Source organism: Pinus tabuliformis, chromosome 6 (assembly GCF_031772625.1).
Source record: "Pinus tabuliformis cultivar Carrire ecotype Pingquan chromosome 6, CPIR1, whole genome shotgun sequence".
Taxonomy (NCBI): Eukaryota; Viridiplantae; Streptophyta; class Pinopsida; order Pinales; family Pinaceae; genus Pinus; species Pinus tabuliformis.
In genome coordinates, this window is record NC_142292.1 from 745,950,073 (window position 1) to 746,094,251 (window position 144,179).

General features: G+C 36.8%; 1 protein-coding gene and 1 pseudogene across 1 annotated transcript; one reads left to right on the forward strand and one right to left on the reverse strand.

Annotated features, from left to right (window-relative positions):
• The first annotated feature begins 38,343 nt into the window (after nucleotides 1–38,343).
• LOC149260889 (MLO protein homolog 1-like) lies at nucleotides 38,344–82,597 on the forward strand (annotated as a pseudogene).
• On the reverse strand, nucleotides 55,612–93,121 carry LOC149260890 (disease resistance protein Roq1-like). The gene is made up of 5 exons (XM_089421263.1): nucleotides 92,357–93,121; nucleotides 91,150–92,248; nucleotides 90,667–91,014; nucleotides 89,443–90,564; nucleotides 55,612–55,654 (listed from the first exon to the last, which is right to left on the reverse strand). Exons 1-4 carry the CDS (start codon nucleotides 92,896–92,898, stop codon nucleotides 90,247–90,249), a joined length of 2,307 nt encoding a protein of 768 aa, XP_089277389.1. The 5' UTR covers nucleotides 92,899–93,121; the 3' UTR covers nucleotides 55,612–55,654; nucleotides 89,443–90,246.
• Between the last annotated feature and the right edge of the window lie 51,058 nt (nucleotides 93,122–144,179).

Below are 144,179 nucleotides of genomic sequence, written 5' to 3' on the forward strand. Positions count from 1 at the left end.
AAAATTGTAATTTTTTTAAAGATAAAATTATTAAAATTTTAAATATTTTTATTAAAATAATTTTAAATATTTTAGAGTTGGTATATTTTAGAGTTGGTTCGGTTATCTGGCTCTTATGGAGGTGGAGAAATGATTGTATTTTCCAAGATCTCAGAACTCCTCTTGTATCCATCTTGCTGCGGATATCTGATTTCTCTATCGCTCCTGATGTGTAGGGATCTCTCTCCTACAGGTTCTGATGTTGACTTTTTTGTATACTTTTCCAGCTGTTGTCTTCGATGGGTCGATATGCTTATGGTGCTCTCGCTATTTCTGTTTCCTTTCTCATTAGGACTAATGATCTCTTTTTGCCTCATGCTGGCACGAGACTTTCTCCCTTGTGTGTTTTTGCATAGTCAATCTATATCTGTATATTTTCCATTCTCGGTTTTTTTCTGTTATGTCGTGGTTGCCTCCAGGCAATATGGAATATTTGACTGCTGTATCAAAGTTTCATTATATACTCTTAATATAATCTATCTGGTTTTTTTCTTCTGAAAAAAAAATATTATAGATTTTCTAAATATTTTAGAGTTTGTATATTAGGGACTAGTAAGTTTGGCTAAGATTTTTATATAAATCTTATCTTTAAAATTTTTTCATTTTTTGGATTCATGTTTTAAGAAGTCCCTTAAATTTTTAATGAATGTTCATATTCAATCGAGACTTTTCCTATCTTTCTAGATTGAAAAGTAGTTCATAATACAAAATACCATAACCTTATATATTAGTTTTAACATAGGTTATTGCAATGCAAATTTCACAAAAAATTGCTTGAGCATTAACTGCATGCCTTCACGATAACATGAGTACACCAACTACACTTATTAAGCTTTTTAATCTTATTATTAAGGTATGAATTATTAGTTTCTTTTAAGAGTTTCTATTCTATTGTATTTGAAACATAAAATGCATAATTAGAAGAGTTTCTATTCTATTGTATTTTGAAACATAAAATGCATAATTAGAACAAAAATAAAGAGGCTACAAACCACCTAGTGAGTGTTGATAGATGGATTCTAAACACCTCCCTATTTGAAGAGCTTGGGGAAAAAAGTAATCTTACATGCCTATTAGGAAACTAGGCCATACAAAGCATTTAAGACACATAGTAACAAATGAAGTTCAAGAAAGTAACTGAATAAGTCTACAAGTTCAAGAAAGTAACTAGATGAGTTTACCTTGTAGGAAAAAGTAACTAGGACTTTGCCTTGTAGGAAACTAGGTTTGTCTTAAGATAAGATATGATAATATAGTGTAGACATATAATAAATCTAGAACTTATAAAAATGGAAATAAAACTCATAGTTGAAAAAGATGGAGTTAAGGGTGAGCACATATATAACACCCCTTTTTAAACCCCATGTTTTGTGATATGTAATTAAGATAGATAATGCTAGAATGGTCACTGTGGGTATTTTAACAAAATTCATTTGATGTAATTATTATTTTTTATTAAATATATTGCTAAAACTAAAGAAGAGACCACCCAGCATGACTCTTAATGCTTGAGGGAACAGTTGTAAGGGGGATCTAGGAAGTTTCCTACCTTACCTGAATTCAATGTACTAAAATTATGGTTTGATATTTGAACCACCCAACTACTAGCAATTGTGGAAAAGAACACTAGTATAAAATGAGAGATTAGTGACTACACGACTAAAAAAGTTAGTCACCACAATTTATTTCAAGTGGTTTACTACTAAATTTGAGCAATTTTAAGTGACCCAACTAAAAACGACTAATTTAGTCTAAGGATAAATTATACAACTAGATAATAAGTGACCCAACTAAAGGCAGCTAACTTAAATGACTAATTAGTCAAGGACTAAAATATATGACTAGATAATAAGTGATAAAATTGAAAATGATTAACGTAAACGACTACTATAGTCCAAGAATAAAAATATGACCAACTAACAAGTACAAGTATGCGAATTAGTCACTTTTAATTGTGTCACTCTCGAAATGGAAAACTACAATTTTGATACTAAAGTGTCACATTTCGCTAAAGTGTCCATCTACAGTGTTAAAATTTAGACACAAAGGTGTCTCTAAATCCATCTCCAACGTTAAAATTTAGAGACCCCTTTAAGGGCGTCTCTAAATCCGCGTGCAATGTTAAAATTTAGGTCGATGGATTCAATGACCCCATTAGAGGGTCTAAAAACCCATCTATAATGTTAGAATTATAAAATTTTTATACAATATAGATTATAAGTTTACAATATATAATAGTTTTATATTCCCTTTGGAAGGAGCGACAAGAAAAAGAGTTTGAAACTGATATAGAAGTGTTTTAAGGGTTAATAGGAATTTGTTCCTCACATTATAGAGAGACAACACACTATTTGTTTTGGGGTTTTTGTGGTGTTGTTACATACCATGGTTGATTACCGCACTAGGTTCATAAAGACGATGATTTTATTAATTTGAATTTAAAATATGTTGATTTAAATTTGGTCAATTAATATAAATCTAGATTATTCTAAAGCCATATTAGTCTACAGATACATGCATTACAAAAATGTGCACAAATTCTAATAACACATTTACATTCTCTAAATGTTCACACATTATATTAAAAAATCATACATACTATCAATTCTTGTGCCTCTTTATGTAGAATAGAATGTCATGGCTCCCTTGTCCAAGTTGAAATTTGAATATCCTTTAGAGAGTATCTATGTAGTTGATTGAGGGTTACTTCATGTTCAATGACTCTAAAAGCTTTATTTAGAGCTTAAGATCCTCTTTTCAACAAAAATAACATTAATAATTACATTGTTAGAAAAAATGAAGAAATCTCATAAAAGAGTTGTAGCCTCTTTCAACATCTATAACATTAATCATAGAAATTATATAAAAATATAAAATACTATATAATCAAACCATACATAATATTATATGAAATGAATAAATGCCACTAAATTTAATATTAATTTGACATTACATGGCAAGAGAATTCTTGCCTAAAACTTAATCTATAACATTAATCATACAAATTACCAAAACATCTAAAATAAAAGGATAAATGGCACTAAACTTAATATTACATGAAATGGATGAATCCCAACTTTAAATGGAATCCTAACCTTTTTTACATTATAACTTCCATTTTGATGGGATTCGCAAGGTGCTGTAAACTACCCACATGCTATCCTTTTCTTTGCTTTGCTATCTAATGAAAGGATATAATAAATTTCATGTGGTGGGGGTCATTTTTTCTTTGGGTCACCTTTCAAAGCTACTCGAAGCAAAATAATGAATTAAATATGAAATATAATAATATATTCATTGTATACTGCACTCCTGAAAATGCCATCTTCCTGTGGTCAAAGACATGATAAACTTATACGATGGCTTCCATGGCCAAATCAACCCATATTACTTCCTAGATTTAGGTAGACTCCCTCCATAAAAAGTACTTTGCCCATGCCTCAGGCACTTGGTCTATTAACCATTATTTCCCCTTTGCTTAACAATCTTGGAAGAAACCAAAAATGTGTGTGGAAGGAAGGAAGAGTTGGAGCAAGAAGCACAGATTAGCTTAGGCATCTCAATCTTATACACACAGGTAAATGCATACACAATAACTCATATATTTTATTCCTATTTTTCCAAAAATGTTGAGGCACGCCCAAATTCAAAATAGTTGTGTTTCCTGATATGTGATTTGTTTTCTATAGTTGTTTTGGTGCATTCCCAAATCAAAAAGAGAGAAAAAGCAAGCGACTTTCTTCATCCAGAGCTCGATGTGTTTTTGCTCAATAATGGGACAAATATTTATTCTTCAAGCTTAAAGATTTTTCTGCATTTCTTGATTATGATCTATAAGAAAATGTCCTTCTTCTATTTTTATTGTTGTTAATGCTCAAACAATGGTAGACTACAAGGGAGGGACTGTCAATGCCAATATTTTGTCCAATTAGTTCATGTATACTAATGGTTTTTTCTCAAGAAATAAAATCGAAAAGAAGGATAATGACCTTGGTTTATTTCATGATTTTTTTTTGTCTATCCTTCAATATGCCTTAATGCGGTGCTCGATTGAGTGTTTTTGGGGAAATTATTTTATTTTCTTGCTTAGGCATATTGTCTCCTAATTTGCGGTAGGATATTTTAAAGATTTAATTTACTGTAAATATCATAGAGATTAGTTTTTTCCCTTCAGTTTTTAATGCGAACCTAAGACCCCCAAAGCTCCATCAAATAAAATTGACATTGCCCATCAATCTCATTGGGCAACCATCAAATAAAGTTGACATTGCCCATCAATCTCGTTGGGAATTCTTATTTATCGTTACTTTTTTTAGAGGAAAAAAAACACTAACTTATATTAATAAAAAGTAGTTCGTATGCATGGATTTCTCAATTGCTTTCATCCCTTCAGTAATAGCCATAAAACACATCTCTTTCTATGTTCTATCAACTTATACAATTCTCAGGTCTTTGTCTTACATATTGTTCAAAACATTCTAACCGATATAAAAAATAAACATCATTGATTTTTTTTATCAATCTCTTCTCTCTACATATATATCACTATAGAGCCTTGATACACCAACAAAAATCATGAAAACAACATCAAATAGTGAGATCAAAACTTTCAAATTGTAATGAATCTAGTTTTTGGATGGATCAATTGGCAAGAACTTAAAATTTGATCATAACAGGCTCAATACTGCTTCCCTCTTTTGAAAAGCCATTTGCCACCATGTTTTGTTCTCTGTGGATGTGTGAAAATGAAATACTCTTGAAATACCTATTCAAGAGCCTTATCCTCCTCATCCAATTTGATAACATAGAGGACTCGAAAGTAGATATCATATTTATCCAATCAATGATCACTTTGGAGTTTCCAAAGACATCAATCTCTTCAATAGAAATCCATTTGGCACAACTTATAACTTCCCATAGAGCCAATAACACTGCTTTATCATTTGTTCCTAACCCACTAAACTAGTAAAAATGAACCTCTCTGGGCTTCAGTGCAATCAGTGCCCCACTTTCACATACCTTATCTGTTGATCTCCCATGAAAAAATCTTAAAGGGTATTTTTCCCACACATCCTTCATCTGAAAGTGAAAACTAGAAACCTTTTCCTTGGGAAGGCCTATCTCAAGAAAATAAGTTGAGGTCTTCAGGAAAGTATCCCAAACATCTAGCTCTTCATTATCTAAAATCCTTGATTTCTGAGCTCTCCATATGCTCCAAAAAAATGTAAAAGTGCAAAGCTTTCTGTTCTTTATACTCCATGGACGATTGTGAAAGGAAATCACCAATGGAGGATTGATCCCAACTGACACTTAAGTTGAGTAATTGTACGACCCTTATCTAGACTAAAACTGTATATAGATACAAGAGAAATAGGTGTGTCACATATTCACTGCTATTATAACAAAAAATACATATGCCCGAGCCCTGAAATCCTCTTTTAAGCAATCCAATGTCAAAATACTATTATGGAAAACTGACTATAAAAAACACTTCATTTTTTTTTTCTGTAATTTCCCATTTCCATGATTTATTGAACCATGTGAAACTAGAGTCTAGGATTCACCTCTGTATTATAATTGAATAGACTTTCTTTACCTAAAGCTGGCCATTCCTAACATTCCTAGCTGACCATTCTTATTTATCATTACTGCCAACTTTCAGTGCAAATTCTTTAAATATAAGTAGATTTTGCACCTTAAAATGATTTGAGCACGTGTTTCATCGCTCTCTCCTCTTGTGTGGAAAATCAGAGTAAAAACTTAGTGGCAAGTACATGCATTCTTAAGTGAAGCCAGGTCAGATTATGAGCCAATGGAATTATAATTTCCACCTTTATGGACCTTCCTAGGGATTGTTCATTGTATTTTTTCTTGGAAATAAAGCTGCATTTTCTATTTGCACGCAATACGAAGTCTCGTCAATTCACAAGTTATTTGATTACACTATAGCTCACGGATGGGGTTGAGATCTCCCTCTAACCTCTAATATCGATGTTTTCAAAGATTCTTGTTGGGGTTCAAGGACCTTAAAATACATGTTTTGATCTCATATTAGATATTTCAATATTGCTCTGCAAAATTGTTTATAATAGTGATCATGACCATCGAGGTTGAAGCAGGAAACCCAAGTATTATTGATTTTCTCGATTTTTTTAATATATAGTATACTGGCCATGGCTGTAGATGCGCTGAATGAACCACCAAATTTAATTGTTATATTGTTGTTTTAGTAGTTTTATAGGTGGGTTAATGTAACTCTGAACAATTAAGATTTCCCTCCCTGCACCTCAATTCCCAGAGGTTTGGAAATTTATATTTTATTCTTATATGATGAAAGGAATTTAGAAGGTCACTAAAATAGAATCTCTCTTTTGGCTAATAATTGATACGGACTACGTATTAGCATAACCAACAAATATTAGAAGAATACTTTCTAGTATGATTAAAATTATTAGATGACTATGGTGGAAGAGATTTCAAATGAAGGATTACTACTGCGTAGTATACAATTCATGGAAGTAGACAAAAAAAAATTCCCTTGAGAAAACTACATTTTGACTAATGGGAACATCTAGGACATCAGAGGAAGGCATCAAACAATCATGTGGGGTGGGCACTTGTCTGGCATCAGAATCTGATTCTCCCAGGAATTTATCAGAAGACAAGATCTCTCAAGTACTGATACAACAAGCTTGAAGAAAAACAATAATTGATTCTTCTAGTGTACAAGAAGCAAGAAAATGTGAAACAAAAATTCAAGGTAGGATTTATATTACCAGCATCTGAGAAAAGTATATTTGAACAAGCACCTAAGGTAGTTGTTTCCTGGGTTGAAAAATCGACATCTCATAAAAAACCACCAGAGTTTACGGTTACTTCTTCATCATCAGAAGCAGGTCTCTTAGATCACTCACATTGAAACATGCACCTAGAGTATGGGGTGTTTATCAAGTGGGTTGTGAAACTATTTCCAAACATAAATCAAAAGAAGTTGAAGCATTGAAAACCTCACAAAATTGGAAACATGCACTGTAAAACATTTTCCACATGGAGATAGCACTGTCGAGGCATTAAAAGAAAATAAATCAAATAACTCACCAAGGGGCATGGATATGTATCAGGTAATTGGTGCGATGAAACTATTATTTGTAACAGATACTTTTATTTCAACGGACTGTTACATGTCATAGGAAACAAGAGGTGGCCATAATATCCGAGAGCACTCAATAGAAGTTGGTATCAACAAGTAGAACAAATGATTAACTAAACAAGAATAGGAAGATATATTAGATGTGACCCTGCCTACGTAGCCCAAACAACAACACTAACAACACAGGCATAATCACTGGAACATGTAGTGTTAAAAATAACATGGGTGTTGTTGTAGCGACTACGACCACCCTCCAAAATTTTGGCCTACACTGATTTCAGAGCCTCCCTTGAAGAGTTTCACTTGATGACTACACACACTCGGGTTCACTCCGTGAACTCGTGTGAATCTTTACATTCGCCTTGCTTATTTATTGCACTCATGTCTCTGCATGTTCATTTCTAAGTCATGCTTGCGGCCGTGTTCTGGTTATGCTCAAACACAGAGTCATATTCATTGTCGCGCCAACATCGTCTCGATCATGAAAGATCAATCACAAGTGTCACGCTTGTTTCTTGCACCGTCGGTCAGTAATGTTGAACATGTGTGTCTGGATGTTTTGGTCATTTCGTCATCAAGACATGCAAGTGTGTGTTCATATCACCTATGCATCTTTCAAATGTTCACACACTTAGTATTTCTTTTTGCTGAATTTCTGACAACCAGACTCCTCACTGACATCCAGACCATCACCCTGCATTCGACTTGATCGATAGTCAACCAGAACAACTCAAACAACACTCATGTTGGCCACCCGGATAGTTGACTGACTGTTCATCTCAGAAGTTGTGTAGTGCTCATGAGAAGGTCTCCCACTGCCCATCAGTCAACTCAGCTCAAAAATTGCACAGAGATGATCAGCAGACCGACCTCCTGGCCTTAGTGCAGTTTTCCTAGCAAGCAGATCCCAACAGCAGACTGTTTTTTCCCTCTAGAAATTGTGCAGGTTTTGCTACCAGTGACTAAGTAGCCAATTGGCAGTTCCCTCTAGGAATTGCATAGTTTTAGCTGCCAGTGACCCCAACAACTAACTGGCAGTTCCATCTGGGAATTGTGCAGTTCTGGCTGCGAGTAACCCCAGCAGCCAACTAGCAGTTTCCTCTAGGAATTGCGCAGTTTTGGCTGCCAGTGACCCCAATAGCCAACTGGCAGTTACCTTTGGGAATTGTGTAATTTTGGATGCCAATGACCCCAGCAGCAAACTGGCAGTTCCCTTTGGGAATTGCGCAGTTTTGGCTGCCAGTCTCTCGAGCAGCTCCCCAAAAAAATTACGCAATCCCTACCTGCTGACCTTTCATGCAGCGCTGCCCGTTCCTCTGGAAAATTGCACAAATTTGGCTGTCCAGCCCCTGTTGACTATTCATTCCGGAAAATGCGCAGAGCATGCCTGCCCTGCCCTCCTGTAGCCCAGACTGTCCCTCCTAAAATTTGCGCAATTTTGCCTCCCAGCTGATCCAGACCTTGCAGACAGTCACTGTCGACTCAGATTGTCTGTATCCATCCCTCAGTGATTCTTGTGCAGTTTTCATCATCAATTTCCCAGAGCCATCATCCCACATCACAGTTGTGTTGTCTCTCTTGATCACCCGCATCCGAATGATCATGTGTCATGGTAGACTAGGAGGTTTTGGATTTGATGTCGTCTCGTCATGAGTGACTACACGTACAAGTACACCAGCAAACATGTCAAGACGACGAACGAGATGAGAGAAGGGAGCACATGTAGATGGACACATTCACCAATGGATGAATTAACAAAGCATGCAAAGCAGACGAACGAATGAAGCATGCAAAGTGGACGAACGCGATGAACTTGCACCTTCACAAACAAGTGAGCCTGTCAAGCCTTCCAACATGAAAGCAAGGAACAACATGCTAGTGTTGGAAATAATACTGAGAAGGGGGGGTGAATCAGTATTATCAAGCCAAATATTTCCTTTTTAAATTCCAGATGATATACGCTACTTCAGTTAATAAGAACCACGTATATACGCAACTACAGATAAAGAAACTCACGTATATAAAGCAGACTTATAATTTGAATTATCTTTCAGATGGCAGTTATTAATCTGTGATTCAGATGCACATAAACAGTACCAGAAACAATGAAACAGAGCAGAAGACAGTCACACACAAGAACACAAGATATAAGGAGGAAACCCAATGTGGGTGAAAACCTCCTGCTGCAATTCGTCTCTATCTTCTTTTAATTAGAAACTTCTCTTTACAATGTCTTGTACTGGAGCAGACTTTACTAGTACGCAGGCTGCAACCTGCGGAGAGCTACAACTCTCTCTCGTTTTCCAACTTTCCTGGAAGGGAGCTCCAGCTCCCTTAGTTCTTGTACTAGCTTGAGATATTAGTACGCAGGCTCCTACCTGCAGAAGGCTGCAACCTTCTCTTTGCTTTCAGGGACCTCGTTTCATTAATTTTCAAACTGGATCCACAAGTAACATCAATCAAACATCAAGAATTTCTGCATAACCCAAACTCCTTTTCATCAATCAAAAGCCGAAACAAATAAGCACTTATCTGACCACTGTACCCAGAACACAGTAACTGTAATCAAACACCAATTCTGAACCCAGAGCACTGCAACAATAAAACAGAGGCAACTAGAACATAAATCAAGATATATACGCTACTTCACTGTTCATCAACCTGCGAGTATACGTGTCTGTACCACAACCAACCTGCGTATACGCTCCTTTCATTCACAGTGAAAGCGTGTATACACACCTGCAATTCACTGAACCGGCGTATAGATGTATAAAGGATAATTTATTCTTTTAAGCATTCAGACATTAGTTAACCCAGATTTATAGATCAAGAGAGCGCCAAATAGATCAAAATTATACAGAGATACCACTGTTCAAGCCTTGAGATTTTGATCCATCAATAGCCCTTATCCTTCTTGAGCTTAGGTTCCTCCTTTTCAGATCTAGATCTGCACCATAACCCAATCACACCTATTCCAGATCTAGCACGATATCAGATATTCAATAAATCAGATGATTCCTTGCCACATGATCTCCTTCCTCTTTTATAGTTATAGGCCTTGCACAATACCACGGGCCAAAACCATAATAAACAATACCAAGGGCCCAAAACCTAGGGTCAACTCTTCTGACGAGATACAATGGTCCACAATCATGGGTTCAAATTCCAAGGACTAACAACCACGGACCAAAAGTAAGTTTCCCACCATGTACGCGCTTTTATGTGCATAAAAGTGCGTGTATACGCATACGCGACTTATGAACGTATAAACCGCGTGTATACGCGTCTTATGCAAGGTGTACCTGCGTATACAAGATTTCCTTCATTCTGAGCATCTGAACTGAGATCTGTCACCAAAGTGAGTTGCCATCAAGGACAACACCTGTACCATAGCGCCATACTTGTGCCAAAATGCCAACAGCTAGAGCTTCATCTAGCGAACCAAGGACCATCTAAGACTCCATGCACTTCGCCATGCAGAGGTGAATCTATTATACACCATGAAGATATCCATCACTTAAAAGCACCATAGCTCGACATGCACTCCAACAACAACACGAATGTACCAGAATTGTCTTGTCAAGTCATGAGTCATGTTGCCCACATCTCCACTATGGGCTTGTTTTCAATCAATGTGATGTAACGTGGAAGTCCAAGAGACCCACTTGTTGAACATAGAGTCATGTATGTCGGAAAGTCATGGAAGTCGAACAGTCATGAGGGTAGTCGAAAAGCCACAAGGGTCAGTTTCACCCTTGGCTATAAATACCCCCCTCATTTGTACATGAAAGGAATTTTTACCTCAGCTTCTCCCACATAGCCAAGAGAGTCTGTAATCTCTTCTTTGAGGAGTTAGTAGTGGCTCCAACGCCCCGCTGACAAGGTTAGTGATGTATGGTGTAACAATGTGTCTTGGAACTTTCGCTGAATTCAGAAGCCTGTTAATAGACCAACACGTTTTCACAAATGTATTTTATTTCCTGTAACACTGATCTTCAACACTTGTAAGGCATGTTGCTTTAACCATGTGTTCTACATCTGAACTGATTCATTTGTTGTAATGCATAATCTATTAAAGGAAATGTGTTGTACATGTTTTTAATGGTTGTCTCATCTGTGTCGACTGCTCTGCGAGACACCAAGCAAACCTTTCACGTGAACCTTGTTGTAACAATCGTTGCACTCGTCTCGGACTAATCCGTGAGTGATGTACGTGTTATCTTACCTTGTATGTTATGACTACCGCATCCGAGTGGACTGCTTCACTGGAAGCTATGTATGTCCTTTTGTGTTGTGTGTTCCTAGCCGAGTTGGGACTGATCCCTTTCAACCTGGAACTCACCTTCACTCTCTTCCCCTCATAATGAAATAACCATTGACACAAGTACACTTACACTCATGAGGCACACGAACCTCACTTCCCAAAGACAAAGCAGACTACTATATTGTGCTAACATGTAAGATTTGAGGCAAATCCTTAAGAGAATGGCAACCAGGCCACCATAACGGATGGGATTGCCACACCAAATAATGTGAGGTCTAGTTTGGACTTCATACCGGGGTGATCCCCTAAATGTTGGTGGGTCCAGCACCGTCAACATTTCTGGCGCTAGAAGGAGGGCAACCAGTTGTACATGGTTCAAATTCCCCTCACACTCATTAAGCAAACATTTGGTCATGGCAATAGCTCGCACTCTCTCTCACCTACACGCGACTCGACGGTTGGTTACTCCACACCTCCTAGTGTTGAGCACGAGACTTCATATCAACACTTTGCATCGTTCGTCCCATCCCTCGCTAGCTCGCGAAAGTAGTCAGATTGATCCCAGACAGACAACATCTTCCACGCGTAGTGAGGAAGCTAGAGGCCACTCCCACAGGGGTTGTAGTACCATCAGTGGAGGAAGCAGATTACATAAAGGCTGCTTGTAGAGGCAGAGGGTAATAGAATAAGGAAAATATTTGATTTGCAAGGCCATGAACCGCGTCAATCTTATCTGCTTTGCGTGTGGGGTCCACATTGCTAATCATAGACAGGCTGGAGTCCTTATGCCTTTGAGTGTGGGACCCATAATGCTCTGCGCTCTTTCATTTTACTTTTCCATGCTTGCAGTGCAACTTGAGCTGTATCCATATACCCAGACGTGTGCATCATCCCAGAAAGCACAATACGCGTAAAAAGCAGAAGCCGACAAAATGGTGAACTCGAAAGCGTGTTCTCCACTATGAATCTTATGGACTACAGCTTGACACGCATCTATTCAAATAGACAACCACTCCCATGTGTCAATCAAATTGATATCTCTACAAATTTTCCAACTAAAAAGTGTTGCATACAGAATAGTTAGAAGAAATTATTGGGAAATACACCCCTTTCACATTAAGGTTGGAGGAATTTAATGGGAAATACACCCCTTTGACATTAAAGTTCGAAGAAATTATTGGGAAATACACCCCTTTCACATTAAAGTTCGAAGAAATTGTTGGGAAATACACCCTTTCACATTAAGGTTCGAAAGAAATTAATGGGAAATATGCCCTTTCACGGGGAATATTGAAAACCAAATCCATTAGAGTTATGCTATTTTGTATTATTAAATTATTGTTAATTTGACAAAGAACTTGAAAAGTTATAATTGAATAGTAACCATGTTTTAGAAATAGTTAGAATACAGATTGAAATTATTTTATTTTTAAAATTGTAAATTTATTTATAAAAATGATATAAAATTATTAAAATTTTAAATATTTTTATTAAAATAATTTTAAGTATTTTAGAGTTTGTATATTAAAAGTTTCTACATTCTAAGATTAGTTTTTATCTTTAAAATTTTCCCTATTCTTAAGCTAACAGTCACAAATAAAAATCTCACAAATAAATGCCTCAAGAGAATTCAAACTCAACCACCCCAAAATAATTCATATAAATACACATGTAAGTACATGAATTATGGCATTTAAATTCATCTTTTAAGAGGTCTCTTAAAATCTAGATGACTATTCATATTTAGTTGAGACTTTTCATATTCTTCTAGAGTGAATAGTAATTCATAATACCATCTATCATAACCCTAATAGATTTAAGTTTAACATAAGTTATTATGATGCAAATTTCACAAAAATTACTAGAGTGGTAACTATATGGCTTCATAGTAACATGGGCACACACACTGCACTTAAATAAATTATTATGATTATTATTATTATTCTTTAAGAGCTTCATTTCTATTTTATTTTAAAACATAAAATAAATAATTAGAACAAAAAAATAGAGGCTACATGGTTGATTTACCTTGAGAAAACCAAACACCCCCTTATTTAAAGAGCTCAGAAAAATAGTAATCTTACTTGTTACTTGGGAAACTAGGACATACAAGCATTTAAGATATAGAGTAACAAATCAAGTTCAAGAAAGTAATTAGATGAGTCTCCCTCGTAGGAAAAAATAACTAGGACTTTGCCTTGTAGGAAACTAGGTTAACTCATTATTAGTTCCGCAAACAGTTTGGAACTAATTTAATTGGACTTAACTCAGTAAATCGAGTTAACTAATTACAACTCAAGTATAATTAAATCTTGTCTCCTTAATTTAAGGGATAACTCTTGCATGACTTTAGAAAGACTTCTAACTTAAATTTCTCCAACTAATTAATTTAAAATAAATTAATTAATTATTTCCAAGTAGCTGTTAAGATTAAATTCGATTTTAATTCACAATTTAATTCAAGGACAAATTAAATTGGAATATTCTTGTTGCCATATTTCAACACTCCCTCTCAACAAGGAAGGGATTATCTGCCACCCCGATCCTGTCTCTATGGAACTCGAATTTACACTTTGATAATGCCTTTGTCAAAATGTATGCATCTTGCTCCTCTGTCGAAATATACTGTAGCAACATGATCCTCCTCACTACACAGTGTCTGAGATGATGATACCGGATGTTGATGTGCTTGGACCTATCATGAAATACTGGGTTCTCAGAGAGTTTTATACAACTCTGATTATCACAATAGATCATAGTTGGATTCATCCCATGATCAAACAAACTAACTGTGATTTTCTGCATCCAGATAGCCTCACATGCTACCTGACTTGCAGCCATGTATTTTGCCTCTGCCGAGCTGAATGCAACCGACCTTTGTTTCCTGTTGTACCAAGAAACTGCCACTGACCCAAGGTTGAAAATCCCTCCTGATGTTCCCTTCTGATCTAATGGACTCCCTGCCCAATCTACATCAGTGAAGCCCTATAGCTTCACTCGCTCTGTTTGTTTGTAACATAATTACTAAGATGTGCCTCTGAGGTATCTCAATACATGATTTGACGCCTTCCAAAACATCTTGGTAGGCTGAACCATCGCTTGACTCAGCTGGTTCACCGCATAGAACAAATCTGGTCATGTGTTCATTAAGTACATCAGTGAACCCACAAGCTGCCTGTACACAATAGCGTCTACCAATTCTCTTGAAGTAGAAACCTCCTTCCTCTAGTTACCTACTAGAGGAGTATGCATGGGCTTGCACTTCTCCATGTGGAATCTCCTGAGTATCTCGTTGGCATACTTGCCGTAAGACACAAAAAACTCCCCATCCTTCTGCCACACTTCCATGCCAAGGAAGTAATGCATGAGACCCATGTCTTTCATCTTGAATTCTCTTGCAAGGTCCTCCTTGCAAGACGCAATCAACTGATCATCACCAGTCAATATGAGATCATCAACATAAAGTACGATGATTAACAACTTACCTTTCACCACGATGTGGTACAGGTTCGCATCCACTTCACTCTTTGTGAAGCCCAACCCGGTGAAGTAGTTGTCTATCCTAGTGTACTAAGCATGAGGTGCTTGCTTTAGCCTGTACAACGGTCTCTTGAGTCGGCACACATGCGACTCACGATTGAAGGTCTCAAAACCTTCCAGCTGCTCTATGTACACCTCTTCCTCAATCTGGCCATTGAGGAATGCAGTCTTCACATCCATCTGATGGATCTTCCAACCCATCTATGCTGATAGTGCCAACATAGATCTGATAGATGAGTACCTTGCAGCAGGAGCAAAAGTATCATCATAGTCAATCCCCTCGACCTGTGAAAAGACATGGGCAACAAATCTTTCCTTATGCTTCTCCATGTTGGAAATAATACTGAGAGGGGGGGGGGGGGGGGTGAATCAGTATTATCAGGTCAATTATTTACTTTTTCAAATCCAGATCATATACGCTACTTCAGTTAGTGAAAACCGCGTATATACGCAACTACGTATAAGGAAACCCGCGTATACCATGCAAACTTATAATTTACTTTATCTTACAGATGTTGGTCATTAATCTGTGTATCAGAATCAAATAAACAGTAACCAGAAACAGTGAAACAGAGCAGAAGACAATCACACACAAGAACACAAGATATAAGGTGGAAACTCAATGCGGGTGAAAACCACCTGCTGCAATTCGTCTCTATCTTCTTTTCATTAGAAACTTCTTTTTACAATGATTCTGTACTGGTGCAGTCTTTTACCAGTACGTAGGCTGCAACCTGCAGAGAGCTAAACCCTCTCTCATTCTCTAGCTTCTCCTGGAAGGGAGTTACAACCCCCTTAGCTGTTACACTAGCCAAGATACTAGTATGTAGGTGTTGGCCTACAGAAGGCTACAACCTTCTCTTTCTTCCAGGGACCACGTTTCATAAATTTTCAGACTGGATCCATGAACATCAATCAAACATGAAACAATCTCCTTTTCGCCAATTAGAACTGAATCAAGTAGACACTTCTCTGAAAATTGTACCTAGAACACAGTAACAGTAACCACACACCAAATTCTGAACCCTGAACACTGCAGCAACAAACAGAAGCAACTAGAACACAACTCAACAGATGTACGCTACTTCAATAACCAGAAACCTGCATGCATACGCTTCTGTATTTGGACCAACCTACGTATATGCTGTTTTTACTCAAAGAACCAACGTGTATATGCGTCTTCGCTTCACTGAACCTGCGTACCGATGTATGAAGGATAATTCACTCTTTCAAATATTCAGACATTAATTGACCCAGATTACCAGATTTATAGATCAAGCATGCGCCACATATAACGGATCAAAATCATACAAAGATATTATTATTATTCAAGCCTTACGATTATGACCAATCAATAGAACTTATCATTCTCTTTGCGCTTAGGTTCCTCCTTCATTCAGATCCAGATCTGCACCATAACCCAATCACCAATATTTCAGATCTAGCACTTTATCAGATATTCAATAATTCAGATCATACTTTGCCAAGTGATCTCCTTCCTCTTTTATAGTATTAGGCCTTCCACAATACCATGGTCCAAAACCATAACCAAAACAATACCATGGACCCAATACCTGGGATCAACACTCTTGACGAGATACCATGGCCCAAAATCATAGGTTCAATTACCAAGGACTAAATATCACGGACCAAAAGTGAGTTCTCCAACATGTACGTGCTTTTCCTTGTGTGAAGTGCGTGCATACGCATACACGCCCTTGTAATGTCTAACCTGCGTGTATACGCACCTTCGGCTAGATGAACCTGCATATATATCTTTTCTTCATTCTGAGAGCCTACACTGAGATCTGTCACCAAAGTGAGTTGCCATCAAGGACAACACCTATGCCACACAGTGCCATAGAGCCAACCAATGTCATAATGCCACATTGCTAATCATAGACACAGACTGGAGTCCTTATGCCTTTGAGTGTGGTGGAACCCATAATGCTTTGCGCTCTTTCAATGCAACTTGAGCTGTATCCATATACCCATACGTGTTCATCATCCAAGAAAGCACAGTGCGCGCAGAAAGCAAAAGCGGACAAAATGGTGAACTCGAAAGCATGTTCTCCACTATGAATCTTATGGACTACAACTTGACACGCTGTAGTCCATGGGAAATACACCCTTTCATGGCGAATATTGAAAACCTAATCCATTAGAGTTATATGTTATTTTGTATTATTAAATTATTATTAATTTGAGGAAAAATTTGAAAAGTTATAATTGAATAGTAACCATGTTTCAGAAATAGTTAGAATAGAGATTTGGAAATTATTTTATTTTTATAATTGTAAATTTATTTATAAAGATTATATAAACTTATTAAAATTTTAAATATTTTTACTAAAATAATTTTAAGTATTTTAGAGTTCGCATATTAAAAACAGTAAATTTTGTCAAAATTCCTATATTTTAAAACAAATTTTTATCACTAAAATTTTCTTTATTCCTAAATTTACAATCACAAATAAATCCCTCAAAAAACTAAAACTCAACCACCCCAAAATAATTCATATAAATACACCTGTAAATACATGAATTATGGCATTTAAATTCATCTTTAAGATGAATATTAACATTTAGTTGAGACTTTCATATAGTTCTAGAGTAAATAGTAATGCTTACTTTTCCATCTTCCCGTGCAGCTCAGAGGGCTCACCTGCACCTTCCACATGTCGTGAACAATGCGTGAAGGAGACGTCGGCATCATCCCAGAAAGCACACTACGTGAACCCGACAAAATGGTTGACCTCGAAAGCATATTCTCTAATGTGAATCTTATGGACTACAGCTTGACACGCATCTATTCAAAGCATGTAGTCGAATTAAAAAGTGTTGCATTCGGAATACACCCCATTCCTTTTTAGATTACGAAATTGAATGTTGGAAACTTAATATATTTGATTAGAATTATGTTATTTTGTATTATTAACTATTATTCGATTTAGGAAAAACATGAAAAAGTTATAATTAAATAGCATTACTATTATTCGATTTAGGGAAGAAAAAAAATAAATTAAATAGCATAATATTTGAGCAACCGTTAGAATAAGAATTTTGAAATTATTTTTATTTTTAAAATTGTAATTTTTTTAAAGATAAAATTATTAAAATTTTGAATATTTTTTATTAAAGTAATTTTAAATATTTTAGAGTTGGTATATTATGGATTTTCTAAATATTTTAGAGTTTGTATATTAGGGATTAGTAAGTTTGGCTAAGATTTTTATATAAATTTATCTTTAAAATTTTCTCATTTTTTTGGATTCATGTTTTAAGAAGTCTCTTAAATTTTTAATGAATGTTCATATTCAATCGAGACTTTTCATATCTTTCTAGATTGAAAAGTAGTTCATAATACAAAATACCATAACCCTATATATTAGTTTTAACATAGGTTATTGCAATGCAAATTTCACAAAAAATCGCTTGAGCATTAACTGCATTCCTTCACGGTAACATGAGTACACCAACTACACTTATTAAGCTTTTTAATCTTATTATTAAGGTATGAATTATTAGTTTCTTTTAAGAGTCTCTATTCTATTGTATTTTGAAACATAAAATGCATAATTAGAAGAGTTTCTATTCTATTGTATTTTGAAACATAAAATGCATAATTAGAACAAAACTAAAGAGGCTACAGACCACCTAGTGAGTGTTGATAGATGGATTCTAAACACCTCCCTATTTGAAGAGCTTGGGAAAAAAAGTAATCTTACATGCCTATTGGGAAACTAGGCCATACAAATCATTTAAGACACATAGTAACAAATGAACTTCAAGAAAGTAACTGAATAAGTCTACAAGTTCAAGAAAGTAACTAGATGAGTTTACCTTGTAGGAAAAAGTAACTAGGACTTTGCCTCGTAGGAAACTAGGCATGTCTTAAGATAAGATATGATAATATATTGTACACATATAATAAATCTAGAACTTATAAAAATGGAAATAAAACTCATAGTTGAAAAAGATGGAGTTAAGGGTGAGCACATATATAACACCCCTTTTTAAACCCCATGTTTTGTGATATGTAATTAAGATAGATAATGCTAGAATGGTCACTGTGGGTATTTTGACAAACTTCATTTGATGTAATTATTATTTTTTATTAAATATTTTGCTAAATCTAAAGAAGAGCCCACCCAACATGGATTAATTCTTGAGGGAAAAGTTGTAAGGGGGATCTAGGAAGTTTCCTACCTTACCTGAATTCAATGTACTAAAATTCTGATTTGATATTTGAACCAACCAATTACTAGCAATTGTGGAAAGGAACACTAGCATAAAATGAGAGATTAGTGACTGCATGGCTAAAAAAGTTAGTCACCACAATTTATTTCAAGTGGTTTACTACTAAATTTGAGCAATTTTAAGTGACCCAACTAAAAACGACTAATTTAGTCTAAGGATAAAATATACAACTAGATAATAAGTGACCCAACTAAAGGCGGCTAACTTAAATGACTAATTAGTCAAGGACTAAAATATATGACTAGATAATAAGTGATAAAATTGAAAATGATTAACGTAAACGACTACTATAGTCCAAGAATAAAAATATGACCAACTAACAAGTACAAGTATGCGAATTAGTCACTTTTAATTGTGTCACTCTCGAAATGGAAAACTACAATTTTGATACTAAAGTGTCACATTTCACTAAAGTGTCCATCTACAGTGTTAAAATTTAGACACAAAGGTGTCTCTAAATCCATCTCCAATGTTAAAATTTAGAGACCCATTTAAGGGCGTCTCTAAATCCGCGTGCAATGTTAAAATTTAGGTCGATGGATTCAATGACCCCATTAGAGGGTCTAAAAACCCATCTATAATGTTAGAATTATAACAATTTTATACAATATAGAGTATAAGTTTACAATATATAATAGTTTTATATTCCCTTTGGAAGGAGCGACAAGAAAAAGAGTTTGAAACTGATATAGAAGTGTTTTAAGGGTTAATAGGAATTTGTTCCTCACATCATAGAGAGACAACACACTATTTGTTTTGGGGTTTTTGTGGTGTTGTTACATACCATGGTTGATTACTGCACTAGGTTCATATAGACGATGATTTTATTAATTTGAATTTAAAATATGTTGATTTAAATTTGGTCAATTAATATAAATCTAGACTATTCTAAAGCCATATTAGTCGACAAATACATGCATTACAAAAATGTGCACAAATTCTAATAATGCATTTACATTCTCTAAATGTTCACACACTATATTAAAAAATCATACATACTATCAATTCTTGTGCCTCTTTATGTAGAATAGAATGTCATGGCTCCCTTGTCCAAGTTGAAATTTGAATATCCTTTAGAGAGTATCTATGTAGTTGATTGAGGGTTACTTCATGTTCAATGACTCTAAAAGCTTTATTTAGAGCTTAAGATCCTCTTTTCAATAAAAATAAAATTAAAAATTACATTGTTAGAAAAAATGAAAAAATCTCATAAAAGAGTTGTAGCCTCTTTCAACATCTATAACATTAATCATAGAAATTATATAAAAATATAAAATACTATATAATCAAACCATACATAATATTATATGAAATGAATAAATGCCACTAAATTTAATATTAATTTAACATTAAATGGCAAGAGAATTCTTGCCTAAAACTTAATCTATAACATTAATCATACAAATTACCAAAACATCTAAAATAACATTATCATATAATCAATAATCAATGTGGCACAACATAAAAGGATAAATGGCACTAAACTTAATATTACATGAAATGGATGAATCCCAACTTTAAATGGAATCCTAACCTTTTTGACATTATAACTTCCATTTTGATGGGATTCGCAAGGTGCTGTAAACTACCCACATGCTATCCTTTTCTTTGCTTTGCTATCTAATGAAAGGATATAGTAGATTTCATGTGGTGGGGGTCATTTTTTCTTTGGGTCACCTTTCAAAGCTACTCGAAGCAAAATAATGAATTAAATATGAAATATAATAATATATTCATTGTATACTGCACTCCTGAAAATGCCATCTTCCTGTGGTCAAAGACATGATAAACTTATACGATGGCTTCAATGGCCAAATCAACCCATATTACTTCCTAGATCTAGGTAGACTCCCTCCATAAAAAGTACTTTGCCCCTGCCTCAGGCACTTGGTCTATTAACCATTATTTCCCCTTTGCTTAACAATCTTGGAAGAAACCAAAAATGTGTGTGGAAGGAAGGAAGAGTTGGAGCAAGAAGCACAGATTAGCTTAGGCATCTCAATCTTATACACACAGGTAAATGCATACACAATAACTCATATATTTTATTCCTATTTTTCCAAAAATGTCGAGGCACGCCCAAATTTAAAATAGTTGTGTTTCCTGATATGTGATTTGTTTTCTATAGTTGTTTTGGTGCATTCCCAAATCAAAAAGAGAGAAAAAGCAAGCAAATTTCTTCATCCAGAGCTCGACGTGTTTTTGCTCAATAATGGGACAAATATTTATTCTTCAAGCTTAAAGATTTTTCTGCATTTCTTGATTCTAATCTATAAGAAAATGTCCTTCTTCTATTTTTATTGTTGTTAATGCTCAAACAATGGTAGACTACAAGGGAGGGACTGTCAATGCCAATATTTTGTCCAATTAGTTCATGTATACTAATGGTTTTTTCTCAAGAAATAAAATCGAAAAGAAGGATAATGACCTTGGTTTATTTCATGATTTTTTTGTCTATCCTTTAATATGCCTTAATGCGGTGCTCGGTTGAGTGTTTTTGGGGAAATTATCTTATTTTCTTGCTTAGGCATATTGTCTCCTAATTTGCAGTAGGATATTTTAAAGATTTAATTTACTGTAAATATCATAGAGATTAGTTTTTTCCCTTCAGTTTTTAATGCGAACCTAAGACCCCCAAAGCTCCATCAAATAAAATTGACATTGCCCATCAATCTCATTGGGCAATCATCAAATAAAGTTGACATTGCCCATCAATCTCGTTGGGAATTCTTATTTATCGTTACTTTTTTTAGAGGAAAAAAAAACTAACTTATATTAATAAAAAGTAGTTCGTATGCATGGATTTCTCAATTGTTTTCATCCCTTCAGTAATAGCCATAAAACACATCTCTTTCTATGCTCTATCAACTTATACAATTCTCAGGTCTTTGTCTTACATATTGTTCAAAACATTCTAACCGATATAAAAAATAAACATCATTGATTTTTTTTATCAATCTCTTCTCTCTACATATATATCTCTATAGAGCCTTGATACACCAACAAAAATCATGAAAACAACATCAAATAGTGAGATCAAAACTTTCAAATTGTAATGAATCCAGTTTTTGGATGGATCAATTGGCAAGAACTGAAAATTTGATCATATCAGGCTCAATACTGCTTCCCTCTTTTGAAAAGCCATTTGCCACCATGTTTTGTTCTCTGTGGATGTGTGAAAATGAAATACTCTTGAAATACCTATTCAAGAGCCTTATCCTCCTCATCCAATTTGATAACATAGAGGACACGAAAGTAGATCTCATATTTATCCAATCAATGATCACTTTGGAGTTTCCAAAGATATCAATCTCTTCAATAGAAATCCATTTGGCACAACTTATAACTTCCCATAGAGCCAATAGCTCTGCTTTATCATTTGATCCTAACCCAATAAACTAGTAAAAATGAAATACCTCTCTGGGCTTCAGTGCAATCAGTGCCCCACTTCCACATACCTTATTTGTTGATCTCCCATCAAAAAATCTTAAAGGGTATTTTTCCCACACATCCTTCATCTGAAAGTGAAAACTAGAAACCTTTTCCTTGGGAAGGCCTATCTTAAGAAAATAAGTTGAGGTCTTCAGGAAAGTATCCCAAACATCTAGCTCTTCATTATCTAAAATCATTGATTTCTGAGCTCTCCATATGCTCCAAAAAAGTGTAAAAGTGCAAAGCTTTCTGTTCTTTATACTCCATGGACCATTGTGAAAGGAAATCACCAATGGAGGATTGATCCCAACGGACACTTAAGTTGAGCAATTGTAGGACCCTTATTTAGACTAAAACTGTATATGGATACAAGAGAAATAGGTGTGTCACATCTTCACTGATATTATAACAAAAAATACATATTCCCGAGCCCTGAAATCCTCTTTTAAGCAATCCAATGTCAAAATACTGTTATGGAAAACTGACTATAAAAAACACTTCATTTTTTTTGGAATTTCCCATTTCCATGATTTATTGAACCATGTGAAACTAGAGTCTAGGATTCACCTCTGTATTATAATTGAATAGACTTTCTTTACCTAAAGTTGGCCATTCCTAACATTCCTAGATGACAATTCTTATTTATCATTACTGCCAACTTTCAGTGCAAATTCTTTAAATATAAGTAGATTTTGCACCTTAAAATTATTTGAGCATGTGTTTCATCGCTCCCTCCTCTTGTGTGGAAAATCAGAGTAAAAACTTAGTGGCAAGTACATGCATTCTTAAGTGAAGCCAGGTCAGATTATGAGCCAATGGAATTATAATTTCCACCTTTATGGACCTTCCTAGGGATTGTTCATTGTATTTTTTCTTGGAAATAAAGCTGCATTTTCTATTTGCACGCAATACGAAGTCTCTTCAATTCACAAGTTATTTGATTACACTATAGCTCACGGATGGGGTTGAGATCTCCCTCTAACGTCTAATATCGATGTTTTCAAAGATTCTTGTTGGGGTTCAAGGACCTTATAATACATGTTTTGATCTCATATTAGATATTTTAATATTGCTCTACAAAACTGTTTATAATAGTGATCATGACCATTGAGGTTGAAGTAGGAAACCCAAGTATTATTTATTTTCTCAAATTTTTGAATATATAGTATACTGGCCATGGCTGTAGATGCGCTGAATGAACCACCAAATTTCATTGTTATATTGTTGTTTTAGTAGTTTTATAGGTGGGTTAATGTAACTCTGAACAATTAAGAATTCCCTCCCTGCACCTCAATTCCCGGAGGTTTGGAAATTTATATTTTATTCTTATATGATGACAGGAATTCAGAAGGTCACTAAAATAGAATCTCTCTTTTGGCTGATAATTGATACGGACTACGTATTAGCATAACCAACAAATATTAGAAGAATACTTTCTTGTATGATTAATTTTTTTTTTTTTTTCTAAGTAAAGTCTACGTCTATATTAAGGTAAGAAAATATTTACAATGATTACATCATCTGAGGGGGCCGTGGCCAGCCCTCTAACAGAAACAACTGAAACAAACTATCTTTCCAGTGAGACCCAGTTACAAGACTTTGTCCATTTGAGTTTCTTGGACAGCAGACATACAAAAAACAGACCCTGTAAAGTCCATGGACGCTAACCTTTGACACTATACTGACTAGAGACAAACCGCCATGAGGAGGCATAGAAGTAGGACTGAGAACGACCAAATTGAGAACCAACAAAGACATAGAAGACTTTAAGCAAAAACCTGGAGAAGAGCAACCAAGGAGACTCAGGAAGGGTGGCTGGGCGCCTCCGGTGGCTTCCTCTGCTCCGGACTAGGCGAATCGAGCCAGATGACCAGCTCCTCGTCACACTGAAGCTGCCCATCCGAACCTGGGTGAATTGAGTCGTGGTCTTCTCCTCTATCCTGAGCACCATTACCCGGAGGCGGAATTTCCTGCACAGACGTGGCATGAGCCGAGTTCTCCTGGACCTGGACCTGCAGAGGTTGATCAACCGGCGCGACGGCAGCCAGGGGACGGGGCACACGATAAACCCTCCCATTCATGTCCCCCAATAAAATCTCGCTGCTCTGAAAGCTTGCAGAGGCCGGGGAAGATGATGAGTGATCTTCAGGAGCCGCCTCTGAGAGATAAACCGAAAAATTGACTATTACATCTGAGCGAAGGAGCCTTCCAGGAATTCTGAAGCGGATTGTCTGGTAAGAATCCGGCAGAATCAGAAATTCCTCCTCAGAGCTGGAGGACAAAGGGGCCATGGCATTCATGGGAGCGACAGGATGCAGCTCCTCCCCTTCGTATGCAATGCGAATGCCAGATCTACCACCTCGACGAGGCACACCTCTGCCGCGCATCATAGCTCCTAACGCAAGGGCTATGAATCTCTGCTCCACCACCCTGAGACGACCCTCCGGTGAAATTTCTTGCCAAATGCCAACCTCGAATGGCTTGTTCTGGTCCTGGCGTGACTGGGCCTGCCCACTAAATAGCATGTTCGCAACCTTCAGCGCCGGCAGAGGACAGGGATCCCTCATCCTTGCGCACTCCAGGTTCTGAGCAGGCTCGTTCGGCTTGAAAGCGCCGTTCTCCCAGTTCTGCAACGTATTAATGTCGATTGTCATGGGAATTGAATAAATTCCTATCTCCCTTGCCTTGAGTCGCATGCCCATCCTGTCAAGCGCGTCCCAGGTGTTGAGACAAGTGCCTGCATTAATGGCACGTTGTATCACCCGCATCTGGGTGCATTTGCTCTATTTGAGCTTTGTCCTGAGATATCAACGCTTTCAGCTGATCTCTTTGTTCTCTGTCGGGTAGACTGTCTAGTGCTCCTTCAAAGTGAATGCCCTTTGCCTCCACTCCAAGGTTTGCAAGTAGATCAGCCAGTTTATTCCCTTCTCTCCTGGTGTGCTTAAAGGTGATGGCTTGGTTTTGAGAGAGCCAGTTATTGATCAGCTCCAACCTGTAAGCCATCCTCCAGCTGCTACTAATTTTATGAATTGGAGATCCATTTTGAAGCTTTATGGCCATTCTGATTAAGATCTGCGAGTCTCCTTCTATGATGAGGGGAAATAGGTTTTTCCTGTGTGCTATTTTGAGGCCTCTCCATAGCCCTTCCAGTTCCGCTGAGTTATTAGTGTCCCAGCCTATTGAACCCATGTAGAGTTCAAGAGGATTGCCTTCATGATCCCTAAAAGCTCCTCCATATCCTGCTTGGCCTGGGTTTCCCTTGGAGGCTCCATCGAAATTTAGTTGGATCATGTCAATCGGAGGCGGAGACCAGGTTCTTACTTCCTGAGTAGGACGAAAAGGATTGCGGCTAATGTTTGGGTTGAAGTTTATCCTTATTTGCCAGTTATCCCAGACCGCTTTTTCATTTGGCAAAGTGGGAAAGTCTTCAGGATGCCAATCTTTGAGAGAAAGAGTCTCCATTATGTTTTGATGCAGGATATTCCACAATTTGTCTGGCGGCATTGATTTATCCTTGAAAATTCTCCGATTGCGTTCTTTCCAAAGATTCCACATCAGTAGGCCTGGGATGAGTTGCCATAGTGATGTGAGAAGAGAGCTTTGAAAACGGGTTCAGCCTCCTTTGTAGATGGTTCCCTTGAGGTCGTTCTGTTCTCTTCTTTCACTTTGACAATGAAAAGCTATCTTTTCCCACAGTTTCCTTCCCACTGAGCAGTTCTGCATGAGATGTAATGCTGTCTCTACTGCATAGTATACAATTCATGGAAGTAGACAAAAAAAAAAAAATTTCCCTTGAGAAAACTACATTTTGACTAATGGAAACATCTAGGACATCAGAGGAAGGCATCAAACAATCATGTGGGGTGGGCACTTGTCTAGCATCAGAATCTGATTCTCCCAAGAATTTATCAGAAGACAAGATCTCTCAAGTACTGGATACAACAAGCTTGAAGAAAAAACAATAATTGGTTCTTCTAGTGTACAAGAAGCAAGAAAATGTGAAACAAAAATTCAAGGTAGGATTTATATTACTAGCATTTGAGAAAACTATATTGGAACAAGCACCTAAGGTAGTTGTTTCTTGGGTTGCAGAATCGACATCTCAGAAAAAACCACCAGAGTTTATGGTTACTTCTTCATCATCAGAAGCAGGTCTCTTAGATCACTCACATTGAAACATGCACCTAGAGTAGGGGGTGTTTATCAAGTGGGTTGTGAAACTATTTCCAAACATAAATCAAAAGAAGTTGAAGCATTGAAAACCTCACAAAAATTGGAAACATGCACTGTAAAACATTTTCCACATGGAGATAGCACTGTCGAGTCATTAAAAGAAAATAATTCAAATAACTCACCAAGGGGCATGGATATGTATCAGGTAACTGGTGCGATGAAACTATTATTTGTAACAGATACTTTTATTTCAACAGACTGTTACATGTCATAGGCAACAAGAGGTGACCATAATATCTGAGAGCACTCAATAGAAGTTGGTATCAACAAGTAGAACAAATGATTGACTAAACAAGAATAGGAAGATATATCAGATGTGACCCTGCCTACGTAGCCCAAACAACAACACTAACAACACAGGCATAATCACTGGAACATGTAGTGTTAAAAATAGCATGGGTGTTGTTGTAGCGACTAGAACCACCCTCCAAAATTTTGGCCTACACTGATTTCAGAGCCTCCCTTGAAGCGTTTCACTTGATGACTACACACACTCGGGTTCACTCCGTGAACTCGTGTGAATCTTTACATTCGCCTTGCTTATTTATTGCACTCATGTCTGTGCATGTTCATGTCTAATTCATGCTTGCGACCGTGTTCTGGTTATGCTCAAACACAGAGTCATATTCATTGTCGCGCCAGCATTGTCTCGATCATGAATGATCAATCACAAGTGTCATGCTTGTTTCTTGCGCCGTCGTTCAGTCATGTTGAACATGTGTGTCTGAATGTTTTGGTCATTTCGTCATCAAGACATGCGAGTGTGTGTTCATATGATCACCTATGCATCTTTCGAATGTTCACACACTTAGTATTTTTTTGCTGAATTTCTGACAACCAGACTCCTCACTGACATCCAGACCATCACCCTGCATTCGACTTGATCGATAGTCAACCAGAACAATGCATAAGCACCAAGCTATTTCTTTCAAGCTGCGCTACCCGCAAGCAACTCAAACAACACTCATGCTGGCCACCCGGACAGTTGACCGACTGTTCATCTCAGAAGTTGTGTAGTGCTCATGAGAAGGTCTCCCACTGCCCATCAGTCAACTCAGCTCAAAAATTGCACAGAGATAATCAGCAGGCCAACCTCCTGGCCTTAGTGCAGTTTTCCTAGCAAGCAGATCCCAACAGCAGATTGTTTTTTCCCTCTAGGAATTGTGCAGGTTTTGCTACCAGTGACTAAGTAGCCAACTGGCAGTTCCCTCTAGGAATTGCATAGTTCTAGCTGCCAGTGACCCCAACAACTAACTGGCAGTTCCATCTGGGAATTGCGTAGTTCTGGCTGCGAGTAACCCCAGCAGCCAACTAGCAGTTTCCTCTAGGAATTGCGCAGTTTTGGCTGCCAGTGACCCCAATAGCCAACTGGCAGTTACCTTTGGGAATTGTGTAATTTTGGCTACCAATGACCCCAGCAGCCAACTGGCAGTTCCCTTTGGGAATTGCGCAGTTTTGGCTGCCAGTCTCTCGAGCAGCTCCCCAGAAAAATTGCGCAATCCCTACCTGATGACCTTTCATGTAGCGCTGCCATTTCCTCTGGAAAATTGCACAAATTTGGTTGTCCAGCCCCTGTTGACTATTCATTTCGGAAAATGGGCAAAGCATGCCTGCCCTGCCCTCCTGTAGCCCAGACTGTCCCTCCTAAAATTTCTGCAATTTTTCCTCCCAGCTGATCCAGACCTTGCAGACAGTCACTGTCGAATCAGATTGTCTGTATCCATCCCTCAGTGATTCTTGTGCAGTTTTCATCATCAATTTCCTAGAGCCATCATCCCACATCACAGTTGTGTTGTCTCTCCTGATCACCCACATCCGAATGATCATGTGTCATGGTAGACTAGGAGGTTTTGGATTTGATGTCGTCTCGTCATGAGTGACTGCACGTACAAGTACACCAGCAAACATGTCAAGAAGACGAACGAGATGAGCGAAGGGAGCACATGTAGATGGACACGTTCACCAATGGATGAATGAACAAAGCATGCAAAGCAGACGAACGAACGAAGCATGCGAAGTGGACGAACGCGATGAACTAGCACCTTCACAAACAAGTGAGCCTGTCAAGCCTTCCAACATGAAAGCAAGGAACAACATGCTAGAGCTTCATCTAGCGAACCAAGGACCATCTAAGACTCCATGCACTTCGCCATGCGGAGGTGAATCTATTATACACCATGAAGATATTCATCACTTAAAAGCACTATAGCTCGACATGCACTCCAACAACAGCACGAATATACCCGAATTTTCTTGTCAAGTCATATTGAGTCAAGTCATGAGTCATGTTGCCCACATCTCCACTATGGGCTTGTTGTCAATCAATGTGATGTAACGTGGAAGTCCAAGAGACCCACTTGTTGAACATAGAGTCATGTATGTCGGAAAGTCATGGAAGTCGAACAATCATGAGGGTAGTCGAAAAGCCACAAGGGTCAGTTTCACCCTTGGCTATAATTACCCCCCTCATTTGTACATGAAAGGAATTTTCACCTCAGCTTCTCCCACATAGCCAAGAGAGTCTGTAATCTCTTCTTTGAGGAGTAAGTAGTGGCTCCAACGCCTCGCTGACGAGGTTAATGATGTATGGTGTAACAATGTGTCTTGGAACTTTCGCTTAATTCAGAAGCCTGTTAATAGACCAACACGTTTTCACACATGTATTGTATTTCCTGTAACACTGATCTTCAACACTTGTAAGGCATGTTTCTTTAACCATGTGTTCTACATCTGAACTAATTCATTTGTTGTAATGCATAATCTATTAAAGGAAATGTGTTGTACATGTTTTTAATGGTTGTCTCATCTGTGTCGACTGCTCTGCGAGACACCAAGTAGACCTTTCACGTAAACCTTGTTGTAACAATAGTTGCACTCGTCTCGGACTAATCTGTGAGTGCTGTACGTGTTATCTTACCTTGTATGTTGTGACTACCGCATCTGAGTGGACTGCGTCACCGGAAGCTATGTATGTCCTTTTGTGTTGTGTGTTCCTAGCCGAGTTGGGACTGATCCCTTTCAACCTGGAACTCACCTTCAGACAGACAACACCTTCCATTTCGAGAGTGACAGACAACACCTTCCACTCGTAGTGAGGAAGCTAGAGGCCACTCCCACAGGAGTTGTAGTACCATTAGTGGAGGAAGCAGATTACATAAAGGCTCTTGTAGAAGCAGAGGGTAATAGAATAAGGAAAATATTTGATTTGCAAGGCCATGAACTGCGTCAATCTTATCTGCTTTGCGTGTGGGGTCCACATTGCTAATCATAGACAAGCTAGAGTACTTATGCCTTTGAGTCTGGGACCCATAATGCTCTACACTCTTTTATTTTACTTTTCCATCTTGCAGTGCAACTTGAGATGTATCCATATAGCCAGACGTGCACATCATCCCAAAAAGCACAATATGTGTAAAAAGAAGAAGCTAACAAAATGGTGAACTCGAAAGCGTGCTCTCCACTATGAATCTTATGGACTACAACTTGACACACATCTATTCAAATAAACAACCACTCTCATGTGTCAATCAAATTGATATCTCTACAAATTTTCCAACTAAAAAGTGTTGCATATAGAATAGTTAGAAGAAATTATTGGGAAATACACCCCTTTCACATTAAGGTTGGAGGAAATTAATGAGAAATACACCCCTTTGACATTAAAGTTTGAAGAAATTATTGGGAAATACACCCCTTTCACATTAAAGTTCGAAGAAATTATTGGGAAATACACCCTTTCACATTAAGGTTCGAAAGAAATTAATGGGAAATACGCCCTTTCACGGGGAATATTGAAAATCAAATCCATTAGAGTTATGCTATTTTGTATTATTAAATTATTGTTAATTTGACAAAGAACTTGAAAAGTTATAATTGAATAGTAACCATGTTTTAGAAATAGTTAGAATAGAGATTGAAATTATTTTATTTTTAAAATTGTAAATTTATTTATAAAAATTATATAAAATTATTAAAATTTTAAATATTTTTACTAAAATAATTCTAAGTATTTTCGAGTTTGCATATTAAAAGCTTCTACATTTCAAGATAAACTTAAAATTTTCCCTATTCTTAAGCTAACAGTCACAAATAAAAATTTCACAAATAAATGCCTCAAGAGAATTCAAACTCAACCACCCCAAAATAATTCATATAAATACACATGTAAGTACATGAATTATGGCATTTAAATTCATCTTTTAAGAGGTCTCTTAAAATCTAGATGACTATTCATATTTAGTTGAGACTTTTCATATTCTTCTAGAGTGAATAGTAATTCATAATACCATCTATCATAACCCTAATAGATTTAAGTTTAACATAAGTTATTATGATGCAAATTTCACAAAAATTACTAGAGTGGTAACTATATGGCTTCATAGTAACATGGGCACACAAACTGCACTTAAATAAATTATTATTATTATTATTCTTTAAGAGCTTCATTTCTATTTTATTTTGAAACATAAAATACATAATTAGAACAAAACGATAGAGGCTACATGGTTGATTTACCTTGAGAAAACCAAACCACTGAGTTTTGAGAAATGGGTTCGAAACACCCCCTTATTTAAAGAGCTCAGAAAAATAGTAATCTTACTTGTTAGTTGGGAAACTAGGACATACAAAGCATTTAAGACATAGAGTAACAAATCAAGTTCAAGAAAGTAATTAGATGAGTCTGCCTTGTAGGAAAAAGTAACTAGGACTTTGCCTTGTAGGAAACTAGGTTAACTCATTAGTAGTTCCGCAAACAGTTTGGAACTAATTTAACTGGACTTAACTCAGTAAATCGAGTTAACTAATTACAACTCAAATATAATTCAATCTTATCTCCTTAATTTAAGGGATAACTCTTGCATGACTTTAGAAAGACTTCTAACTTGAATTTCTCCAACTAATTAATTTAAAATAAATTAATTAATTATTTCCAAGTAGTTGTTAAGACTAAATTCGATTTTAATTCACAATTTAATTCAAGGACAAATTAAATTGGAATATTCTTTTTGCCATATTTCAACACTCCCTCTCAACAAGGAAGAGATTATCTGCCACCCCGATCCTGTCTCTATGGAACTCGAATTTACACTTTGATAATGCCTTTGTCAAAATGTCAGCATCTTGCTCCTCTGTCGAAATATACTGTAGCAACATGATCCTCCTCACTACACAGTGTCTGAGATGATGATACCGGATGTTGATGTGCTTGGACCTATCATGAAATACTGGATTCTTAGAGAGTTTGATACAACTGTGATTATCACAATAGATCATAGTTGGATCCATCCTCTGATCAAACAAACTAACTAGGATTTTCTGCATCCAAATATCCTCACATGCTACCTGAATTGCAGCCATGTATTTTGCCTCTGCCGAGCTGAGTGCAACCGACCTCTGTTTCCTGTTGTACCAAGAAACTGCCACTGACCCAAGGTTGAAAATCCCTCCTGATGTTCCCTTCCGATCTAATGGACTCCTTGCCCAATCTGCATCAGTGAAGCCCTATAGCTTCACTCGCTCTGTCTGTTTGTAACATAATTACTAAGATGTACCTCTGAGGTATCTCAATACATGCTTTGCCGCCTTCCAAAACATCTTGGTAGGCTGAACCATCGCTTGACTCAGCTGGTTCACCGCATAGCAAAAATCTGGTTATGTGTTCATTAAGTACATCAGTAAACCCACAAGCTGCCTATACACAGTAGCCTCTACCACTTCTCTTGAAGTAGAAACCTCCTTCCTCCAGTTAACTGCTAGAGGAGTATGCATGGGCTTGCACTTCTCCATGTGGAATCTCCTGAGTATCTCGTTGGCATACTTGCCCTAAGACACAAACAACTCCCCATACTTCTGCCACACTTCCATGCCAAGGAAGTAATGCATGAGACCCATGTCTTTCATCTTGAATTCTCTTGCAAGGTCCTCCTTGTAAGACACAATCAACTGATCATCACCAGTCAATATGAGATCATCAACATAAAGTACGATGATTAACAAATTACCTTTCACCACGATGTGGTACAGGTTCGCATCCACTTCACTCTTTGTGAAGCCCAACCCGGTGAAGTAGTTGTCTATCCTGGTGTACCAAGCACAAGGTGCTTGCTTCAGCCTGTACAATGGTCTCTTGAGTCGGCACACATGCGATTCACGATTGAAGGTCTGAAAACCTTCCAGCTGCTCTATGTACACCGATTCCTCAATCTAGCCATTGAGGAATGCAGTCTTTTCATCCATCTGATGGATCTTCCAACCCATCTATGCTGATAGTGCCAACATAGATCTGATAGATGAGTACCTTGCAACAGGAGCAAAAGTATCATCATAGTCAATCCCCTCGACCTGTGAAAAGACATGGGCAACAAATCTTTCCTTATGCTTCTCCATGTTGGAAATAATACTGAGAGGGGGGGTGAATCTGTATTATGAGGTCAGTTATTTCCTTTTTCAAATCCAGATCATGTACGCTACTTCAATTAGTGAAAACCGCGTATATACGCAACTACGTATAAGGAAACCCGCGTATACCATGCAAACTTATAATTTACTTTATCTTATAGATGTTGATCATTAATCTGTGTATCAGAATCAAATAAACAGTAACCAGAAACAATGAAACAGAGTAGAAGAAAATCACACACAAGAACACAAGATATAAGGTGGAAACTCAATGTGGGTGAAAACCACCTGCTGCAATTCGTCTCTATCTTCTTTTCATTAGAAAATTATTTTTACAATGATTCTGTACTGGTGCAGTCCTTTACCAGTACGCAGACTGCAACTTGCAGAGAGCTAAACCCTCTCTCATTATCTATCTTCTCCTGGAAGGGAGTTACAACCCCCTTAGCTGTTGCACTAGCCAAGATACTAGTATGTAGGTGTTGGCCTATAGAAGGCTACAACCTTCTCTTTCTTCCAGGGACCACGTTTCATAAATTTTCAGACTGGATCCATGAACATCAATCAAACATGAAACAATCTCCTTTTCACCAATTAGAACTGAATCAAGTAGACACTTCTCTGACAGTTGTACCTATAACACAGTAACAGTAACCACACACCAAATTCTGAACCCAGAACACTACAGCAACAAACAGAAGAAACTAGAACACAACTCAACAGATGTACGCTACTTCAATAACCAGAAACCTGCATGCATACGCTTCTTTGTTTGGACCAACCTGCGTATACGCTGTTTTTACTCACAGAACCAACGTGTATACGCGTCTTCGCTTCACTGAACCTGCGTACAGATGTATGAAGGATAATTCACTCTTTCAAATATTCAGACATTAATTGACCCAGATTACCAGATTTATAGATCAAGCATGCGCCACATATAACGGATCAAAATCATACAAAGATACTATTATTCAAGCCTTAAGATTATGACCAATCAATAGAACTTATCCTTCTCTTTGCGCTTAGGTTCCTCCTTCATTCAGATCCAGATCTTCACCATAACCAAATCACCAATATTTTAGATCTAGCACTTTATCAGATATTCAATAATTCAGATCATACTTTGCCAAATGATCTCCTTCCTCTTTTATAGTCTTAGGCCTTCCACAATACCATGGTCCAAAACCATAACAAAACAATACCATGGACCTAATACCTGGGATCAACACTCTTGACGAGATACCATGGCCCAAAACCATAGGTTCAATTACCAAGGACTAAATACCACGGACCAAAAGTGAGTTCTCCAACATGTACGCGCTTTTCCTTGCGTGAAGTGCGTGCATACGCATACACGCCTTTGTAACGTCTAACCCGCGTGTATACGCGCCTTCGGCTAGGTGAACTTGCGTATATATCTTTTCCTTCATTCTGAGAGCCTACACTGAGATCTGTCACCAAAGTGAGTTGCCATCAAGGACAACACCTATGCCACACCAGTGCCATAGAGCCAACCAGTATCATAATGCCACATTGCTAATCATAGACACAGACTGGAGTCCTTATGCCTTTGAGTGTGGTGGAACCCATAATGCTTTGCGCTCTTTCAGTGCAACTTGAGTTGTATCCATATACCCAGACGTGTTCATCATCCAAGAAAGCACAGTGCGCGCAGAAAGCAAAAGCGGACAAAATGGTGAACTCGAAAGCATGTTCTCCACTATGAATCTTATGGACTACAGCTTGACACACATCTATTCAAATAAACAACCACTCCCATGTGTCAATCAAATTGATATCTCTACAAATTTTCCAACTAAAAAGGGTTGCATACAGAATAGTCAGAAGAAATAATACACCCTTTTCACATTAAGGTTCGAAGAAATTAATGGGAAATACACCCTTTCACGGGGAATATTGAAAACCTAATCCATTAGAGTTATATGTTATTTTGTATTATTAAATTATTATTAATTTGAGAAAAAATTTGAAAAGTTATAATTGAATAGTAACCATGTTTTAGAAATAGTTAGAATAGAGATTTGGAAATTATTTTATTTTTAAAATTGTAAATTTATTTATAAAGATTATATAGACTTATTAAAATTTTAAATATTTTTACTAAAATAATTTTAAGTATTTTAGAGTTCGCATATTAAAAACAGTAAATTTTGTCAAAATCTCTATATTATAAAACAAATTTTTATCACTAAAATTTTCTTTATTCCTAAATTTACAATCACAAATAAATCCCTCAAAAAATTCAAACTCAACCACCCCAAAATAATTCATATAAATACATGTGTAAATACATGAATTATGGTATTTAAATTCATCTTTAAGATGAATATTAATATTTAGTTGAGACTTTTCATACACTTCTAGAGTGAATAGTAATGCTTACTTTTCCATCTTCCATGCAGCTCAGAGGGCTCACTTGCACCTTCCACATGTCATGAACAATGCGTGAAGGAGACGTGTGCATCATCCCAAAAAGGTTAACCTGACAAAATGGTTAACCTCGAAAGCATGTTCTCCAGTATGAATCTTATGGACTACAGCTTGACACACATCTATTCAAAGCATTTAGTCGAATTAAAAAGTGTTGCATTCGGAATACACCCCATTCCCTTTTAGATTACGAAATTGAATGTTGGAAACTTAATATATTTTTTAGAATTATGTTATTTTGTATTATTAACTATTATTCGATTTAGGGAAGAAAAAAAATATAATTAAATAGCATAATATTTGAGCAACAGTTAGAATAAGAATTTTGAAATTATTTTTATTTTTAAAATTGTAATTTTTTTAAAGATAAAATTATTAAAATTTTGAATATTTTTTTTAAAATAATTTTAAATATTTTAGAGTTGGTATATTATGGATTTTCTAAATATTTTAGAGTTTGTATATTAGGGATTAGTAAGTTTGGCTAAGATTTTTATATAAATTTTATCTTTAAAATTTTCTCATTTTTTGGATTCATGTTTTAAGAAGTCTCTTAAATTTTTAATGAAGGTTCATATTCAATCGAGACTTTTCATATCTTTCTAGATTGAAAAGTAGTTCATAATACAAAATACCATAACCCTATATATTAGTTTTAACATAGGTTATTGCAATGCAAATTTCACAAAAAATTGCTTGAGCATTAACTGCATGCCTTCACGGTAACATGAGTACACCAACTACACTTATTAAGCTTTTTAATCTTATTATTAAGGTATGAATTATTAGTTTCTTTTAAGAGTTTCTATTCTATTGTATTTTGAAACATAAAATGCATAATTAGAACAAAACTAAAGAGGCTACAGACCACCTAGTGAGTGTTGATAGATAAATTCTAAACACCTCCCCATTTGAAGAGCTTGGGGAAAAACGTAATCTTACATGCCTATTGGGAAACTAGGCCATACAAAGCATTTAAGACACATAGTAACAAATGAAGTTCAAGAAAGTAACTGAATAAGTCTACAAGTTCAAGAAAGTAACTAGATGAGTTTACCTTGTAGGAAAAAAGCCGTAAGGCATAAAGTGCATAAATGCATTATCAACATAGTGTGTGCATTATGTCAATGACCTAAATATCAACATATCTATTCACTTTTTCTAAATGTTGTAAACAACTAGAATTATAGAAATATTCTTAAATTTGTACCAATATTTATAGGAACACTCCCTATACCTTAAGATTTTTGGTTGCAGCTTCAATTTTGGAAGTCTTTAGATTTACCAAAGCTTCAATTCTTGCTTCTTCTGGCTGATATCTTAAATTTACAGACAACTTGAATGCTCACAGATTTTGTTGTGAAATTATAGATAACAACTGCTAGCAATCTATTAATTTAGAAAAAGCTTTGTCAGAGATAAAGGTCTTATCATAAATAAAAATGTTTATGAATACATAGCATTGTAGGCTAGAGCTCATTTCAACTTTAAAAACTGGAAATTGAAACCAGAAGTGCATGCATATGCATACGCGCCTTTGTAGAGTTGAAAATCGTCTTTTTGGGTTGCAGAGTTGATGCTTCTGGATTTCATATCGCTTCTACTGACAGTTGGACAGAAGCCCATTTCCATGATTTGTATACCCAAAAAAATATCTTATATTATGCTTCCATGTAAGAAGGAAATTGATTCTAGCAATATAAAGGTGGAAGGGGATAATGACCAAGAAAAGGAGCACATGCAAAAAATTCTATGGGAATCAATATCTACTGAACAGGAGGTCCCATGGAGATGCGTCTTAGTTGCTTCTGAGGGTAGCCAACATTATAGCTCCGCACATGTAAAGGCCAAACCCTTCTCTTAGTCTTAATGCACATGGTTTCTTTATCTAGGTCCTATGATTCTTTACTTCAAGCTCTATTTCTTAAGTTGAAAAAAAAACAACCTCACTAGCTTTGTAGCTTTGAATTTCAGGTTGTAGAAATTGTTATTACGACAATGTTGGGGTAGACAGCAAGAAATTATGCTCTAAAGTTTAATTGTGAGGTCGTTGAGTGGATCGCTGATGCCCAGATCTTGCCACATGAGAGTTATGAACTGTCCAACACCAGAAAAGTTGAAAAAGGGAATTCAAGTGGGGGAATTGGCCGATTCATAGATGTAGGGAAAGAGTGGACAACAATTGGCCTTCCTATGCCATTGATGGACTTGGGTATGGATTGATGGACTTGAGTTCACGTTTATACTGACAAATTGAGTGACTTGGCCTTCCCATGCCATTGCATTGACTTGAATGACTCCACAGGAGTCCAATTCTTGAGTTCTTTATTTACAAAATTCAAAGCTACAGTAGGTAGTCTTCTTTCATATACCAACAATATTAAAAGGATAGCCTCACCACGTTTGTATTCAAAGAGAGGGTTCCCGTGCTCGAATTCAGGATTTGGGAATTGAAAAGATGATATTGTGGTTGAGAGTATCAACCCTGATTGGGAATTGTTTTAAACTGCTGAAATTTCCTTTTTAAGGTTGTGGTGAATTTAGAAGCAATTACCAGTGCTCTGAGAAGAATATGGCAGGAGCTGACAGTGGCAATGATCGTTCTCTAGAGAAAACTCCTACTTGGGCAGTAGCAGTTGTTTGTTTGGCATTTTTGGCCATCTCTTTACTTCTTGAACATGTTATTCATTATGCTAGCAAGGTAAGGTTTTGCTTATATTTCAACTGTGCACTTTTTGGTTTAGTTGAATTGATCTTACTTCGGTTCAGTTCTACATTCAGTTTGTCTTGATTGGTAGAAATGTGATAAATTTTGGCTTTTGAAATCACCAACAAAACACACTTTTAAAACCCAATATGAATGGCTCATATTCCATATGTCATCAATGATTAGAAGTAGAATTATTCCTTTGGTTATTACATGAAAAGGATGCTGATAGAGGAAGACATGATAAACAAATCTGCAGGATTACAAGTTTTGAATTCTGCTTGCATCTGTACTAATAAAGCCCTTTTCTGTCATTATATTTACAGTGGCTCTCCAGAACACATAAAAAGGCTCTACATGAAGTGCTTGAAAAATTGAAAACAGGTAATGGATACTCGAAACCACTCATATCCACCATGTTGCTTCTTGTAGTCTATCCCCCAAATACTCTGAAACTAATTTGAACAACAAATTTATGCTGTTTTAAATAGAACCTCCTTCTAAAATGGTTACATGGGTTGAACTTGACAATATCTGTTTTATGTATTTAACTGATCTGCTTATATTGCATTGGTAGCTTGTTTTGGATTTTCTAAATTGAATTTCGGCCTTTAATTTTAGGCAACTACACTGATTTCTTTTAGCACATGCTGGCTAGAATTTCTGAATATGTCCTCTGAGCAAATATTTTTGAAAATCGTCTTTTTGGGTTGCAGAGTTGATGCTTCTGGGTTTCATATCGCTTCTACTGACAGTTGGACAGAAGCCCATTTCCATGATTTGTATACCCAAAAAAATAGCTTATATTATGCTTCCATGTAAGAAGGAAATTGATTCTAGCGATATAAAGGTGGAAGGGGATAATGACCAAGAAAAGGAGCGCATGCAAAAAATTCTATGGGAATCAATGTCTACTGAACAGGAGGACCCATGGAGACATGTCTTAGCTGCTTCTGAAGGTAGCCAACATTGTAGCTTTGCACATGTAAAGGCCAAACCCTTCTCTTAGTCTTAATGTGCATGGTTTCTTAATCCAGGTCCTATGATTCTTTACTTCAAGCTCCATTTCTTAAGTTGAAAAAAAAACAACCTCACTAGCTTTGTAGCTTTGAATTATAGGTTGCAGAAATTGTTATTAGGGCAATGTTGGGGTAGACCGTAAGAAATTATGCTTTGAAGTTTAATTGTGAGGCCATTGAGTGGATCGCTGATGCCCAGATCTTGCCACAAGAGAGTTCTGAACTGTCCAACGCCAGAAAAGTTGAAAAGGGGAATTCAAGTGGGGGAATTGGCCAATTCACAGGTGTAGGGAAAGAGTGGACAACAATTGGCCTTCCCACGCCATTGATGGACTTGGGTATGGATTGATGGACTTGGGTTCACGTTTATACTGACAAATTGAGTGACTTGGCCTTCCCATGCCATTGCATTGACTTGAATGACTCCACAGGAGACCAATTCTTGAGTTCTTTATTTACAAAATTCAAAGCTACAGTAGGTAGTCTTCTTTCATACACCAACAATATTAAAAGGATAGCCTCACCACGTCTGTATTCAGAGAGAGGGTTCCCGTGCTCGAATTCAGGATTTGGGAATTGAAAAGACGATATTGTGGTTGAGAGTATCAACCCTGATTGGGAATTGTTTTAAACTGCTGAAATTTCCTTTTTAAGGTTGTGGTGAATTTAGAAGCAATTACCAGTCCTATGAGAAGAATATGGCAGGAGCTGACAGTGACAATGATCATTCTCTAGAGAAAACTCCGAATTGGGCAGTAGCAGTTGTTTGTTTGGAATTTGTGGCCATCTCTTTACTTCTTGAACATGGTATCCATTATGCTAGCAATGTAAGGTTTTTCTTAGATTTCAACTATGCACTTTTTGGTTTAGTTGAATTGATCTTACTTCGGTTCAGTTCTGCATTCAGTTTGTTTTGATTGGTAGAAATTTGATAAATTTTGGCTTCTGAAATCACCAACAAAACACACTTTTAAAACCCAGAGTTGATAATACATTATTATATATAGTAAATAATAGTAATAATAATCATTATAATCTAATTTTAAGACCATGTTCAAGCTTGATGCAAAATTGATGCACGAGACATTTTGGTATGTCCAAGCTTGATGCCAAATTGATGTACAAGACACTTTGGTATGTCCTTGGTATGTCCAAGCTTGATGCCAAATTGATGTACAAGACATTTTGGTATGTCCTTGGTATGTTGAACAAAGGACCCAGAGACATTTTGGTATGTCCTTGTTATGTTGAACAAAGGACCCAGCAAATCGCGAAAGTCTACAAACACATACATACTATGCTCTAGTTTGAATCTAGATATGTTCAAAAAATTACATGTACTTAAAAAAATAGAAGCTACAAATACAAAAAGTGAAATATAAACATAAAGATCAATATTTTTAAAAAATAAAACATTTGCAAAACACTTGATATCCCTTTTAGATTTTGTTTTCCACACGAACTAGAGTTAGTTTTCAAAACTCAAGGTAAGGTCAACATCTTAATAACAATGACTCGTGAAAAATAAACATGTCAATCTATATTCGGTTGGGGATGGAAACAACACTTGATATCCATTTTAAATTTTGTTTATCCACATGAACTAGAGTTTTCAAAGCTCAAGGTAAGGTCAATATCTTAAAAACAAGGACTCACGAAAAATAAACATGTCAATCTATATTGGGTTGGAGATGACAACAACTTTTTCTTTTAGCCATTTGAGCTAAACCATATATGTGTACACACCCATTATTAAGAAAAAAATTATGATTTTATTTCAAAGGAGAATGAAAAACATCTTCATGAAAAAAGATTATGATTTTATTTCAAAGCAGAGTGAAAAATATCTTCATGTGTAGAATGAAAAATATCTTCATGTGTTTAAAGCATTGTATTAATAAGACTTGTATGGTAGTAGTTGTGGCAAATACTTGAAGTTTACCCTGAAATTCATATAGATAGTACATATTGTTAACAAAAATTAATTCAGTTACATACTCTTCATTAAAGCCTTATAAAGGCTCTTAGACAATACTTGTAAAAGTCATCAAAAGTGAGCAAATATTACATTTTTTCATTATAGTTTCCCACGTTCTTTTTCATAAATAGAGTAGATAAAGCTACATCAAATAGTTGACATTTTAAGTGAAAAATGTGAAGAATTCCATGAGCAACAAAATTGGTAAGGTGCTATTATGTGATTCAACCATACCAATTCATGCCATGAGCAACAAAATTGGTAAGGTGCTATCATGTGATTCAACCATACCAATTCATGAGAAGTATTTTGAATGCCTTATTTGGATAATGCATATGTGGATGGATTCAACCCTTTGAATACATGGTAAAGATTATATGTTCAAAAAGAGTGTTCTTTTTTTGTCGATGCACTAAGTCTTGGAGAGAAACACAATGTATTATCTATTCATTATTTAGTGGAGTCCTCCAAAACCAATGTTTGTAGATTTTTATTTTTATCTAAAGCTAGTTTCATAAGGGTTTTTATTGCCACCAACTAAAGAGGAACGCTATGTATTCTCTATTCATTATTCATCCACTTGATAACAATATTGAGTTCCTCAAAACCAATATTTATAGAATATTTTTTTCCAAAGCTAGCTTAATAGGGGTTTTCAATGTTAAAAACTCTAAGAGGTTATTAGTAGTACCACCACCCAAATTTGCCCTAAAATTTAGAAAATAACCTTTTTGTCATATAAAGTATTTCCCCAACACCACAAATCCTCTTAGGCTATTGATATGCACCATCAAAAACTCCCAGGGAAGAGACTTATCAATCAATATGTCCCAAAGAAATGTTAGCTTGGAAATTTAAAACTTGTTTTTTAGAATTGAAACATGGCACACATTTGAAAAGATAACTACAAATTTGTATACATTTTTTTTGAAAAATATTGTGAACCAACGAAATATTATAACTTGTTAGAATGAAAATTTATCTTAACTGTCTCAGCCACCTCTTTTGAAACCAACTCTTTAAGGATTTGTCTATTGAAATTCCTTACCAATTAAAATTAAATCCAATTCACTTACCAATATCTCAATAAGTCTTCTAAGTGAATGGGCTTGTAAGAACATAAGTTAAATATGCGTTTTATCCCTTACGTAAATGATACAAATGCAAAGGTCATGTTTGTTGCTTGTATCCAAAATGTCCGACTTTCTAAAGTCTATTTCACAATCATTCTTATTTTTGAGTGTTGATTTTTGTAACTATGGTCAGTCTTCATAATGTATGTTAGAGCAATTAATGTCTTTGTAAAACATATTTTAAATGCTAAGAGTAAAAGAAAAATATTTTGTGCCAAGTTCCATTTAGACTTTCAAAAGAAATTGGAAATTTTGAAATAGAAGGTTTTGGCTCCAAGAAGTGAAGTCAGCCTCCTCCTAGTCAAGTCGGCCTGACTCCAAGTAAAGACACAACCATTCGACCAAGGAAGAGGCTATATAAAGACCTCACATTCCTCCACATTTGGTAAAGCAATTTGATCTCTCATCTTTTGTAATTAGGCATTTTGTGACACAGCATATAGGGTACGTCTCAGGTAAAAAATGAGCGAATATTGAGGCATATAGGTTGACATATATGAGGAAAAGAAGACATCAGACTTTAACTCCAGTATGTTTTGTCTCGAATGGCATCGGATCTTGTAGTCCAAGAAACCTCAGATCAAAATCCTCATAGGATTCTAGTCAGTGATTTAAAATCTCATGTATGAGGTCATCCCATGTTATGGTCATGAATATGTCTTGTCTTGTATTACTATTCATTGTATGATTGAATTTAATGATCAAAATCTGGGCCAATTTCTTTTGAATATTTTTGTGCTCCTGTCAAGTAAAAGGAATCTTATATGAAAGAACAAATCTTGATCAAATTCTCACAAGGAGCCTAACCTCAGTTGGCTAAGGATCATAGCTATATGATATATAAGTACAATTATAAAGTATTTCATGAAGTCGAGTGTTTCATGACAAAATTCAGGGTGTTCATGACTACAAAGTCGAATTCTTCCTAAAGATATGATATGAAAATTGTCTAATCCAAATGACTTTGGAAGCATATTACAGTGATAATCAAAGCCGAATATGAGGTCTAAAAAGGAAGGTATATAAAAGCTATTAATTTTAAGATTGACACTGAACGTATAAGGTATGCATCATATTAATAATTTTGTTCATATATCTCATAGAGCTATGTCAAAAGTGACCAAGTATAGGTCTAGTTCAATGAAACAAAAGATGATCGTAAAAGTCTGCAAAATTACTGTTAAGAAGACTTCGTTCCTGTGCAATCACATGGTACAAAGTCTGGAATGCTAGACTTACTGTGATGTCTTGTGAAGGAATCTAATTGTCACTCAAAGCAAGATAAGATCAATACTAAAATAAAATGGAGTGTGGGTTAACAATCTTATGCTTCCTTGAAGACATTGCATTATAAGTAGCGCATTGAAGTAACCATGGACTTGTATTATAAAAGGCCTTAGAAAGATGCATTATATGTGGTGATGATAAGGCATATATTATGAATGACTAAGTCTTATTTGAAAAGAAGGATCATTGTAAAAGAGGCTGAGTCCCACTTTAGTTTCTCTCTTGACAAAATTAAATATTGGAGAAATTTTCCAGGGCAATAATGGATATCAAAACAAAATTGTACAACAAAGATCAACTTTAATATAGTCAATAGGATTTAATATGATGATGTCAACTATGAGGGATGATTTACCATTTTTGGAGTAAAAAGTAAAAAGATAAAAAATTAAAAAACCATTTTTTCAACTTGTATTTTCAACTTATCTCCTTACAATTTTACTCGAATTTCCAGTGAGAACACTCGTTAGATGCAAACCCATGTTACAGAGTTTCAATGGACCCTACTACACGAAAAATGTGAAATAAATGATTGCAATCACAAATTTTCATGTACTAGGGTCCATCGAAAGTATGCAACATGGGTACTCAGATGCAAAATTAAATTCTGCATCAAACAAGTGCTCCCGCTTGAAATTTGAAAAATACGAGTTGAAAACATAGCTTTTTCCCTTTTCCCTCCAAAACTTGATGAGGTAATCTAATATTGTTTTATTATTTCCACTATTATTTTATAATATTATTTAGGAGACCCATTTTAGGCCTCAATTTTTATTTTCTAATTTTAGTTACATTAGGACAAAGACATAAATGATTATACGAAAGCAAAGTTTCTTGGATCATCATTCGGCATCCTTGATTGATTGACGACAATTGTGAGATGTGTAAAGAGCATGTCGATTCTAGAGTTCTGACATTTAGTTAGTGAAATTTAGGGTTTGTAAACCTTAGCAAGCAACACAATTTGGAGAAGAAAACCCTAGGGTTTATGGACAAAAAATCCTAGGATTGATTGTTTATGTTGAAAGTAGAAACCTTAACCTTTGCAAGGAAGAAAATGGCATCAAGATGATGACGTGGATAAGGTGCAAGATGGATGCAAGGAGTCTAAAGATCTGGAGGGAGTTGATATTTTTTTCAAAAGATAAGTACTTTTATATCTCTCTTCTTTATCATTGTTATTGTTGTTACTATGAGATGGTCTCTCATCTTTGAATTATTTGCTTCATTGTAATTGTTCTTCCATGGCCTCTTAATGAGGATTGCAGGTACATAACAAAGGATACCAAGGCTTTGGTAGCAAATGGGAGAACAGAGCAAAGCTGTAACCAAAATATTCTTTGTGATGAGATATTGTACTAGATGAGATCTGGACTCAGATGGAACATAATTCCTTGATCTATGCCAAGACAAAGTATGATTGGATGGCATGAAGTTCAAAGCGAAATATTATCTTAGAAGAGGGAAGAAGAGTATGAAGGTACATCATGTTAGGTACACTTCTATTAAAATTTATCATCTTTAATACTTTTGTAGAGATCGTATTTCTTAATGAAAGAAGTGAACATAAGAACTACCTCAAGTTGTTGAGGTACATGAAGAAGTCCTACACATAGAAGGATTTGTACATGCTCCTCAGATTAGATGCATGGATTAATGGACCAAGGTTGATCATATATAATTTGTTCTCTGACGAAAGTAAAAGAGCTCATGTGTCAGAAGCAGTTGCATTGACCGAAAAGTTTGTTCTAGAGGAAGAAGTTAAGGCTTATTTAGGAACCTTTGCTTAGCTTTAGAGGGAGTTGACATAAAATTGAAGATGAAAGATCTTGACTAGATAACTGAAAACATCAGTGGAATAAGGAGTAGACCAAGTTTTCCATAGCAAGATTTGTTCCAGAAAGAACACCCAATTAGGGCAACCAATGTAACCAAGATGATGGATAAAATGAAGGAATCATATCAATTTATGGTTGAGACAAGGAATGTGGCTCAACATGTGTTAAAGTGCCAACATGGTACAATTGGTCATGACATAGTGACTCAATTATGGTTTGAAAGATGTCTCAAATAGGGGAGTGCAGTTTTAGGAATTCACATTGGGCAAGGAGTGCCTAAGATAGAGAGAGTTTGTATATTTCTTCAGTTTTGGCTCCATTATGATCTTTTGGATGAGCAAGAAATAAACATCTATTGCACTCAGTGGCCAAGTATGCTGCGACTTGAATGGCAAGATTCAAAGCAACATGGCTCCAAATTGCAAGATTGTTTTGATCAAGTGCAAATGACAACTTGATGACATGTCAAAGCACCTTGAAATCTAGTACCACTACATTCGTTACATGTTATAGAGGAAAGTGGTGAAGCTCAGGTATATCTCCACTGATGAGTAGACAATTGATATTTTAACGAAACCATTGTCTAGAGAGAAGTTCGTGTACTTTAGAGACAAATTAAGACTTGTGGTGATTACCCCTCTTATTGAGAGGGATTGTTGACAAGGACAACAACTTGGATGTAAATTCTCTCGATAGGGAGAATGGTCTGAGAGGCCCAAAATGCTCACCAGATAGGGTTGAGTGAGTGCCTCTCAGTAAGGAGACCCAATTACTCACCATGAAGGGTTGAGTAAGGTCTGGACCTGATCGCTCACCAGGGAAGGGTGGAGTGAGGTCTTTTAGCATGTGGACCCAATCACTCACCAAGAAAGGGTGGAGTGAGGTCTCTCAACATCTAGGCTCAATCACCCACCAAGGAAGGGTGGAGTGAGGTCTCTCAACATCTAGATTTGATCGCACACCAAGGAAGGGGGGAGTGAGGTCTTGGCCCAGAGTGCTCCCCAGGAAAAGTGAGTGAGTGCTTGCTAGTTGTGTTAGTATCTCAACATTTTGGCCTACTGAGAGGCCTTTAGGTTTGAGGACTGATCACTGTGGATGAGTGAGTCTTAGGACCGATCGCTCTGGAAGGGTAAGTCCTAATACGCTGATGATAAGAAATGGGTTAGGTACCACCCTAGATATGGATACTAGCAAAAATTAATGGTAGATGATGTCAGAGATGCTAACAAAGTTGATATGATTTGCTATAACCTTTTCATAGAGAAATTTTGTGAACATGAGAACATCTAGATAGTCATTATGAATACCTCGCTGGTTAAGAGGGAGTGTTGGTTTTTGGAACTATGGTCAGTCTTCATAATGTATATTTGAGCCATTAATGTATTTGTAAAGCATATTTTAAATGCTAAGAATCAAAAGAAAAATATTTTGTGTCAAGTCCCATTTGGACTTTCAAAAGAAATAAATTTGAAATTTTTAAAGAGAAGTTTTTGGATCCAAAAAGTGAAGTTGACCTTTTCAATTGGTCAGGTTTGCTCCAAGTAAAGACACACCCATTTGGCCAAGGAAAAGGCTATATAAAGACCTCACATTCCTCCACATTTGGGAAAGCAATTTGATATTTCATCTTCAATAATTCGGCCTTCTCTCAGGCAACAAATAGGGTATGCCTTTGAGGCATATAGGCAAAAATATCTAAGGCATAGAGCCTCACATCGTTGAGGGATGGTATCTTGCATATCTGAGGCAAGTTTCTAAGGATGAATTTATGAAAGAAGAAGGATATACCAGAGCATGGGCCAGATGACTTGACTAGGAGGATGTACGAGATTTAACCTAGTTGTTGACTTAGACGTATCTTTGTGGAATTTATGAATTCTCTAGTGAAAAGGTTGCTGGGTTTTCCCCATATGGGTTTTCCCATGGTAAAAGCTTTGTGTTCTTTGTGTGACTATCTATTTATGATCCTACTGCCTTAAATGCTATATAGTTGATGCCTTTTGTGTAATTATTGAATGATGGAATAATGAATAAGAATGTAAAAAAATTAAAATCATAAAAATAATATCAGTATAGAAGACTCTTGTAAAATAAATAGAGAGACCTCTATGAATGCAATATAATCTAATTTAGCAAGGTGAATGCTTGAAATTTTTTAAAGTTGGATCACTTAGGTAGGTGCATCTCGGATTCTAATGTGACCCTTTTTCGATTCTAACAAAAAAAAACTTTGCGCCCCACCTCTTTCCCACTACCAAAACAACATAAACACTCAAGTTTTAATTTAATGTTATTTTTCATGAAATACGTATTTTTGGAAAACCCATTAGGCACTTCCTCTTCCTCTCATTCTGAGGATGACACCCAAGGTAAACAAGATTCTTTGGTGTTGGATGTTAAGATCTACATATGCTTCATCAAAGCCTCACAAGGTCCTTTAGGTCATTCTTATAAAAGTCCCAAAACGTGAGAAAATATTATATTTTTCCTCATCCATTTTCATAAATAGAGCCTATAAAACTAAACCATGTAATCTAAATTTTAAGCGGAAGATGTAAAGATTTCCATATCAACAATGAAATTCTTACCCTTGATTTAGTCAAGGTTCGTTCATGTGATTTTACCATCGCCAATTTAGTAGGAACCATTTATATGTCTTTTTTGATGCCTCTATTGTTATATAAAAATTGTATATTCAAAACTTAGTATTCATTTTTTGTGAGTGAGCCAAGCCCTGAAGAACAATACTATGTACTCCCTACATTATTTCTCTATTTGATAACATAGAGTCCCCAAACATTAGCATTTGTAGAATATTCTTTTTTCCCAAAGTCAACATCATGAAGGTCTTGAATGCTACCATTTCAAGAAAGTTATTAGTACTCCCTCCTAGATTTGCTCTAAAATTAATAAAATGATTTTTTGACAAATAAAGAATTCCTTAGTACCACAAGTCCTTTTAGGAGCTTCACATGCACCATCAAAGAAATGTCCACAAAATAGATTTATCAATAACAAATCTTTGATTAGTTTTGAGCTTAAAATTCTAAAACTAATTTTGCAGAATTGAAACATAGCATATATTTGAAGATATTTGAAAAGTTTGTGTATGTTTTTTTCAAAAAGTATTGCAAACCAACCAAATTGCCCAATATGTTAAAAGATAAATGTATCTAAACTCCTTTAACTGCCTACTTTGAAACCAACCCTTTAGGGAAATGTCCATTGAAGTTCCTTATCACATAAATTAAATCCAATCCACTTATCAATATCTCAAGAGATTCATTGAATAAATGTGAAACATAATCCACTGAATAAATGTGAAACATGTTCCTCATCCTTTCTGCAAATGATACGAATAATAAAGCGATGTTTTTTCTTTGTTCTGCACAAAGCCTCATGTAAGGCTTTTCTTTTCAAGGAAAGCCAAATGTAAATATTGGTCTTTTTTTGGAGTCTTTACTTGTTAAAGTCTATCCCACCACTAATTCTTTTTAAAGTCTATCCCACCACTAATTCTTTTTATTAGAAGCTGACTCCAACCATGTGCTACACTTTAAATTTAGTGATGTAAAAGCTTGCGATTTTGCTTCTAAAAGTTCATCTTTAATTTAATACACAAAAGCTAAAGAAGAGTGTAACCAACCTGAAGGTTGTGCATCTATTTTAATATAATCTTAAATTTATATAAATTTTCCTTTCACTAAATAGAATTCAAATACTCTAAATTTTTTAATTATAAATCTTTTATTCTCTTTCACACACAAAGAGTTAAGCTATTCCATAAATTGAAAGAATCTACTTAACTTATATATATATATATATAAATGTAAATTCTTTATTTTTTTCAGTAAAAATTAAAAACGAACCAACCATTTTAATAATAATTATTTTTATTTAATAACAAAAAATAAATAAATTAAATTACTAATACTATTCCTTTTTAATTAGTAATATTTTCAAAACAACAATATCTTTTAAAAAACAAAAAACAACAATATCTTTTTAAAAACAAAAACTTTAACATCACAATTTTCATTTTCAAACAAAATCAAATCTATTTCTTTACTATTGAATGTACACATATGTGATTTTTCAATTAATTACATAACTAACTTTAATGTTTACCTAATAATATACATTTCTTTAATGAAAACATATACATTCACATTGTTTTCCAAATAAATTCTAATAACATGTAATAACAAAAAAATATTATTATAATAATAAAATAAAAATAATAATATTATAACATAAAAAATGATAATAATGATTATCTATTCTTAACCTAAACTAACAAAAAACAAACTTACATACATTTTCCTTCCCATTCCAATTTAACATAAACTAAAATAATAATTTCCATTCCAATTTAGCATAAACTAAAATAATAATTTGCACTATTTTTAAAATATTAAGTGTAATTTCATTTTTAATATAAACAAAAAAAATATTGATACAATTCTTTAAAAAAAATACTATCTTGTTTTGATTATTATTTTAAAATAAAAACATACTATTTTGTTAAGTTTTATATAGTGTTTTTTTGGTATAGTTAAAATTTTATTGAAAAATTATAATTTTATAAGTTTAAATAGTCATTATATAATCTGATTTTTCATCAATGAGATTATATTAATAACTATGTGTCAATTTTTCAATTTTCAAAATTTGAAATCAAATTATATAAAGTTTGTTTAAAAAATTAACAACTTCTTTGGGTTGATAAGTTGAAGAAAAGTAAAGAAAAGAAAATTGTTAAATCTAGAGAACAATATAAAGGTTATGTCAAATCAAATAGTTCCATTTCAATGGGCCTTTTGCCTTCGGACCTTTTTGGATGTGGTAAGGGACATAAATGTTCTTGAGTTCTTTCAATTCTATGGTCCAGGTCCTTTATTGAAGTTGTAAATCATCCAACATGAGCAAGATCTCACCTTTTGCATCATGGTAGTCCAACACCTTTCCTAGTGAATACTTATTTGCCAAAATAGATCTATCATATACATGTATAGATTTTGCCTCCCCACAAGTGTTTCTGATGTTCGTGTGCCACACAGTGACTTCAATGATGATTTTAGTGTCTAAAAGACACTCTTTCTCCAACAATTTCTTGTTTGACCTCCTGCTATTCACACAAGATGTGGGTTGGAGTATGTTCTTGGAATTGACATGTAGAGGATTATGCCTTGAGCTTCATAGTAGGCTGCCCCTTGCCTGCATGAGCGTGTTGACATGTCATTACTACAAGGGGTTGAGACTAGGTTACAAATTTAAGAGAGCCGATTAGAGCAGGTCACAAAGTGTTGCGAGGAGCCAACATAGGAGAAGCCAACTCACTCCACCTACTAATCCCCAATCTAGAGTTTTTCACACTGACATCATTAGGTGACCAGGGGAGGAGAAAAATAGAATCCATGTCCTATCTCATTGGAATGTAGAATGTTTGGGAGGGAAACAACTCAAAAAGTCTGCATGGCAATGAAATTCTACCAAAGACTTCCCATGATAATCTTCTCTCCAAGTGACTCCCAGGGGATGAGAAAAATAGAATCCATAGCCTATATCATTGGAATGGAGAATGTTTGGGAGGGAAAACAACTAAAAATAGTCTACAGAGCAATAGACTTCTACCAAAAACTTCTCATGACGATCTTCTCTCCAAGTGGCTCAAGTGTGGGAGGCAAGCCTCCATTAAAACGACAACCAAACTTAAAATCAACAATATCATTCCTTCATGCAGAGTTAAGACTTCCACGCTTCACATTCGCACAACACAATAACGCAAGGTGATGCGACCACTAAATGGAATTATAAGCCATCGTACGATTCCATGAACTAGAGAGTTATTAGCTCTCTTCATTATTCAAGGGAGAGGCAGCGTGGCATGTCCCCACATAATTATTCCATGAGATCACTACCATATTGAAACTTCATACAAAAAAATTGAATTTGTAAGGTAATCTTTGAATTTGCTCTACCATTTTGCTATGGTAGAGCAAAGTGATAATCTTTGAGCGCGTTGACATGTCATTACTACAAGGGACCGAGACTAGGGCACACACTTAAGAGAACCAATTAGCGCATGTCATAGAATGTTGATAGGAGCCAATATAGGACAAACCAACTCACTCCACCTACCAATCCCCAGTCAAGAGTCTTTTGCACTCATATCATCAAGTTGCCAATTGACGAGAAAAATAAAATCCACATCCTATCTCATTGGAATGGAGAATATTTGGGAGGGAACAACTCAGGAAATATACTACTACCAATTACTTCCCACCATAATATTCTCTCCAATTGACTCCCAAGGAACAAAAAAAAATAAAATCCAAAACCTATCTCATTGAAATAGAAAATTCTCTAATAGAGAATGTTTAGGAAAAAACAACTCAAAAAAATTCCCAAAATAATGAGAAACTAGTCTCTAATAAAACAACAACCAAACTAAATTCAACAACATCATTCTTTCAAAACACATTAGCACAACACAATAAAACAAGTTGATACACCGCTAAATAGAATGATAGACTATCATACCATCATCCATGAACTCTATCTTCATTATTCAAAAGAGAGACAGCATAGCATGTCCCTTCACATAATTATTCCCTGAGATGGCTGCCATACCCCTCCTACCTGTCACCTCCCTTAAAACCCGAGACGGAAAGTTAAATTTTGTAGAGGTAATCTTTGAAGTTGCTCTACCATTCTGCTAAACATGAATGGCTAGCCGTGTATCTATCCGTACAATTTTAGGGTATGGTTAGAATTTTGTATTTATAGTTTGGGAATCTTTGATATTAAAGAAAGAAACTGAAACTAATTTGTAGTCTGTAGGTAATGTTCATCTATGCATAAAGTACTCCGTTCTGGTCAGACTTTTGAGAGAATGGAATTATTCTAGAACAGACATGGGAATTTGTTTTGATGGCCCATATTTGGGCCAGAACAACCACGAAGAGTCTCTGAAATTTCACCTCCAATTTCAGCGATCCAAATATGGAAACGGTTGTTGACAAATCAAGTCCCTTTATCATTCATAGCCTATCAGCAACAAGCTCTCTGTTTCCCCGCTTGCATTTTATGCAAAAACCCACAAAAATTGAGCCAGTTTCTGGACAGAAATAGCATATCTGTTCACAAGTCCAGGCTGGGGCGTAGCCACGGAATTCTCATCAACAAAAGCCGAGCTAGATTATGGAAGAAGCTTTTGAGTTGTTCAAGGGATGTGGTTCGACCGACCCCTGCGCAGATTCGAGGGGTGGTCCTTTGCAACCCTTGTTTTTTAATTTTTTTTGCAGCACCAAAGGAACCCTAAAGGTAAACTCAGCTTCCTCAGGACTTTGATGAAGAATGAGAATATCGCCAAATTTCTTTGAACTGGTGGAGATACTTTCAATTCCACTGAGCGAGGCATAAATCTGCAACTGCGATTTTGCAAAATTTGGGAATGTGCGAAGTATAGCTTGGTATTTAATTCTACTATTGCTGCCCTGGCTGTTGGCGTTGCCCTAGAGAAGTCGAACCTGCAAGTCTACTCAAATTTCCCCTGCTTCTCCTGTAATTTTGGTGTGTTTTCACAGTTTCGAACAATTTCCTCATACGGAGACTCATTCATTGCAAAATCAAGATCCAATGAATTCCCCTGCAATTATCCTCTGTGTAATTCCCTTCAGTCTATAGCTTAATTCCCCAATCCATCGGAATCCCATTCCCGTCAGTGATAAAATAGTCCATGGCCAACTATTATCCCGGCGTTCTGAATCGCTCGATACCCTCTGCACTGTACCATAGAACCCCACCGCCAAGCTATGGCCACAGTAGAGTAGCAGTAGGGGCTTATGCTAGAATTTGCTATCAGGCCCGTCAACAACAACAGTCAGTTAGCTGGTGGTGGAGGAGTTAGGGGCCGAGCAGAGGCCCAGCTACTCCATGAGCTGTGCTGTGCCGTAGTAAAGTAGGTAGAAGGGTGGACAATATAAAGTGTGATGCAAAGAATAATACAGTGCATTCAAACTTGAATTTTAGGATTATTTATATATAACTAGCAATTGCACCACATGTTGCAAAGGAATGCGGTAAGGTAGACATAATTCGAGAAGCATCATGACATAAAAATTAACAAACAAAATGCTATTCATCTGTCTTAAATCATAAGCAACAATTTCATGTAAGTTATTAAATCCTTGAAAGTGTCCATTGCCAGTGGCATGTCTCTGAAATGAAAATTCATTTAGCACCTAAAATTTGACAATCATATTCTATTAAGTTAAATTTGAGAAGCATCGTGACAAAAAAGATCATTGAAGATAAAATTAGTAAACAAAATACTATTCATCTGTCTTAAATCATAAGCAACAGTTCCATGTGAGCTATTAAATCCTTGAAAGTGTCCATTGCCAGTGGCATATCTCTTAAATGAAAATTCATTTAAATTCATTTACCACCTGAAATTTGACAATCATATTATGAATATCTATTTCCTTACATAAAATTATCAATTAAAGATTTAATTGTGAATCAACATTAAATGAAAGCATTTTAGTAATGAATGATGCCACATATCAGAAAGGTTCAATTTAACACGTAAGGAGATTAACTAAATAAATATCCTTTATTGATCAAAGCTTTTTACAAAACATTCACATAATTAATCCTTCATAGACCTGTATTTAATGATGAAACTAGTGTTTTGATCTGCACTTAGATTTAAATTACAAGTTTCTTTGTTTGCCTTTGGGATAGTAGGCAATTCTTATAATTAATAATTTGTAGTGTTAACATCACACAACTGTACACTTTTCTCCTCTTGCTTTGCTTTTTCTGTCAAATCATAAATGTTTGCACATATCAATGGAATGCAATCTGTTCTATTTTCACAGGCCACGTCACTTGCTCTGATAACAAAATAATCTGTCTGGGTACTCCTGCCAAACAGATTTCATAACCAGGGAACATTGCTGCTAGAATATGGTTTAGAGAAGCAAGGAAACCAAGCTACTAAACGGTTTTAATATGATGCGCTGTTAAATCTAAGTGTAGATCAAAACACCATTTTCATCATTAAATATAGGCCTATGAAAGTATGATGCTCTGTTAAATCTAAGTACATATCAAAACACCAGTTTCATCTAAGAAATCTCTAATGATGTTATAAACCTTTAGAGACGCTAGTAGATACATAGCGATTAAGATCCAAAATTATAAAATCTTCTGAGTTTCTACTGAGACTTATCTAGAACATAGAGTTACATGGACATAAGATCTGTCACTACTGCAAATGTATTTACTTTTATTTTGATTAATGGAAGTTGGGAGGTTTTTTTTCTTTGAAAAATCACCAATGTTTAGCCTACAAATAAATGTGCAAAAGTATCATATATAAGCCAATAATAATAATTAATTCTCTATTTAATCATAACCTCTTAAACAATATATTTAAATTTAAACCCCAATTCAACATCTACAACTTGTGCAAAGTAAAAAAGCATCAAAATACATCTTAAACACAAACTAGCATGAAGTTGCATCCAAAAAGGGAGGGCAAAGGCTACAGAGTAAACAAAATGAATAATTAATGTTAACCCTGTAACCTCTAACTACCCTTCCTTTGTCTAGCAGAGACATAAAAACTCTGAATATTCAATTGTCAATAGGTGGGTGAGGGTTGCTGCGTTGGTAGTAAGCCAAAGCGCTTCTTCAGCAAAGTGCGATGCTTTTAGTATTTATCATCTGGAGAAAACCATGCTGTAACACAAGGAACCTGGTGAGATAAAAGATTTTAAAAACATCAATGCAGCGATGCTATCCTCACATATTAATGACATGACATCAAATAAAGTAGTATTATCATAAAAATAAAGGAGACATACCAGGGTGGGCTGACTGTGTTGGAGACCCTACGGGGGAATCCTTCTGCAAGAAAAGAACACATTAAATTAACGTGTGACTCAACATGTAAGTTAGTTTACGCTACATTGCATTGAATATAGAATATAAAAGCACTCATTAGTATCCCTTCATATCTACTTCCTAGCAACAGTGTGGAAGAAAACTCCACACATAAGACAACATGCCTTCAACCAAAGGTCATTTACATATCAATCTCTGCGTAATTTATGCCAAGCAACATACATGACTATCTAGTATCCAGGTTTCAAGCTTGATCAGAAAAGCATTAAAACAGGCAATCTGGGTAGCAGAGTTTAAGAGTGACGGGTTTATGCTTGTAAGAGGCCGAATGGACTCAGATATGGAGACCTTGTTTCTGTGGAAGAAAGACCGAAATCTTTTTTTCTATGGATGGAGCGAAGTTCAAGAAAGATCTTATCTCTGTAAAGATATTTTATCTTTGTTGAAGGGCAGAATCCCTAGAAGATCCGAGACCTTTTTTTTCTATGGAGGGTCAAAGCCCTAGAGGAGGCCAAGAACCTCAGTCTGTAAACAAAAGGGACCAAAACCAGATCTACTGCCTAGATTGAGTTCTGAGGTCTGTTTTGTTCATATCCATAATTATTGTCTAAGTTGACCTAGGTTGACTTGTGAATATTAAAATGTACCTTTGTTGAACTGAAGAACTTCTCTTAGAAAAGATTGTTGTGTTTTCTCTCAAGTTTGGGCTTCCCATGTGAAAATAATTTTGTGTCTCTTTGTATGCTAAGTGCTTGGCTATCTCTTTATGATCCTACTATCATTATTGCATTATGGTCAAGAACTTGTTTAAGAGATCATTGGAAGTAATTATCAGATTAGAAGATCGTGAAACATCAACATGGTATCAGAGGGATGGTAAAAAAGCAACCTTAATAAAGTTCTAGTCCAAGTTCTGTCAACAATGCTTTTGACCAGGACAAAGAGAGACCAAAATTCTGTCTAAGGCCTTAGAAGACTGTGACAAAGGGCCAATAGGTCTCAGGATTGACCTCAGGAAGGCCTCAGGACTGATTGAACAAAGGCCGAGCAGCCTCAGAAGTGGCCAAGAGGTGCGAAGGCCTATGAAATGGCTAGTGAAGTTCTTAATAATTGGACCAAGGATATCATCAACATAATTATAAGCATTCTTAAAATCCTTTTGTTATTGATGAACTTCTAAATTGTTTTTCCAATAGGGATCCTTTGGGAGGAGGATGTTGACATTGAATTCTTAATTTGGATACCATAAATCTCTAGCTGCTTACGAATGATAATGACATAAGCTATTGTGCAAAATCTTGGCAATGAGCAGGTCAGAGCTTGTACCAAACTAGGAGAGTGGTGATACAAGTTAAATTGTCTAAGAGGATTTGAAATCGTTTGCATCCCTGTTGATGAAAATTGTTTCACCATTGGTTGCCTTTAGCTTCAAGGATTATATCATAGGACAGACAGATAACATTTGTCGATTATATCTTCTACTTGTTGCATGTTGTAATCTATGTACTGAAGGAAATTTTCATAAGCTAATGGTTCATTTGAGGATCTAAATGTGTAGATTACAAAGGACTTGTTTAGGACTGCCTCTGAGGGAAGTCTGAGGATCTCTTATGATATTTGGAGAAAAGACCTACAATTGACACAAAGTCAAACTCTTGTTCACTATCTATGCAACAAATTCCAGGTGATCAATGAGAGGTTTGAAATGATATGATGGCATCCAATATTGACTACAGTAGGATAAATTTGCGCATGTCAAGTCTGATGAAATTTTGGGCTTCGAGTTTTGTAAGCCCTAGAAGACCTGAAGTAAATCCTAAGTTAATTCTAAATTCTGTGGCATTATTGAAGCCGTTGCATAAAATCGAATATTTTGAAACAAAACCCGAGCCCCATTCTAAATTGATCTTTAGACTTTTGTTGTAGCGAGTTTGTGCTTGTTGCTGTTCAAGGGTTCATTAATAAACTGATGTTTAACTTGCCATGGCTATGTTGAGCTCATAATGATGCCATTGACTATAGTAAGATTGTTGGTTGTGTCATGATTAATGTACTTAAGTATGCTGAGTGAAAGGCTACCTGAGCTAAGATGACAATTGTTGCCATGATGACCAGGAAGAGGTTTTATACTGCGATGTGTATTGCTCTATCCAAGAATCATTTTTACTTAAGTTTGCTACTGCTAGTTTTGTTGAAAAAGGAAGGGTATTTGGAAGAATCATTTATAACAGGAGTGCATGTAAGTATAATCTCCTCAAAAGAGGCTTCCAAGGTCCTAACAGGTGTTTTATGAAAAAAATGCAGAAGACGTGGATCATCTCTTTCTGACATGCCCATTTGCAGTCTCGATTTGGAGAGGAGTATTACACTCTTAACCTACAAGCAGCATAGCATTCGAGCTCCATAGATAGGTGCATTTCTCTGTGGGTTGAGGAGAACAGGACATTTCGAACATTACCCTTCAATATTCTATGGGCATATGGAAAAGTAGGAACGAGAAGATATTTGAAAGAGACTACCCCAGATACAAGAGGCGCCTGTTTAAAGATCTCTGCATATTTTATGGAAATAGGGCCAACAAAAGAGAAGGTTAACTCGAGACAAATCCAATATAAAGAGATTTGGTCACAAAATCCAGATGATTTTTTTAAGGAGCTTCTACTAACAGGATTTGTGGTAGGGGGGTTTTTCTTGTATAAAAGCCTGGCAACTACTTTCAATTTTGTTGGAATAGTGGTACATGGACTAATAAAAGAGCATCGCAATTAGCTCTTTAGGGGGCACTCCTATTTTCTAACTGGCTAGCTATAGAGGATTTATCAGTTTTGGGAACCCCAAAGTGATTCTGGATTGGGTACAAAGATCCACTTTTGGGGCGACCTTCCCTTATCTTCTGATGCTACGCATCAGATCTTTCCTGGGGTCCTTCTAGAAAGTGAATTTCAGTCATATATTCAGAGAACAAAACCAAGAGGCAGATTTTCTCTCTAAGAAGAGTTGTTTCCAAGCACCGGGAAAGATCTTCTTCACCGCTTTTGACAATGGAATCCTCATCAGCACATGGAGTTTTAGTTATTAAGGACATCACTAACTGTTCACTGAGAACGATCCTCATATGTCTTTTCAAGTTTTCTGTTTATTTTCTTTTCTTTTTGAAAAATGTATGGGAAATAATATAACAATGTCGCTGAGAAGGAAAGTTAGAGAGGTAAGAAATCTGTAATGATGTTATAGACCTTTAGAGACGCTAGTAGATACATAGTGATTAAGATCCAAAATTATAAAATCTTCTGAGTTTCTACTGAGACTTATCTAGAACATAGAGTTACATGGACATAAGATCTGTCACTACTGCAAATGTATTTACTTTTATTTTGATTAATGGAAGTTAGGAGGTTTTTTTCTCTGAAAAATCACAAATGTTTAGCCTACAAATAAATGTGCAAAAGTATCGTATATAAGCCAATAATAATAATTAATTCTCTATCTAATCATAACCTCTTAAACAATATATTTAAATTTAAACCCCAATTCAACATCTACAACTTGTGCAAAGTAAAAAAGCATCAAAATACATCTTAAACACAAACTAGCATGAAGTTGCATCCAAAAAGGCAGGGCAAAGACTACAGAGTAAACAAAATGAATAATTAATGTTAACCCTGTAACCTCTAACCACCCTTCCTTTGTCTAGCAGAGACATAAAAACTCTGAATATTCAATTGTCAATAGGTGGGTGGGGGTTGCTGCGTTGGCAGTAAGCCAAAGCGCTTCTTCAGCAAAGTGTGATGCTTTGAGTATTTATCATCTGGAGAAAACCGTGCTGTAACACAAGAAACCTCATGGGATAAAAGATTTTAAAAACATCAATGCAGCAATGCTATCCTCACATATTAATGACATGACAACAAATAAAGTAGTATTATCATAAAAATAAAGGAGACATACCAGGGTGGGTTGACTGTGTTGGAGACCCTACGGGGGAATCCTTTTGCAAGAAAAAAACACATTAAATTAACGTGTGACTCAACATGTAAGTTAGTTTACGCTACATTGCATTGAATATAGAATATAAAAGCACTCATTCGTACCCCTTCATATCTACTTCCTAGCAACAGTGTGGAAGCAAACTCCACACATAAGACAACATGCCTTCAACCAAAGGTCATTTACATATCAATCTCTGCGTAATTTATGCCAAGAAACATACATGAATATCTAATATCCAGGTTTCAAGCTTGATCAGAAAAGCATTAAAACAGGCAATCTGGGTACTAGAGTTTAAGAGCGACGGGTTTCTGCTTGTAAGAGGCTGAATGGACTCAGATATGGAGACCTTGTTTCTGTGGAAGAAAGACCGAAATCTTTTTTCTGTGGATGGAGCGAAGTTCAAGAAGGATCTTATCTCTGTAAAGATATTTTATCTTTGTTGAAGGGCAGAATCCCTAGAAGATCCGAGACCTTTCTTTTCTATGGAGGGTCGAAGCCCTAGAGGAGGCCAAGAACCTCAGTCTATAAACAGAAGGGACCGAAACCAGATCTACTGCCTAGATTGAGTTTTGAGGTCTGTTTTGTTCAGATCCATAATTATTGTCTAAGTTGACCTAGGTTGACTTGTGAATATTAAAATGTACCTTTGTTGAACTAAAGAATTTCTCCTAGAAAAGATTGTTGGGTTTTCTCTCAAGTTTGGGCTTCCCAGGTGAAAATTTTGTGTCTTTTTGTACGCTAAGTGCTTGGCTGTCTCTTTATGATCCTACTGTCATTATTGCATTATGATTAAGAACTTGTTTAAGAGATCATTGGAAGTGATTATCATATTAGAATATGGAAACATCAACATGGTATCAGAGGGATGGTAAAAAAGCAACCTTAATAAAGTTCTAGTCCAAGTTCTGTCAACAATGCTTTTGACCAGGACAAAGATTGACCAAAATTCTGTCTAAGGCCTTAGAACACTGTGACAAAGGGCCGATAGGTCTCAGGATTGACCTCAGGACTGATTGAACAGAGGCCGAGCAGCCTCAGAAGTGGCCAAGAGGTGCGAAGGCTTGTGAAATAGCTAGTGAAGTTCTTAATAATTGGACCAAGGATATCATCAACATACTTATACGCATTCTTAAAATCCTTTTGTTAATGATGAACTTCTAAATTGTTTTTCCAATAGGGATCCTTTGGGAGGAGGATTTTGACATTGAATTCTTAATTTGGATTCCATAAATCTCTAGTTGCTTACGAATGATAATGACATAAGCTGTTGTGCAAAATCTTGGCCATGAGCAGGTCAGAGCCTGTACCAAACTAGGAGAGTGGTGATACAAGCTAAATTGTCTAAGAGGATTTGAAATCTTTTACATCCCTGTTGATGAAAATTGTTTCACCATTGATTGCCTTTAGCTTCAAGGATTATATCAGAGGACACGCAAATAACATTTGTGGATTATATCTTCTACTTGCTGCATGTTGTAATCTATGTACTAAAGGAATTTTTCATAAGCTAATGGTTCATCTGAGGATCTAAATGTGTAGATTACAGAGGGCTTGTTTAGGCCTGCCTCTGAGGGAAGTCTGAGGATCTCTTATGATATTTGGAGAAAAGACCTACAATTGACACAAAGTCAAACTCTTGTTCACTATCTATGCAACAAATTCCAGGTGATCAATGAGAGGTTTGAAATGATATGATGGCATCCAATATTGACTACAGCAGGATAAATTTGCCCATGTCAATTCTGATGAAATTTTGGGCTTCGGGTTTGTAAGCCCTAGAATACCTGAAGCAAATCTTGAGTTATTTCTAAATTCTGTGGCATTATTGAAGCCGTGGCATAAAATCGATTATTTTGAAACAAAACCCGAGCCCCATTCTAAATTGATATTTAGACTTTTGTTGTAGCGAGTTTGTTGTTGTTGCTGTTCAAGGGTTCATTAATAAACTAATGTTTAACTTGCCATGGCTATGTTGAGCTCATAATGATGCCATTGACTATAGTAAAATTGTTGGCTGTGTCATGATTAAGGTACTTAAGTATGCTGAGTGAAAGGCTGTCTGAGCTAAGATGACAATTGTTGCCATGATGACCAGGAAGAGGTTTTATACTGCGATGTGTATTGCTCTATCCAAGAATATTTTTTACTAAAGCCTGCTATTGCCAGTTTTGTTGAAACATGAAGGGTATTTGGAAGAATCATTTATAACAGGAGTGCTAACATTATGGACTAACAGAAAAATGACTGATTTAGTACTAAAGCAGCAAGATTGATAGTAATCAAAAGGACAACTTGGCACAAAAATTGAAAATCCTAGACCTATATTCAACATTATAAGTCTTGATTAAGGTCCTAAAGACTGGTGATACCAAAAAAAATGGAGTTTCCACCTCTTGCACCTTTCACGCCATATAACTATTGTGAATGGAAGCGAAGGATTCTACTTTAACGTGTAGACTTTCTCTCAAAGCAGAAGCTAGAGGGCTTAAAGAATGAGACTTACCTTTAACGTGTAGAATTTCTCTCCATTTTCATTGATATAAAACATGAGATATATTGCTGCTAGTGCGGGGTCTTCGGAATCACTCCAAATGTGTGTTTGTATGACTATCTGTAAATTATGAGGTAGAAGCACCAGAAGCATCTCAATTGAATGCTGAAAAGGACAATTTAGAACAACATTATTTGAACATTTGTTTAGTTTGATTTTCACTTTATCTAAACATTTGTTTAGCTTGATTTGCACTTTATCTAAGAAGAAGTCATATAAATATCCAAAAGACAAAATAATCAGCTGTGAATAAGAGTCATATATGTCTGGAAGGGTTTGTTAAAAGAAATGTAGAGAACTAAGTAGGAGGCTCTTTCTCAGATTCAACACGTGAAGTTAGAGCCAAAACCAAGGCAGAGTTAAAGCCTGAGAGTCTGAATATAGCTAGAGCAGAAGTTTGAGCAAGAGCCAAAGCCAAGCGACAAGATCTAAAACCCACAGGACCCAGATTAAGCATGTGGAAAGTAAAGATAAAGATCCAGTTGATGGGGCCATCAACTAAACAAGGAAGGTCTGATCTGTAATCATACCTGTAACTAATTATTAAATATGGACATTAATGCCACTCCTGTGATATTTTTACCATATGCACGAAGGTAAATGGGGCGCTGCCGTTGGGAGGATGCAGCACCTGCTGCAAGAAGAAAACCAACAATGGGAAAAAATTCTGTGGTCAATGCATGCAGCACCGGCTAGAGTAATCTGAATCCAAAACCAAGCTAGATCTGGGCAAAAGCCAAACCAGAGGGTTGAAAAAACATGAGAGTTTGAGCTACGGACATAGCCGGAGGCACAAGATCTGGTCACCACAGGTAGGCTCATTGAAGGAGAAGAAAGGAATCTTGCTTATGGGGGCCATAAACTTGATGCAAGGTCTCGTACCTTGAAATAATTACTCAACACAGTCACATGGGCATTCATGCCATACTAGCAGTACAGTCCCCTTCAAATGGTGGAAGCAAGATCAACTTTAGACATTAGGGTTTCTTAAAAAGAAGCATTGTGGTATATGGAAGGCGGGAACTAAAAAACAGTTGTTTCGACATTACCCACTACATTTTGAAATTTACTTGCACAGTGTCCAACATACTTCATCCAAGATCGTCCATAAACTGAGAAACCTCTGCAATTTCTAGTTTTTTGTCATAGAAATCCTGGCAATTTCTAGTTTTCCGTCACGGAAGTCCTCACAGTTAAAACCCAAAATCATTAAAAACAAATCATTGAAAACTAAAAACAATCAAGACTACACAGTCCATTTTGAAATTTATGCCCTTGCTATTTGAAATTTACCTGCACAATGGCCAGGAGATTCAAGCAAGATCGTGGACAATTGGACAATTGAACTGCACAATGCCCAGGTGATTCAAAGATTCAAGAAAGCGGACATGGATTCGTAGAACATTGTTTCATAAAACCTACGGAAGTCATTATTTATATGGTTTCAAGGAAGGTAAGATAGGGATAGTTTCAGTTATAACAAGAACTTAATCTAATGGTTGTAAATATTTTAATTGTCTAACATGAAATCAGGCGGATCATAGAAAGACAGGTAAGGCCAAAGGAAAGTAGATTTCAAAGGGAAACGCCTTACGACGTAATTAAAAATGGTAAACATTGTGGTATGGCAGTCTGCCAGTAAATTGCACATTTTCTTTGTAATTATGAGAGAAAAAATCCATAGTTAAAAACAAAAACACACCCTTTATCGAGCACTCTCTTCCTAGTCGTTTTGAAGGAGCTGAGAAACATCTTTTCTGAATTTCCTACACTGCAGTTCCTTCTTATTCTTCAGTATTTTGGTCCGAGAGATGGTCATCTTCAACAGGGTCTTGTTGCATATCAATCCAAAACACCAAGATCAATGGAACAAAATAAAATAGGAAATACAAGCGAGTAACCCCACACCGGAATTGACCTAAATGAACCAATATGATGGGATTCAACATTAGAACCAATCACTGATAATTGCCATTCATCACATCGATAAAAACTGAGCCCTTTCCATCTCTAAAACCTGAAAACACAATACTCAGTTAAAAAAGAGAAAAATACCATTTTGAATATTTGAATTTATTTCCTAGTAAAGTTTCCAGCTTTAGACCCATATCCTCAATGAACTGAGGAGACCCTCAGAAACAAACAAACAAACTAACCACAAAATGATGCAAATAAATCAATCCTTGATTGTTATTCTACTTTTGATAAACAAAAATAAAGTGTTCTGTTGCACTTCTGGTACAAAAATATAAATTGTGCATTTAAAATCTGCAAGCATATAGTGAAGGCAGAACCTGTCGAACCTTCCAAGTGATTAAGATTTCACTTTGAATTAAGAAATCAATAGAATGAAACACGCTCACTACGACAGTGGGCTACATTGCCAAATTGGTCACAGAGGAAATAACCCCAATCAAATTCTATCCCACCTCTCTTGTGTTATTATAAGTAGGGATTCTTATTTCTTGACTAATGCAGATGTCATTTTAATTGTTGAGTGGCCACCTCCACTCCAATTGGCATATGTGCCAATCACCTTCAATATACATTTCTAACGTGCTTAGTGTGTATCATAACAAAGCAGACACTATAGCCGATTCCACGTCTGTCAAAACAGCGGAGGCGCCTAGGGCATGCAACATCGGCTGGAGGAATCCGAATCCAAAACCAAACCAGATGTGGGCAAAAGCCAAACCAGAGGGTTGAACAAACACGAGAGTTTGAGCTACAGCCACAGCCAGAGGCACAAGATCTGGTCGCAACAGGTAGGCTCATTGAAGGAGAAGAGAGGAATCTTGCTTATGGGGGCCATAAACTTGATGCAAGGTCTCGTACCTTGAAATAATTACTCAACACGGTCCCCCTCAAATGGTGGAAGCAAGATCAACTTTAGACATTAGGGTTTCTTAAAAAGAAGCATTGTGGTATATGAAGGCGGGAACTAAAAAACAATCATTTCGAGATTACCCACTCCATTTTGAAATTTACCTGCACAGTGTCCAACAGACTTCATCCAAGATCGTGCATAAACTGAGAAACCTCTGCAATTTCTAGTTTTTTGTCATAGAAATCCTTGCAATTTCCAGTTTTCCGTCACGGAAGTCCTCAAAGTTAAAACCCAAAATCATTAAAAACAAATCATTGAAAACTAAAAACAATCAAGACTACACAGTCCATTTTGAAATTTATGCCCTTGCTATTTGAAATTTACCTCCACAATGGCCAGGAGATTCAAGCAAGATCATGGACAATTGGACAATTGAACTGCACAATGGCCAGGAGATCCAAAGATTCAAGAAAGCGGACATGGATTCGTAGAACAGTGTTTCATAAAACCTACGGAAGTCGTTATTTATATGGTTTCAAGGAAGGTAAGATAGGGATAGTTTCAGTTATAACAAGAACTTAATCTAATGGTTGTAAATATTTTAATCGTCTAACATGAAATCAGACGGATCATAGGAAGACAGGTAAGGCCAGAGGAATTTTGATTTCAAAGGGAAACGCCTTACGGCGTAATTAAAAATGGTAAACATCACGGTATGGAAGTCTGCCAGTAAATTGCACATTTTCTTTGTAATTATGAGAGAAAAAATCCATAGTTAAAAACAAAAACACACCCTTTATCGAGCACTCTCTTCCTAGTCGTTTTGAAGGAGCTCAGAAACATCTTTTCTGAATTTCCTACACTGTAGTTCCTTCTTATTCTTCAGTATTTTGGTCCGAGAGATGGTCATCTTCAATAGGGTCTTGCTGCATAACAATCCAAAACACCGAGATCAATGGAACAAAATAAAACAGGAAATACAAGCAAGTAACCCAACACCGTAATTGACCTAAATGAACCGATCTGATGGGATTCAAAATTAGAACCAATCACTGATAATTGCCATTCATCACATCAATAAAAACTGAGCCCTTTCCATCTCTAAAACCTGAAAACACAATACTTAGTTAAAAAAGAGAAAAATACCGTTTTGAATATTTGAATTTATTTCCTAGTAATGTTTCCAGCTTTAGACCCATATCCTCAATGAACTGAGGAGAACCTAAGAAACAAACAAACAAACTAACCACAAAATGATGCAAATAAATCAATCCTCGATTGTTATTCTACTTTTGATAAACAAAAATAAAGTGTTTTGCTGCACTTCTGGTACAAAAATATAAATTGTGCATTTAAAATCTGCAAGCATATAGTGAAGGCAGAACCGACCGAACCTTCAAAGTGATTAAGATTGCACTTTGAATTAAGAAATCAATAGAATGAAACACGCTCTCTACGGCAGTGGTCTACATTGCCAAACTGGTCACAGAGGAAACAACCCCAATTAAATTCAATCCCACCTCTCTTGTGTTATTATAAGTAGGGATTTTTCTTGCTTGACTAATGCAGATGTCATTTTAACTGTTGAGTGGCCACCTCCACTCCAACTGGCATATGTGCCAATCACCTTCAATATATATTTCTAACGTGCTTAGTGTGTATCATAACAAAGCAGACACTGTAGCTAATGCCATGTCCGTCAAAACAACGGAGGCACCTAGGGCATGCAGCACCGACTGGAGGAATCTGAATCCAAAACCAAGCCAGATCTGGGCAAAAGCCAAACCAGAGGGTTGAAAAAACACGAGAGTTTGAGCTATAGCCACAGCCAGAGGCATAAGATCTGGTCGCCACAGGTAGGCTCATTGAAGGAGAAGAGAGGAATCTTGCTTATGGGGACCATAAACTTGATGCAAGGTCTCGTACCTTAAATTAATTACTCAACACGGTCACATGGGCATTCATGCCATACTAGCAGTACAGTCCCCTTCAAATGGTGGAAGTAAGATCAACTTTAGACATTAGGGTTTCTTAAAAAGAAGCATTGTGGTATATGGAAGGCGGGAACTAAAAAATAGTCGTTTCGAGATTACCCACTCCATTTTGAAATTTACCTGCACAATGTCCAACAGACTTCATCCAAGATCGTGCATAAACTGAGAAACCTCTGCAATTTCTAGTTTTTTGTCATAGAAATCCTGGCAATTTCCAGTTTTCTGTCACAGAAGTCCTCGCAGTTAAAACCCAAAATCATTAAAAACAAATCATTGAAAACTAAAAACAATCAAGACTACAGAGTGCATTTTGAAATTTATTCCCTTTCGATTTGAAATTTACCTGCACAATGGCCAGGAGATTCAAGCAAGATCGTGGACAATTGGACGATTGAACTGCACAATGGCCAGGAGATTCAAGCAAGATTGTGGATAATTGGACGATTGAACTGCACAATGGCCAGGAGATTCAAAGATTCAAGAAAGCAGACATGGATTCCTAGAACAATGTTTCATAAAACCTACGGAAGTCGTTATTTATATGGTTTCAAGGAAGGTAAGATAGGGATAGTTTCAATTATAACAAGAACTTAATCTAATGGTTGTAAATATTTTAATCGTCTAACATGAAATCAAACGGATCATAGCAAGACAGGTGAGGCCAAAGGAAAGTTGATTTCTAAGGGAAATGCCTTACGATGTAATTAAAAATGGTAAACATTGCGGTATGGCAGTTTACCAGTAAATTTCACATTTTCTTTGTAATTATGAGAGAAAAATCCATAGTTAAAAAAAAAAAAACACACCCTTTATCGATCACTCTCTTCCTAGTCGTTTTGAAGGAGCTGAGAAACATCTCTTCTGAATTTCCTACACTGCAGTTCCTTCTTATTCTTCAGTATTTTGGTCCGAGAGATGGTCATCTTCAACAGGGTCTTGCTGCATATCAATCCAAAACACCGAGATCAATGGAACAAAATAAAACAGGAAATACAAGCAAGTAACCCAACACCGTAATTGACCTAAATGAACCGATATGATGGGATTCAAAATTAGAACCAATCGCTGATAATTGCCATTCATCACATCGATAAAAACTGAGCCCTTTCCATCTCTAAAACCTGAAAAACACAATACTCAATTAAAAAGAGAATAATATAATTTTGAATATCTAAATTTATTTCCTAGTAATGTTTCTAGCTTTAGACCCATATCCTCAATGAACTGAGGAGACCCTCAGAAACAAACAAACTAAATAACCACAAAATGATGCAAATAAATCAATCCTCAATTGCTATTCTACTTTTGATCAACAAAAATAAAGTGTTCTGTTGCACTTCTGGTACATAAATATAAATTGTGCATTTAAAATCTGCAAGCATATAGTGAAGGCAGAACCGACCGAACCTTCCAAGTGATTAAGATTGCACTTTGAATTAAGAAATCAATAGAATGAAACATGCTCACTACGGCAGTGGGCTACATTTCCAAACTGGTCACAGAGGAAACAACCCCAATCAAATTCAATCCCACCTCTCTTGTGTTATTATAAGTAGGGATTCTTCTTGCTTGACTAATGCAGATGTCATTTTAACTGTTGAGTGGCCACCTCCACTCCAATTGGCATATGTGCCAATCACCTTCAATATACATTTCTAACGTGCTTAGTGTGTATCATAACAAAGCAGACACTGTAATCGATGCCATGTCCATCAAAACAACGGAGGCACCTAGGGCATGCAGCACCGGCTGGAGGAATCTGAATCCAAAACCAAGCCAGATCTGGGCAAAAGCCAAAACAAAGGGTTGAACAAACACGAGAGTTTGAGCTACAGCCACAGCCGGAGGCACAATATCTAGTCGCCACAGGGAGGCTCATTGAAGGATAAGAGAGGAATCTTGCTTATGGGGGCCATAAACTTGATGCAAGGTCTCGTACCTTGAAATAATTACTCAACACGGTCAGATGGGCATTCATTCCATACTAGCAGTACAGTCCCCTTCAAATGGTGGAAGCTAGATCAACTTTAGACATTAGGGTTTCTTAAAAAGAAGCATTGTGGTATATGGAAGGCGGGAACTAAAAAACAGTCGTTTCGAGATTACCCACTCCATTTTGAAATTTACTTGCACAGTGTTCAACAGACTTCATCCAAGATCGTGCATAAACTGAGAAACCTCTGCAATTTCTAGTTTTTTGTCATAGAAATCCTTGCAATTTCCAGTTTTCTGTCACAGAAGTCCTCACAGTTAAAACCCAAAATCATTAAAAACAAATCATTGAAAACTAAAAACAATCAAGACTACACAGTCCATTTTGAAATTTATGCCCTTGCTATTTGAAATTTACCTGCACAATTGCCAGGAGATTCAAGCAAGATCGTGGACAATTGGATGATTGAACTGCACAATGGCCAGGAGATTCAAAGATTCAAGAAAGCGGACATGGATTCGTAGAACAGTGTTTCATAAAACCTACGGAAGTCGTTATTTATATGGTTTCAAGGAAGGTAAGATAGGGATAGTTTCAGTTATAACAAGAACTTAATCTAATGGTTGTAAATATTTTAATCGTCTAACATGAAATCAGACGGATCATAGCAAGACAGGTGAGGCCAAAGGAAAGTTGATTTCAAAGGGAAATGCCTTACGGTGTAATTAAAAATGGTAAACATTGCGGTATGGCAGTCTGCCAGTAAATTGCACATTTTCTTTGTAATTATGAGAGAAAAAAACCATAGCTAAAAACAAAAACACACCCTTTATCGAGCACTCTCTTCCTAGTCGTTTTGAAGGAGCTGAGAAACAACCTTTCTGAATTTCCTACATTGCAGTTCCTTCTTATTCTTCAGTATTTTGGTCCGAGAGATGGTCATCTTCAACAGGGTCTTGCTGCATATCAATCCAAAACGCCGAGATCAATGGAACAAAATAAAACAGGAAATACAAGCAAGTAACCCAACACCGTAATTGACCTAAATGAACCGATCTGATGGGATTCAAAATTAGAACCAATCACTGATAATTTCCATTCATCACATCGATAAAAACTGAGCCCTTTCCATCTCTAAAACCTGAAAAACACAATACTCAGTTAAAAAAGAGAAAAATACCATTTTGAATATTTGAATTTATTTCCTAGTAATGTTTCCAGCTTTAGACCCATATCCTCAATGAACTGAGGAGACCCTTAGAAACAAACAAACTAACTAACCACAAAATGATGAAAATAAATCAATCCTCGATTGCTATTCTACTTCTGATCAACAAAAATAAAGTGTTTTGTTGCACTTCTGGTACAGAAATATAAATTGTGCATTTAAAATCTGCAAGCATATAGTGAAGGCAGAACCGACCGAACCTTCCAAGTGAATAAGATTGCACTTTGAATTAAGAAATCAATAGAATGAAGCACGCTCACTACGGCAGTGGGCTACATTGCGAAACTGGTCACAGAGGAAACAACCCCAATCAAATTCAATCCCACCTCTCTTGTGTTATTATAAGTAGGTATTCTTCTTGCTTGACTAATGTAGATGTCATTTTAACTGTTAAGTGGCCACCTCCACTCCAACTGGCATATGTGCCAATCACCTTCAATATACATTTCTAACGTGCTTAGTGTGTATCTTAACAAAGCAGACACTGTAGCCATTGCCATGTCCATCAAAACAGCGGAGGCGCCTAGGGCGGCAACAGTGAGGCTGGAAATGCCATCGCCCAAAAATTATAATAAACACGACTACAATTTCTTGCATTTTCAATATGGTCACTACTCAAACACCATTCATATACAAAAGAAACGAACCATAACTCTATTGTTGTGTTAACCTAGCTACAATTATGAAGATTACATTAATTCAAATGAAAACCAATCTTGATTTTGAAATAGGAGGAAAAAAAAAAACCAGAAGCATAGAAACCCTCAATTTTGCTTCAATGCTTTGAAAATACCAATATCCTTGCTTTGCTATTGAGGATGAAGCACCTCCTATGGGACCTTGGTCCACTAGCCCTCCTCGAGATGAGCCTTGAAGCATTCAGTTGTCCCGTAACTCAATGAGCTGGTTCAGAGTTTTACAAAAGGCGGGCATGGCTTTGACACAGGAGAAAACAAAGTTCAGTATGGCTTTGACACAGGTCTCTGTTTCTACAGAATCTTAGTGGCTCTATACAGTCTCTTCTGAAATTGATTGAAACTTGGGAACAAACTCCTCTCATTGCCCTTGGGACCATATCAAAAGTTTAGGAAATGTCTACACAGGGCAAGCGTAGCGTCGAGCGAGGGCAAGCGTCGATCTACTGGGTCGCATCGTATATCGGTCTAATCAATTGGATGGGTAAGATTATTTTCATCATCTAACACTTAAATCAAAGGCTCAGAAATGTACACGTAACCCGAGAGGAAAGTTGATTTCAAAGGGAAACACCTTTCGTTTCCCTCTAAAATCAACTCCCCTCTCTGCCCACCTGTCATCCTTGTAATCCACACGATTATATGTTAGACGATTGCAACAATTTCAGCCGTTGATTCAAAGTGGTTACAAATTCGTTGCCCAAACGGTTTGCGAATTTCATTTGGCATCTGGTCGTAAACAATGAATAGCTCCATCCCTGGAGCTGAACGGACTCCAGTGCTACATGATTCCCACGAACCCCTTCATTCCCTCCCTGAACTCTTTCGTTATGCCTTCATTCCCTCCCTGAACTCTTTCGTTATGCATATCACTGCGATTTCTTGGCCACTGCTAGGGAGAACGCCCATATAAATCTTCCCAAATCCCCCTGGTCCAACACATTTTCGTCCCTGAATCCACTGGCGGCGATGCAGAGTTCTTTGTAAACGAATCTATGGGGCCAAAAATCTTGTTCCCATTCTTCGATATTTTCTCTAATTCCATATTGCCTTTTCTATGGAGCCAGAATCTCTGCAGATTCGCAGGTTGATCATTGCAGAAGATGTAAGGGTTTTTCTTCCTTTATTCTTTCTGAAAAAGGGGTTTTTATATATAAAATAGATGTATTACATCTCATGCAATATGATCATATTTTGTTCAATCATCTCTCTGCAATCGAAATACACACTTCAGATGTTTATGTACTGTAAATCCATCTAATAGAGCCTTAATTTTTTCAATTTTGTATCCATGGAGATTTAGGGGAAATCAATTACAGATACATGGTTCGATGTCAGAGTCATATACTTAAGATTGAACTCCTGTTTGCTTAAAAGTGCACCAGATTGTTTTACGATTTTGTTTCCTGCTAGAAGCATGTCAACCGTTCTAGAGGTTAATGGCATAAGAATTCCTTCCGCAGAGCAGACCTCTCGCAAGCTGCGAAGAGACAGAGTAGATACAGAATTTGCCGAGGCAACTTATATTAGTACCGATAATCTGTGCACTAATGAGAGCTTTCCCTTTGAGCGCCATCATAGAGGCGAGCTCCTTGTTACAGGGAATTTTGAGAGACTGGCTTTGGAAAATCCCAAGGCTAGGAAAAAGGTCTAGACCATGGAATGTACCTCTGCAATATCTGCCGGATCTTCCTTTCTGCAATATCTGCCGGATCTTCCTATATTCTATCGAGCAAGGCTGAAGTGCTTTCAGGTCTGAGTGCACCGTTCCTTGAAGTTTATGTGGCTGGGAAAGGCTTGGGTATGGATTGATGGACTTGCGTTCACGTTTATACTGACAAATTGAGTGACTTGGCCTTCCCACGCCACTGCATTGACTTGAATGACTCCACAGGAGACCAATTCTTGAGTTCTTTATTTACAAAATTCAAATCTAGAGTAGGTAGTCTTCTTTCATGCACCAACAATATTAAAAAGATAGCCTCACCACGTCTGTATTCAGAGAGAGGGTTCCCGTGCTCGAATTCAGGATTTGGGAATTGAAAAGACGATATTGTGGTTGAGAGTATCAACCCTGATTGGGAATTGTTTTAAACTGTTGAAATTTCCTTTGTAAGGTTGTGGTGAATTTAGAAGCAATTACCAATCCTATGAGAAGAATATGGCAGGAGCTGACAGTGGCAATGATCGTTCTCTAGAGCAAACTCCTACTTGGGCAGTAGCAGTTGTTTGTTTGGAATTTGTGGCCATCTCTTTACTTCTTGAACATGGTATTCATTATGCTAGCAATGTAAGGTTTTTCTTAGATTTCAACTATGCACTTTTTGTTTTAGTTGAATTGATCTTACTTCGGTTCAGTTCTTCATTCAGGTTGTTTTAACTGGTAGAAATTTGATAAATTTTGGCTTCTGAAATCACCAACAAAACACACTTTTAGAACCCAATATGAATGGCTCATATTCCATATGTCATCAGTGATTAGAAGTAGAATTATTGCTTTGGTTATTACAGGAAAAGGGTGCTAATAGAGGAAGACATGATAAACAAATCTGCAGGATTACAAGTTTTGAATTCTGCTTGCATATGTACTAATAAAGCCCTTTTCTGTCATTATATTTACAGTGGCTCTCCAGAACAAATAAAAAGGCTCTATATGAAGCACTTGAAAAATTGAAAGCAGGTAATGGATACTTGAAACCACTCATATCCACCATGTTGCTTCTTGTAGTCTATCCCCCAAATACTCTGAAACTAATTTGAACAACAAATTTATGCTGTTTTAGATAGAACCTCCTTCTAAAATGGTTACATGGGTTGAACTTGACAATATATGTTTTATGTATTTAACTGATTTGCTTGGATTGCGTTAATAGCTTGTTTTGGATTTTCTAAATTGAATTTCAGCCTTTAATTTCAGGCAACTACACTGATTTCTTTTAGCACCTGCTGGCTAGAATTTCTGAATATGTCCTTTGAGCAAATATTTTTGAAAATCGTCTTTTTGGGTTGCAGAGTTGATGCTTCTGGGTTTCATATCGCTTCTACTGACAGTTGGACAGAAGCCCATTTCCATGATTTGTATACCCAAAAAAATAGCTTATATTATGCTTCTGTGTAAGAAGGAAATTGATTCTAGCGATATAAAGGTGGAAGGGGATAATGGCCAAAAAAAGGAGCGCATGCAAAAAATTCTATGGGAATCAATGTCTACTGAACAGGAGGTCCCATGGAGATGTGTCTTAGCTGCTTCTAAGGGTAGCCAACATTATAGCTCCGCACATGTAAATGCCAAACCCTTCTCTTAGTATTAATGCACATGGTTATTTTATCCAGGTCCTATGATTCTTTACTTCAAGCTCTATTTCTTAAGTTGAAAAACAAAACAACCTCACTAGCTTTGTAGCTTTGAATTACAGGTTGCAGAAATTGTTATTAGGACAATGTTGGGGTAGACAACAAGAAATTATGCTCTAAAGTTTAATTGTGAGGTCGTTGAGTGGAACGTTGATGCCCAAATCTTGCCACAAGAGAGTTCTGAACTGTCCAACACCAGAAAAGTTGAAAAAGGGAATTCAAGTGGGGGAATTGGACAGATGTAGGGAAAGAGTGGACAACAATTGGCCTTCCCATGCCATTGATGGACTTGGGTATGGATTGATGGATTTGAGTTCACGTTTATACTAATTGAGTGACTTGGCCTTCCCATGCCATTGCATTGACTTGAATGACTCCACAGGAGTCCAATTCTTGAGTTCTTTATTTACAAAATTCAAAGCTACAGTAGGTAGTCTTCTTTCATACACCAACAATATTAAAAGGATAGCCTCACCACGTCTGTATTCAGAGAGAGGGTTCCCGTGTTCGAATTCAGGATTTGGGAATTGAAAAGATGATATTGTGGTTGAGAGTATCAACCCTGATTGGGAATTGTTTTAAACTGCTGAAATTTCCTTTTTAAGGTTGTGGTGAATTTAGAAGCAATTACCAGTCCTCTGAGAAGAATATGGCAGGAGCTAACAGTGGCAATGATCTTTCTCTAGAGAAAACTCCTACTTGGGCAGTAGCAGTTGTTTGTTTGGCATTTGTAGCTATCTCTTTACTTCTTGAACATGGTATTCATTATGCTAGCAAGGTAAGGTTTTGCTTAGATTGCAACTGTGCACTTTTTGGTTTAGTTGAATTGATCTTACTTCGGTTCAGTTCTGCATTCAGTTTGTCTTGACTGGTAGAAATGTGATAAATTTTGGCTTTTGAAATCACCAACAAAACACACTTTTAAAACCCAATATAAATGGCTCATATTCCATATGTCATCAGTGATTAGAAGTAGAATTATTGCTTTGGTTATTACAGGAAAAGGATGCTGATAGAGGAAGACATGACAAACAAATCTGCAGGATTACAAGTTTTGAATTCTGCTTGCATCTGTACTAATAAAGCGCTTTTCTGTCATTATATTTACAGTGACTCTCCAGAACAAATAAAAAGGCTCTACATGAAGTGCTTGAAAAATTGAAAACAGGTAATGGATACTCGAAACCACTCATATCCACCATGTTGCTTCTTGTAGTCTATCCCCCAAATACTCTGAAACTAATTTGAACAACACATTTATGCTGTTTTAAATAGAACCTCCTTCTAAAATGGTTACATGGGTTGAACTTGACAATATCAATTTTATGTATTTAATTGATCTGCTTAGATTGCATTGGTAGCTTGTTTTGGATTTTCTAAATTGAATTTCGGCCTTTAATTTTAGGCAACTACACTGATTTCTTTTAGCACCTGCTGGCTAGAATTTCTGAATATGTCCTTTGAGCAAATATTTTTGAAAATCTTCTTTTTGGGTTGCAAAGTTGATGCTTCTGGGTTTCATATCGCTTCTACTGACAGTTGGACAGAAGCCCATTTCCATGATTTGTATACCCAAAAAAATAGCTTATATTATGCTTCCATGTAAGAAGGAAATTGATTCTAGCGATATAAAGGTGGAAGGGGATAATGACCAAGAAAAGGAGCGCATGCAAAAAATTCTATGGGAATCAATGTCTACTGAATAGGAGGTCCCATGGAGATGTGTCTTAGCTGCTTCTGAGGGTAGCCAACATTGTAGTTTCGCACATGTAAAGGCCAAACCCTTCTCTTAGTCTTAATGTGCATGGTTTCTTTATCCAGGTCCTATGATTCTTTACTTCAAGCTCCATTTCTTAAGTTGAAAAACAAAACAACCTCACTAGCTTTGTAGCTTCGAATTATAGGTTGCAGAAATTGTTATTAGGACAATGTTGGGGTAGACCGTAAGAAATTATGCTCTGAAGTTTAATTGTGAGGCCATTAAGTGGATCGTTGATGCCCAAATCTTGCCAGAAGAGAGTTCTGAACTGTCCAACGCCAGAAAAGTTGAAAAGGGGAATTCAAGTGGGGGAATTGGCCAATTCACAAGTGTAGGGAAAGAGTGGACAACAATTGGCCTTCCCACGCCATTGATGGACTTGGGTTCACGTTTATACTGACAAATTGAGTGACTTGGCCTTCCCATGCCATTGCATTGACTTGAATGACTCCACAGGAGACCAATTCTTGAGTTCTTTATTTACAAAATTCAAAGCTACAGTAGGTAGTCTTCTTTCATACACCAACAATATTAAAAGAATAGCCTCACCACCTCTATATTCAGAGAGAGGGTTCCCATGCTCGAATTCAAGATTTGGGAATTGAAAAGATGATATTGTGGTTGAGAGTATCAACCCTGATTGGGAATTGTTTTAAACTCCTGAAATTTCCTTTTTAAGGTTGTGGTGAATTTAGAAGCAATTACCAGTCCTATGAGAAGAATATGGCAGGAGCTGACAGTGGCAATGATCGTTCTCTAGAGAAAACTCCTACTTGGGCAATAGCAGTTGTTTGTTTGGAATTTGTGGCCATCTCTTTACTTCTTGAACGTGGTATCCATTATGCTAGCAATGTAAGGTTTTTCTTAGATTTCAACTATGCACTTTTTGGTTTAGTTGAATTTATCTTACTTCGGTTCAGTTCTGCATTTAGTTTGTTTTGACTGGTAGAAATTTGATAAATTTTGGCTTCTGAAATCACCAACAAAACACACTTTTAAAACACAATATGAATGGCTCATATTCCATATGTCACCAGTGGTTAGAAGTAGAATTATTACTTTGGTTTTTACAGGAAAAGGATGCTGATAGAGGAAGACATGATAAACAAATTTGCAGGATTACAAGTTTTGAATTTTGCTTGCATCTGTACTAATAAAGCCCTTTTCTGTCATTATATTTACAATGGCTCTCGAGAACAAATAAAAAGGCTCTATATGAAGCGCTTGAAAAATTGAAAGCAGGTAATGGATACTCGAAACCACTCATATCCACCATGTTGCTTCTTGTAGTCTATCCCCCTAATACTCTGAAACTAATTTGAACCACAAATTTATGCTGTTTTAGATAGAACCTCCTTCTAAAATGGTTACATGGGTTGAACTTGACAATATCTGTTTTATGTATTTAACTGATCTGCTTAGATTGCATTAATAGCTTGTTTTGGATTTTCTAAATCGAACTTCAGCCTTTAATTTCAGGCAACTACACTGATTTCTTTTAGCACCTGCTGGCTAGAATTTCTAAATATGTCCTCTGAGCAAATATTTTTGAAAATCGTCTTTTTGGGTTGCAGAGTTGATGCTTCTGGGTTTCATATCGCTTCTACTGATAGTTGGACAGAAGCCCATTTCCATGATTTGTATACCCAACAAAATAGCTTATATTATGCTTCCATGTAAGAAGGAAATTGATTCTAGTGATATAAAGGTGGAAGGGGATAATGGCCAAGAAAAGGAGCGCATGCAAAGAATTCTATGGGAATCAATGTATACTGAACATGACGTCCCATGGAGACGCGTCTTAGCTGCTTCTAAGGGTAGCCAACATTGTAGCTCCGCACATGTAAAAGCCAAACCCTTCTCTTAGTCTTAATGCGCATGGTTTCTTTATCCAGGTCCTATGATTCTTTGATTGATTTTCCTGCCGAGATCGAGTTGATTTAGACCATCTTCAAATTAGCTTCCCATACAAATTTCAAATATTTATTTTATGTTGGATTTTACTTGGTAACTCTGCTGCTTTGTATTTAGGGTAAGTATCCTCTGGTTTCCCAAAGCGGCATGCATCAACTCCACATCTTCATCTTTATGTTGGCAGTTCTCCATGTGTTATATAGTATCTTAACTGTGGCACTGGCAAGAGAAAAGGTAGGTGGAAGGGGAAATCAATTATTTTGTCCAATAATGTTCAGTTAAATTCTGCCTTGGGTTTTATGTTTTGACCTCTGCATGCTTTTATATCCTCTATTAATACTGAGATCTACAAGTCCTCTTGATGCCTAGATGAGGCGCTGGAAAGAGTGGGAAAGGGAATCACAAACTCTGGATTATGAGTTTTCAAATGGTGAGTTCATGTTTTTGTATTTCTTATACCTTAATTGGGTTGCTATGGAATCTTATTTACTCCATTCTCTGGAGACTCTTTAAGTTGAAAAGTAATAACTGGTTGGCAACCTCCCAATTCTAATTGGGATATACTGTGTTAGTTATAGGCTGATTGGTCAATGGATCTTAGTTCAAGTAGTTTGGTAAACAGTTTGTTTCCCAACTATGTGGGTTCAAGTCTCTAGAGACATGTTGTAAGTTGTAATTGGCCTGTTTATAGTATTTATGAAATAGTTGTAATTGGTTTAATAGTGATAACTGATCTTTCAAGTTACCGATTCTCCAAAAAAATCTTGTTTTAGTTAAAAAAATATGTTATAAGCCGATTGAGTAATGTTTTTAAATATAGAAGATTGAAAGGACACAGAATGAATCTTTTGGGTTGGGTAACTTTTTGAGCGTGTTAAGAAAACTGTATATTGAGGCAATTGCTTGCTTTATTGGTCCAAGCAGATCCTGCAAGATTCAGATTAACCCAAGAAACCTCATTTGTAAAGCGTCATATGCCTTTATCGAGCCGAATACCGATTCTTAAATGGATGGTAAGTATTTCATACTTGCAAATGATCTATGGATATATCTGAGTTTGACCTTTGCATGTTAACTGAGAAATATCCAGTTCTGGTTTAACATTAATTTTCCTTGGATTTGCAGGTATGCTTCTTTCGAAAATTCTTTTGGTCAGTAACAAAAGTTGATTACCTGACCTTGCACCATGGCTTCATTGTTGTAAGTCTTGATAAATTTAAATCATCTTTTCCATTTCATCTTTGTTATATCAGCACCCATATCATTTGTGTAAGGAATCTGATTAGTACTATAATTTTATTTATTTATTGGAACTGTACAGGCTCACTTGACCCCAAATAGCAAGTTTGATTTTCATAAATATATCAAGAGGTCATTGGATGATGACTTCAAGAGGGTGGTTGGAATCAGGTTAGTAAAGATTTCCTTGTTCACAAAAGCTTTGGTCTTCAGAAATAACATTAGGTTTCCTTCTTGGTCCTTGCTATGTCAACTTCTTGGAATGTTTTGAAAATCCCCTTGAATTTTACCTAAACAGAGGTCTTTTGATGCATTATCTGCAGTCCTTCCTTGTGGGCTTTTGCTGTAATTTTTTTGCTTCTTAATGTGTATGGTAAGTCTTCAAGACTTATCTCTCCCGCCAAAGACATAATTTTGCATATTCATAAAGCAGTTTTCGCTTTTGTTCAATTAATATTTTCTTTTGGATTGGATGTTTTTCTCTGAGCAGGATGGTATGCGTACTTTTGGCTCTCTTTTGTTCCCGTAGCTGTAAGTAAACAAAAGTCTTAGACTAATAGGATTGTCTTATTGATGATGTGAGTTAATGACCTGAAAAGTTTCTTGATTGAATTCTTCGGGCTTATTGCCATTCGATCTTGAAAATGCGCAGACGGTTTTGTTGGTCGGCACAAAGCTACAAGTTTTAATAATAAAGATGGCCTTAGAAATTCAAGAGAGGCATGCTGTAGTTCAAGGAACTCCCATAGTGCAGCCAACAGATGAACTTTTTTGGTTCAGTCGTCCTAAACTTGTTCTTTTCTTGATCCATTTCACTCTGTTCCAGGTATCAAAATGCTTTTCACACCAATGCCTCATTGACAAATTCTATTTTTGAATCTTGTTTACTGAATATTCATGGAAATGACAATGCTTTGATGGTTAGCAAACTTACGTTATGTTTTGCAGAATGCTTTCCAGCTTGCTTTCTTCTTGTGGATATGGGTAAGCACTATGTTCATTTAGTAAAGAATGAACTTTTGCATGTAGAATCATTGGATTTACTATTATAACAATGGTAGCATATTGCAGTGCTAGGTGTTTTAAATGAATTTTAGTTTACACAGCTAAAAAGTTTCAATTATGATCCCTCTGTGCACCTTATTTAAATTTGACTTCATTCTTGCAGTACGAATTTGCCCTGAGATCTTGTTTTCATGAAAGGTTTACTTTCATCATAGTAAGAATTATCACAGGGTAAGTATGCAACATATAGACTAGTGTGCTAATTTATATTTTTTTGGGTACATGTAAAGGAAATTCTAACTTCCAAGCAAACTTCATCATTTTAACTGTTTGTTTTTTATTTATTTAATATCATTATCTCTTCTTTGACTTAGCACTAGTTGATTGTTTTGCAACTTTAATATGTGTAAGAAGAATATTAAGAGTGACCTCATTACGCATCTGATAAGGATTACCTTGGGTTGCTTGTGTTTGTGTCTAGGGTTGGTGTGCAGTTTCTATGCAGTTACATCACACTTCCACTTTATGCCCTTGTGACACAGGTCAATCTACTCCATCTTCATTGAAAATACAATCAGTTTAGGTGTTTGACAAGATCGATTGAACTTGAGAAAATGTTGGCTTATATAATTACAAAAAAGGAGAGCTACATCGTCCAAGTATTCACTTAGTGTATTCACCTGGTTTATTTTGTACAGAAATAGATTAATCAAACCCTACATTGTGATATTAAATATCTTACTTGTACTGATAAAATTAGAGATAAGGTGTCACTTGATAATGCATTAACACAATTGTTTAATGAGACCACTTTTGATTTTTTTGGTTGATTTTGCCCAAAATCTGAGTAGAAATTGTTAAAACCATAGTTTCTGATTAGAAATAGGGGAAATTTTAGCTTTAAGTTGTTGAATTTGCACAATCCAAATGTTTAAGGGATTTTTTAGGACATTGAATCCATTTTCGTACTCATAAATACAATTTAAACAATGAAACATTGTGATCTCACCAAAAATCGTGTCATCAGATTTCGGTGAAACGGTTAAAAAATCACCTCATTAAAAAATAGTTAAACTCATAGTAGACAAATTTATCAGGAGATAGAAAACAGTGGAGTTTAAATTTTTCTTTTGTACAACAGTTATCTCTCTATTGAGAGCTTCAGGTAAAGCCTCAGAGGATTTTCGAATGAAACATATGACCACTCTAAAATATGCTTCCTTTTGTTTGTTAAATTAAATTCTTTTGTAGTCTGGAGCCTTCCAGAAAAGCAGAGAAATATAAATGATGATTTTTCTTTAAATTATTTTAATTTTATTTCTTGATATAACTCTGTTTGTTGATTGATAGAGAACATCCATTTTACCCTGTTTGTTGATAGATAGAGAACATCCATTTTTGGGGCAAATTTTGTTTTTCCAGTATGTACAAATGTTTTAGTGAACTTTTCGATTGTTCAAAAACACTCTGTTCTGGTTAAATATCATGTATAAAGGAATGTGCTCTTAAAATATGATGGGATATTTTTATGCAGATGGGATCTCACATGAAGAAGGCAATATTTGAAGAATAGACAGCCAATGCTTTGAATAGATAAGAAAAAAACAAAACGAGATAGAAAGTCAAAGCATTCTTCCCCTGGTTTCACAAGCAGACCAACTGTGTTTTCGAGATTTCAAAGCAGAGAAACAACTCCAATCCATGGATCTTCTCCATTGCATTTGCTCCAAAGATACAAAATAGCAGGAGACATGGAAACTGCAGATGCCTCTGAGAGATATGACCACTCAGAATCCAGCGCATCAGATTCGGAAATTGATGCATCTTCTTCTTATCCTCCCCAACATAATCAACCTATTTTGGTTATCGAGGCCCCTGAGGATATAGAGACTACAGAATATCCCAGTTCAAAAGATGCACACACAAATGATGACAAATTTCCCTTTCCCAGAATATAAATGTTCCATCCACATCATACAAAAGCCTAGTTCAAAACCAATTTATATCTAAATTTGACTTAACTTCTTCGTTTGCCAGTTGTTGTTGCTGTTCTTCTTCCCTGGCTTTTGGCCATCACTGATTAGGATTAAATTATCATTGTTCTATTCATTCGTTGGAAATTTTAGACAGATTATATGCTTATAATGCTCATGGCACCATGATTTGAGTTTGACAGGCGGTCACTCGGTGAGCACTTGTTGTATAAATGCGCTCTTCTGCTTTTTAATACGACAACCTAAAAATCTGCGTCTTACTCATTAATGGCTATCGATTATGTCAAAAACTGTGTTTAAATGGTTTTAACTTCTAGGTTTTCAAGGCTTTTAGGGTTTTCTAAGCGATTCTTAGACCGACTCTGCCGTTTTACTGTCGTTCTTTAACCCGCGCATAGCCTGCAAACAAATGTGCATATACTGCATCTAGTCTTTATGATTAGTTTCTGTCAGCCTCGGCCTATTTTTCAGCTTTCTTTTCTTTGCTCATCTTCTGCAAGATAATTTCTCTCTCATTTTTGGTTTAGGATTAATTTTTCTAAAATATCGCGAATTTCTTTTACGTTTTATCTTACTAGTTTAGAAGTTGTGCCCTCCCATGTGCCTCCAAAATCTCCAAGGTGGATAGCATTTTGGAGTGATTTTGCATAAGAGAGGTCCAATTCTTCTCTCCACATCATTCCTGACACATCTGGTAGCTTTCTTTTCCTTGAGCTTTACTGTGTTATAAAAAATCCCGATTTCTTTTCAAGTTGGGTTTTTTTGACGTTATAACTTATTTTTCAACTTGTATGGTTGTCTGGGGCTTGGCATAGTTTTTGGGCTGGTGACATGTTTACACAACAGTTGTGTAAAGGCAAAACACTCTTCTACTTTATATGTGTTGTAACTTGTTTTATGGTGCATCTACAGGCTGCAAAAGTCAGTGCACAAAACTTCTGGAAGCAAGCCAATTATTTACACAGCAGAAACTTGAACAACACAGACGATCCCATAATGCCACTACACAACATATGCCTTGCTTCATTTGTCTTGAGGGCCAAGAGCCAATAAGACATGTTTCCTTTCTAATTTATGGCAAATTATACTTTAGGAACTATTGAAACTGTAGAAAAATTTGGAATGTTAAGAAGGAATTCAACAGTTAAATAAGCCACCTTTGATGCTATACATGAGCTTCCAGTGTTGGTTGGCAGTTTGACTTCTATTATACCTTCTGACAAAAACCTTCGATGCTATTTATGAGATTCCAGTGGTGGTTGGCAGTTTGACTCTATATTATCATTCTCCAGCAAATGTGAATCAGTGATTCAGACCTTGATTCAATGTTGACCTATTTCAATTCCCAAATAAAAATGTATTACAAATCCTGGCAGCCCAAATTAACTTAGGCAGTGGTTACGAAGGTACCATGCAGTGATTGTGAATCCAACCTCCACTTCAATGACTTATCAGGAATGCAAAGTGTTGGAGTTGATATTCCTTTGTGAGGTACCAACATGAATCCTTGACTGTTTCTCTTTTTCCAAGGTAATGGTTATCAGAGTCTAATGACTATCAGGAATACAAAGTGTTGGAGTTGATATTCCCTTGAGAGGTCCCGACATGAATCCTGGACCATTTATCTTCCTCCATGGTAATGGTTATCAGAGTCAATCTTGCCTCTGCAAGTGCCACACACTACCTCCCAACTATGAGGACGCATGTGGATCGTCAACCCAACAGTAAATGTTACAAATCACAATTGTTGGCAGAATGTAATCCAATTCAAAACGTGATGCAAACCCTGGGAGTGTTGCACAAAACCAGAATTTTATACAGGGTATGATCTATATAACTAAATCCTGATCACAACATAAAAATTCTGAGCTCAGTTAAGATCAGTGAAGAATCTATCAAAATATTAACTGGAAACAAATTTTGTTTTTGTTTGTGAGGATTGCCCATGAACCAGTGAGGCTCCTGTATCATTTTGCATACCATAAAAACCCTGTTTACATTGTTTCTGCTGTCGGAGGGAAACATGTCATGCGTGACAGATGATTCTCGAGACTTGTACTGGTACTGCAGCTAGCAGGAAGGGTTTGTCCTCGAAGGCATGGAGTGCAGTGGATAATACCTGTATATAAAATGACCCTATATATGATGACTTTTTGTTCTGGCACTAATTGCTGCTGCAGACCTGGAATGCCACCCTTTGGAATTGTGGAAAAATCTCGTTGTATGATTTAGGTTCTAGGGATTCTAACATTTTTAAGGTTAATGTTTGTTTAACTTAATTGTTCAGTATCTCTGTTAAATATATGCTGTATTTTATTTTAAACTCTGTTTGGCCATAATATGTGTTTTTTAAGTTTGATGGACCGTGTCAGTTCTGGTGCTACTGGACTTTGCTCTAGTCTTTAAAGTGATTAATTGCTATGGAAGTAATTTTTGTATTGAATGGTCAGTGCACATGGTCCCCAATCTTATAAGTCAATATGTTTCATCTCTTAATTGACAGAAATTACCTTTGGGTATGTTTTATTGACAGATTTGGTGAGTCAGTAAATGGTACTCCAAAGCCTACCTCTCCTGGTCTAGGAGAAACAAAAATATCAGAAGAAGAAAAGAGGAAAGCGAGGGCTGAGAGGTCTGTTCTTTGAAAATTCAGGAATTTATTCTCTATCTTCAGATTCCTGAGATTATGATGCTAATTTCCTTATCTTCTGTTTTCCTTATCTCGTGTGTGTCTAATTTATTGTCAGTTTAATTTTCTTAATATTTTTATCCAAAATTATGATACACATTTGTTTTACTTCAGAATAATTGGAATCTGACAATGCCCAAATTATTAAACATGTTTGGACTTACTTTGCGCTCATTTGCTGATGATGCAAAGAAAGCTCGTTTGGCTAGATTTGGAGTGGATGTGAAATCTGCTTCCTTGGAAGATGACAAGAAAAAGGCAAGGGCTGCAAGGTAAACTCCTATTTCAATGATTGTGTCTGAAAAGTATTATTTGTTTGCTTTGTATGTTATGATGAAGATCGCATCTATTTCTTGCCTTTGTGCATTTCATAAATTAAGCTTTAATTGAAACTTTATTTTATATGGATGCATACCTGAGGGCATTTCTTGTTTAATATTGAAAAAATGATTATAAATTGTTTGTTTATCTCAGGTTTGCCTCGACATTGGATGGAAGCACTTCAGAGGTAAGTTCCTCGATCTCTTAAATCCTAATTTGGTTTGATTTTTGTTGCATGATACAAAGAAACACAACTGATTACTTTATTTATAATTCAGGCTTGGGATTCTAAGGCAAAGATGTTGTCCCTGTTGCAGCACAACACAATCAGACAATGTTAGATACGGGATATGATAAAAAATAGGCTAGTGGGGCTACAAATTGCATTAAATTTTGGTTGAGGATTAATGCCATTTTGGTAAAATCATTAATTAGTTTTGATTTTATGTTTTGTCTAGCTTTCTCGTTTCTGGTGTCTTTCTTCGCTACATTTTGATTTGTTGTTAGCCTCCCCATTTACCCTTTTTATAGCCTTCTCTGTTAGCATTCTCGTTTAACTTCACTCTTTTCTGTCTCCTCTTAATTTAATATTTGCAGTGCTTACATTTACATGGAATCTTATTTGCGTTTGATTTTTTTTTTTTGTTATTGTTGTGGTCACTTAGGCTTTAACCATCCATTTTACAGGTTTAAAATTTCTCTCATCTGCAAGGTCAAATGGTCTTTGGTTTTGCTTTGAATTGCTCATCTATCCACCCTCTGGACTTTCTTGAAATGCCCTAACCAGATTGGGAATGTCAATTCACAGGCAAAACTTATATAGAGGATTTGAAACAGAACATGTGAACTTCGAAATTTGATGTTTTGCTGGTCACTTAATTTCTGTGGTGCTTCACATTTTCTAATTGGTGCTTCTAAATTCTGCTAATTTTCACTGTTGAAATCTGCTGAAATTTTATCATCAGTTATTTCACTTTTCATCAGTTATACTCAATTTCTCCTTCTCTTATTTTTCTTTTCCTCTTAGGTTCCCCTACTTTTCTTTGTCTCTCTTTGTGTCATTTTTGTGTTTTTCAATTGTTTCTGTTTTATTTGAAGAGTATCCAGTGCCTTCATGTCTTTTTGGTCGTTTTAACCCTAAAGCATTTCATTGTGGTTGCTGCATTTTCTTGGCTGATGGTAGGATTTTGGGACCATTTTAATGTTTTACTAAGTCTACTAATAGTATTTTAGGAATGAAGCTCATTTGACCCGCATAGACATGCAGTTTTGTGTTTTACTTAAAATGACAGGGATGCAAATTCCTCATCTTATGATCTAGTTGGACGGTTTATTTGGTCAAGGGGGCCAGGCAGTCTTCGTTTTGCTTGGCAAATGACAAAATGCAATTTCCTATTTTTGACCTAGGTGAATGATTCATTTGCTCAAGGTGGCCATGTGCTGTATAGATTTATAATTGTAAATGGGCGACTTAATTGTATATGATATTTTGATAAAGCTTATGTTCATCTCGATCTGGGTTAGACTGTGATGCAGTATATTTTGCATTTTTTTTCTTCTGAATCTTTAAAATGTGGACTAGCTGTCAACTTTGACATGAATATAGTTGCCCAAATCATGTATACAACATACTGTGCTAACTACGAAAAATGTAGAATTTATAGGATTCTGTTATACAAAATAAAAACACATGTATGCTTTGGGAATTTGATTTTTTGGTAAAATTCTGATTTGAAGGTAATTTTGTTCTCTCGTTCTCTAAGAATTGGGAGATTTGTAGATCATGCATTGTGGGTGAAAAACACAGAAATTCAACGATTGAGTGAAACTGAATCATGCAACTTGCACGACGTTGTGGGGAGCTAAGTCAAAGGGTTCGATGAAACCTTCAAGTTTGGAATTTGGCGAACCTGAAAAAATTCGAAATTCAGTGGTAATGCTTGATACTAGTGGTAATGCTTCTGAGGACAAGGGCAGTCCTTTGACAATAGCTCATATACAAAGGTTTGGAAGCTTCTATATCTTAAATGGCTAAACAAGATAGCTTCTATATCTTAAATGGCTAAACAAGATTTGTTAGACCTGTGGATTTTAGTATATGAAAGCATTTATACTTATGTTACCTCACTAATTGGCTCTCTTATGCAGCAATATTCTTGGATCATATGCCCATTTCATTTTGGTTCCTCCAACCTAAATCCAGAGCCGCATTGCTGGCGCAACGTCTCTACTACTCTCTCCTCCCACCGCAATTTGGGACACCCCTTGACATAAAGAGCACTTAATGTTTGACAACATTCAACTCCTTCCAACTCGCCCAACTGAGGGCACCCTTCAACAATTAGACATCTAAGTTTTGTTAGATGCGCCAAATCCCGTATGCTCTTCAACTTCGCACAATCGATTGCAAACAACTCCTCCAAGGACACCATTGTTTCAACACTCCGCTGCTTCTCAAGTTCGTTACACTCTTCACTGTGCAACACTTCGAGCATGGGAAGATCAAAAAGGCCTTCTATACTTCTCAGATTAATACGCCCGAGATGCAATTCCTTCAACTTCCGTAAGTGACCCAGCGAAGGCATCATCGTCTCCAGCAAAGGGTTTCCTATCCACAAAACTTCTAAATCACTGGGGAGTTCAAAAGAACTTGGCAATTCTTTCTTCAAATTTGTGCCCAGCAACTTCAGTACTTTCAGGGACCTTTGATGCCCCAGTTGCGAGGGCCATACTTCAACTTTTTTACAGCCGAAAAGATCTATATGCTCGAGTGTTCTTATATTTCCAAATGTTTTGCTTGAGATTCTTAAATTAGAACAGGACCCGGCATCAAAATATTTAAGGCTACTTAAACTCCCGAAAGAATCTGGTAGCCTCTCGAATTGAGAGCACGAAGACACGTCCAAGCTGCGGAGGTTCGACAAGCTGCCGAAAGAATCTGGCCGCCTCTCCAATTTCAGGCACCAACCCAGGTCCAAGCTGTGGAGGTTCGACAAGCTGCCGAAAGAATCTGGGAGCCTCTCCAATTTCTCGCACCAACGCAGGTTCAACCTATGTTACTAGAAACCAGAAACGGAAAACGAAAGGAGAAACAACAACGAAGTTTGGAGGTTTCGCATTCAAGAAACGAGGAGAGAGAAAAAACAAGAAAAATGTGAAAAACATAAAACAAAGCATACATCATCCGCATTCTCCAATAATGTGCTCACATAGACCATTATCGAATATTCATAGTGAGAAACAAATCTTGTGTTGCTTACATAGGTCATTCGCAAATACCCATGTTTGATCCTTTAATAGTCAAGAAACCTTTGGCATTGAATTCAAGCTTGATTTGACCTTTCCATTTCCACTTGATTTGGACCTAGTGAGAGTGGGCAAATACCCATGTTTGATCCTTTAATAGTGAAGAAACCTTTGGCATTGAATTCAAGCTTGATTTGACCTTTCCATTTCCACTTGATTTGGACCTATTTCCATTTGATTTGGACCTAGTGAGAGTGGGATTTTTTTTAAGGCCATATTCCTAGAAATTTCCTGATGAGTACATGATCTGGCATATCATGTGTATATTCTACCATATTATTTGAGCAGACCTCAAATTTGGGCTATATTGTAGTATTCGGTAAGCAACTAGTAGGATGTAGTTTCTCTAGTTGGGTAATAGGATAGTGAAGATTGAATTGAGCTCCATTAGGATTAGGGAATTGAGCCAAAAGAAGAGGGTTGTTTAGAACTACTGTTACCTTCAACTATTTTGCTATAGGAAGAAGTGTTGCTCCCTCCACTGACATTTTGCATAGAAAAAGCGGAAGGGTTGAAAACCAGAAATGCTACAACTAGACAAAATCTATAAAAAAATACCATCAAACTTTCAAAACTTTATCGTTAATCCATTATAATAGTAATTAATCTTTATAATTATAATAGTAATTAATGTTCATAATAATAAAAATAATATATAATGTAACCATGTGCATTTAAATTTATAGTTTTGTATAAAGAGACAATTTTTAAATATTAAATACCATAAAATTATATAAGAAACCAACACAAAAATTAAGAGAAAAAATTAAAACATTAAAGCAACATATCTTAATAATATAATTTTAATAAACAAAATCCCTAAATAAACAATGTTGGTAAAGAAATTTTATGTTAAATACAGCAGACCATGATACGACCTCTAAAAACTATCCACAAAACCAACTTTCATTTTTTTAAATTGGACTCAACGTTACAATGAAACCAACATTACAAACAAAACAAACCAGAGCAACGTTTTTAAGAAAACCAACCTTTGCCTTTTTCTTATTCTGCTCAACGTGCTCAACGTCCAATTGGAAAGAGACCAGCATTACAAATGAACCAGAACAAACGTTGCCCTGAAAACCGTGTCAAAACCATTGGTTTCTGAAAAAACCGGTTTCATGTAAACTAAAACGACCATACAAAACGGCGTTTTCCGTACCGTTCCGTTTTCTTTGCGTTTTTCTTCGGAAACGAATGCTCCGGTACCGTTTCTGGTAACATAGGGTTCAACCTGTGGAGGTTGGACAAGCTGCCGAAAGAATCTGGCAGCCTCTCCCATTTCCGGCAACCAAACAGGTCCAAGCTGTGGAAGTTCGACAACCTGCCGAAATAATCTGGCAGTCTCTCCAAGCACACAGGCAGGTTCAAGCTGTGGAGGTTCTGACAAGCTGCCGAAAGAATTTGGCAGACTCTCCAATTTCAGGCAATCAAACAGGTCCAAGCTGTGGAGGTTCGACAACCTGCCGAAAGAATCTGACAGCCTCTCCAATTTCTTGCGTGAGGTAGGTTCAAGCTGTGGAGGTTCGACAAGCTGCCGAAAGAATATGGCAGACTCTCCAATTGAGAGCACGAAGTCAGGTCCAAGCTGTGGAGGTTAGACAAGCTGCTGAAAGAATCTGGCAGCCTCTCCAATTTCTTGCACCAACGCAGGTCCAAGCTGTGGAGGTTCGACAAGCTGCCGAAAGAATAGGGCAGACTCTCCATTTGAGAGCACGAAGTCAAGTCCAAGCTGTGGAGGTTCGACAAGCTGCCGAAAGAATCTGGCAGCCTCCCCAATCGAGAGCACAAAGTCAGGTCCAAGCTGTGGAGGTTCGACAAGCTGCCGAAAGATCTGGCAGCCTCTCCAATTTCTTGGACCAACGCAGGTCCAAGCTGTGGAGGTTCGACAAGCTGCCGAAAGAATATGGCAGACTCTCTAATTGAGAGCACGAATTCAAGTCCAAGCTGTGGAGGTTCGACAAGCTGCCGAAAGAATCTGGCAGCCTCTCCAATTTCTTGCAATCAGACAGGTCCAAGCTGTGGAGGTTAGTCAAGCTACCGAAGGAATCTGGCAGCCTCTCCAATTGAGTGCACGAAGACAGATCCAATTCCTGCAACTGCAAAGGTGCCTGCAAGATCAAGCATTTCGAGTGTAAGAAAGATGGGAAAACCGTGAGAAATAATTGAAGACCCTTTTATGCAATATCGATAGACAAAAAGTTTAGATTTACCTGCGATATGTCTTGCAATAATGTTCTCAATACAGCGCCCTCCACTTTCAAAACCCTTAAATTCTCAGTATTAATCCAGGAAGGTAGACAAGTGTAGGGACAATGACGCCAAGAAAGCCATGAGAGATTTGGCGAATGCACCCGCAAAATACGATCTAGCAGATGTCCTTCAGTCTCAACAAGTTGAAAATTCATGACATCACAACCAAGAAAACGATAACGTTTTTTGTCCTGCCTATTGCTAGGCTCAATCACCCGCAGCTTCGCCAACACCTTTGAGCTCGTCCCCACTGGTTTGCTGCTATGCCCCTCAGGGAGCAGCCAAATTCCGCGTGCTTTGCTTAAAACCTGTTCATTCGGATGGAGAATTAAGAAACTGTACACAGCTTGCTATGGTTAAATTTAAATATTTTGAAGGTGAAAAACGATGGAGAAATTGAAAAAGGTTAACTATTTAAAAAGTTTGAATGATTGAGGACTTACAGAGGAGTAGTTGTGCAACCAATCATCAATGTTCCCGGTGGGACGCCAAAGACGGCGCGGCGTTTCTTCCTCTGCAATCTGTCTTCCCAAGTCTCGCAGTTGATCGTGCATATGTATCACATTTTTATCATCTACTTCAACTAGACATTTGCCCTCTAAATTTGTAAGCCCCAGCAAACCGTTCCAGCCTGACGCGTCCCAAACTGCTATGGCACTTGTTTTGCTTTCTCCTATGAAGAAAAAGGTGATATCTAAAAAGATCTTCTGCTCCTCTTCGCTGAGTGCGTCGTAACTGATTTTTAATCTCTTCTTTATATCAGGTGAAACTTTCATTTGAACTTTTGATTCATTAAGTTTAGCATCCCAATATGATTCAGGTTTTCCAAAGAGAAGTGCCCCAAGCACTTTCAAAGCTAAAGGCAGTCCATCGCATACTTGAAGAAACTGATCTACAAGATCTTCAAATCCATGGAGTGGATTGGTTTGCCAAAAGGCGTATGAACAAAAGAGCTGTTGCGAGTGTTGTCTGGGAAGGCCTGTTAACTTATAAATGCACAACTGTTCCACTCCTGACCTTTCCAGCACATCTTTATACCGAGATGTAATTAAAATAAAGCTATCCGGACTTAAGACATCTTTAACTGGTAGAAGTGCCTCTAGCTGATCATCATGATCTATGTCATCTAAAATTAACAAGACATGAGCAGATTTGAGATGCTTTTCAAACATCCCTATACCTTCATAAATGTTATTTATATCCACTTCTCTTTGAGTCAGGCCCCTCAGAAGCTCCCTTTGCACCGAATGTAATGAGCTTTTATTAGCCTTTTCTCTAACATCGGATAAAAAAAAGGACTTATTGTACTTGGAACTCATTCTATTGAAGAGTTCTAAAGCCAACGTTGTCTTCCCCATTCCACCAAGGCCGACTATGCCCGCAACCTGGATTTTTCCAGCCTGCTGTTGCTTCAAAACTGTAGCTTCAAAATCTGTGACTTTGTCATTTAAACCAGTGGGATGTTTGGCCACATACAACCCTGGTTTTCTAATCATTTTACCCACACGTTCAACGATCTTATCTATCATGTGGACCTCGTCACTGGATATTCACCCACAAAAACACCAACAGGAAATAAATAAATAATTAAAACCATAGGTCAAAGTATCATATATAGTGTATACATAGAGAGGGGTTTGGAGGTCTTACCCGTTAAACTTGCCGTTGAGATCCAACCCATTTATGTCTGCAACAAAGGAAAGAGCATCTCTCCACTTCTGAATAGTGGCGGGATCATATCGTAGCTTCTGTTCTTGTGTTCGAGAGTCGAACGTTGTCTTCAATTCGAGCTGGTGCAAGCTGAGACCATAACCTTTAGTTTTGTTCTGATCTGTCCACCTAAGATCAGCCGGGTTGACATGGTAGAAAACAGGGATAATTGGAGCCCCAGACTGTCGCATGAGGAGGAGTTCATGTAAACACCAATGGGATTCTGCATATTTTGGTGAAAAGACGGCAACGTGGACGGAGGCGTTTCTAATAACAGCTTCTAATTGATAAGGAAAAGGTAGTCCTTCGTGCAAATCCTGTTGATCTAAAAAGGGTCTCAATCCACGTAAAAGAAGAGCACGGTAGAGATGGCCGGCAAAGTTCTTCTTCACTTCCCCACGATGGTTGATAAACACATCGTATTTATCAACAGCAGCGGTGGAAGAGGAGGAAGCACCATCCGAAGATCTCTGATTTTCCATTTCAATTTCTTCGATTTCACAGGGGGTTTGGGGGATTGGGTATGCCACTGCCAATTGTTCGACGATTATATATTGAGTGCTGCGATGCTCTGGATGGTCAATGCAGAGGGAGGAGACGACGTTAGGAGGTGCAGAGGTGGGGATAAATTGTGAAGGCAAGAAAGTGGAGAGTGCAGAGATTACAGAAAAGCTCCTGGTAGAGGCAGAGGGTAATAGAATAAGGAAAATATTTTATTTGCAAGGCCATGAACCGCGTCAATTTTATCTTCTTTGCGTGTGGGATCCACATTGCTAATCATAGACACAGACTGGAGTCCTTATGCCTTTGAGTGTGGTGGAACCCATAATGCTTTGCGCTCATTCAGTGCAACTTGAGCTGTATCCATATACCTAGACGTGTTCATCATCCAAGAAAGCACAGTGCGCGCAGAAAGTAGAAGCGGACAAAATGGTGAACTCGAAACCATATTCTCCACTATGAATCTTATGGACTACAGCTTGCCACGCATCTATTCAAATATTCAAATAAATGGAAAGCCTTATCTCCAAACTTATTGAAAAGTAAATGAGGCTGGATATAGGTTCGATATAACACGCCCCGGGATAGGAGAGAGAAAAAAAAATGGCGTGTTATATGGTGTTATATCGTGTTATATCGGGCATTTACTTTTCAAGAATTAGAAATAGAGCTTTGCCAAATAAACAACCACTCCTATGTGTCAATCAAATTGACATCTCTACAAATTTTCCAACTAAAAAGGGTTGCATACAGAAGAGTCCGAAGAAATAATACACCTTTTTCACATAATTAGAAGAAATTAATGGGAAATACACCCTTTCACGGTGAATATTGAAAACCTAATCCATTAGAGTTATGTTATTTTGTATTATTAAATTATTATTAATTTGAGAAAAAATTTGAAAAGTTATAATTGAATAGTAACCATATTTGAGAAATAGTTAGAATAGAGATTTTGAAATTATTTTAATTTTAAAATTGTAAATTTATTTATAAAGATTATATAAATTTATTAAAATTTTAAATATTTTTACTAAAACAATTTTAAGTATTTTAAAATTCGCATATTAAAAACAGTAAATTTTGTCAAAATTTCTATATTTTAAAACAAATTTTTATCACTAAAATTTTCTTTATCCTAAATTTACAATCACAAATAAATCCCTCAAAAAATTCAACTCAACCACCCACCCCAAAATAATTCATATAAATACACCTGTAAATACATGAATTATGGCATTTAAATTCATCTTTAAGATGAATATTAATATTTAGTTGAGACTTTTCTTATAGTTCTAGAGTGAATAGTAATGCTTACTTTTCCATTTTCCGTGCAGCTCAGAGGGCTCACCTGCAGCTTCCACATGTCATGAACGATGTGTGAAGGAACGTGTGCATCATCCCAGAAAGGTTAACCCGACAAAATGGTTAACCTCGAAAGCATGTTCTCCACTATGAATCTTATGGACTACAGCTTTACACGCATCTATTCAAAGCATGTAGTCGAATTAAAAAGTGTTGCATTCGGAATACACCCCATTCCCTTTTAGATTACGAGATTGAATGTTGGAAACTTAATATATTTTATTAGAATTATGTTATTTTGTATTATTAACTATTATTGGATTTAGGAAAAACATAAAAAAGTTATAATTAAATAGCATTACTATTATTCTATTGAGGGAAAAAAATATATATAATTAAATAGCATAATATTTGAGCAACCGTTAGAATAAGAATTTTGAAATTATTTTTATTTTTAAAATTGTAATTTTTTAAAAGATAAAATTATTAAAATTTTGAATATTTTTATTAAAATAATTTTAAATATTTTAGAGTTGGTATATTATGGATTTTCTAAATATTTTAGAGTTTGTATATTAGGGATTAGTAAGTTTGGTTAAGATTTTTATATAAATTTTATCTTTAAAATTTTCTATTTTTTGGATTCATGTTTTAAGAAGTCTCTTAAATTTTTAATGAATGTTCATATTCAATCGAGACTTTTCATATCTTTCTAGATTGAAAAGTAGTTCATAATACAAAATACGATAACCCTATATATTAGTTTTAACATAGGTTATTCAATGCAAATTTCACAAAAAATTGCTTGAGGATTAACTACATGCCTTCACGGTAACATGAGTACACCAACTACACTTATTAAGCTTTTTAATCTTATTATTAAGGTAGGAATTATTAGTTTCTTTTAAGAGTTTCTATTCTATTGTATTTTGAAACATAAAATGCATAATTAGAAGAGTTTCTATTCTATTGTATTTGAAACATAAAATGCATAATTAGAACAAAACTAAAGAGGCTACAGACCACCTAGTGAGTGTTGATAGATGGATTCTAAACACCTCCCTATTTGAAGAGCTTGGGGAAAAAAGTAATCTTACATGCCTATTGGGAAACTAAGCCATACAAAGCATTTAAGACACATAGTAACAAATGAAGTTCAAGAAAGTAATTGAATAAGTCTACAAGTTCAAGAAAGTAACTAGATGAGTTTACCTTGTAGGAAAAAGTAACTAGGACTTTGCCTCGTATGAAACTAGGCATGTCTTAAGATAAGATATGATATATATTGTACACATATAATAAATCTAGAACTTATAAAAATGGAAATAAAACTCATAGTTGAAAAAGATGGAGTTAAGGGTGAGAACATCTATAACACCCCTTTTTAAACTCCATGTTTTGTGATATGTAATTAAGATAGATTATGCTAGAATGGTCACTGTGGGTATTTTGACAAACTTCATTTGATGTAATTATTATTTTTTATTAAATATATTGCTATATCTAAAGAAGAGCCCACCCAACATGGATTAATTCTTGAGGGAAAAGTTGTAAGGGGGATCTAGGGAGCTTCCTACCTTACCTGAATTCAATGTATTAAAATTCTGATTTGGTATTTGAACCAGCCAATTACTAGCAATTGTGGAAAGGAACACTGGTATAAAATGAGAGATGAGTGACTGCACGACTAAAAAAGTTAGTCACCACAATTTATTTCAAGTGGTTTACTACTAAATTTGAGCAATTTTAAGTGACCCAACTAAAAACGACTAATTTAGTCTAAGGATAAAATATACAACTAGATCATAAGCGACCCAACTAAAGGTGGCTAACTTAAATGACTAATTAGTCAAGGACTAAAATATATGACTATATAATAAGTGATAAAATTGAAAATGATTAATGTAAACGACTACTATAGTCCAAGAATAAAAATATGACCAACTAACAAGTACAAGTATGCGAATTAGTCACTTTTAATTGTGTCACTCTCGAAATGGAAAACTACAATTTTGATACTAAAGTGTCACATTTCACTAAAGTGTCCATCTACAGTGTTAAAATTTAGACACAAAAGTGTCTCTAAATCCATCTCCAACGTTAAAATTTAGAGACCCCTTTAAGGGCGTCTCTAAATCCGCGTGCAATGTTAAAATTTAGGTCGATGGATTCAATGACCCCATTAGAGGGTCTAAAAACCCATCTATAATGTTAGAATTATAACAATTTTATACGATATAGAGTATAAGTTTACAATATATAATAGTTTTATATTCCCTTTGGAAGGAGCGACAAGAAAAAGAGTTTGAAACTGATATAGAAGTGTTTTAAGGGTTAATAGGAATTTGTTCCTCACATCATAGAGACACAACACACTATTTGTTTTGGGGTTTTTGTGGTGTTGTTACATACCATGGTTGATTACCGCACTAGGCTCATAGAGACGATGATTTTATTAATTTGAATTTAAAATATGTTGATTTAAATTTGGTCAATTAATATAAATCTAGATTATTCTAAAGCCATATTAGTCTACAGATACATGCATTACAAAAATGTGCACAAATTCTAATAACGCATTTACATTCTCTAAATGTTCACACACTATATTAAAAAATCATACATACTATCAATTCTTGTGCCTCTTTATGTAGAATAGAATGTCATGGCTCCCTTGTCCAAGTTGAAATTTAAATATCCTTTAGAGAGTATCTATGTAGTTGATTGAGGGTTACTTCATGTGCATTGACTCTAAAAGCTTTATTTAGAGCTTAAGATCCTCTTTTCAATAAAAATAAAATTAATAATTACATTGTTAGAAAAAATGCAAAAATCTAATAAAAGAGTTGTAGCCTCTTTCAACATCTATAACATTAATCATAGAAATTATATAAAAATATAAAATACTATATAATCAAACCATACATAATATTATATGAAATGAATAAATGCCACTAAATTTAATATTAATTTAACATTACATGGCAAGAGAATTCTCGCCTAAAACTTAATCTATAACATTAATCATACAAATTACCAAAACATCTAAAAGAACATTGTCATAGAATCAATAAACAATGTGGCACAACATAAAAGGATAAATGGCACTAAACTTAATATTACATGAAATGGATGAATCCCAACTTTAAATGGAATCCTAACCTTTTTGACATTATAACTTCCATTTTGATGGGATTCGCAAGTTGTTGTAAACTACCCACATGCTATCCTTTTCTTTGCTTTGCTATCTAATGAAAGGATATAATAGATTTCATGTGGTGGGGGTCATTTTTTCTTTGGGTCACCTTTCAAAGCTACTCGAAGCAAAATAATGAATTAAATATGAAATATAATAATATATTCATTGTATACTGCACTCTTGAAAATGCCATCTTCCTGTGGTCAAAGACATGATAAACTTATACGATGGCTTCAATGGCCAAATCAACCCATATTACTTCCTAGATTTAGGTAGACTCCCTCCATAAAAAGTACTTTGCCCCTGCCTCAGGCACTTGGTCTATTAACCGTTATTTCCCCTTTGCTTAACAATCTTGGAAGAAACCAAAAATGTGTGGAAGGAAGGAATTGGAGCAAGAAGCACAGATTAGCTTAGGCATCTCAATCTTATACACACAGGTAAATGCATACACAATAACTCATATATTTTATTCCTATTTTTCCAAAAATGTCGAGGCACGCCCAAATTCAAAATAGTTGTGTTTCCTGGTATGTGATTTGTTTTCTATAGTTGTTTTGGTGCATTCCCAAATCAAAAAGAGAGAAAAAGCAAGCGACTTTCTTCATCCAGAGCTCGACGTGTTTTTGCTCAATAATGGGACAAATATTTATTCTTCAAGCTTAAAGATTTTTCTGCATTTCTTGATTCTGATCTATAAGAAAATGTCCTTCTTCTATTTTTATTGTTGTTAATGCTCAAACAATGGTAGACTACAAGGGAGGGACTGTCAATGCCAATATTTTGTCCAATTAGTTCATGTATACTAATGGTTTTTTCTCAAGAAATATAACCGAAAAGAAGGATAATGACCTTGGTTTATTTCATGATTTTTTTTGTCTATCCTTCAATATGCCTTAATGCGGTGCTCGGTTGGTTGTTTTTGGGGAAATTATTTTATTTTCTTGCTTAGGCATATTGTCTCCTAATTTGCGGTAGGATATTTGAAAGATTTAATTTACTGTAAATATCATAGAGATTAGTTTTTTCCCTTCAGTTTTTAATGCAAACCTAAGACCCCCAAAGCTCCATCAAATAAAATTGACATTGCCCATCAATCTCATTGGGCAGCAATCAAATAAAGTTGACATTGCCCATCAATCTCGTTGGGAATTCTTATTTAGCGTTACTTTTTTTAGAGGAAAAAAAACACTAACTTATATTAATAAAAAGCAGTTCGTATGCATGGATTTCTCAATTGTTTTCATCTCTTCAGTAATAGCCATAAAACACATCTCTTTCTATGTTCTATCAACTTATACAATTCTAAGGTCTTTGTCTTGCATATTGTTCAAAACATTCTAACCGATATAAAAAATAAACATCATTGATTTTTTTATCAATCTCTTCTCTCTACATATATATCTCTATAGAGCCTTGATACACCAACAAAAATCAGGAAAACAACATCAAATAGTGAGATCAAAACTTTCAAATTGTAATGAATCCAGTTTTTGGATGGATCAATTGGCAAGAACTTAAAATTTGATCATAACAGGCTCAATATTGCTTCCCTCTTTTGAAAAGCCATTTTCCACCATGTTTTGTTCTCTGTGGATGTGTGAAAATGAAATACTCTTGAAATACCTATTCAAGAACCTTATCCTCCTCATCCAATTTGATAGCATAGAGGACTCGAAAGTAGATCTCATATTTATCCAATCAATGATCACTTTGGAGTTTCCAAAGACATTAATCTCTTCAATAGAAATCCATTTGGCACAAATTATAACTTCCCATAGAGCCAATAGCTCTGCTTTATCATTTGATCCTAACCCACTAAACTAGTAAAAATGAAATACCTCTCTGGGCTTCAGTGCAATCAATGCCCCACTTCCACATACCTTATCTGTTGATCTCCCATCAAAAAATCTTAAAGGGTATTTTTCCCACACATCCTTCATCTGAAAGTGAAAACTAGAAACCTTTTCCTTGGGAAGGCCTATCTCAAGAAAATAAGTTTAGGTCTTCAGGAAAGTATCCCAAACATCTAGCTCTTCATTATCTAAAATCCTTGATTTCTGAGCTCTCCATATGCTCCAAAAAAATGTAAAAGTGCAAAGCTTTGTGTTCTTTATACTCCATGGACCATTGTGAAAGGAAATCACCAATGGAGGATTGATCCCAACTGACACTTAATTTGAGCAATTGTAGGACCCTTATCTAGACTAAAACTGTATATGGATACAAGAGAAATAGGTGTGTCACATCTTCACTGCTATTATAACAAAAAATACATATGCCCGAGCCCTGAAATCCTCTTTTAAGCAATCCAATGTCAAAATATTGTTATGGAAAACTGACTATAAAAAACACTTCATTTTTTTTCTGGAATTTCCCATTTCCATAATTTATTGAACCATGTGAAACTAGAGTCTAGGATTCACCTCTGTATTATAATTGAATAGACTTTCTTTACCTAAAGCTGGCCATTCCTAACATTCCTAGCTGACCATTCTTATTTATCATTATTGCCAACTTTCAGTGCAAATTCTTTAAATATAAGTAGATTTTGCACCTTAAAATTATTTGAGCATGTGTTTCATCGCTCCCTCCTCTTGTGTGGAAAATCAGAGTAAAAACTTAGTGGCAAGTACATGCATTCTTAAGTGAAGCCAGGTCAGATTATGAGCCAATGGAATTATAATTTCCACCTTTATGGACCTTCCTAGGGATTGTTCATTGCATTTTTTCTTGGAAATAAAGCTGCATTTTCTATTTGCACGCAATACGAAGTCTCATCAATTCACAAGTTATTTGATTACACTATAGCTCACGGATGGGGTTGAGATCTCCCTCTAACCTCTAATATCAATGTTTTCAAAGATTCTTGTTGGGGTTCAAGGACCTTATAATACATGTTTTGATCTCATATTAGATATTTTAATATTGCTCTGCAAAACTGTTTATAATAGTGATCATGACCATCTAGGTTGAAGCACGAAACCCAAGTATTATTTATTTTCTCGATTTTTTGAATATATAGTATACTGGCCATGGTTGTAGATGCGCTGAATGAACCACCAAATTTAATTGTTATATTGTTGTTTTAGTAGTTTTATATAACTTTGAACAATTAAGAATTCCCTCCCTGCACCTCAATTCCCGGAGGTTTGGAAATTCATATTTTATTCTTATATGATGACAGGAATTCAGAAGGTCACTAAAATAGAATCTCTCTTTTCGCTTATAATTGATATGGACTACGTATTAGCATAACCAACAAATATTAGAAGAATACTTTCTAGTATGATTAAAATTATTAGATGAATATGGTGGAAGAGATTTCAAATGAAGGATTACTACTGTATAGTATACAATTCATGGAAGTAGACAAAAAAAAAATTCCCTTGAGAAAACTACATTTTGACTAATGGAAACATCTAGGACATCAAAGGAAGGCATCAAACAATCATGTGGGGTGGGCACTTGTCTGGCATCAGAATCTGATTCTCCCAAGAATTTATCAGAAGACAAGATCTCTCAAGTACTGGATACAACAAGCTTGAAGAAAAAAACAATAATTGGTTCTTCTAGTGTACAAGAAGCAAGAAATTGTGAAACAAAAATTCAAGGTAGGATTTATATTACCAGCATCTGAGAAAACTATATTGGAACAAGCACCTAAGGTAGTTGTTTCCTGGGTTGCAGAATCGACATCTCAAAAAAAACCACCAGATTTTATGGTTACTTCTTCATCATCAGAAGCAGGTCTCTTAGATCACTGACATTGAAACATGCACCTAGAGTAGGGGGTGTTTATCAAGTGGGTTGTGAAACTATTTCCAAACATAAATCAAAAGAAGTTGAAGCATTGAAAACCTCACAAAAATTGGAAAACATTTTCCACATGGAGATAGCACTGTCGAGGCAATAAAGAAAATAAATCAAATAACTCACCAAGGGGCATGGATATGTATCAGGTAACTGGTGCGATGAAACTGTTATTTGTAACAGATACTTTTATTTCAACGGACTGTTACATGTCATAGGCAACAAGAGGTGGCCATAATATCTGAGAGCACTCAATAGAAGTTGGTATCAACAAGTAGAACAAATGATTGACTAAACAAGAATAGGAAGATACATCGGATGTCACCCTGCCTACATAGCCCAAACAACAACATTAACAACACAGGCATAATCACTGGAACAAGTAGTGTTAAAAATAGCATGGGTGTTGTTGTAGCGACTACAATCACCCTCCAAAATTTTGGCCTACACTGATTTCAGAGCCTCCCTTGAAAAGTTTCACTTGATGACTACACACACTCGGGTTCACTCCGTGAACTCGTGTGAATCTTTACATTCGCCTTGCTTATTTATTGCACTCATGTCTCTGCATGTTCATTTCTAAGTCATGCTTGCGACCTTGTTCTGGTTATGCTCAAACACAGAGTCATATTCATTGTCGCGCAAGCATCGTCTCGATCATGAATGACCAATCACAAGTGTCACGCTTGTTTCTTGCATCGTCGGTCAGTCATGTTGACCATGTGTGTCTGGATGTTTTGGTCATTTCGTCATCAAGACATGCGAGTGTGTGTTCATATGATCACCTATGCATCTTTCGAATGTTCACACACTTAGTATTTTTTTTGCTGAATTTCTAACAACCAGACTCCTCACTGACATCCAGACCATCACCCTACTTTCGACTTGATCGACTGGCAACTAGAACAACGCATAAGCACCAAGTTATTTCTTTCAAGCTGCACTGCCTGCAAGCAACTCAAACAACACTCATGCTGGCCACCCGGACAGTCGACCGATTGTTCATCTCAGAAGTTGTGCAGTGCTCATGAGAAGGCCTCCCATTGCCCATTAGTCAATTCAGCTCAAAAAGTGCACAGAGATGATCAGCAGGTCGGCCTCCTGGCCTTAGTGCAGTTTTCCTAGCAAGCAGATCCCAACAGCAGACTGTTTGTTCCCTCTAGGAATTGTGCAGGTTCTGCTACCAGTGACTAAGTAGCCAACTGGCAGTTCCCTCTAGGAATTGCATAGTTCTAGCTGCCAGTGACCCCAACAGCTAACTGGCAGTTCCATCTAGGAATTACGTAGTTCTAGCTGCGAGTAACCCCAGCAGCAAACTAGCAGTTTCCTCTAGGAATTGCGCAGTTTTGGCTACCAGTGACCCCAATAGCCAATTGGAAGTTACCTTTGGGAATTGTGTAATTTTGGCTGCCAATGACCCCATCAGCCAACTGGAAATTCCCTCTGGGAATTGCGCAGTTTTGGCTGCCAATCTCTCGAGAAGCTCCCCAAAAAAATTGTGCAATCCCTGCCTACTGACCTTTCATGCAGCGCTGCCCGTTCCTCTGGAAAATTGCACAAATTTGGTTGTCCAGCCCCTGTTGACTATTCATTCTGGAAAATGCGCAGAGCATGCCTGCCCTGCCCTCCTGCAGCCCAGACTGTCCCTCCTAAAATTTGCGCAATTTTGCCTCCCAGCTGATCCAGACCTTACAGACAGTCACTGTCGACTCAGATTGTATATATCCATCCCTCAGTGATTCTTGTGCAGTTTTCATCATCAATTTCCCAGAGCCATCATCCCACATCACAGTTGTGTTGTCTCTCCTGATCACCCGCATCCGAATGATCATGTGTCATGGTAGACTAGGAGGTTTTGGATTTGATGTCGTCTCGTCATGAGTGACTGCACGTACAAGTACACCAGCAAACATGTCAAGATGATGAACGAGATGAGCGAAGGGAGCACATGTAGATGGACACGTTCACCAATGGATGAATGAACAAAGCATGCAAATCAGACGAACGAACGAAGCATGCGAAGTGGACAAACGCGATGAACTTGCACCTTCACAAACAAGTGAGCCTGTCAAGCCTTTCAACATGAAAGCAAGGAACAACATGCTAGAGCTTCATCTAGAGAACCAAGGACCATCTAAGACTCCATGCACTTCACCATGCGGAGGTGAATCTATTATACACCATGAAGATATCCATCACTTAGAAGCACTATAGCTCGACATGCACTGCAACAACAGCACGAATGTACCAGAATTGTCTTGTCAAGTCATGTTGAGTCAAGTCATGAGTCATGTTGCCCACATCTCCACAGTAGCAGCAACATCAAATCCAAGAGCTCCACAGCAGCAGAAGCATCAAATCCAAGAGCTCCACAGCAGCAGCAACAACATCAGATATTCAGTCACAGACACCTGAAAAAGCTAATAAACCATCAGCAGACAGCAGAAAAGGAAGAATAATGACCATCAGCAACACCTCTAATCTTTGACAACTGCAGCATGGAATCAAGACCACAGGTAAGTATCCCACTCACTCACTCATATGCATCATTTGATCAAAAGTTGTAAAGGTTACGAGGTAGTTGGTTTATAAGTGAAAAGGTGGCGGTGTTAAGCCATCTTCTTTTGAGGAAATGGTTAGGAGGGTGTGGAAGCCTGCAGGAGTGATGGCAGCGCCTTGAGATTAGGGTTTTTGGGCACTGTTACAGACACAGAGCTGGAAGCGAATAGATCGAGGCTAGCGGTTCTGCTCAGAAGGGGACAAAATCTGACCCTACAGATGGTCAATGAGGGGTCCATTGGGACCCCTTCTTTCAAACAAATAGTCATGCAGAAGCAGAAACTAACAGCGCAGGAAGGAGTCAGAATTTCAGGATATGAGAGACTCAAGCAGAATAGCGGGAAAAACAAGGAGAAAAAACAAGAAGAGGGCAGAGGACCCAGCAACAACCCTCAAATCAATGAAAAAGAAGTTGAGGGACTGGTGAATAATGGAAAAAATACCACAACAGGACAAAGACTCGCGAATCATAATGAGAAGCAGTCAAAGGAGAAGGGGGAACAAAAGGAAGACCCCCAGGGGAAAGAAGGAACGGAAGGTGAAACCAGCTCGAACCCTAGCAACCACCCAACAGCGAGCGGAACCTGCAAACCTAAAAAAGCAGAGACCCTAAGAGTTGTCATAGTAGATCCGGAGATCCAAGCTTATCGAGAACACATGGCAGAGCATGCAGTCATTTGCAAGTTTATGGGTTTATGGCCATCTGAAAGAGCTCTATGCCAATGGATACGACAACACTGGAAACCCAAGGGCGATGTGAAACTACACTTAGGAGCAAAAGGCTTCTTTACTGTAGTTTTTACCAACCTAGAGGACAAGGACATAATTTTTGATGGAGGCCCGTATTTCTTAGCTTCAGCGGGTCTCTACATGCGGCCATGGAAACCAAATTTTGTTCCAGAAAGGGAAACTTTCACTCAGGTACCAGTATGGATAAGGTTGTTCTCTCTGCCCATTGACTACTGGGGTATCTCAGCACTGAAACAAATTGGGGATCGGCTGGGTACTTTTGTTAAGGCCTCAGAAGCGACCATACAAAGAAAATACACCTCATGTGCAAGAATATGCATGGAAATGGATGTCTCTGGGGCTCTACATGAGGGTCTATGGCTAGAGTACAGGGATGAGGAATACTTCCAAGCAATAGATTATGAACAAATTCCTTTTCGCTGCCGAAAATGTCATGAGCATGGACATCTAATTAGGGAATGTCATCTGAACAAACAAGAAGAAGTCATTAAAACAGAGCAAGCAGACAGAGGCAGAGATAACTTTGTAAAACCCAAGATAAGACAAAGAGCCAACTGAAGAAGAGCAAACAGATTAGAAACAGAACGAGGATACCACAGGAATACCTTTGAAGTCTTAGAGTTAGACACAAACTCAGAGGATCCGAATAAAGCTCTCACCTCCAATGGTGGGCCAATCGATAGTACAGGGCAAACTACAAAAGAAACAGAAGAAAACATGATAAGCATTGAAGTCCAAATGAAGGAGCAAACAGAAAAACCTGAGGAGGATGCAGATATGCTCACCAGCGGTGGAGGAAGCGATGATTTAGAACTGGAGGAAGTTCTAGCAAAGGAAGGAATGAACCTACCAGTCATGGCAGAGAACTGGAAATCTCGAGGCATAGAAAATGTGCCGGAAGAAGAAATCAGAAAGGTCAATGAGCTATTCATTGCGAGGCAAAAAGCAGAGTTAGAAAGACAAAGCAGAAAGTTAGGTATAGCAAGAGGAGCTGGGAACCCACCAAAGAGGCTTCTCCACAACTCAACAAGATCTAAGCAAAAAAAGAAGAGAGGAAGGAGAACAAGTGGTGAAGCTCTGCAGGAGCTTGGAATATTAATGATAAACTCAGGGAAGATGAAGGCTCTAGATGCCTTCTCTTTTTACCAATAATTCTTCTAGTTAATCATGAAAATCATATCATGGAATGCAAGAGGGCTAAATAGCCAAGAAAAGCAGAGAATTCTGAAAAGAAAATTTCAGAAAGAAAAACCAGATATCTTTTTCATTCAAGAAACTAAAAGTAGTAATACAAGCATGGATAACATCAAAAAGCAGCTTGGAAACCACCTTAACTACATGGAAGTAGAAAGTCAGGGGCGAGAAGGAGGTCTAGTCACGTTGTGGGACTCAAGAGTGCTTCAAATCATATCAATAGAAGCAACCAGAGATTTTATAGCCGTGGAAGCCCAGCCCACAGGTAACTCTGAATCCTTCTTATGTATAAATGTTTATGGACCCCAGAAGATAGAGGATAAAATAACCTTTTTAAAGTCTCTGTCAAGTTTAATTTCTAGACATCCTTACTCCAAGTGCATCATGGGGGGTGACTTTAACATGATAACCACTCTTTTGGAGAAGAAAGGGGGAATAAGAAGACTCAGCAGGGATGTTGAATTATTTACAAATTTCATTGATAGTGCCAAACTGGTGGATATCCCACCTAAGAGTGGCACTTATACATGGAATAATAGACGAGGGGGAGATAGGCTGATTGCCTCTCGTCTAGACAGATTTATCATCTCAGAGAGCATCATTATGAATGGTATTCTAGTTGATTCAAATATCCTTCCAAGTGGAGGATCTGACCACTGGCCAATATCTTTAATAGCAACTATCCATGGTACCCCCAGGAATAAACCTTTCAGATTCGAGAAATTTTGGTTGGATCACCCCAACTTCCTCAATCTGGTAGAGAAATGGTGGTCTGAACCAATGATTGGAGGGGGTTCCAGAATGTTCAACCTTCAGAAGAAACTAAAGTACACAAAAGCCAAAATCAAAGAATGGAACATTACGGAGTTTGGAGATATCTTTAAGGAAAAAACCTTGATAGAAAACAAACTGGAACAGATTCACAAAGCGTGGGCTTCAGGGCACAACAATGAAGAGTTTGCAGAGCAGGAAAGGGTTTTAACTGGTCAGTGGCATACACACTGTCAGCAGGAAGAGACTCTTTGGAAGCAGAAATCCAGGATTTGGTGGCTTAAAGAGGGTGAGCAGAACACCAAATTTTTTCACAGATCTGCACTAGATTACAGAAGTGCGAATAGAATTATGGAACTCAAGAATGAGAATGGTGAAACTTTAAAGAATCACCAAGACATAGCGGCTTTACTAACCAGGCACTTCAACAGTATTGCTAAGGAACCGTCAGCAAACAGAGAGGATGCCATCAAGGAGCTCATCTCAGCCATCCCCAAAACAATCACCGGAGCTCAGAACTCAGCTCTAAGCAGAGAAATAACCTTAGAGGAAGTGGAGGAAGCTGTTGTTGAGCCTCAAACTTGCACTTCTTTACACATCCTCTCAGCCTCCTTTTCCTATTCATTTCCTTCTTTTGCCACTCATTCCCTCCATCAAATTGCTCAAATCATTGTATTTTAGGACTTTTTACATGGTTTGCTAATTATGCTAATGACTGTTGTTGGTTTAGAATTTTGGTTCAAAATGCTGCGTTTCCGCAGCTCACACAGGGTTTCCACAGCTGATCCCGGTTTCCGCAGCCAACCCCGGATTCCGCAGCTGTTTTATTAAATGATATGTTCTAGGTGTCCTCCGGGAAGAAGAGCCACATGGGCAAGTTCGTGGGACCAAGGACATGGTGTGTGTCCTTCCAGCTCACCCAAACCGGTCATAAAAACCCGTGGTCAACGAGGAGGAAAATACGGTCAACATAAGTCATTGGCGGTGGCACGACTCTGCGTGTTCTGTTTTGGAGCACGTGAAGAACAGGTGGCATCTTCCTCAGCCACGAAGACAGTGGGAAACATGAATCCAACAGCAGATTGAATGCCCACAACGACCGTTGCCTAAATCCAAGGACGCAGCGAGATTACGTGTTTTTACACAGCTGCTTGAATAGCTTAGTTTTCGTTAAGTTAGTTTGCTTTCCTCTGTTATAAATAAAGCGTCTTTGAACGCTGGATAGGGAGTCGTTAATCCATTTTTTAAACACTGTTGAAACCTCTTTTGTAAGCGTTTTATAAGCTCCCCACTGTATTTTACATTTGTTGTTAATCTATGAGAAGACTGTTCTGTTTCTAAGCGTGTAACTGCTCTTTGGATTGGCTGAAGTAGGCAGAGGGCCCCTGTTTGCTGCAGCCACTGTACAGTAGTTTTACTTTTAATTTCTTGCATTTCTTTTTCTGATTTCATGTATATTAATGTACAGTTATCTTTATGAATTGCTGCATTTTATTTTTTTTCAACATGTATATTAGTGTACATAAACTTTGAATTCTGCTGATTTACATTTCTGCACTTTTGTTCATGACTGATCAGTGTGTTATGTAGGTTTCTTAGGCGAGCCCGGGACAGTTTTTCTTTCTTTTCTTTTTACAACTAGTGGCATGTGTGATCATCTTGTCTAGGTTGCTGACCTTTATTTTTCTGCAGTTTGATTTTCATTAGTATCATTTCTTTAACTTGCACTTTACTTTTTGCTCAGTAGTTATCAAGTTGTTCATTTATTGATGGTTTTTTTTTATATAATCAACTAACTTTATTGGAGCCAAAATATCACTTAGTGCAGCTTGGTTTATTTTGCTTTAAGACTCACATTACTGACCTGTTCATAATTGTTCTCACATGATTAAGGAAAGGTTAAAATAGTGTGATTTGTCTCACTTAAATTTCACATTGATTAGATTTAAATGAAGAGTTAAAATAGTGTAAAGTAGTTGTTCTTGCTTTTAATTGAGTTAATATAGATTTCATTTTCATTTTCATCAGCAGCAGAGATACTGGGTTGATGCCATTAGTCCTTTATTTGATTTTAAGCTTTGATTTTACTGCAGTTGTTGTTCAAGTTTTCTTTTAGAATACTCTTTAAGTTTCAAGAAATCACTTAGAAATCATCACAATCACCCACATTCACTCGCTTTATTACATCTCCATCACATCACATTAGGAAAGATACAATCAAAAACAAACTAAAAAGATAAAAACGACAAAAGACTTAGAAAAGGTTATCTAAATACATATAGTACACCTCACTTCATCAGCTTACGAGCCCCGGGTTGACAATTAAAAGTAGCAATTTAGACAAAACTAAATTGACCAAACATTTTGGCGCCGTTGTCGGGGAAGTGAAATTAGGTAGCCAAATTCTTAAAAAAAAAAACAAGAAAATTTCAAGGAAGGAAATTGATAACATCTCAAAGTATGCTCTCCTCTTGCACTTAATGTGATCTGGAGGATCAGAAAAGAGAAAGTTATTGGTTTAATAATTTCTTGAGTATGATCTCTTCTTGCACCTAGAGTGACCTGGAAGATCAAAAAGAGAATTATTAGCCTGACTTGAAGAAAAATAAAAAAAAATGACATGCATAGAGCAAGAGATTCTAGGGGAAGGTTTTTAGCTAGAGCCAAAAGTTCGATTTTTACAACTCCATCTACTTCAAGGAATAGACAAGAGACACCTCCATCATCTCCAACTTACACTCCTAGCCCTAGGATTCCTTCTTTCTCCAGAGAGACAAATTGTAATTGAAGAAGTAGAATCACCTGAAGAAGAGGGAGAAATTCCTTCTCGTACACCCTTAGTAGAAGAACCAGAAGACTCTGAAGTCTCCAGGGAAACTACCATGACAGAGGAAGGAGCAACTGGATTTGGTAGAGGTAGAGGTAGAGGAGGAGGAGGAAACAATGGAGGAGGTAGAGGTAACATTGGAGGAAATAGGGATGGGGATAACTCATTCGGATTTCCTATAGTTGATGAGGACTCCCGAGCCACAATGAAAAACATCTCACCATCTGTCCTCCCAAACTTCCATGGGTTTAGGAATGAGGACCATGAAACATTTCTATTTGAGTTTGAGGTGGTGTGTCGAACTTATGATTATCTGGATGACTCTCAAAAACTCAAACTGTTTCCTTCAACATTGAAAGGAGCAGCCTTGAAATGGTTCATGGGATTACTCACTCAATCCATTAGGTCTTGGAATGATATGAAACATGCATTTTTGGATAGGTACCTGGACTATTGTATGCCCACCAATCACAAGGATGAGGTATTCAAAATGATGCAAAAAGAAGATGAAAACTTGGAGGAATTACTTGAAAGATTTCAATATAATCTGAAAAGAGCAAAAATGAGTAACTTGGATGAGGATACCTTGAAAGCCCTTTTACTAAAAGCCATTAGAGATGAATGGATAGATCTTTTGAATATGATGGGAAAAGGAGATGTATCTCAACTTCCACTTTCTGATATAGCAGAATTATGTGTCCATCTCTCAAGGGGGAAATCCAAAACTCAAAAAGGGCCTAGAGATCCTTCTCTCATCAGAGCAAATAAATCTGCAACTGGATCGGTAAGTAGGGCTGAGATTGGCAACATGCTTGATGAATTCAAAACTGACATCTTAGGGAGTCTTAGTGAGCAACTAGACACCCTTAAGATTCACAATAAGCAGAAAGCAGAAGCTAAGGCTTTGGCCATATTTTTCCCAAAGTGTAGGAAGAAACATGCTCTAAGGGAATGTCCCTTGGATGCAAAAGTTGTAGAAACATGTGTAATTTGTTCAGAGAACCATGAGACCAAGGATTGTCCTTCAATTCCTGGGCTCAAAGCTGTCTTTCAAGAAGATCCAAATACAATCGAATCTCTTTGTTTTGTTGCAAGGAGACCTTGGCAGGGGCAACAAAATCAAGGGTTTAACAACTCTATGAATTTTCAACCCCAACCAAATTGGAATCCTTGGCAACAACCTTGGTCCCAACCTCAAAATCCTTTTCAATCATGGGTACAAGGTATGCAAAATCCTTATGGGAGATTTGCTCAATTCTACCAATATCCTCCATCTTTTCAAAACCAACAAGCTCCACAACTTCCAAATCAAAATCCACAACTATCATTGCCATTTCCACAACAACAACCTTCTCAACAGAATCCAAATTCTCAACTCTTGCTTCCATTCCAACAGAAGTCAAATCAAATTCCTTCTCAGCCATTGCCCAACCCCAATAATAAAAACCCTCAAAATTCCTACATGATGGAAGGTCAACAATTTCCTACCTATATGATTGTTCCTCTCAATGAAGTACAACTCAGATCAGGTAGAGTTTTAGATAAACCTTCTATAAATGCTCAAAAGCAAAGCATTTTTGAGGAAGAGTCTCTTGAAGCCAATAAGGGTTCTGAAGCATCTCTTCAAAACCCAAACACTCAAAAAGAAAAAGAAAAAGAATTAACCCCCACAACTCCCATAGTTGAGCAACCTGCATCCTTATCCACACCTCCTTTCCCTGAAAGATTACAAATTGATAAAGGAGTGGAAAAACAAATTTGGTTGCCTGACTATAATTTTCTAGATGAATTGAAGAATGTCTGTATCAAGATTCCCTTGTTACAAGCCATTAAAGAGATTCCTATTCTAGCAAAAACAATAAAGGAGTTGAGTCTTAAAAGACCAGGAAGGAAACCAAGAGATACCAGAAGGATCCACCTGGTAGGGAAAATTGCAGATATCATGATGGGAAAAATTACTATGCAGAAATATGTAGATCCCGGTAGTCCAATTGTCAAATCACATATCAATGGGGTAGAAATACCAAATACTTTGATTGATTTAGGGGCTGCTATCAACATCATGAGTAGACAGACTATGGAACAGCTAAAACTTCCTAATCTTCTTTTTACACCTACTTTATTGCAACTTGCAGATCGATCAATTATTAAACCAGATGGTGTATTAGAAGACATTCCAGTCTCCCTAGACTCTTGGGAATATCCAGTGGATTTCATGATTTTAACTCCCAAGAGTAATCTAGGAGGACATCCTCTTATTTTAGGAAGACCTTGGCTAGCCACAGCTGATGCTTTCATAAGTTGTAGGTCTGGGGATATGTATATTTCTGATGGTAATTCGACAAAGAAGTTCAATCTGTATCCTCCAGCAAAAGCAATTATAGAAATAGGGGATAATGAGTGGGTTGATGATGAAGATACTATACAACCTGTCTTTACCATTTCTGAGATTAGTGAAGATAGTCAAATTCTGAACACATTAGAAAATTTTGAACCATCTTCAGAATATGACCACACACAATTTCAGTTGGATTCTGACATTGAGTATCTATCATCTAGACAAATGTCTCTTTTCTCTATGGAAGAGTTTGGTAGTTCTGCCATTGAGATTTTTCCAGGAAAAACATTGAATATCAACAAAAACTTGGAAAAATCACAACAGGAAGGGCTAACCAAAGTCTTGCAAAAACATTCCACTGCATTTGCATGGGAGTATACTGATATGAAAGGTATTGACCCGAAGACTTGCATTCATCACATCTACATTGAGGAAAACAGTAGACCAATCAAACAACCTCAAAGAAGGATGAATCCAAACCTTAGGGAGATAGTGAAAGAAGAGATCCAAAAGTTACTTAATGTAAACTTCATTTACCCCATTTCAGATAGCCGGTGGGTTTCTCCTTTGGTTATAGTACCTAAAAAGAATGGTAAATGGAGGGTTTGCATTGATTATAGGGAATTGAACAAAGAAACTTTGAAGGATCGCTTTCCTTTACCCTTTATTGATCAAGTATTAGATACTTTAGCAGGTAAAAATTATTTCTCATTTTGGATGGTTTTAGTGGTTACAATCAGATTCAGGCAGCACCTGAAGATCAGGACAAAACCACATTTACCTGTCCATGGGGGACTTTTGCTTACCGAGTACTTCCTTTTGGATTATGTAATGCACCTGCAACATTTCAAAGGGCAGTATTAGGAATCTTTTCTGATCTAATTCATGATTGTGTAGAGGTCTATATGGATGATTTTACAGTTTATGGTAACTCATTTGAAGAGGCATTAGAAAATTTGGAAAAAGTCCTTATAAGGTGTAAAGAAACAAATCTTTCATTAAGTCATGAAAAATGCTTTATGATGTTTACTGAAGGGATTGTTTTAGGACATCATATTTCAGGAGATGGAATTAAAGTTGATAGATCAAAAGTTGAAGTCATCTCCAAGTTACCTATTCCAAATTGTCAAAAAGATGTTAGAAGTTTTCTTGGATTTACTGGATATTATAGAAGATTTATTGAAAACTTCACTAAGATAGCATCTCCGCTTTTCAAATTGCTTACAAAAGACTGTGAATTCAATTGGGATCCTGACTGTCAATCTGCATTTGAAACTTTAAAAACAAGAATATCTGAAGCACCCATTTTGAGAGGACCAAATTGGAAACTTCCTTTCCATATTTCTACAGATGCTTCAGATACAGCTCTAGGAGCTTTGTTGGGTCAAAAGGATTTAATTCCTTATGCCATTTACTACACCAGTAAAAATTTGACTCCCACTGAGTTAAATTATACTGTGACTGAAAAGGAGTTCTTAGCCGTTGTTCATGCAATCAATAAGTTTAGACATTATATAACCGGCTATGAAACTTTTGTCCATACTGATCATTCTGCAATTAGATATCTCATGAACAAACCTGTTACTAATGGCAGAGTTACAAGATGGCTTTTACTTTTACAAGAATTCAATATTACTGTGTTAGATAGACCAGGGAAAAAAAATACAGTAGTTTATTTCTTGTCTAGAATCCAAAATACTAATGAAGATTCTCCTGTAGAGGATAAGTTTCCAGATGAATATTTGTTTGCAGTAACTACTAAAACTCCTTGGTATGCAGACATTGCTAATTATTTGGTTACAGGGAAGCTACCTCCACACTTATTTCCTAATGAGAAAAGGAAAATCATTCAGGAAAGTTCAAAGTATTCATGGATTTCTAATGAATTGTTCAAAACAGGGCTAGATTGTGTGATCAGAAGATGTGTTCAGGAAGATGAAATGCCTGACATCCTTAAGGCATGTCATGATGAACCGTGCGATGGACACTTTGCTGACAAGAGGACTGCCTATAAAATCCTTTCTTTGGGATATTATTGGCCTTCTCTCTTCAAAGATGCAAAACAATATGTTAGAAGGTGTGACAGCTGCCAAAGAGTTGGGAGACCAACTCTTTCAAATGAAATGCCATTACAACCACAGGTACTCATCGAACCCTTTGAAAAATGGGCTTTAGATTTCATTGGACCTATTAATCCACCATCTAAACAAAAGAAGTATATACTGGTTTGCACTGATTATGTTACTAAATGGGTAGAAGCCAAGGTATTGCCTTCTGCCACTGAAAATTCAGTTGTTCAATTTCTCTTTGAGGATATTTTTACTCGTTTTGGTGTCCCAAGAGAAATTGTGACAGATCAGGGAAGTCAATTTACATCTAACTTGATGGAGAAGCTGATGGAAGAATACAAAATTAAGCACAGAAAATCTACTCCATACCATCCGCAAGCAAATGGTCAAGTGGAATCCACAAATAAAGTTCTTGAGAGCATCATCACCAAAACTGTTCATCTCCATAGAAGAGATTGGGCAGAAAGGCTTCCTGAAGCCTTATGGACCTATAGAACTACATGGAGGAACACAACAGGACATTCTCCCTATGAACTTGTTTATGGGAAAGAAGTCTTGCTCCCCATTGAGTTTCAAGTCAAGACCTTCAAGATGGTAGTTCAGTTGGGGATGAATCTATCAGAAGCCCAAAAGCACAGAATGGAGCAGTTGAATAAGCTAGATCAAATAAGACAAGATGCAATTTTAAGGATTGATCTAGTTCAGCACCAAAGAACTAAGTGGCATGACAGATATATCAAGGAGAGAAAGTTTCAAAAAGGAGATTGGGCGTCACTATTTGATTCCAAGTTTAAAGACTTCAAAGGAAAATTTCAAACTCATTGGCTTGGACCATATGAGATTGATGAAGTCTTTAGCAATGGAGCAGTTCGAGTCAAAACTATTGATGAGTTTCAAACTCCTCTCATTGTGAATGGCCACCGATTGAAAATTTATCATAAGCCACTTTCAAAAGAGGATTTTGTCAAAATATTCCAAGAAAATTCTGCAATGAGGCTGGTGGAGAAAAATTCTTCTCCTCCATCAGCCTAGTCTTTGTTTCTTTCATTTAAAAAAAAAAAAAAAATCTTTTCTATCAGCCTAAAAACCAATCATAGATTGGCAATCTTATACAGGAAATGTAGAGTGAAAATCAGGGACACCTGACACTCTATATTTTCCAAAGAAAAAAAAATCTCTCTTCCTCTCCATCTTCACTCCACTTGTCATTTCCATCTTCATCTCCATTCCACTTCACTCCACTTCACTTCCATCTCATTTCATTTCCACCAGTGAAATCCCTCTCAGGACTATTTCAATATAGTTAGTTCTTTTTCTAACTATTTTGTGCAGTTAAAGGGGTGTTGTCTCAGTTTCCGCAGCTAACACCAGTTTCCGCAGCTCGAAACGATTTCCGCAGCCAGCACACTCTGTCTCTACAACCAGGATTACTCTGTTTTCAAAAATCACAGTTAGAGGTATCATCATCACCAAGGGCAGCAAGGATATGAGGCATCTGCAAGATCAGAAAGCAATAATGGGTCAGCAACCTTAATCAACAAATGGCAAACTTATGAAGGTATGATCAAAATCTTTTCCAAACAACAATTTAATGTCATTTTATGCATAGTTATTAAATCGTGGAAAGAGCCACTAAATGCAATGATTCGGCAAGATCATCCCACTCCTCCTCCACGATAATGCTTCATCCACCTCATACCTTTCTAACGGTCCCCTAATCATCATTAATTCAAAACTTGAAACGGGGCTGCTCCTCCATTACTGGCCGTACCTCTGTGACGTAACCCAATGTACCACGGCTCTCCTTACCATCATTTCCGCTGCCAACACTGAGACGTGTGCATAAACCACCCGACTCTAAAGGATTCGGTCGTTATTCCGTCCACTTATCACTCCATTTCCGCATGCATTGAACTCATTTCTCGTGTTTGTCTTCTACTCCCTCGTATTCACACCATTTCCACTCTCATTTCCGCTGCAAACTCCACAGCTCTGTTTCAAACCCCGATTACAGTTCTGCAATACACCTTGCATTACGTTACGGCTACTCCACTTACAACCGTAATCCACCTATTTTTTTTCCCGTGAGCATCCATACACAGTCAAAGCTTCAGCCGAAGTTGAGAGCCGAAGATGGGGAAGCTGCGTAGAGCTGAACCTGAGGGTCCGAAGTATTTAGAAGGGTATCCACAGACGAAGGAAGCATTAAAGAAAGCAAAGTGGTTGAAGTTTATTCAAAAATTCAGAGGGTATGATAAGGAGGTCACGAAAGCATTTGCTCGATCCTTCAATGGACACACCGTGGAAGTAGGGGACCTAAAATTCACAATAACAGAGAACACCATAGCAACAACAACCAGTCTACCTCAGCAGGGAGACAGATGGTTTAAGAACAGAGGACTGGAAGATTGGGGATGGAAAGACATGCTTAAGAACCCAGGTATGAACACTTCAATATTCACTAAAGGGATTCCTGTGCATGTAATTAAGGAAGAATGGACTGCATTGTTATTACTTGTTCAAAAGTTTATCACATGTGAGGGCCGCTTTGGCACTATGTATATGTACCATGCAAGGATTATGATGAATTTCATGGAAGGCCATGCCCTCAATTTACCCTACTTTCTGTTAGCAAGCCTAAAGAAAATGAGTTCCACTGTCCAAAAGCATGTAGGCCATATTGAACCCCACTTGTATCATCACGGGTTCATTAGAATTCTCATAGAAGAGCAATTGAAGAATAACAAGGATACATGGGAAAAGTTTATAATCAGAAACCATTTCTAAGAGGTGACTGAAGCCTCTAGCAGTTCCCCTAGAATCCCAAAAAGAAGTAGGAGAAGAGAAAGGGATGTTGCAGCCCAAGATCCTCCTACAGTAGAAACTCAAGATTTTGCTCAAGAAGAAGAGGAAGAGGGAGATAAAACCAAGAAACAGAAAAATGATAAAGGGAAAACAATTGTTCAAGAATCATATCCATCACCTGAACCTTCAGTAGAAGAAAACTCTCAAACCTTGGCTGATAGACTAGCACAACTTCAAGCTGCTGCCCTCTCAAAGAAGAAACAGAAAGAAAAACAGAGTGCCCAGCAAAAGAGCACTAGTGCACAAGTGAGAAGAAGCAGTAGACTTAAAGAAAAAATGAGTGTGACTAAAGAAAAACAATCACATTTCATTGATTTGGGAGAAGGTACACCTGAAAAGGCTTCAACTCAGCTTGACCTTGAGTCGAGTCCTCCACGTGTTGAGTCCACTCCTCCACGTGAAGAGAGTCCCTTTCAGCCAGAACCTCAAACAGAATTTGATTTTGAACATAGCCCAGGAAGAACACCTGAAATTGACCCTAACCAGCAGGAGGTATACAATTATTTCGAGACCTTGGAGCAATCAGTTGCAGGTCCAAGCACTATATTGCCTCTTGATGAACAGGTCCAATCTTTAAAACAGGAGGTGTTTGAGCTAGAAGTCCTGAACCGGCATATTAAACAAGAAAATGAAGCATTGAAAGAACAAAGCAAGGTGGACAAAATTGTCCATGACAATACCATGCTTCACTTAGGACTCTGGCAGAAGAAGAACATAAAATTGAAGAGAAAATGTAAGAAGCTGAGCAGGGCATTGACCAATTTGAACTTCATGTGTTTAGTCAGAAAACCAAGGACAATTTTGGCAGCAAGGAGAAAGAGAAGAAGGCTAGATGTTTTGGCATAAGCATCTGAGCACATGGATTGAAAAACAATGACAAAGTTTTGGTTGCATGAGGACATGCAACACCTTCACAGTGGGGGTATGTTGAGCCTCAAACCTGCACTTCTTTACACATCCTCTCAGCCTCCTTTTCCTATTCATTTCCTTCTTTTGCCACTCATTCCCTCCATCAAATTGCTCAAATCATTGTATTTTAGGACTTTTTACATGGTTTGCTAATTATGCTAATGACTGTTGTTGGTTTAGAATTTTGGTTCAAAATGCTGCGTTTCCGCAGCTCACACAGGGTTTCCACAGCTGATCCCGGTTTCTGCAGCCAACCCCCGATTCCACAGCTGTTTTATTAAATGATATGTTCCAGGTGTCCTCCGGGAAGAAGAGCCACATGGGCAAGTTCGTGGAACCAAGGACATGGTGTGTGTCCTTCCAGCTCACCCAAACCGGTCATAAAAACCCGTGGTCAACGAGGAGGCAAATACAGTCAACAGAAGTCATTGGCGGTGGCACGGCTCTGCGTGTTCTGTTTTGGAGCACGTGAAGAACAGGTGGCATCTTCCTCAGCCACGAAGACAGTGGGAAACATGAATCCAACAGCAGATTGAATGCCCACAACGACCGTTGCCTAAATCCGAGGACGCAGCAAGATTACATGTTTTTACACAGCTGCTTGAATAGCTTAGTTTTCGTTAAGTTAGTTTGCTTTCCTCTGTTATAAATAAAGCGTCTTTGAACGCTGGATAGGGAGTCGTTAATCCATTTTGTAAACACTGTTGAAACCTCTTTTGTAAGCGTTTTATAAGCTCCCCACTGTATTTTACATTTGTTGTTAATCTATGAGAAGATTGTTCTGTTTCTAAGCGTGTAACTGCTCTTTGGATTGGCTGAAGTAGGCAGAGGGCCCCTGTTTGCTGCAGCCACTGTACAGTAGTTTTAATTTTAATTTCTTGCATTTATTTTCCTGATTTCATGTATATTAATGTACAGTTATCTTTATGAATTGTTGCATTTTATTTTTTTTCAACATGTATATTAGTGTACATAAACTTTGAATTCTGCTGATTTACATTTCTGCACTTTTGTTCATGACTAATCAGTGTGTTATGCAGGTTTCTTAGGCGAGCCCGGGACAATTTTTCATTCTTTTCTTTTTACAACTAGTGGCATGTGTGATCATCTTGTCTAGGTTGCTGACCTTTATTTTTCTGCAGTTTGATTTTCATTAATATCATTTCTTTAACTTGCACTTTACTTTCTGCTCAGTAGTTATCAAGTTGTTCATTTATTGATGGTTTTTTTTTATATAATCAACTAACTTTATTGGAGCCAAAATATCACTTAGTGCAGCTTGGTTTATTTTGCTTTAAGACTCACATTACTGACATGTTCATAACTGTTCTCACATGATTAAGGAAAGGTTAAAATAGTGTGATTTGTCTCACTTAAATTTCACATTGATTAGATTTAAATGAAGAGTTAAAATAGTGTAAAGTAGTTGTTCTTGCTTTTAATTGAGTTAATATAGATTTCATTTTCATTTTCATCAGCAGCAGAGATACTAGGCCGATGCCATTAGTCCTTTATTTGATTTTAAGCTTTGATTTTATTGCAGTTGTTGTTCAAGTTTTCTTTTAGAATACTCTTTAAGTTTCAAGAAATCACTTAGAAATCATCACAATCACCCACATTCACTCGCTTTATTACATCTCCATCACATCACACTTAGGAAAGATACAATCAAAAACAAACTAAAAAGATAAAAACGACAAAAGACTTAGAAAAGGTTATCTAAGTACATATAGTACACCTCACTTCATCAGCTTACGAGCCCCGGGTTGACAATTAAAAGTAGCAATTTAGACAACACTAAATTGACCAAACAACTGTCCGCAGTACGCCTAGTGATAAGGCCCCTGGACCGGATGGTTTCACCATTAATTTTTACAAAGCCTGCTGGAACCTAGTAAAGCATGAGATATGGGAAGTTTTTGAGGACTCTAGAAAATCTGGTACCATCCTCAAATCTCTCAACTCAACCTTCATAGCGCTTATCCCAAAGATGGAAGAAGCAAACTCTCCTGAGAAGTTCAGACCAATTGCTCTGTGTAATGTCATTTATAAAATTATTTCAAAAGTTATAGCTAATAGACTCAAGCCTATTCTTCCTGGCCTCATATCAGAAGAGCAATCCGGGTATGTCGAAGGGAGACAGATCTTAGACAATATTCTTCTAGCTCAAGAAATGATTCACACCCTGCAAACTAGGAAATTAGCAGGAATGCTAATGCAGCTTGATCTATCGAAAGCCTATGACAAAGTCAGTTGGCAATATCTAGAAGCCATTCTAAAAGCCTTTGGTTTTTGCAATCTATGGATCAATTGGATCTTATCCCTTATTAAGTCAGCCAGATTTTCAATCCTTGTCAATGGATCTCCCTCTGAACCCTTTTCACCTACTCGGGGAATAAGACAGGGGGACCCTCTCTCCCCCTTCCTGTTCGTTATTCTTATGGAAGGTCTCAGTAGACTTATAGCCAAAGCAAAAAGAGAGGGGAAAATCAAGGGCCTTCAGCCTATCCAATCTCTGCCAGCAACAACACACCAACAATTTTTGGATGATACGATGTTACATGGAACTCCCACAGTGAAAGAGGCTCTAGCTTATAAGAAAATCCTTGATCTTTTCAGCAAGGCATCCAGAATGGAAATGAATTTTTCCAAATCCACAGTTTACTTCTTCCACACTCATCCAGCTATTCAGAAGCACCTCTCTACTATACTTGGGTTCAGAAAAGGGTGTCTACCTTCAAGATATTTGGGAGCACCGCTAACTCTCAAACCCTGGCAAAAAGTGCACTGGGAGAGAATTATAGCTAACCTGGAGAAAAGGTGCAAGCACTAGACGTACAGAGCACTTAATTTTGCGGGGAGACTAGTTCTCACAAAGGCTGTTCTGCAAGCTATACCTCAGTACTTTCTCTCCATGCTGTCGTCCCCCAAGGGCATCCTCCAACAGATAAGAACAATCCAAAGATACTTTTTATGGAATGGTAATGGGGAGAAGAAAAAATGGGCACTTGTAGCATGGCATAAACTCTGTAAACCAAAAATTATGGGAGTCCTAAATCTAGTGGATCCTTCAATCATCAACATGACTTGTGGAGCTAAACTCTGGTGGCGATGGATAAAAGAGCCCCATCTCCCCTGGGCAAGACATTGGAAAGAGAAATATACCCCCGAACACAATAGTAATGATCTTATTAGGCTTCAGGAGGTTCTTGAGGGATCACCCATATGGAATCTTGCTCAGAAAAATCGCAACTTGGTACAGGAAAACAATTTCTGGGAGATCCGGAATGGGCATTCAGCACTTTTTTGGGAAGATGCGTGGCAGCAGCTCCCAAAACTGGAAAATCTTGAACTCGATCAGCTCAAGCAGAAATGTCAACACGAAGGTTGTTACAGAGTTAACCAATACTAGGACTGGAACAGCAGGGATCCCATCTGGAGAGAATGGATAAAATTTGACTTGGATAACAGCAATGGGGAAGATGACAGTTCAAAGCATCTAACTGACCAATTACTCAAAAGGAAAATAAGGAAGACAGACGAACAGGACCAGCTCAGATGGGGAATGAAGGGTAACGGAAATTTCTCACTCAAGGAAGCCAGGGAACTAATAGAAATTACAGAGCAAAGGGAGGTTTCACCCTGGAGTCATAACGTGTGGGACGGCCTGTTTTGGCCAAAAATCAAAACTTTCCTCTGGCTTTTAATGAGGAAAAAAACCTTGACTTGGGAAAATCTACGCAGCAAAGGCTTTCATGGGCCGTCCAGATGCCCAATGTGCATGGCAGAGGAAGAAACAATGAATCATTTATTTAATTCCTGTGACTGGGCTTGCCATATATGGAATTGGGCGGAGGGTGTAATGCTAAACTCTAACAGAAATAGGGAGTCCATTCAGGATACTATACAAAATTGGCAAAAAAACTTCTCAAAAAACTCCAGGGTCAACAGCATTTGGAAAGTTATGCCCGGGTTTTTAACATGGACCATTTGGAAGGAGCGTAACAGGAGAATATTCCAAGATGAATACAGAAACACAGAGCATGCCATAGACACTCTCATGAGAAATATTAAACAGTTAATTCAAGTTAAAGTAAAAGAGGAAACTAATGAGAAGCCATCATCTAGTGACTTACGGATTCTAAAACTCTTCCAGCTGCACACCAACCAGAGCATGGCTACGTCGAGGAGCCAGCAAAGCCCGCAGTCTGAGTCCAGCAGTTGGATTTACCCGCCGGTGGGCTCACTGAAGTTGAATTTTGATGGCGCATCCAGAGGAAACCCTGGGATGGCGGGCATTGGAGGAATCATAAGAGACCATAAAGGAGACATTCTTCATATTTACTGCAAAGCACTGGGAGAGGGGACGAAGAATGAAATGGAGTTTGCAACTTTAGAACAGGGACTACAGATTCTAAGAGACATGCAGAATTATACAGCGGTGGTTGAAGGTGACTCAGCCCTGGTAATTTCTGTGGCTAAGAGAATCTATAGTGGAACCAAAGCAAGCAAAGCCACGAAGCATTGGAGATTAGCAAAGGTGACGGAAAACATAGCTGAGTTGATCAGTGGTATGAGAGGGTTAGTCTTCCAGGCGGTGAGGCGCAAAGCAAATGCGATTGCGGACCACCTAGCAAACCATGGCATCGATAATCAAAATAGAGAATGGGACAGCTATTGGCAGCAGGTGAACTGCCCAGACTTGAAAAGGAAGTGCTTCCAGCTGGCCGAACAAGACAAGGATATTGCCAACCGAGCTCAACCGGAAGGCGTTCTGACACCGGGTTTCTCTTCATGATGAAGAACAAAGAAGTGGGCACGGACATTAAAAGCTGGCAGAAAACAAAAGGACAGGTAATTCCGGTGCGTTTATGGCAACAGAAGGGGATTAAAGGAAACAAATCCAATATGATGGGCCGCAACGATCAACGCCATCACCACAGCAAGTTGGAGGACACATGGCATTCTCTGATTAGAGAAGGAGGAGGCAACATTAATGTGAAAGGTTGGATACACCACTCGGAAAACAAATTTCAAAGAAGCAACAATTATGTCAGTACATCCACGTCGTTTCGGGCAAATCGAGTGGTCATAAGCAATATCCTCCAGAGCAACTATTTAGCAGCGAGTGGAGGCATAGCCAGGAACAGAATTTTGCACTGCATCACTCTGGTTCATCCATTTTCGACTCTAAGCACCAGGTCTTACGCTGCAAGTGTTAGGATAAGTATGGAAGGTGATGGCTGCCGCAGTGTTAAGGCGAACATGGAACTCCAAACAACAGGGGAGATGTATGAAACCAGGACAACGGCGAAGAACAAACGCAAGCTGTCTGAATTGGAGGCCTCGGTGAAAGAAGAAGAACGAAAGCGGTCGGAGAAGGATATAGCGCAGGAAGTCGACTGGCTTCAAGATCCTGGCACAGTCACTAAGCGCACAACTCAGTTTGTGTGTACTCAAGCGGAAAGCTGGAGAGTCAAAACCTTGCTGGCGCGTGCTCTGGAAGCAACGGAAGACAGTAAAAAGCTCCCCCAGAATGACCAAGTGATCCCGGAGGCACAGATGAAAAGTCTATATGCCATTTATGAAGCTTTGGATTTCAAAGTCACTGCAGTGCATGAGATGGTTGACTTACTGTCCAAGAAAGTTACGCTGCTCATAAAGTTCCTCAGGCAGACGCTCAGTCCAGATGCAAGACAAACTGGAGGCCTGCCGCAAGAAAAGCAGGAGGAATGCCGCGGCTATCACTCCCTGCAAGCAAGAGTTGACAGCGATGTGCTGGAACAGGTCTTGGATACGATGAGCAGGTTCGGACAGTCTCCTTAATTCTTGGGTTCTGTTGTTATCTCTCATCCTTCTTCCTGAATGCTCATATATCCTGATCGGTTTTCTTTGGTCTCCCCAAAATATGGGATTTTGTTATCACCAGAGTCTATGAGGGTTGAAGGATTGCGGTCCTCGTGTCAGTATTTTCTGTTCACAAGCGTTGTTAGATAGCAGAAACAGCCACCCTGCATGGTGTGCAGGTGATAGCCATTTTTGTGGTTTTTAGGGGTGGGAATCAGAATGTTTGGCTTATTTTCTTCAGGCCTCGATCTGCTAGTGCAGAATTTTTGTACTATAGTTTTTCTCTATTAATATAAATCTCTGACTTACACAAAAAAAAAAATAAGTGAAAAGGTGGCAAAAAGGAAGTTTCTTTAATAATATAAAAGATAATTCAAGATTCCATAGATATAGTATTGTTATGGCAATCATTTGAGAATGTTTGAAGAATTAAGATTTGGGGTAGAAACACCAGTTCACCAAAGATTCATCATACCCTATTTCTTGATGCAATCACTCATAGACTCCAACAACAAAGTAAAGGAAGGGAATTCCCAACAATTGGCTCACCATGATTTGATCAGAATCCTCATTGAGGATGCCCTCCAAAACCTCAGGATCCCTATGAAATGGTTAGTCTTCAGAGACTTACCAGCAAAGGATGACATCAAAACCCTCATCTATGATGTTAGTCCTTTTGTCAGTGAAGAGGAGACAAAATAAGAAGATGATACAAAGCTAGATAGGATGAGATGAATAAAGAAGAAACTAATACAGAGGACCATGTTGAAACACAAGGAGGATGATGCTGAAACATAGGAAGAAACTAATGGAGATGAGAAAGAACAACAAAAGGAAGAAGATAAGAAAAACAGAGAGGATGGCTGTAGGAAAAGGAAAACCAACTAGCATGTATGGCCAGCCTCTCCTTGGAGGCCATCCAGTGTAGGATGCCATCTAAATCATATACTCTTTACCTCAGAGAACAATGGCTACAATTCCATATTAAAACACTAGCACAAAGGAGCACCATGCCATTTCAGGACTACAGATAGTTTATTGATCTTTGTGATCAAAGTGCACTAAAGGATGGGGCCAAAATGGCTGAGTTTTACTTACATAACATGGCCCTCACAGACATGAATAATTGGGATCCTAATGGAGAGCTAGGAGATCGACAATTAATGTATTTGGCATCATGGCTAAACCATGAGAAGTCAAGGGCTGCAGAGATGAAAGAATATTGAAAAGAGAGAAAATTGAACCTCTTTTCATAAGAGCTGAACAATCAAATCCCATGGCCCTACTCAACACCCATAATCTGATTGCAAATGATCCTCAGCTGGCACTTAGATATCTTGTTGCCCAAGGGCAAGTAATTTCACATTTTGAGGATATATTTAAGTTGCTAAGAGATGATAATATACATGCCTGCTAAAATAGAACACACTACCACATAGTTTTAAGATCAGAGAAAAGAAGAAGAGGAAAAGAGGCAGTGGGAAGAAGCAGAAAGGAAAGCAGGCTTCTATGAATAAGAAGAAGAGACCACAACAAAAGCATGGGATGTCAGAGAGGTTACTAGAGCCACTAAGTTGCTCAGAGGATGAGAAACACTTTCAGTAGGGGGGTGATGATGAGCCTCATTATTGAGTAATTATATGGGCCTTAATTCATCTCCTAGCTTAGTCAAACCAACTATTCTCACAACTTATTGCATACTTTTGATTATATTTTGTTTATGAAATGAGTTAGAGTTGGATATTTGGCTTTGTGGTCTAATGTGCATATAATGCATGAATAAAGGATAAAAGCAAGGAGAAATGCAAGTATAAAGGATAAAAGTAAAGAACTATAGCAAAGACCTTGGTCAAGACTCGAATGGGACAAGGTAGAGGAATTATAGGAGGTTAATCCTCCTCATCTACTACCCCTCCATTCGAATATTCCTCCACCAGCTCGAAGTGCAAACAGCCACATCATGAGGACTAAAAGACAACCAAGCAAGTGAAAAGGACAGAAAACAGTTTATTTTGAGTTGGGAGCCAAACCACCCTAATTTGAGAGGAAGTTGTTAGAGATTTCAAAATGTATAAATAGAGAGGTTTAGGACCTCACTAGGGTTCAGACTTGATTTGTAAAACTCTATTTTATTTCTGAACTACAAAGACTTGTGAACTTTCTCTGTAATCCATGGTTTCTATAATAAATATGAGTTCTGTTTAAGCCAGCTCTGAGTTAAACTTCGAGGTTTGAAGCTCTTGGGTTAGGGCCTGACCCAAGCAGCCACAACTCCTCTTTACCGTACTATTATGCTAGCATAGAGTTCTGTTCTATTTATTTGTTTAAGTAGTTTCATGGTTTGCTGATTCATTTGCTCAAGAAGTTTCTGGTTATGATTCATTTGATTAAGCGACTTCCTGGTTCTGTTCATTTGTTTGAATAGCTTCATGTTTTTGTTCATCTGTTTCAGTAGCTACATTTGTTGTAGTTTACTTTCAGTTGTGTTTTTAATTCACAAGTTAGTTAGAGGAAATTATTACTATCAGGCTGTGCACAGGCGTCTCGGCCTCATCCCCTCCCTCTGGGACCGTGCTGGGACCATGACTTGAGGCAGAGACCCGCCAACAACCCCAAAAACATAGTTTCTGGTTCTCGCATAGGCTATGGAGTTCATTGTTTGAATGCAGTTCATTGTATACCCTCACTGGTTTTCTCTGTTATTTTTCTTTGAAACCGCCTCCAGCACGTTCTCCCTCCATCGCTTCCTTGTCGTTCGATCACCAACAAACCTTCACAATCACCGTCTGATTCACTATTTTCTTCAACTGTCGCCTCGCGTGGAGTCCACCATTCACTTTATGAACTTTAAGTCCCCACCATCGATCTACCTTGTCTAATCCGACGACTGTCGCTTCACCCAATCATCAACTAGCTTGGCTGATCTCCACTGTTGATCAACCCCGCCTGATCCAACAGTTATTGCGCCATATCGTGTGGATTTCTGTCCGACCATTATCTACCCAAGAGCACGCGAAATGTGTGGTTTCCTTGTGCTACATGTCCCCCGGGGAGGCTAATCGCGTAAAATTTGAGAAAACCACTTACACTTTGAGGGCACACAATAAACAGCTTACCGCCTTCTAAACTCGCTCCACCATTTCTGCACATTCTTTTTCCCATGATCTAATCTCCGCCACCCATCTGCCAAATAACCTCATCTGTCCATCTCTTACCTTCACCCGCGCGATAAGATCTCAGCCATTCATCTACTTTGATCCTTTGTTCACCCATCTACCTACGTAACCCTCCGCGATTTAATCTTTGTCATTCATTTCCTTTCACCCAACTGATCCAATAGTTCTCGTGCGATGTTGCTCCCTCACACCCTCCTTTCACTAATTTTGACCTCCGATTGCTTTTTCCACCTGAAACCCGACTTAGCCTAAGTTTATTTGTTACTCCTTAGTCTAGTTTTTATGTTTTTACTTCTACAAACATAGATAATTATCCTTAGGTTAATGTTAAATTAGCAATTCTGCTTATCATATTTGTTTGGTTAATTAAGTTAGGTTATAATTCAAGTTTAGCTCTTCATTATGTTTTCTGCAATAGAAGTAGCTCTCTCTTAGAATAAGGTTTGCTCTCCTTCCATCAAAGAATTAAAGTTTCTTCTGACTCTATAAATAATGACAACATGCAGGACCTTCACTTATACTTGTACATATAGCACTATCACCTCCAAGTTTGTACGAACCTCGGGTTGATAAGTAAAGCTAGTAGCCTTGGGAGCTGCAGCATTAATGTTGCAATACCTAGGCTCATCAATTATTTGACAAACATATCTTGTACTTGACAAAAACCAAAGGGGCCTTTATGTCTCCACGAGATGGGATACCAAAATTGGATTGGCTCTAAATAAGTATATAAATTACCTTTGTGGGGTAGTCCATGGAATGAATTGCAAAAAATAATTTCCATTAGCAGGTAGGTCATCATAAGGAATCATTGGGTCTTGAAGTAATTAACTAGCTGAAAATAAATATCATTTGAAATCACTGTGACCCAGTCAAATACAACATTTATTTTGAAAGAAAAATAAAGTATGTACATAACTCGCCTAGGTATATTAACAATAGTTTCCCACCCCATAAACTGGGAAAATAACAAGAAAAATATCTATATGTCAAAAAGTATAGAGATATCGATGAAAGATAGGTTGGATGGGACTTATGCAAATCAGAGCATGAATTCCTGAATGATATTCACTCCACCACCCTGGGAGTCCTGAAAAGTCTAAGCTTTAGATAAATTCGGCTACTTAGTGGCATATGGAAGCTTCAATATTTTCCTAAATACTTTAAGAGTTAACATAATGGATTCTTCTTTGGGTGGAGATTGATAGTTTTGGTCTTAGTGTCGAATTGACAAGCGCACCAGTTAACAATTTATTTAAAGTCAAAGACCTCTAGGATGCATTCAGTGTTTTCCAATCCTTACTCCAAATTTTGTTATTTTTCCTCTCTTCAAGGGCCAAATTTAAATACCACTGATATGCAGTTGACCAGTGGAAATTTTTGTCCTGAAAAGCCATGGAGTTAGTTGTATTTACTTTTGGCGCCATCTTGCTTATTTCTTCAATATACCTAGGAATGTGTGATAGATACACGTGGCTTTACTAGAACTCTTAGCTATTAAATCATCATTTTACAGTGGTATTTAGTAGGATGTAACATCTTGACGTACCAACTTCATCGAACCTTGTGAGAATGATAATTTGAATTTAATAACTTATAACAAGTCTTTAAGAGGTGTGTTGGCAGGTAATTCACGTTTCACAATATCAAGCACCTCTTTTACCTCAAGTATCATACTTTATTAAATGACTTGGATGAGCTTTCAATTATCCTCGAAAGAAGTAAACAATTGATATCCACTAAGTATGGAATAAGGCAACAAGGTGGAATTTATGGTGTATCACGTATGAAGATTTGATATGTGCAAGAGGTTGCTTGTCAAGAGAAAAGGATGTGGAGAAAGTTGAAGTATGTAGAGGATGAGTTGTGTGTAACAAATGGATGTGTGAGAGGAGAGGTGTGAATAGGATTGGGTAGTATAGTTCTTTTGCACACATAAAAATGATTAAGTGTGGGAGGGTGTAGGGGAGGAGTGTGTGAAAAGAAGTCTGTGTGGAGAGCTGAGATGTGCATAGTGCAAAGAAATAGGATGATTCCACACATGGTGTATGTAAAAAGAATGGCTAAGCACAAGATCCTTGAGGCAAGACATATAGTATAGAGGACGACTACTTTTGGAGAACAAAAATATGTCAATATTCGGCTCCAACTGTGAGATAGTGACACCTTATAGGTTATTGAGAACATCAGAATCTAATCAGTTTCTTTCTCCATTTAATGATGGAGTCAAATCCCTTATCAAATATATAAATTGATATTATTATAATACAAGCCAAATATGTACAAGATTATATACTTCTATAATACAAATATATGCAAAAAATTCTCAAGTAAAGAAGTGCTTAATATGTTTCCCATGAAAAGTAACTTTGATATTTGATCATCTATCCCTTCAAAATATATGAGTTGCAACCATTGATTTTCTCTATGATGTTTGTGACTATATGATGCATTGTTACCAGGGATGTTTCACTTACATTCTTGATTCCAAAAGGCATCTGAGCATATGCTTAATTTCCCCCATAGTGTAGTAAAAGAAGTCTTATGTCTATCATTTTCAGCTATCGAAATCTGATGGTAACCTAAAACTCCATCCAGCATGGACATTACTGTAAATAGAGTGGCTAGCTACAAACGCCCCTCCATATTGGGCAGAGGGTACCTATCCTTGAGTGAGGCCTTATTAAGATCAAGAATATAGATACATAGTCTTATTTCTCCATTATTTTTTCTAACCATTACTAGATTGAAGATTCAATCTAAATGCCTTAATGGAAAAACAATGTATGATTTCTCCATCTTCTCAATCTCTAATTTGACCAAAGGTTTTGACTTAGGATTAGTTATCCTCAACTTTTGTCTTGTTGGTTTAGCCTCATCCTTTAAACAACATATTTAGTAATTGTTTTACCATATTCCTTTAAATCATGGTATGTCCATGCAAAGACATCTTGATTTTTTTTTAACAAGGTAATACATTGATTATTTTCATGTTGAGTACATTCACTCCTTGTATTCAACCACTTGGGGTCTTTTGGTGTTCAAATATTTATCTTAATGATATCTTGAACCTTTCTAATGGACAACTCTTATGATAATCAAGAAGCTTGAATGTGATAATCTCTATTGAAAAGTGACTCAAGGCATATTGGTATTTTGCTAATTCTTGATGCCTCTTCATCCTCACCATCTTCATTAGCAAGGAACTTGACAATATGCTCTTTATTATTGAAAACCTACAATTGTTCTTCATTGTTTGGAATATATGAATGAAACAAAACTTCTACATGAAAAAAATTAAATGCTTATTCTGGATTGAACAAGGAGGTTGCTACCATGGATGCAACAACTTTTTGATTTTTCTATCTAGGAATAAAGGAATTTCAAGAGGAATCAGAACTTTGGATTAATTCCCATACTCTTTGTGCATAAAATTTTAGCTTATTCTTCTTGGTATTATACTTCTTGTTAGCTCAATTAATTATTAATCATATTCTCCCATAACAATGATGTCTTTAATTGCTTTTTCCTGTGAAAGAAGTCAACCCTGAAATAATGCTTCATTTTCAACTTGATTACTTGTATAGCCAAATTGCAAATGAAAAGTATTTGGAAAGCATTCTCCATGTGGGCTTCCAAATATTACACCCACTCTAGATCTTATGCTTGAAGGGGCACCATTAAAGAGCTAAATAATCTTTAAATGTATTTACATTTTTATTAACCAAAATATTTACATCATTGAGTATGGTGTAGTTTCCAAGAGCAATGCCCATGTAACTAACCATAACATCAACTTCTTTCTTATTGAAGAATACAAGGTTCTTTCATTCTCAAAGTATTCTCGTCAATCGACCATTTTTATTTGGTAGCATCATATAGTTCCCATCATTCATCATATACCCTCTTAAAGGAAAGCTCCATTCTCTACCTAGGACTAGCCCATATGCAACTAGTAAGTCCACCACAACTATTGTAAAAAAAAAAACTAAAAATATGTGGAGTTTAACCTATTGATGCATGAAAATATTTTCTTGTTCACCATAAGGTGGCACCTTTCCAGAATCTATTGCACAAATACTTTCTCCTATTTGGTCATATATTTAGTACAATCCAAGCTAATTTCTTTCGTAATATTATTTGTTGCACCACTGTCAACCAAAAAAATTTGTAATATAACTTATGGTGTTTCCAAAGATATATAAAAGGGAGGTACTTTACCTCAAGACTCGATAGAAGTAGTAAGATATGTCTGTCGAGGGCTGATGACAACCACTTCCACTCTTACATTTAATGAATCTTCATTATAGAAGGTTTTGATGAGATTTCCTCTCTATTGAGGAATCTTCATCATTTCTGAAAATGTAAATGTAATCCAAAGCTTATATGATTCCTCCATGACATTATAAGTCATTTTCGTTGGACTAGTTACATTAATGCTCTTGTTCTGAGATGGTATGGATTTCTCTTATTGTACATTCTTTTGAGTTGAAGTCTCTCCCTAATTTCTTGTGGTTGCATGGGTAATTGGACCTTTTCCTTTGATTTTATTCAATTAAGCTCTTGTTTAAATAACATTGTCTTGCTCCATGCATTCCCCATCTTCTTATTCTCTGAATAAGAATACTTGGTCATCCCCCTTATCTATAGATGAAGGTGTCTTCAGATGTTTCAATGAAGGGATATTCTTGTTCTAAATCTTCATCATTCATTTCCAAAGCACTTGGATTTTGAAACCTCAAGGCCTTAGGACCACTTGGAGATGCATTGTCCAAATTTTTATTTATATTATTCCTTTTTATAAAACCATATGTGGGACCTCAAATGTCTTGTCATGGTCTAGGTCTCTAATCATATCCTCTTCTTAACTTGATGAACTCATTTTGCATTTGTTTCATAGTTGTATTTAATTGTGAAATCTACAAATCAAACTTTGAGGAGGATGGTTCTTCTAATATAGGAATATTTTATACATTGGGAGGAATACCATGGGAAATTCTTCTTCCATCATTCTATTTTGAATATTCTAAATCGATGGTGGTATTTTTGTTTATGATATCTTTAAGGAATAAATTTCACTTTGGACTTTATGCATAATTATTTCGGGATCAATATCACTCTCCAACATATCTTCCCCCATTTCTTACACCCTTCTCATAGTTTCCACTAATGTATTAATATGAGTAGATTTTATTACATACTTGAGATTAGATATCATTGCATTCTTATAATGTCCAAATATAATTGGGGTATTAGGAAGAGTGCCTTGGGGTATCTGTTGCAAGGTTTTTTAAAACTCAGAGATTAAAATCATTAATCTTTTCATTCTTTATGAGATGAATTTGAGTGACTTTAGTAAGTAGAGTATGATATCTAATGGGCTAGAAATATCTGCCATTAAAATCATTTTCAATGTCATCAAAGGATATAATTAAAGTAACAGGTAGAGAAAGATACAAATCATACGTGGGTTCAATCACAGTTTGAAGAAATACACAAACCATTACATCTTCATGTACAATTCCATGTATATCACAAATGGCCAAAAATTGGTCCACGTGTTTATCCATATTCAGGATACCATATCCATTAAATGATGGTAAAACTCTCATGGGTAGGGCTGGTAAGGGGTATTATTACAAGGTAGGAGGACTTACTTGAAGTCTTCATCTTTGATTTATTTATTCTTGCCTTTACTTCTTATTTCTCCATGATCTACCATTTTGTCCTTTTATGGGGGATAGAAAAGAGTTATTCCCTTATTCCTTGAAATACTAACTTTATCAACAACCTTTATGCTTTGGCTTCTTGGATTCTTGGATTCCCCCGGTTGTAAGATCTATGTTTTTTTGGAGTTACCTCTCCATATTACGTGGTGCTAATAACTCTTGTTGAGCCAAAGCTTTCCAGGATCTTTCACATTCTTCATTGGTTCTTGTTGTTTGCAAGACCAAGCTATACAATTGATTCAATACACTTCTTTGATCTTCCAATCCAATGAGAATATTAGGTTGGATTAGGTTAGGACAAGTCATCTACTAGGTATGAAATATTGAATCATATGCACTCCCCATTATGGTTGTCATAAATGTTGATGTCTTTTCCTATTAGGGAAAATAGTCAATCTCCTAAGGCTCGTTTTTAGGTTCCCTCTACGTTTTTATAAGGTGGTACTCCTATTTACAAAAACACTTAGATATTCTAAATAACTGAAGTTTCAAAATGTAAACATTCAACACATGCACTTGGGAGTGGACTGGGTCTTTTAAAAATCAAAATAAATAATGATAACACAAATAAATATACTCTTTAAGATTCATTATGTGGCATTCATCCATTCAAAAAGCATGAGGGGACACATTTGAAGCAAATTCAATAGACACAAATAGAAGAGTATGGTTCATATATTAGAGAACTATAAAATGATTTCGCACATGTAAATTCATAAAAGCTTAGGAAAACATTCACAAGATTCCTATTGCTTTTTTAAAATTATCTAAACCACAAATGTGATGTTCTGTTGAAAAAGCTCTCTATGAGAGTCAAAGAATAAGTTTACATATCTTAATAAAGTTATGTGCCTAAAACATTTGACAAAATCTTGATATTTACAACAAATTTAAAGGTGTTTGTCCCCAAGGGATTGGGATTGGGCTTCCATGATCGTTTAATGTAAGGGTACCTAGATGAAAGAAAAGAAGTTGAAATTAGGGATCAACTCTACAAACATGCAAGACAATTCATAAAGCTTGGTGATCAAAGACTAGGAAGACAATGAAACATTGCTTCAAAATAAATAAAGAACATTCACAAAATTGCAAATGGATGAAATGTGGAATGAGCTAATGATGATCCTTGTGGTTGTTGTAGAAGCATGTATATATGTGGTTGTCAGAAGATCTTTAATCTAACCATTTAGGCAATTATTTAGGATTAACAATTTTGTTGAGGGACTTTCTAAGCCACTCTTCAATGTATTCCTTCATTAACAGGATTGTTACATCTTTTTTAACCCTTAACACAAATATTTCTTCCTCCAAGTCCTACATATCTTACTATAATTGCACCGTAGTAGCTAATCGGTCCTCGTTGTCATTAATGAATGTGAATAACCATTCCTTGATTTTTGCTTCACAAAACTCGGCTAACCTGTCAAAGTTTGCACCTAATGAGACTTTAATAGCATCCAATTATTCTTTCAATACTCTTTAAGTATCAACATAGAGTTCCTAATCATTTGTGAGTCTCATGAGTCTTTGGCAACTTTGATGGCTTTAAGGAAGGTGTTACTCTTACGATCGTTTATACTCGAACATTCCATGAGAGAAACTTGTAATAGTTTTATTCTTATAAACTATCCTAACTTGCTTTATTTAATATTTTTCCCTCCATGGAGGCCTTGCTGGTTCCTTTGGAAATCAGTCAAAATATTGATTTTATTATTGAAGTTCAATAAATAATTACTAGCAAGTTGATGATAGTGCTCGAGATATTTTTTTAAATATATAATGAATGTGTCAAGCCAGGAGGTAACTCCTCAAATGAATTATGTTTATTCATTAAGATTACTCATGGTTATGTACATGAGGGAGTGAATCTTGGGCTTCACCTCCCGATGACTCTTCATTTTCAATTATTTACTATTTACATTATTTACAAGTGTTCACCCAATCCCAATGATTAGGTGTTAAGATTCCCCCCCCCCCTTAATCTGAAGGGATGTTGGTGAGTCCAAGCATCATTCTGAATCTTTCAAGCTTTTATCTTCCAAGCGCTTTGGTGAAGATGTCTGCAATCTACTCATTAGTGGAACAATGGCATAAATGGATTACCTTGGCCTCAACATGATGTCGAAACAGATGGTATTTTTTATTGACGTGCTTTGTTCGATCATGGAACTTTGGGTTCTTGGACAACTTTATTGCGGAGGTGTTGTCAATCATGAGTGGAGTTGAATGTACTTGTTTTACCATCAAAACTTCTAGAATTTTCCCAAGCCACACAATTTATTTTGTTGCCTCAACTGCTGCAACATATTCTACCTCTATTGTGGAATCTCTTGGAATTGATTATTTGTGTGATCTCCAGGAGACAACTCCTTATCCAAGACTCATAACATAACCTAAAGTAGATACCCTAGTTTCTTTGTCTCCATCAAAGTCTATATAGGAGTATCCAATCAAGCTGAAGTTGCCCACATGTGTATACTTGAGTCTAAATTCTTGGGTTCCCTTCAAGTACTTTAGAACTCTTTTTGCAGTAGCCCAATGTCCCTCACAAGGCTTTTGCATAAACCTAGAGAGGATTCCAATAGCAAATGAAATGTCTGGTCTAGTAGTAATCAAGTAGTTGAGACTTCCTACAAGTTGTCTATACTTTTTTGCATTCTCAAATTATTTTCCTTCAATGGATGTAAGCTTTAAGTTTTGTTACATTGGAGTAGTCAGAGGATTTCACTCATCCATGCCAAAATTGTTCACCATATCTCCAATGTACTTCTTTTGGGAGATGAATATAGACTTCAAATGTTGAGTTACTTCAATACCAAGATAGTAGTGAACATAGCCCAAGTCATTCATTTCAAAACCTTTCCTCAATTCCTTCTTTATGGATGCAATGTAGCTCCCATTGTTCCCTGTAATCAAAAGATCATCTACATATACCACAAGATATACAATTTTTTTTCCAACTTTCTTAACAAACAAAGTTGCATCATCAAGATCATAATGTTTGAAGTTGACTTTCAGAAGATGCTCAGTTAACTTTTCATACCAGGCTCACGGTGCTTGCTTGAGGCCATACAAGGATTTCACAAGTTTTCATACTTTATGTTCATGTCCCTTCACAAAAAATCCTTCAAGCTGGAACATAAAAACATTCTCTTTCAGATCTCCATTCAAGAAAACATTTTTTACATCCATTTGATGGACTTTCCAACCATTTTGAGCTGTTAGGTAAAAGAGTGTCTGGATGGTAGCCCATTTTGTTGTGGGGGAAAAGGTCTCCTCATAATCGACCCCTTCCTTCTGTGAAAAACTTTTTGCCACAAGCCTACCTTTGTGCTTGTCAAGTGAGCCATCAATGTTATACTTGTTCTTGTAGACCCACTTGCAGCGAATTGGTTTGGTTCCCAATGGAGGATCGACCAGCTTCCAAGTGCCATTCTTTATCAAGGCATCATACTCCTTTTGCATCGCTTCTTTCCATTCATCATGATAAGCGACTTCTTTGAAGGAATTTGGTTCAAAATCTGTGGACAATTTCAGTTGACAATCATAAGAAACATCCATATCAACAAGTGAATCAAAATCATCTACATCACCACCATTTTGCCTAGTTGAATTTCTTGTTCCTATTTTTCCAACCTCATCAGAATGAACACTTTCAAGTGTCTTTGTCAGCCACTTTAGGGGACCTTCCTGAGATGGTCCAAGCTACTCAGCTGATTGAGTTGGGACTAAATCAAGATTGAGTCTCTCAATTCTATCAATCACATCACTCAAAGTATCATCAGTTGTTGGAGTTTCATGTGGGGGAGAGAGTGCTTCGGAAGAAGTTTCCACAGATTGATACAGTATAGGAATCCCCCCATCAAGATGTGGAATCTGATTATCAAATTCTTGAAATGATTTTTCATGTCCGAATCTACCCAAGTGATCAAGTTGTCGCTCAACAACATTGTCATATTTGGAAGATTCAAGAAAGATTATATCTTTAGATACAACAAACTTTTTATTAACTTCATCATAGAGACAATATGCGTTGGAGGTATTTGAATACCCCAAGAAGATACGCTTACGACTCCTTGCACCAAGTTTGTTTCTATGTACCTTTGGTATCAAGGCATAACAGGTGGAACCAAAGACCCTGAGATGCCTTACCGAAGGAATGTGGCCATATCACATTTCATAAGGAGTCTTGTTTCTAATAGCATTAGATGGAAATCTATTCTTTACATATATAGCACATATTTACATTATTGAAAAACATCATGGAACGTACCATATTTAAAATTGTCATATTCATTCTTTCAGCTACTCCGTTATGTTGGCGATTATAAGGCACAATTGTTTGATGTTTGATCCCATGCTGGCAAAGATTGTTTTCAAATTCATTTGAAGTGTATTCTTTTCCATTATCAGTGTGAATAGAGCCAATATGAAATTGTGCATCATTTTCAATCGATGTATGAAAGTTCTTGAATGTTTGAAAAGCATACGACTTGTTCTTGAATAAATAAACCCAACACATTCTGGTGTAGTCATCAATAAATGTCATAATATATTTATTGCCATTTGCAGAAGGAACATGCATTGGACCACATAAATCTGAATGAATGAGTTCAAGTTTTCTCTGTGCTCTGGAATGTGAATCATGAAAAGATTGTTTTCTATGCTTTCCTAGAATACAAACATCACATTGCTTAAGTTTCCTAGGAATTGTAGGCAAACCAGTAACACCATTTTTCTTCAACAAGCGAAGGATGTCATAGTTGAAGTGTCCAAATATAGCATGCCATAAAAGACTTGATGAAATTGTACCTTCATCATAATAAGAACTGTATGAGAAATTTTGTGCACGAGAAGAGGTACCTTGCAGCTTGAGAAATCTTTAGTCTTCTATCCCCGTCATGACAAGTGAGTGATATGATGCTTTTCTCACTTCAACCTTGCCATCAAACATATGAATGGAGTGTCCTTGCTGGCGGATGTGGACCAAGGATAGCAAGTTTCTCCTCAGTTGTCGGAGATATAAAACATCATGCAAAAGAAAGTCTGGAAGACCAGGAAATTTGAGCCTGATTGTGCCAAGCCATTATGGCTTGAGTTTTTATTTGTCTACAAAGTATACTACTCCATCAACATTGTCAGTAAATTATTCAAAAAAATCTCTTCTAAAAGTCATGTGGCAAGTTTCACCTGAATCAAGCAACCAATCATTTTTCCAAGAAGAAAGTGAAGCATTAAACAAGTCTTCATTTACTCCAATATTACAATGTGCCACAACATAGTGAGCAGATTCAGGTGCTTTACCTTTCTCTTTGTCATTGGTTTTACCTTTGGGTTGATTTCTTTCTTGCTCAATTCTATTGCAAGGCAACTTGCATGTAGATGCATCATGTGATCCATCTCTATTGTAATGTATGCAATGAAGATTAGACTTTTCTCCTTGAGAGTGTCTGCCCCTCTGCGTCTGAAATTTATTCTTCCTCTTCCTCTTCGACCACCTCTTCCTCTGGAAGAATCTTGAGCATGATTCTTCTCTCTATGTGCAAGACACATAGCTTCTTCAAAAGACTGAGGAATTGTCTTCTTCCCAAAATATTTCCCTCTCTCAGCAAATTTATTTACAAGGGATTCAAAGGTAATTTCTTTGAGGTTTCAATTTGCTTGCAATGACTCAAGATAATTTGAATAACTGGGATAAAGTGCCTTGACAAAAGCTATCAGAGGAATGTCTAGTTCAACATTAGTGACTTTGATATCATGCATAACAGATTTTACTTCTGATGCAAGAGCAAGAGGATCATCATTTTGTAATTCAAAGTTGAACAATTTAATCATCAATTGGACAACTTCAAGCACAAAGTGTGATTCATAGAGTTCCTTCAGTTTTTGTAAGGCTTCAAAAGCTTTTGAAAATGGTGAAATATGGCGACTCACCTCTTCATTTACAGATGCTACAATCAAGGCATAGGCCTTATTGTTCTTGTTTTCCCAAATGGTGAATTCCTTGTCTGAGGTAGGCTTTGTCAATTCATTGTTTCCTTCTCCTACACAAACTCCTTTCCACAACTCATTGAAAATGAGAGTGTGATTGATCTTCCGAGACCACTCAAGATAGTTCTCCTTCTCAGTGAGAACCACTCCCATAATAGATATCAATGAGTGCATTTTTAAATTTGTGTACTGATAAAAAAATTGATAAAAAATAAAAAATAAAATTTTCACTCCTAGTGGTTAAAAAAAAGTTCTAGGGTAAAATTGTAAAAACAAAATCACTCTCATATGTAGGACAAAGGTCAAAGGTAATATTTTAGGGAGTTATTACTGGGTCAAAGGTAATAATTTAGGGAGTTATTACTGAGGGGAGTTGGTATGAGGGGAGGGTATTATATGGGGAAGGGATTATATGAGGGAGGCGGATTCAGGCCACACAATAATATATATAAAATGAAATGTCAAGCCTGCGTTATATCAAAAATGCATGTATTAAAAAAAACAACTCGATATTATTTTGGGCCTGGAAACAGTGTGAACCAAATACAGCGGATATGGAGAGAGCGTAGACAGCGCATAGGGGAAGTATTTGGGGGAGGTAGTGAGCGTTGACACCGTGATATGGAGGCCAGTGGAGGGTCGAAGTATTCAAAAACACAGTATTTATAAAAAACAGAACGCACATAATAAATCACATATATTAGTGGGACTACATAAATAAACCGATATTACAATGTATTCAATGGAGGTGGAGCGTTATTAACTGTGCAGAGTAGTTGACGGCGTATGGATGAGGGGCCGAGTGGGAGGGAGCAGCGTATGGAAGGAGTCGGTTGTGTATAGAGGCGAATATCATTCAATGCAGATATTCAACGACGTAGACATTCAACGACCTCAATCCACATCACGTTGCACCAGAGATGATTAATGTTTTGTTGCACTTCGTTCCTACATGGAAGCACCCACTCTACTGAAGCGCTTGGAATATTACCACAATTGAACGCAACTCTGGGAATATACATAGTCATTGTCACTAATACAATGCAAATACAAGAACACGAGCCTGGAAACCAACTTGATGTCAAGGAAGCCAAAGGCTCACTGCAATGTTGCAGGGACTATGGGGTTAATTTCTTTGGAAATGATGAGGTCTATGCCAATGGTGGTGTCGACCAAGATCTTTTGGGGAGGCCCTGGCCCTAATGACAAGGTGCTCACCGCACACTGTACTGCATCGCACCAGAGCTCGAGCCACACAGGGTTCAAAAAAATTGTAACGTAGTCAGGGAAGAGAGAGAATGTAGAGCAGAAATTTGGGACATAGGGAGAGAAAATAAGAGTTATAAAGCAGAAAAACAACTAAAATTAGGGAGATACCATGTTAGGCCAGGAGGTAACTCCTCAAATGAATTATGTTTATTTATTAAGATTACTCATGGTTATATACATGAGGAAGTGACTCTTGGGCTTCACTTCCCGAGGACTCTTTATTTTCCATTATTTACTATTTACATTATTTAGAGGTGTTCACCCAGTCCCAATGATTAGGTGTCAACAGAATGAGAAAATTCTTTGAGAGAAGCTTTTCCAATGGAGAGAAACCTCCCATGCTTCTTCAATAATTTCATGTACTTATTTATGTTCATTACAACATATGATCTAATACCATTTAGCTGTGGGGTATGCCAGGTGTGCTTGCTATAACTTCACGTGGTCGAATTATTTGATAAACAAGTATTATACTTGATACAATGGAAGGGGGCTTTATGTATCCACAAGATGGAATGCCATAATTGCATTGGGTATTCCACAATGGCCATTACCATATAGGTCATCATAAATAGTTGTTGGGTCTTGAAGTAATTAATTAGATGGAAAAAATATCATTTGAAATGACTTTAGCCCGGTCAAATACATCATCCTTTTCAAAAGAAAAATAAATTATGTTTTAATTGACTTGGGTTTATTAGCAGTAGTTTCTTGCTTCACGACCCAGGGAAATAACTAAGAAAACTATATATAAGGCTTAGTGAGTATAGAGATATCCATGAAGGATAGGTTGGATGGGAGTTTTGCAAATTGCAATGTGAATTCCTAAATGCTATTCATTTTGCCCCCTAGGAGTATACAAAAACATCAGATTTAGATAGATTTAGCTGCTTGGTGGCCTCTGGAAACTTCAATATTTTATTGAATACTCTAGGAGTTAATACAATTTGGTTCTTCTTTAGGTTGAACTTGATATTTCTGGTCTTAGTGTCAAATTGACAGGCACATCAGTTAACAGTTTATCCGAAGTCGAAGACTTTTAGGATGCATGTAGCATTTACCAATCTTGCACTCCAAATTTTCTTATTTTGCTTCTCTTCTAGGGCCAATCTAAATACCATTGATATGCATCTTACCAGTGGAAATTCTTATCCCGACAAGCTAGGGAGTTAGTTGTATCCCCACAAATTAGCTTCGTTCTTTTCATTATTATCTTGCTTATTTCTTCAATGTACTTAAGAATATGTGATAGATAACTGAGGCTTTGTTGGAATTCTTGGTTGTTAAATCCTTGTTTTAAGGTAGCATTTAGTAGGATGTTACTTATTGACATACAAGCTTCATCTGGCCTTGCGAGAATGATAATGGGAAGTTAATAACTTGCAGCAAGTCTTTAAGAAGTGTGCTAGTGGGTAATCTCTTTTTACCTCGAGCATCAAACTTTCTTAAATGGGCTTTAAATTAACCTCAAAAGGAGAAAATAATTGATATCCACTAAGTATGGAACAAGGTGACAAAATGGAATTTATGGAGTATCATGTACAAAGATTTGATATGTACGAGAGATTGCTTGTGCAGTGAAATGGATGTGCCAAAAGTTTATCTGTGTGGAGGATGAGTTGTGTTGAATAAATGGATGTGCGGGACGAGAGGTGTGTGGAGATTGGGTAGGATATTTTTTCCACACACATAGAAATGACTAAGTATGGGAGGGTGCAAGTTCTAGAGAGTGGAGATGTGCAGAGTGCAGAGAAATGGGATGTTTCTGCACATGGTGTATGTAGAAAAAATGACTACGTACAAGACCCTTGGGATAAGGCATATAATATAGAGTGATAGTGGTGGAACACAATAATATGTCGATAGTAGAGTAAGCCATTAACCTAAGACCATATCCATGTGTATTAGTTACAACAAACCAATTTCTCATGACTTTTAATAGTCCATATAGCAATTATTGCATCAGGTGATGCTAATAGGGGTGAATAAGTGAGATTGAAACTCACAAAATGAATTGTATAGCATCAATCATTGACTTTAAGGCTTGCACACCAAAGCCAATACTTCTTGGATGGTCATCCATCCCAATACTCCTCTAGCTTGAACATGCTTAATTATGGAGTTTTCCCCACAATGAAGCCCACTTAGCTTGCTATCCTATTTGAAAATATTAGCAAGTGTTGTGCCTGATGAACTATTTAACTAGTTCTCCCCTCACTTGTTTTACTTAAGCATCACAAGGTTTTCACACTCCAAAATAGGAGATATAATTAATGGGATTAATGTCAAATGTGTCATTAATCTATAACCATATCCATGAGTATTAGTCACAATTGACCATTTTCTCATGATTTCAAATAGCTCGCGCAACACTTATTACATTTGGTTATGTTCACATGGATGAAAAAGTGGGATTGAAACTAATGAAATAAATCACACAACATCAATAATCACTTTGAGGCTTGCATCTAGTAACTAGTGGTTCTCAAATGGTCACCCATATTAGGACTTCTCTGGCTCAAGCATGCTTAATTGTAAAGTTTTCATCATAATTAATCCCACTTAGCTTGCTATCCCATTTACAAAACCTTAACAAGTATTGTGCCTATGAACTATTCATCTAGAGATCCCTTCATTCTTTTTATTTAAGAATTGAGAGGCTTCCACAATCCAAAATATGAGATATAATTTCTAGGATTAATTACATAAAGTAAGTCACTAATCTATGACCATATCCAGTAATATTAGTTGCATCTAACCAATTTCTCATGAATTTAAACAATCTCCTTAGCACTCATTGAATTTGGTGATGCTCATAGTGGTTGAGGAGTGGGATTGAAACCAATGAAATGAGTTGCATAAAATCAGTCATAACTTCTAGGCTTGCGCTCGATAACCATCGTCACTCTTGTGAGCATCACCTAATGCAAAAAGTGATAAGTGGACTATTCAAAATCATGAAAAAATGGTTGGTTGCAACTGGTAGTTGTGGATATGGTTTTGGTTTAATGACTTACTCTAGCAGTTTATCTAAAAAACTATATCTCATCTATTGGATTGCAATAACCCCTTAATGCTTGAAAAAATTGTGAGGGAGCTCTAGTTGAATAGGCCAAAAGGCACAATACTTGCAAAGTTTTTTCAAATGGGGTAGCAAGCTAAGTGGGTTTGATTGTGGAAAAAACTCCAAATTTAAGCATACTTAAGCTAGAGGAGTCTTGGGATGGGTGGCGTTTGAGAAATCCTGGTTACTAGGTGCAAGCCTCAAACATGATGACTAATAGAACACAATTCATTTTTCCAGTTTCTATCCCACTTTCTTCATCCCTATGAGCATCACATGACATAATGAGTGCTAATTGGATTATTCAAAATCATGAGAAATTGATCAATTGTAACTAATACTTGTGGATAAGGTCAAGTTTAATGAATTACTCCACACAGTTAGTATCAAAAATTATATCTCATATATTGGACCATGGAAACCCCTCTGCTTAAATAAAAAGAGTGAAGGGAGCTCTAGCTAAATAAATCACAAGGCACAATACTTGTTAAGGTTTTGCAAACGGGGTAGCATGTTGAGTGGGCTTGATTGTAGCGAAAACTCCACAATCAAGCATGCTTGAGCTAGAGGAGTCTTGGGATGGGTGATTGTTTGGGAAGTTTTGGTTATTTGATGTTAGCCCCAAAGGTGATGATAGATGTTATGCAATTCATTTCACTAGTTTCATTCCCACATCTTCCTACCTACAAGCATCACTTGATGCAACAAGTGTTAAGTGGATTGTTTAAAATTATGAGAAATTGGTTAAATATGACTAATACTCATGGATATGGTCATAAATTAATGACTTACTCTACACAATTAACCCCAAAAAAAATTATCTCGACAAAAATATTTTTAACTTAGATAAAAAAATTCCTTGAACCTCCACATCATAACCATAAGTTAAGAGTTCCCAACAAATCAACAATTTATAACATCACAATCATGCTTTCTCTTTAAAAATAACAATATCATGGTAATGTAGTTCAATTATCACATTTATGATTCTTTTTTTCAAAATTACAACTTTATTATATTAGAAGAGGCAATTTAAAGGGAAGATAAATGATAAGTGTAAAGTTGTATTCTTTGTAGCTTTCTTCTTTTTGGACAACGAGGACTTTGTAACTAAAACACACTATCACCGTATCACACTACTACCATTATGACTCTTTGGCTCAATACAATATCTTACAAATCTACTAACTAGATGAGCATCACATGACATAATGAGTGCTAATTGGATTATTCAAAATCATGAGAAATTGATCAATTGTAACTAATACTTGTGGATAAGGTCAAGTTTAATGAATTACTCCACACAGTTAGTATCAAAAATTATATCTCATATATTGGACCATGGAAACCCCTCTGCTTAAATAAAAAGAGTGAAGGGAGCTCTAGCTAAATTAATCACAAGGCACAATACTTGTTAAGGTTTTGCAAACGGGGTAGCATGTTGAGTGGGCTTGATTGTAGTGAAAACTCCACAATCAAGCATGCTTGAGCTAGAGGAGTCTTGGGATGGGTGATTGTTTGGGAAGTTTTGGTTATTTGATGTTAGCCCCAAAGGTGATGATAGATGTTATGCAATTCATTTCACTA

Bases quoted from the DNA above. Each gene is read 5' to 3' on its own strand.
- LOC149260890 (XM_089421263.1), bottom strand. From the start codon at position 92,898: ATGGAAAATCAGAGATCTTCGGATGGTGCTTCCTCCTCTTCCACCGCT. The intron at 91,015-91,149 runs GTAAGTCCTCAA...CCGAATGAACAG, and splicing joins GGTTGCACAACTACTCCTCT to GTTTTAAGCAAAGCACGCGG. The intron at 90,565-90,666 runs GTAAATCTAAAC...TTGATCTTGCAG, and splicing joins TATTGCAAGACATATCGCAG to GCACCTTTGCAGTTGCAGGA.